General features: G+C 43.2%; 4 protein-coding genes and 1 long non-coding RNA gene across 20 annotated transcripts in view; 3 read left to right on the forward strand and 2 right to left on the reverse strand.

Annotated features, from left to right (window-relative positions):
* Window positions 1–1239: 1239 nt before the first annotated feature.
* On the reverse strand, window positions 1240–39513 carry LOC115160251 (uncharacterized). The gene is made up of 3 exons (XR_003869054.1): window positions 39481–39513; window positions 39259–39322; window positions 1240–1907 (listed from the first exon to the last, which is right to left on the reverse strand). It is a non-coding gene; the product is annotated as an uncharacterized LOC115160251 (long non-coding RNA).
* On the forward strand, window positions 37052–60911 carry plekha4 (pleckstrin homology domain containing A4). Of its 5 annotated transcripts, none has more exons than XM_029710604.1 (24): window positions 37052–37335; window positions 39953–40025; window positions 40172–40270; window positions 40516–40588; window positions 40704–40804; window positions 40939–41057; window positions 41263–41460; window positions 41622–41937; window positions 42187–42246; window positions 44137–44286; window positions 46994–47065; window positions 47375–47455; window positions 47730–47882; window positions 48049–48147; window positions 50286–50394; window positions 50577–50662; window positions 50854–50958; window positions 51089–51179; window positions 51640–51686; window positions 52175–52309; window positions 56250–56831; window positions 57352–57470; window positions 58124–58243; window positions 58501–58601. In XM_029710604.1, exons 1-23 carry the CDS (start codon window positions 37295–37297, stop codon window positions 58212–58214), a joined length of 3000 nt encoding a protein of 999 aa, XP_029566464.1. In that variant the 5' UTR covers window positions 37052–37294; the 3' UTR covers window positions 58215–58243; window positions 58501–58601. The 5 variants fall into 5 exon arrangements, with proteins under 5 accessions (XP_029566464.1, XP_029566454.1, XP_029566436.1 ...); XM_029710594.1 differs by having other exon boundaries at window positions 37055–37335; window positions 56250–56759; window positions 58119–58243; window positions 58501–60911; XM_029710576.1 differs by having other exon boundaries at window positions 37056–37335; window positions 58119–58243; window positions 58501–60911.
* Window positions 60912–61668: 757 nt separating this feature from the next.
* LOC115160257 (liprin-alpha-3) lies at window positions 61669–117422 on the forward strand. 7 transcript variants are annotated; one of them, XM_029710632.1, is made up of 32 exons: window positions 61672–61879; window positions 65263–65311; window positions 65653–66162; window positions 68477–68578; window positions 69008–69172; window positions 69332–69406; window positions 69518–69577; window positions 69786–69914; window positions 70640–70732; window positions 71489–71541; window positions 71962–72055; window positions 72382–72516; window positions 72848–72931; window positions 73215–73346; window positions 73481–73543; window positions 75109–75188; window positions 75665–75809; window positions 76314–76507; window positions 82549–82795; window positions 95948–96087; window positions 97335–97456; window positions 109070–109248; window positions 109457–109657; window positions 109836–109898; window positions 110416–110442; window positions 113839–114014; window positions 114376–114473; window positions 114671–114846; window positions 115098–115166; window positions 115695–115857; window positions 116006–116073; window positions 116492–117422. In XM_029710632.1, the coding sequence occupies exons 3-31, from the start codon at window positions 65830–65832 to the stop codon at window positions 116056–116058; spliced, it is 3651 nt and encodes a 1216-aa protein (XP_029566492.1). In that variant the 5' UTR covers window positions 61672–61879; window positions 65263–65311; window positions 65653–65829; the 3' UTR covers window positions 116059–116073; window positions 116492–117422. The 7 variants fall into 7 exon arrangements, with proteins under 7 accessions (XP_029566522.1, XP_029566492.1, XP_029566498.1 ...); XM_029710638.1 differs by having other exon boundaries at window positions 116798–117422; XM_029710636.1 differs by having other exon boundaries at window positions 65263–66162.
* A 2541-nt stretch (window positions 117423–119963) lies between these two features.
* On the forward strand, window positions 119964–122506 carry fgf21 (fibroblast growth factor 21). Its single transcript, XM_029715075.1, has 4 exons — window positions 119964–120102; window positions 120290–120367; window positions 121957–122060; window positions 122168–122506. The coding sequence occupies exons 1-4, from the start codon at window positions 119964–119966 to the stop codon at window positions 122465–122467; spliced, it is 621 nt and encodes a 206-aa protein (XP_029570935.1). The 3' UTR covers window positions 122468–122506.
* Window positions 122507–125726: 3220 nt separating this feature from the next.
* LOC115160310 (potassium voltage-gated channel subfamily C member 1) overlaps window positions 125727–144179 on the reverse strand; it is an 89897-nt gene continuing 71444 nt past the window's right edge. For 3 of the 6 annotated variants that reach the window (XM_029710667.1, XM_029710666.1, XM_029710670.1), the window contains one exon: window positions 138562–144179. This exon is cut by the window's right edge and continues 639 nt beyond it. Coding sequence is in view for 3 of the 6 variants with exons in the window: in XM_029710674.1 (XP_029566534.1) it covers window positions 126684–127589; window positions 130063–130752 (1596 nt within the window). In the remaining 3 variants the exon portion in view is untranslated. Of the gene's footprint in view, window positions 127590–130062; window positions 130840–131270; window positions 131700–138561 lie in introns of those variants that run through there. The other 3 variants (XM_029710674.1, XM_029710672.1, XM_029710669.1) reach the window with 3 other exon arrangements.

A 144179-nucleotide genomic window follows, 5' to 3' on the forward strand; every position in this document is an offset into this window, starting at 1 on the left:
CCAAATATGGGTACATTTAAGCATTAGTAGTTGTTTTTATAACCATCAGTTTGGTTGACCCAGCATCTCAATCTTTTTTTAATGAAATCCATTGGTTAATTTCAGGAGGTGTGGCTCATTAGTGTTTTTTAATTACATTTTATTAAACCTTTATTTAACTAGGCAAGTCAGTTAAGAACAAATTCTTATTTACAATGACGGCCTACCGAAAGGCAAACGACCTCCTGCGGGGACGGGGGCTGGGATTATTTTTTAATTCAAAAAATAAAAATAACATGTAAACATAGGACAAAGCACACATCACGACAAGAGAGCAACACTACATAAAGAGAGACCTAAGACAACAACACAGCATTGTAGCAACACAACATGACAACAACATGGTAGCAACACAACATGGTAGCAGCTATGCATAGGCTCTTGAGAAACTCATACACTTGTGTAAGCCTCATTAAAGTTTCAATAGTGTCATTGTTGAACTGTAACATGTGCGAACAATACAACAGAACAGATGAACCGGAATTACATTTACACTCACGGGTGGTCAAAAAGAACGATCTGAAAGCCACACCCCTACTAAACTACACCTCCAGTTGTATAATCTGACCCGCTGGGTCATATCTCAATAGCCCAGCATCAATAACCCAGCAGTTTTTAAGAAAACAACCCAACTAAGTGACCCCCCCAACCCAGCATTTATTAGAGTGTAGAACAGATATTCATTTTGATTAGTATAATGAGTAAATGTGTTACACATTGATGCCAAATTCCTCTTATTCCCGTTTGACACTTTCTCTTCTCTCTCCCTCTAGTCACAGAGAAAGCACCCGTCTATGACACCCAATGTTTCAGAGCCAACATGCCGCGCTTCTAAAACTTAAGGATGTGAACCCGTTTCAGCAAATGTTTTCAAATATGGAATAATATGAATGTATTTGCCCCATTTTTCTTTCATCTAGACTGGATCAACCTGTCTCTGGATGACAAGACAGCCAATAGGATGCTGTGGATTTCTGAGGACGGGGCCAAGGTGTCTCGTAGGGGAGATGATACCATGTGAACCGTCCCGGACAGTCCAAAAAGACATGAATACTGTCACGGCTGTGATAAGGAACGGACCAAGATGCAGCGTTTTCATAGTTCCACATAATTTATTTACTGTGAAACTAAAATGCACTTAGCAAAACACTGAAGGGAAAAACAACAAACCGTGACGCAGGAGGAACATACACACTCACAAAATATAATCACCCACAAGGACAGGTGGGACAAACATCAACTTAAATATGGCCTCCAATTAGAGTCAATGACAACCAGCTGCCTCTAATTGGAGGTCATGCCAAACAACAACCAATATAGAAATACAAAAACTAGAACTGAACATAGACATACAAAAACAGATAAACACCCCCTGTCACGCCCTGACCACTCTACCATAGAAAATAACAACTTACTATGGTCAGGACGTGACAAATACTCCCCTCAGGTACCTATTTCTTCCTAAAGCACATGGGTTTTCTCACAATGTTCATGCTGCAGTATAATGCACATATTATAGCACAAGAATACACGTTTGCATAATGTTATTTTTATATTACCCTTATCACGAACAACACTGTTGTCTTATCTATCATCGTATCTATCTTCCTCTCTTAAAGGGTATTTGGGGCTTTAGGGGCTACTGGGAGGTGGAGTACACATGATGGGTGGTCATCGGCACCAGGAGCAGGGAGGCGAGTAGGGTCAATGCTGGGACGCCCAGTGGCCTGGGGAAGAAGGAGGAATTCTGGTCCGGCTCCTGCTACCAGGTGTGGTTCAAAGCGAGGAACAAGGACATCTGGGACATCCCACAGTGCTCCACCTTTGGTGTGTATGTCGACCAGCTTGCCGGCGCCATGAGGTTCTACCTTGTGGAAGAAGTGAAAGAGGGAGAGGAGAAGGAGGTGAAGCTGCTTAATAGACTTGAGGGCCCTCTTTAGGCGAAGATTCTGCCAGGGTTCTGGGTTGGGGTGCAGTCTTCCTGCATGATCCTGAAGAAACCAGAATCATTTTCTGAGGGGGAAGTTGATTATTAATACGTTTTATAAAATGACAGGGGGTAGTCACGATAAATGTTACATTTGTGATATCTTGTATTACACAGGTGAAAGGTTTAAACAAATAAAAGGAGAATATAAGGTGTTTTGAAAAGACCCTAAACTCTAGAAAAGGGACATAAAAGCTATGGGAAACCAAGGATTGGAGGATGAGCTTATACAGGAGAAGAAAAGCTGGTCTTGAGTTAGATTTGTAGTCATGAATTGGGGAATACCTTAGCTCAGCATTTCCCAACTCGGTCGTCGGGAACCCAAGGGGTGTACATTTAGGTTTTTGCTCTAGCCCTACACAGCTAAATAATTAACTCATCAAGTTTAGATTATTTGAATCAGCTGTATAGTGCTATGGCAAAAACCAAAACATGCAGCCGTTGGGATCCCCAGGACGAAAATACTGCCTTAGCTAATGGTTGAGACAAAAACATCATGACGCGTGTTGTGCATGAAGAATTTAAACTCTTGCAAAGGCCTCTGGGATTATATAGCTTCTAGCCTAGTTTTTATAGCTTCTCGACTATTTTTGTTCTCTTACTGTATCTGTACGACACTGTTGCATCATTTTCTATGTCAATATATTTATGAATGTGGTGATTGTTCTCAATTTTTTTCAATTGGTTTTTGAGAAATAAAGTGTTAATTTCTATGATTGCAATGCATTTTATCTTGGTCTTGATACAACAAAAACATTGGTGTCCATAAGTAAAGCATAAGTGCAAATAAGGTACTTATAAAATGCTGAACACTCAAATACATTGAATTTTGTTATATAATTATTGTATGTCAATTTCTGAAAAGTCTATCAAATTAACTACTCATATTTCATGATTAAATAAAAGCTAATTAGCAACTTATATGCACATAGTTAAAGCTTCAAAAGAGGACACTTAAAATAGTCACCAAACTTTCAGCCAGAGAGTTCAAATTATCACAAGAAGGATACTTAAATCAGACGTACAATATAACACATTTGACGGAATCTTACACAATACCTGCTAGTCTTTATTCTGGCTCTGCACTGCACTCATCTACATCAGTGATTAATTGTACAGACTCACCTGGATATCCCGAGCCCCAAAAGAAATGATTAATCCTTAATAATGAGGAAAACCTATGTGACCTACAGTATGAGGACTCGAGGTCCTCGTGCCTGAGAAGCCCTTTAAAACAGGGATGGGCAATTTTGAAAATCTGAACTCATTGTAAATTGGCTCGGGGAGGTTGTGTACCTACCTCTATAGAGCCCCACAGTGGAGGTGTCATAATACCCATAAAACCTAGCGGTCAAACAGAAATGTTCCAATCGTTTTCCGCCATTTATTTTTCCCACAGGGGATTTTAGATACACTTGAAATTAGGGCCGTGTAGGCTTACCCTGTCGTGACATTTTTATAACCATGTCAATCACTCTTGGACAAGGTGACTTTCATCAGTATGTTCGGCTCTATTTAATCTCAGATTTGAAAATGCTAATTAGCATCAAAGTAGACATCATGCAAGACTACAAAGCTCCTGCATGTCATCTCTAGCTGACACTTTTGCTAACAGGTCTTCTGTCAATTTAAAACTTGCACAAAGAATTCAGTCTGTTCTGGAGGCAAAGGCAGGTCCGACCCGGTACTTGACTGGTGTACCTAATAAACTGACCACTGAGTGTACATACTGTATGTGCAATTAACACCTACTTAAGTACATAGTGGTGAGCCATACAGTAGTCCCGTTATAATGAGATTTAGGCTACTATGTGCTGTATGTTAGTGTGACAGTAGCACCCTTATGACAGGAACAACAACATTGTTGATCTAAGAATACGGGTTCATTAATTCCAGAGCCGTACATATGTGTGCCTGTATGTGTCAGCGTGTTTTAGTGGTAACTCAAAGCCCATGCAATGATAGGTAACACGTATGACATGAAACACAGCCCCAGAAGCTCATAAATATACCATGCATTCGGAAAGTATTCAGACCCCTCAACATTTTCCACATTTTACAGCCTTATTCTAAAATGGATTAAATAAAGAACATGTCCTCATCAATCTACACACAATACCTCATAATGACAAAGCGAAAACAGGTTTTTAGACATTTTTACACATAAAAAACAAAAACAATGAAATACCTTATTCGTATTCAGACCCTTTGCTATGATACTCGAAATTGAGCTCAGGTGTATCCTGTTTCCATTTATCATCCTTGAGATGTTTCTACAACTTGATTGGAGTCCACCTGTGGTAAATGAAATTGATTGGACATGATTTGGAAAGGCACACACCTGTCTATATAAGGTCCCACAGTTCACAGTGCACGTCAGAGCAAAAACCAAGCCATGAGGTTGAAGGAATTGTCTGTAGAGATCTGAGACAAGATTGTGTCCAGGCACAGATCTGGGGAAGGGCACCAAAACATGTCTGCAGTTTTGAATGTCCCCAAGAACACGGTGGCCTCCATCATTCTTAAATGGAAGAAGTTGGGAACCACCAAGACTTTTCCAAGAGCTGGGCGCCCAGCCAAGCCGAGCAATCGGGGGAGAAGGGCCTTGGTCAGGGAGGTGACCAAGAACCTGATGGTCACTCTGACAGAGCTCCAGAGTTCCTCTGTGGAGATGGGAGAACCTTCCAGAAGGACAACCATCTCTGCAGCACTCCACCAATCAGGCCTTTATGGTAGAGTGGCCAGACAGAAGCCACTCCTCAGTAAAAGGAAAATGACAGCCCACTTGGAGTGGTCTGATAAAACCAAGATTGAACTCTTTGGCCTGAATGCCAAGTGTCACATCTGGAGGAAACCTAGCACCATCCCTACGGTGAAGCATGGTGGTGGCAGCATCATGCTGTGGGGATGTTATTCAGGAGCAGGGACTGGGAGACTAATCAGAATCGAGGGAAAGCTGAACAAAGCAAAGTACAGAGAGATCCTTGATGAAAACCTGCTCCAGAGCGCTCAGGACCTCAGACTGGGGCGAAGATTCACCTTCCAACAGGACAATGACCCTAAGCACAGAGCCAAGACAATGCAGGCGTGGCTTCGGGACAAGTCTCTGAATGTCCTTGAGTGGCCCAGCCAGAGCCCGGACTTGAACCCGATCTAACATCTCTGGAGAGACCTGAAAATAGCTGTGCAGTGACGCTCCCCATCCAACCTGACAGAGCTTGAGAGGATCTGCAGAGAAGAATGGGAGGAACTCCCCAAATACTGGTGTGCCGAGCTTGTAACATCATACCCAAGAAGACTCGAGGCTGTAATCGCTGCCAAAGGGGCTTCAACAAAGTACTGAGTAAAGGGTCTGAATACTTATGGAAGTGTGATATTTCAGTACATTTATTTTTTACATTTGCACAAAAAAATGGGGTATTGTGTGTAGATTGAAGAGGGGAAAAACGATTTAGTAAGTTTTAGAATAAGGCTGTAAAATAACAAAATGTGGAAAAAGTCAAGGGGTCGGGATACTTTCCGAATGCACTGTACATTGCACATCCTTGACTACAGCTCAGCGTTCAACACCATAGTACCCTCAAAGCTCATCACTAAGCTAAGGATCCTGGGGCTGAACACCTCCCTCTGCAACTGGATCCTGGACTTCCTGACGGGCTGCCCCCAGGTGGTGAGGGTAGGTAGCAACACATCTGCCACGCTGATCCTCAACACTGGAGCCCCCCAGGGGTGCGTGCTCAGTCCCCTCCTGTACTCTCTATTCACCCACGACTGCATGGCCAGGCACAACTCCAACACCATCATTAAGTTTGCAGACGACACAACAGTGGTAGGCCTGATCACCGACAATGACGAGACAGCCTATAGGGAGGAGGTCAGAGACCTGGCTGGGTGGTGCCAGAATAACAACCTGTCCCTCAACGTAACCAAGACTAAGGAGATTATTGTGGACTACAGGAAAAGGAGGACCGAGCACGCCCCCATTCTCATCGATGGGGCTGTATTGGAGCAGGTTGAGAGCATCAAGTTCCTTGGTGCCCACATCACCAACAAACTAGAATGGTCCAAACACAGCAAGACATTCGTGAAGAGGGCACGACAAAGCCTATTCCCAAAGCCTTTGGCATGGGTCCTGAGATCCTCAAAAGGAGTTGCAACATCGAGAGCATCCTGACTGGTTGCATCACTGCCTGGTACGGCAATTGCTCGGCCTCCGACCGCAAAACACTACAGAGGGTAGTGCGTACGGCACAGTACATCACTGGGGCTAAGCTGCCTGCCATCCAGGACCTCTACACCAGGCGGTGTCAGAGAAAGGCCCTAAAAAGTGTCAAAGACCCCAGCCACCCCAGTCATAGACTACCGCATGGCAAGCGGTACCGGAGTGCCAAGTCTAGGACAAAAAGTCTTCTCAACAGTTTTTACCACCAAGCCATAAGACTCCTGAACAGGTAATCAAATGGCTACCCGGACTATTTGCATTGTGTCCCACCCCCCCAACCCCTCTTTTACGCTGCTGCTACTCTCTGTTTATCATATATGCATAGTCACTTTAACTATACCTTCATGTACATACTACCTCAATTAGCCCGACCAACCGGTGCCCCCGCACATTGGCTAACCGTGCTATCTGCATTGTGTCTCTGTTCATCATATATGCATAGTCACTTTAACCATATCTACATGTACATACTACCTTAATCAGCCTGACTAACCGGTGTCTGTATGTAGCCTCGCTACTTTTATAGCCTCGCTACTGTATATAGCCTGTCTTTTTACTGTTGTTTTATTTCTTTACTTACCTATTGTTCACCTAACACCTTTTTTGCGCTATTGGTTAGAGTAAGTAAGCATTTCACTGTAAGGTCTACCTACACCTGTTGTATTCGGCGCACGTGACAAATCAACTTTGATTTGATTTGACATTGAAAAAGGTTGAAGGGATAATGAATGGCATGGGGAGAGCACTATGACGTACTACTAACGTGTTCGTGTTTCTGACCATTACATAGTTCATTAGCTACTGCTGAACAACAGGTCCGCTACTGACCTTGAGAATGCACTCTCTTATTTATGAGACCGTGCAGGCACTCTATAATAGCCACGTGTGCCCAATGTTATACCCAAGGTTATTCACTCATCTGTCACAAATGTATGTTGCCAGTTGACTCAATCACAAATAGGCTACTCCTAATACCCCTGTGACTAAAGCATACACGGGAATGATACCAGGGCAGCATTGTAAGTTCAGTAGTTCGTACCACGGTTTATTCTGTTTTCCAAGAAAATACAAAATGTGAGAGGAAGAAAGGGGTAAATATTGAACATGTGCATGCACTTACTAGCTTATTACAAGGTAACACATGTTAATGTCAGTTACACTGGTACAGGCTTAGCGATATAAAATGTGCTCTCCTGTTGTACCTATGGCCCAAAAGGACTAGGTCGGACAATAGCCTAATGTCCACTCACTCTCACCACATCCAGTTCATTTACTCTTCTACATTTTTTAACCAGGTAAGTTGACTGACAGCACATTCTCATTTACAGCAACAACCCAGGGAATAGTTACAGGGGAGAGGAGGTGAATGAGCCAATTGGAAGCTGGGGATGATTAGGTGGCCATGATGGTATGACAGCCAGATTGGGAATTTAGACAGGACACCAGGGTTAACACTCCTACTCTTACAATAGGTGCCATGAGATCTTTAGTGACCACAGAGAGTCAGGACACCTGCTTAACATCCCACCCGAAAGATGGCAACTTACACAGGGCAATGTTTTTTGCCGGGGACCAGAGGGAAGACTGCTTCCTACTGGCCCTCAAACACCTCTTCTAGTAGCATCTGGTCTCTCATCCAGGACCAACCCTGCTTAGCTTCAGAAGCAAGCCGGCTGTGGGACGCAGGGTGCTATGCTGCTGGCCAAATATGCACCCCTCTGTCCCTACACACGATCCTATCACTGATAGGATGGCCATTTATTCTGATTCTCTGTAGACTTACTCCCTAACACTACTGCTCTATATACATGTGAGTTCTTGTGACCGACTGGGACTGTTTGTCATCCGTCTCCCCCACTGTGTCTTTTTCCTCTCTCTCTCTCTAGGACCATCTCTCTCTCTAGGACCATCTCTCTCTCTAGGAGGACCATCTCTCTCTCGGAGGAGGACCATCTCTCTCTCTAGGAGGACCATCTCTCTCTTTCTCGGAGGACCATCTCTCTCTCTCTCGGAGGACCATCTCTCTCTCTAGGAGGACCATCTCTCTCTCTCGGAGGACCATCTCTCTCTCGGAGGAGGACCATCTCTCTCTCTAGGAGGACCATCTCTCTCTCTAGGAGGACCATCTCTCTCTCTCTCGGAGGACCATCTCTCTCTCTCTCTCGGAGGACCATCTCTCTCTCTAGGAGGACCATCTCTCTCTCTAGGAGGACCATCTCTCTCTCTCTCTCGGAGGACCATCTCTCTCTCTCGGAGGACCATCTCTCTCTCTAGGAGGACCATCTCTCTCTCTAGGAGGACCATCTCTCTCTCTAGGAGGACCATCTCTCTCTCTCTCTCGGAGGACCATCTCTCTCTCTCGGAGGACCATCTCTCTCTCGCTTTCTCCTTCCCTCTCCCTAACTGGCCACCACACGTTCTCTGTGGCTAGCATACACTAAATCAAACACAATTACACATACCAACAAAGGACAGATGGAGGAAACCAGTCGCTCAAGTCGGTTTGGTGTGGACAGTTCATGTGCCCAAACTGTGGTCAACAACACTGTTTTTTTTTCTCGTAACTTTGTTTGTCTGTTAGTATTTTGGCATTTGATGGAAACTTTAAGCAGACAAAGAGTTGATTATCTCCCACGCCCCCTTCCCAAATGTGCAATCCATGTGCACTGTTGTCTTTTGTACACATCTAGATATTAAAACAGCACCTGTGAGCTGTACAGTCCAACTATAATATATAGTTATATATTTATATTCATGTTTAACCTCTCAAGAAGCCTCTTCAAGGCTATATGAAATAAAATGTGACAAAGATGCGTTTACATTAAGTGGAATAAATACCTATAAAGGGGTCCATACATACCAAAACTGTTGAAGGACATGGTTGAATGTTAATTGTTTTGTGTAATTAAATGTTGAGTTTATTTGCAAATTCTAGAAAATGTGCATGCTGCAATCATATCAAATCAGGTAAGGTAAGTACTAGCTATGTAAACAGGTAAGTACTAGCTATGTAAACAGGTAAGTACTAGCATGTAAAAATGTGTACCTACACTGTAATTACTCTATACCCGACTCCCTATCTACTGAGCAAGAGCAATTGTACATAGTTGATGTTGTAAGGACATTGGCTTTCCAATCCTCTGTCAAGACAACAGCCTCATCTACTGTTAAAACGATGTATAACAACTTTGCAGGACAAGGATTATGTCATTAGGCTGGGTGCTGGATCGGGTCTTCATATCAGGGGAAGGGCTCCTTCTGCTGGTCTATGGTTGCTGTAAATGGAACCCAGGTTCACCTCCAATCAAAAAGGAACGCATAGCTGAATGTCACATGTGATTCCTCTTCCACCTCAGCCACTGCTGTTAATCAAAGGGAAATTCAATAAATGGATTTTGTCTTTTACCTTTTGAATTCTCCCGAGTGGCGCACCGGTCTAAGGCACTGCATCTCAGTGCTAGAGGCGTCACTACAGACCTGGTTTGATTCCAGGCTGTATCAAAAAAGTCTGTGAATGGGAGTCCCATAGGGAGGCGCACAATTGTCCCAGCGTCTTCTGGATTAGGGTTTGGCCAGGGTAGGCCATCACTGTAAATAAGAATTTGTTCTTAACTGACTTGCCGAGTTAAATAAAGCTTAAATAAAATAAAAAAAATGTATCTGATATTTTTTAGCATGTATCAAACCCAAAGCTTTTAATCCATAGCAGAGTGCTAAATCCATAGCAGAGTGCTAAATCCATAGCAGAGCTAAAACCATAGCAGAGTGCTAAATCCATAGCAGAGTGCTAAATCCATAGCAGAGTGCTAAATACATAGCAGAGTGCTAAATACATAGCAGAGTGCTAAAGCTAAAGCTGTTTTAGTTGTAAATCTGAACGAATTCTCTAGAATCCATACCCCCGAATGGGTAGAGGTGAGCAATGTAACTTTGGGACATCATTCTTTTGGGCATTCATGTCCAGTATTATGCAAGGTATTCCAAACATACACTACCATTCAAAAGTTTGGGGTCACTTAGAAATGTTCTTGTTTTTGATCATTAGAAAGCCCTTTTGCAATTACCTTAGCACAGCTGAAAACTGTTGTCCTGATTAAAGAAGCAATAAAACTGGCCTTCTTTAGACTAGTTGAGTATCTGGAGCATCAGCATTTGTGGGTTTGGTTACAGGCTCAAAATGGACAGAAACAAAGAACTTTCTGCTGAAACTAATCAGTCTATTCTTGTTCTGAGAAAGGAAGGCTATTCCATGCGAGAAATTGCCAAGAAACTGAAGATCTTGTACAGCGCTGTGTACTACTCCCTTCACAGAACAGCGCAAACTGGCCCTAACCAGAATAGAAATAGGAGTGGGAGGCCCCGGTGCACAACTGAGCAAGACGACAAGTACATTAGAGTGTCTAGTTTGAGAAACAGACGCCTCACAAGTCCTCAGCAGCATCATTAAATAGTACCAGCAAAACACCAGTCTCAACGTCAACAGTGAAGAGGCGACTCGGGGATGCTGGCCTTCTAGGCAGAGTTGCAAAGAAAAAGCCATATCTCAGACTGGCCAATAAAAATAAAAGATTAAGATGGGCAAAAGAACACAGACATTGGACAGAGGAACTGTGCCTAGAAGGCCAGCATCCCAACATTTTTAAGTGACTGTCACGGTTGTCGCCAGTAATGGAGGACCAAAACGCAGCAGGTATGTGCAGGCTCATCTTGACGTTTATTTATTTTCAAAATGAATACCAAAATAACAAAACACGAGAACTAACGAACGAACAACAACAACAAACAGTCTGGCAAAGCATAAGGCTAAGCACAGAACAATCTCCCACCAAATACAAGACAAACACACCCAACTAATATAGGACTTCCAATCAAAGGCAACACCAAACAGCTGCCTTCAATTGGAAGTCCAACCCCAATTAACTCAACATAGAAACACACACACTAGACTAACCATAGAATACATGAAAACCAAACAGTCCCCAAAAACCCCGGAATACTTAAATCAAATGCCCCTTCAACAAACACACCACCCCGAACCACATAAAACGAATACCCTCTGTCACGTCCTGACCAAACTACAATACCAATTAACCTTATACTGGCCAGGACGTGACAGTACCCCCCCCCTTAAAGGTGCTAACCCCGGAAGCACCTTACAAAAACAAAAAACAAAAAACAAACCACAACCCCAAACAACAAAACAAAATTTCCCCTCTACTAAAAGGGAGGGAAGGGAGGGTGGCTGTCGTCAACAACGGCACTGTGCTACACCCCCCCTCCCCAACCCACCTATATCAGGAGGTGGCTCCGGTTCTGGCCGTTCCAGGCAGTCGGGCCACTCTGGCAGCTCGGGGCAGTCTGGCCGCTCGGGACAGTCTGGGCAGTCTGGCCGCTCGGGACAGTCTGGGCAGTCTGGCCGCTCGGGACAGTCTGGGCAGTCTGGCCGCTCGGGACAGTCTGGGCAGTCTGGCAGTTCGGGACAGTCTGGCAGTTCGGGACAGTCTGGGCAGTCTGGCAGTTCGGGACAGTCTGGGCAGTCTGGCAGTTCAGGACAGTCTGGGCAGTCTGGCAGTTCGGGACAGTCTTGGCCACTCCGGCAGTTCAGGGCAGTCTGGCCACTCCGGCAGTTCAGGGCAGTCTGGCCACTCCGGCAGTTCAGGGCAGTCTGGCCACTCTGGCAGTTCAGGGCAGTCTGGCCACTCCGGCAGTTCAGGGCAGTCTGGCCACTCCGGCAGTTCAGGGCAGTCTGGCCACTCCGGCAGTTCTGACGACTGTTGACTGGCGGGCAGCTCTGGTGACTGTTGACTGGCGGGCAGCTCTGGTGACTGTTGACTGGCGGGCAGCTCTGGTGACTGTTGACTGGCGGGCAGCTCTGGTGACTGTTGACTGGCGGGCAGCTCTGGTGACTGTTGACTGGCGAGGCTGGGTTGATGCACTTGAAGCCTGGTGCGTGGTGCTGGTACTGGGCGTACCAGATTGTGAACACGCACCTCCAGGCTAGTGCGGGGAGCGGGAACAGGACGAGTCGGACTGGGTTGACGCACTTCCGGGTCCGCACGAGAGACAGGCGCTGGAAACCCAGGGCTATGGAGGCGCACAGTCGGTCTTGATCTTACCTCCTGCACAACCCGCCTTGGCTGGATGGAACTAGTAGCCCCGTACGAGCGGGGTGCTCGTACAGGGCAGACTGGGCTGTGCAGGGGCCTGATGGTAGCCGTGCGTAGAGCGGGAGTTGGGTAGCCTGGTCCTCGGAGGCGTACTGGCGACCAGATGCGCTGCGTAGGCATCCTCCTACCAGGCTGGATGCCCGCTCTAGCACGGCACCTGCGAGGGGCTGGAATAACGCGCACCGGACTGTGCGTGCGTATGGGTAAGATAGTGCGCTCCTCAGCGAAACATGGCGCTCTCCACCTCATACGCTCCTCCATATAACCACGGGTAGCTGGCTTCCGGCTCTTCCTAGGCCTAGCCAAACTACCTGTGTGCCCCCCCAAAAAAAATTCTTGGGGGTGCCTCTCGTGCTTCCCCCTCAGCGCTTCCAAGGCCTCGTACCTCCGCCTCTCTGCCTTGGCTGCCTCAATTTCCTCCCGTGGGCGACGGTACTCCCCAGCCTGGTGCCAAGGTCCAGCCCCGTCCAGAACTTCCTCCCAGGTCCATCTCTCCCGCCAGTCCAACTCGAACTCCCCTTTCCTCTGCTGCTTGGTCCTTAGTTGGTGGGAGATTCTGTCACGCATGTCGTCGGTAATGGAGGACCAAAACGCAGCAGGTATGTGCAGGCTCATCTTGACGTTTATTTATTTTCAAAATGAATACCAAAATAACAAAACACGAGAACTAACCAACAACAACAACAACAACAACCAGTCTGGCAAAGCATAAGGCTAAGCACAGAACAATCTCCCACCAAATACAAGACAAACACACCCAACTATTATAGGACTTCCAATCAAAGGCAACACCAAACAGCTGCCTTCAATTGGAAGTCCAACCCCAATTAACTCAACATAGAAACACACACACTAGACTAACCATAGAATACATGAAAACCAAACAGTCCCCAAAAACCCCGGAATACTTAAATCAAATGCCCCTTCAACAAACACACCACCCCGAACCACATAAAACGAATACCCTCTGCCACGTCCTGACCAAACTACAATACCAATTAACCTTATACTGGCCAGGACGTGACAGTGACCCCAAACTCTTGAACGGTAGTGTCTGTGTCCTCCCGACTATTTGAAATATTGCAGTTGTTTGTGGGAAGATTTCCTGACAATATCACTACATGTACAGTCGTGGCCAAAAGTTTTGATAATGACACAAATATTAATTTCCACGTTTGCTGCTTCAGTGTCTTTAGATATTTTTGTCATATGTTACTGTTAAGGGTGTGTACTGGAGACGAAGTCAGGTGCAGGAGAGCAGAGTGTAGAGAACAGGCGCACTTTTTATTCCGGTCCAACGAAAGCACAAAAGTACATAAATGTTCCCAAACATGGAACAATAGACATATGGCGAGTAACAATACCCACATAACATAAGTACAATTTCACACAAAGACATGGAGGGGAACAGAGGACTAAATACATGCAGTGTGATTAGGGAATGAAAACCAGGTGTGTATGGAACAAGACAAAACAAATAGAAATATGAAAATGGAGCGGCGATGGCTAGAAAGCCGGTGACGTCGATCGCCAAACGCCGCCCAAACAAGGAGAGGAGCCGACTTTGGCGGAAGTCGTGACAGTTACTATGGAATACTGAAGTATAATTAGAATCATTTCGTAAGTGTCAAAGGCTTTTATTGACAATTACATGAAGTGGATGTAAAGAGTCAATATTTGCAGTGTTGACCCTTCTTTTTCAAGACCTCTGCAATCCGCATTGGCATGCTGTCAATTAACTTCTGGGTCACATCCTGACTGATGGGAGCCCATTCTTGCATAGTCAATGCTTGGAGTTTGTCAGAATTTGTGGGGTTTTGTTTGTCCACCCGCCTCTTGAGGATTGACCACAAGTTCTCAATGGGATTAAGGTCTGGAGAGTTTCCTGGCCATGGAACCAAAATATCGATGTTTTGTTCCCCGAGCCACTTAGTTATCACTTTTGCCTTATGACAAGGTGCTCCATCATGCTGGAAAAGGCATTGTTCGACACCAAACTGTTTCTGGATGGTTGGGAGAAGTTGTTCTCGGAGGATGTATTGGTACCATTCTTTATTAATGGCTGTGTTCTTAGGCAAAATTGTGAGTGAGCTCACTCCCTTGGCTGAGAAGCAACCCCACACATGAATGGTCTCAGGATGCTTTACTGTTGGCATGACACAGGACTGATGGTAGCGCTCACCTTGTCTTCTCAGGACAAACTTTTTTCCGGATGCCCCAAACAATCGGAAAGGGGATTCATCAGAAAAAATGACTTTACCCCAGTCCTCAGCAGTCCAATCACTGTACCTTTTGCAGAATATCAGTCTGTCCCTGATGTTTTTCCTGGAGGGAAGTGGCTTCTTTGCTGCCCTTCTTGACACCAGGCCATCCTCCAAAAGTCTTTGTCTCACTGTGTGTGCAGATGCACTCACACCTGCCTGCTGCCATTCCTGAGCAAGCTCTGTACTGGTGGTGCCCGATCCCGCAGCTGAATCAACTTTAGGAGACGGTCCTGGCGCTTGCTGGACATTCTTGGGCGCCCTGAAGCCATCTTCACAGCAATTGAACCGCTCTCCTTGAAGTTCTTGATGATCCGATAAATGGTTGATTTAGGTGCAATCTTACTGGCAGCTATATCCTTGCCTATGAAGCCCTTTTTGTGCAAAGCAATGATGACGGCACGTGTTTCCTTGCAGGTAACCACGGTTGACAGTGGATGAACAATGATTCCAAGCACCACCCTCCTTTTGAAGGTTCCAGTCTGTTATTTGAACTCAATCAGCATGACAGAGTAATCTCCAGCCTTGTCCTCGTCAACACTCACAACTGTGTTAACGAGAGAATCCCTGACATGATGTCAGCTGGTCCTTTTGTGGCAGGGCTGAAATGCAGTGGAAATGTTTTTTGGGGATTCAGTTCATTTGCATGGCAAAGAGGGACTTTGCAATTAATTGCAATTCATCTGATCACTCTTCATAACATTCTGGAGTATATGCAAATTGCCATCATACAAACTGAGGCAGCAGACTTTGTGAAAATGTATATTTGTGTCATTCTCAAAACTTTTGGCCACAACTGTAAACACTTGCATACTATAGTGATTATCACAGAAGTCTACTTTAGAAGTCTACTGTTTAGGGACATTACATAGGTAACAGGAGACTAAGTCGTTAAGCAGCTATCCATAAAAGAGACTGATTTGGGTGGTGGTGTACTGTTTAGTTGTACAATGTTAAAAGGGAAGGATTGCAAATGGCAGGAAGAGGATTGATTGCCATCCTTTGCTTTGGTCACTCTGGCCATCTAGGGGCTCCCGAGTGGCACAGTGGTCTAAGGCACAGCATCTCAATACTAGAAGGGTCACTAAAGACACCCTGGTTCGATTCCAGGCTGTATTACAACCTGACCGTGATTGAGAGTCCCATTGGGCGGTGCACAATTTGGCCAGTGCAGGCCGTCATTGAAAGTTTAACTGACTTGCCTAGTAAAATAAAGGTTAATTTAAAAAATCTGTAGACATCTGGGGAAATTACTCTGTGGTCGAAGGGCAATAAATGTTAGACGCTCAATAAAGCAGCAGTTTGTATATCAGGATTTTTTGTTTTGCAAATTCAACAATTCCCACAGGGCTTGCAAATTTGACCAATCCACACACTATTTATTGCGTTAAAGACACCCTCCAGTCTCCTTTTCAGCTCATTTAACACCTACTTAACAAAAGGCACATCTCAATGGATGGCCCTCTATTATTCCTTCAGCAAGGGGGAGGCCGATGACATCACGTCAGACCAATTAGACCAACTCCTTGAAGTTTGCAGTTGTGCCTAATACTATTTTGAAAAAAGAAAATCTAAATACCCTTCAATGTGTGCAGTTTACTGTATTTATACTTTCGATATTGCTTTCCAACAGGAAAAGTTCAAAAATTGCTGGAGGGTGTCTTTAAACAGTCAAATCACTGCAATATTACCACATCAAACTGTCCGATCACCGCACTACAAAAAGAGGGCTCACACTTTTAACCAATCACCAAATTTAGGCATAAAATGGTTCAATCAAGCCATACGTCAACAAACCGTCAGCACATTTTTGTCATGTTCTTGCCCACAAATACCACAACAAAAAAGCGCTGCAACACCTAGAGGGGCTGGAATAGAAGCATGTCTTTTTTTAAACAAAGGCTTTATATGTCAATTGTTTTCTTTTTCTACGTGTGTATTGGTTGATTTTCTACATGGTTGAAAAGAATTGGTCTGCATGGGCCAAATAATCCCTTAGGTTTGAACCTGGGTCTTCTGCACACCACAAAACTATGGAAGCCAACCAAGCTAAATCCTGAGCATTGGCTTGGGGAGCTAATGCAAGTCAGGTTACTCCTCCTTCGTGTATGGTCCGTTCCCCGAACCACCTCCGTCAGACCAAGCAAGCAGCCAGACACTGTCTGTTCACTAGGAGTAATATTAGATTTGGTAAGTGTTCCTGTATTTCTCTCCTCTTATCATGGCCTAAAAATACCCTCCCCATTCATGTGTTATTGTATGATAATACCAATGTTCCTGCAGCATCAGTAGTGGTCAATCTGAAAGTCTCCACTCTTGCTCATTTGACCCTCCCTTCCCTGTCTTGGTCCTGATGTTGGGGTGGCAGGTAGCCTAGTGGTTAGAGTGTTGGGCCAGTAACCAAAAGGTTGCTAGACTGAATCCCCGAGCCGACAAGGTAAAAATCTGTCTTTCTGCCCCTGAACAAGGCAGCTAACCCACTGTTCCTAGGCTGTCATTGTAAATAAGAATTTGTTCTTAACTGACTTGCCTAGTTAAATAAAAAATCACACACTTTTTTCTCACAACTGAAAGTATAATAATATAGTGTCATATTCCCTTGTTTTAACTCTCATCAATCTCCCCAGAGCCCTTTATTACAATGTATTATAATAGAAGGCTCTCGTCTCTCCTATGCCTCTCACTAACCTCTCTCTGGAAGGAAATTTTACCTAACAGTATGGGAACCATGAAGTCTAAAGTGGATGTTGAGACAGTATTCATTGTATATTGGAACAGTGCAGTATAACACCGACTCGATACAATGACAGTGATATTACAAGAGTAACAAGGGTCAAAACCATCACTGAAAGTACACTGTTAAAATAGAAAGACTCAAAACACCATCATTGTGTAGTGAAACCATGAAAAGTAGTTCCCCTAAGCTGAGACCTGTGGTTTGGAGGGTGTTTGAATGTAAACCCATTGTTTACTGAACTAAAATATAAATGCAACAATTTCAACGATTTTACTGAGTTACAGTTCATATAAGGAAATCATTCAATTAAAATAAATTCATTAGGCCCTAATCTATGGATTTCACATGACTGGGCAGGGGCGCAGCCATGGGTGGGCCTGGGAGGGAATAGGCGCACCCCCTTGGGAGACAGGCCCACCCACTGGGGTGTCAGAACCTGCCAGACAGAGTTTTTCCTCACGAAAGGGCTTTATTACAGACGGAAATACTCCTCAGTTTCATCAGCTGTCCAGGCTGCTGGTCTCAGACGATCCTGCAGGTGAAGAAGCCGAATGTAGAGGTCCTGGGCTGGTGTGGTTACACGTGGTCTGAGGTTGTGAGGACGGTTGGACGTACTGCCAAATTCTCCAAAAATGACTGTAGAGAAATTAACATTTAATTATCTCGCAACACTTCTTGTGGACATTCCTGCAGTCAGCATGCCAATTGCAAGCTCCCTCAACTTGAGACATCTGTGGCATTGTGTTGTGTGACAACTGCACATTTTAGAGTGGCCTTTTATTGTCCCCAGCACAAGGTTCACCTGTGTAATGATCATGCTGTTTAATCAGCTTGTTGATATGCCACACCTGTCAGGTGGATGGATTATCTTGGCAAATAAGAAATGTTTACTAACAGGGATGAAAACACATTTGTGCACAACATTTGAGAAAAATAAGCTTTTTGTGCTTATGGAAAAATGTGGGGATATTTTATTTCAGCTCATGAAACATGACACCAACATGTTTGCGTTTATATTTTTGTTCTGTGTAAGTGTTAGGATACACAGAATGTGTTTCAAAACACTATGGGAGTACTCTGAAATATCGGAAGTGGTTCTTAATCGGAATACTGGTGTTTTAAAGAGAATCTTGTGAAAACTATTGTTGGTGTTTCAGTGGATGTAAAAGGCAGGATCAAAACACAAAAATATTGTTCAGATATGTCATAATTTCTTGTTCTTTTTTAAACTTTTGGATTATGTGTGTATTGTTATTGTATTGCTGAATATGGTTGCACTGTTGGAGCTTATGTCATGTCCTGACCAGTAAAGGGGTTATTTGTTATTATAGTTTGGTCAGGACGTGGCAGGGGGTATTTCTTTTTATGGTTTTGAGTGTGTGTTTATGTAGAGGGGCGTTTGATTTATGATTCCGGGGTTTTTGGTTTAGTTCTATGTTGTATAGTTCTATGTCTGTTTTCTAGGGTGTTTATTTCTATGTTTAGTCATTGGGAATGGGGCCTTCAATTGGAGGCAGCTGGTTATCGTTGCCTCTGATTGAAGGTCCTATAATTAGGAGTATGTTTGTTTTGGGAAATGTTGGGAGGTTGTTTTGCACTGCTAGGGTTAGCCTGCAAACTGTTATGTTGTCATCCGTTTTCTTGTTTTTGTGAAGTGATCGTGGTTATTTAAAATAAACGTCAAAATGAGCACTCAACCCGCTGCGCCTTGGTCCAATTCATACGACGGCCGTTACAGCTTGAAACAAAATCCTGTATTAACATCTGTAAAACTGTGTACACAACCGCTAAACTTTGATTTGATGTTTTGGCAGACTGTGTCTCATACAATCAAATGGTTTTGAAATGCCAATGGTTATAACATAAATATTGATTTATGATTTTCATACAATATTTTGATTAAGATTTGTATTCTTTTCCTAGGAAAGACAATGGCATTTATTATAGGCTACAGTTGCCAGGCCCATTGTGAGATGATAAATTATGTTACAATCAAAATGTTTAGGGCAGCTGTATATGTAAGTTTTAACCTCTTACATCTAAATGTGCCGCTAGCGGAACGCCTCGCCAATATCCAATGATAGAGCGTGGCGCGAATTACAAACTCCTCAAATCTAAACTTCCATTTTTCAAACATATGACTATTTTACACCATTTTAAAGACAAGACTCTCCTTTATCTAACCACATTGTCCGATTTCAAAAAGGCTTTACAACGAAAGCAAAACATTAGATTATGTCAGGAGAGTACCCAGCCAGAAATAATCACACACCCATTTTAAGCTAGCATATGTCACAAAAACCAAAACCACAGCTAAAGGCAGCACTAACCTTTGATCTTCATCAGATGACACTCCTAGGACATTATGTTATACAATACATGCATGTTTTGTTCACTCAAGTTCATATTTATATCAAAAACCAGCTTTTTACATTAGCATGTGACATTCAGAACTAGCATACCCACCGCAAACTTCCGGTGAATTTACTAAATTACTCACGATAAACGTTCACAAAAAACTATTATTTTAAGAATTATAGATACAGAACTCCTTTATGCAATCGCGGTGTCCGATTTTAAAATAGCTTTTCGGTGAAATCACATTTTGCAATATTCTGAGTAGATAGCCCGGCCATCATGGCTAGCTATTTTGACACCCACCAAGTTTGGCACTCACCAAACTCAAGATTTACTATAAGAAAAATTGGATTATCTTTGCTGTTCTTCATCAGAATGCACTCCCAAGACTTCTACTTCAACACCCAATGTTTTGGTTCCAAATAATCCATAGTTATATCCAAATAGCTCAGTTTTGTTCTTGCGTTCAAGACACTATCCGAAGGGTGACGCACCGGCGCGTATCGTGACAAAAAATTTCAAAATATTCCAATACCGTACTTCGAAGCATGTCAAACGCTGTTTAAAATACATTTTTATGCGATTTTTCTCGTAAAATAGCGATAATATTCCGACCGGGAGACCTTGTTTTCGTTCAAACACAAAATAGAAAATGGAGTCTTCACTTGCACGCGCGCAACCGTGTCATTGTTCTCAGAACGACCACTTTCCAAAAGCCCAACTGTTTTTCGCCCAGGGACTGCAGAGTCATCATTCCCCGTTCTGGCGCCTTCTGAGAGCCTATGGGAGCCTTAGAAAATTTCACGTTACAGCAGAGATCCTCTGTTTTCGATAAAGAGGCTATAGATGGCCAAGAAATGATCAGAGAGGGCACTTCCTGTATGGAATCTTCTCAGGTTTTGGCCTGCCATATGAGCTCTGTTATACTCACAGACACCATTCAAACAGTTTTAGAAACTTTAGGGTGTTTTCTATCCAAATCCAACAATTATATATGCATATTCTAGTTTCTGGGCAGGAGTAATAACCAGATTAAATCGGGTATGTTTTTTATCCGGCCGTGAAAATACTGCCCCCTATCCTAAACAGGATAACAGGGGTAACATGTATAAAATATGGCGGGGATGTGAACCTGGGTTTCCTGCCTGTCAAAACACTGCTTTAGTCCACCTAGCCAATCTTCAGGATGAAATGACTGTGCTGAACAATCCTTGTTACATTCAGCGCATTATGCCCGATTCAGATTTTGCATGGATTCAATAAAACATGGATTTAAAGGGGAATGGAAAGACTTTAGGAAGTAAATCTAAGCAAAGAGATGTATTCAAACCTAATACTAAACATGTTCATTTAACATCAAAACATCTCTATATTTAGTATTTTGATCATCGACAAGTTTTAATTTGGACTCTCGTGTGATGCATCTCAGTGCTAGAGGTGTCACTACAGACCCTGGTTTGATTCCTGACTGTATCACAACCGGCTGCGATTGGGAGTCCCATAGGGAGCGCACAATTGGCCCAGTGTGGTTAGGGTTTGGCTGGGTTAGGCTGTTATTGTAAAATAATTTGTTCTTAACTGACATGCCTAGTTAAAGGTTAAATATGTAAAATAATTTGAGCGATGGCCAGTGCCAATTTATTTTGCCATAGTAACGACTGACGCCAGTGTGTCACTGGCAGGAATCATCAAATTGTCTGTGGCATTGAGTTTTCGCGCGGAGAGTGAATCGAAGTAAGTGAGGTTAGGTAAGGACAACGAAGATGGCAACAACAAGTAGTAATTCAAACATGAACTGTAAAAATCCCTTGGTAAGCTACGAAGGACGTGCCAGCTCGAGCTACAGGATGGTGCCGACAGCACTTTGCGAAGGCAGACTTCGCGATGAAGGGCACTTTCGATGTGGCAACCGGGAGTTTCCGAATTGAAAAGAGTCATAGGCCTACGTTGAAGGCCCACATAGGCCCTCTGCTTGCACCTCCATTTTACATTTTGAGGGTTATAGTGTAGGGGTTACCGACCGACCATCATCAACATCGCTGACTTCGGAGTCAAGCAAAAGTGACTGAACGGATAAAGGCGTCTGCTAAATGGCATATATTATTAAAAGTCTACTCTGCCAACTAGCTGTCCAGTGTAGTTACCATTCCTTTCCAATAGATGGAAGCCAAGGCTAGTTGAAGTCACTACTCTAGCGACAGGGACACGGGAAGGTGCACGTTGAAAGTAGTTTTATCTTCAAAGCAAGTTATCAGGTTACACTTGAACCTGTTGTTATAGTGGACAAGCTAACTAATACTGTTTCTACATAAGGCATTATGTAGTCTATTATGTAGTCTATTATGTAGTCTATGTCTTGAAAAAAAATTACAGCAGGCTAGATTTACTAAAGGAACTGGTTTTATTCAAACTCAAACCCTATGAAAAAGCCTTTGCTTCTGGGTATGCGCGCCTTATGGAAGAAGCGACAAACGCAGGGATGAGACGCCGCACACCTTGTCCAATTCTCCCTTGTGCCCATAGGGCATGCTGGCGATAAACTGCCAACCTACAGTATGTGCTCTGCAAACAAAATCATAAGAAAAGTTAGTCTGATACCGAAAAGAAATCACTATGTATTTATATTGAGCACGCCCCATTATTGGTTAGAATGACATTTCATGAATCATGACGTTGTCTGCGGTTCGTACTCCGGTCGTCTAATCAAAAGGTAAGTGTGTTACCATCGCGCCAAACTGCTGGTGATAAACATCATTAAAGGATGCTGATTATGTATATTGAGCTCCTACCCACTACTGATATTAACCTTCAAAAATGTATTATCAAGCAAAATGTCCCAAATATTTTAACTGACATATCGGCTGCTGACTGGTCGAGTAAACTCTTCTGCCAGGAAGTTCTTCATAAGGATTAGTGACACGTCCAATAAATACATCGCCATCCAGACAGATTGACAGGAACCTCTGACCGGATGTAATACAGCCACCATCTGCCGGGATTTTGTGCTGCATCACCACCATCTCTCTACAACACACACTCATACTCTCTTGCCATTATCTGGCATTATTCTCACACCAATTTGTGTTTGGCTACGCCGACCCTCTAGCTGAGGTGTTTCAGGCGGCACGTCTGCGTTGTTACTGCTACGAGAACAAACTCTTTGATCTGGGACAACGATCGGCTCAAACATGAACGGTTTCAGTAGTTTTATTGGCTCCCTAAATAACATTATTTAATTCTCTGGAATAAACTCATTCTCAGACTCGGAGCTACTCGGTAAATTCAGCCATTTCTGGGAGTTCAAGAATGTTCTCTCCTGCAACGCAACAATGCCAATATCGCGATTTACAGTTACAGTTAGCTGTCGTTCTAAACCTCGTGTTTCCATTCCTCTTTAAGGTTACATTTTAAAAAAAAATCCATGTTAAATAATCTCAAATCTCACCTTTACTTTTTCAGACAGATTAGAAGCAGGAGGAGTGAAAGTGGGAAATACAGAAGCAGGAATTAAACCTAGGGCTGTTACGGTGACCATATTACAACACCGGCGGTCACGAGTCATGATGGCAGTCAAATTCCATGTGACCGACTAGTCATGGTAATTAGGCATCTCCAAGCTTAGTAGCCTACCAAACTTGCTAACTGCCTGGTACTCAGCACTCTATTGTCCCTCTAATCAATGCAAATGTCTTCGAAAATCGAATCAAACACTTGAGCTCATGTTGCACAACATTTCTATAGGCTATGCAATTGAGTGAGAAAACAGAGTGATGGCCTTGTCATGACTCTCTCCTGGTTGAGGATCATGGGTGCCAGATTAGCTCAAACCCCCTTTCTCCCACAGGAGAGGAGAGGGGGGAGTTGGTCCGGTTTTATGATTTAACAACCGGATCGTAAATACCTTGCAGAAACTCTCCCTTTGGCTCTGCAGTATGGAAAAGTAAAACATCCTTCGTGTGTAGAGAGAGACTCTTGCTAAAAACTCTAACATCAAAAGATTGGACATTGGAACATTAGTTTTGAAATCCAAACATTTGGAATGGTCATGGGGTATTTAAAGAACAATCCTGTCAAACGTTTATTATTTCGTGATATCAAAATAATAGGATGGTATAATGAAAGACCCTGTATCTCTGAAGGTGTATACGTTCTAGTTATCAGGTTTGTATCTAATTGTTGTATGAAATAAATGATTAAGTATAAGAATACTTTTGAAAATATAACAATGTGATTTTAGCCTTCTAAATGAGATAATTAGAATAGATATTAGAATTAGATAAGAAGAATTAACATTAGACCAAAACATGCCGGGTTGCTGCCAGTGTGTAAAGTGGTCCTAGATGTACCTTGAATAATCAACCATTGAGACCAGTCTACGTGCAGCGCAAGCTGAATACGTGACAAATGGTTTAAAACTACAAGACCAGAAAATGGTAAGACCCTCTGAAACTCTCGACGAGTGAAGAAGTTGAAGACGAGACTACACATTCACAGTCCGCAGCTGTATATGTAAAATAATCAAAGAAACTCGACCAAAGGACATTGGTGACCTCTGGTGGACAAACCAGAGTCTTTACATCCCTCAAACTATTGGCCATAGACAGATGAGTGGTTTCAACAGAGAGACGACAGAGAAAGACATCTAAGCATAAATATATGTTGCATTTCTAAACCCGAATGAGCGGTTGTTAGGGTGCTAAATATCCATATTTACGATGAGTGTATTTTCCAAATGTATGTACGATAAATCCACTCTCTTTGTCTCTCCCGCTCTTTCTTTCCCCCACCCCATTCATTGTGTAATCAAACGGCCATGTTTTTGTTAGTCCACAAGGGACTTCTCATTGCCTTATGTTAGTAATCAACAATCTATACTGTGTGTGTGTTTATGTATTTCTGTGTGATTATTTATTTAGTTATTAAATAAATAATTAAGCCAATTTGTGTATCGCTGAATCATCACTTAGGCTAGTGTTTGTGCAGATTCACGAAGTCCAGAACATGAAACTCATGAGGTAATAACACATTAATAAGTGACTGTTATCTATAGATATGAATATATCTTATAAGAGTTTAATTCGGTAGATAGTAACTTGTTAAATAAGTTTTCCCGTGGTGCCCCATGTTACTAATTAGTTAATTGTTACATGATTAATTTAATCATGTGATAATTAAACATAGTTAATTGATTTGATAAAATAACAGTCATCACATTAATGATAGTCACGTCTAGACAGCCTCTATTAAAAAAAAGGAGGATCCCATCAGCTTTCTATAGACTTTTCCTATCATATTTATTTATCAACCTTCCTAATATTAACTACATTAATTATAGCCTACCTGGCTGGCATGAAAATTAACCACGGGAAAAGCGTCCTCCGTTCACAATTTAAGTGCATAGATTACATGTTTTTTTATGCTTCCCGTTTTGAGATAGGTGCATGTGTAACGACTGTCGTAGCAAGGGGACCAAAGCGCAGTGTGTTGAGTGCTCATAATGACTTTTTATTTTAACACAGAACACTAAAGAAAATAACAAAAGCGAAAACGATCAGCTCACAGTTCTGTCAGGTACATAGACTAAACAGAATACAACTACCCACAAACACAGGTGGAAAAAAACCCTACTTCAGTATGATCTCCAATTAGAGACAACGAGGACCAGCTGCCTCTAATTGGAGATCATCCCAAAAAACAACAACATAGAAATAGAAAACTAGAACCAAACATAGATATAGAAAACCACAAAACACCCCCTCTCACGCCCTGACCTACTCTACCATAGAAAATAACATCTTACTATGGTCAGGACATGACAGCATGATAATGGTCCATTCTAAATGTAAACAAATTTCACAAATATATTATTTTGTATATGTAAAGACAAGATTAAATCATGAATATTGTGATGGTTGACAATATTAGCCCGAATGATATATTATCACTTGTGAATGATGCCCAGTTTAAGGCAAACAGAGCATGCTTTTTTGAGGGATTTTTTCAAATCATAGTTACACACCTCATGTAGCCTAGCCCATAGGCCTATATGTTTTGATAAGGTTTGTATCACAACTAAAGCGGCCAAATAATTTCTTAAAATGAAGCACATCAATCCACTTTACAACGTGTGTAAAGCCTAACTGGCAATATACAGTCGTGGCCAAAAGTTTTGAAAATGACACAAATATTAATTTTCACAAAGTCTGCTGCCTCAGTGTCTTTAGATATTTTTGTCAGATGTTACTATAGAATACTGAAGTATAATTACAAGCATTTCATAAGTGTCAAAGGCTTTTATTGACAATTACATGAAGTTGATGCAGAGTCAATATTTGCAGTGTTGTCCCTTCTTTTTCAAGACCTCTGCAATCCGCCCTGGCATGCTGTCAATTAACTTCTGGGCAACATCCTGACTGATGGCAGCCCATTCTTGCATAATCAATGCTTAGAGTTTGTCAGAATTTGTGGGGTTTTGTTTTTCCACCTGCCTCTTGAGGATTGACCACAAGTTCTCAATGGGATTAAGGTTTGGGGAGTTTCCTGGCCGTGGACCCAAAATATGAATGTTTTGTTCCCCGAGCCACTTAGTTATCACTTTTGCCTTATGGCAAGGTGCTCCATCATGCTGAAAAAGGCATTGTTCGTCACCAAACTGTTCCTGGAGGGTTGGGAGAAGTTGCTCTCGGAGGATGTGTTGGTACCATTCTTTATTCATGGCTGTGTTCTTAGGCAAAATTGTGAGTGAGCCCACTCCCTTGGCTGAGAAGCAACCCCACACATGAATGGTCTCAGGATGCTTTACTTTTGGCATGACACAGGACTGATGGTAGTGCTCACCTTGTCTTCTCTGGACAAGCTTTTTTCCGGATGCCCCAAACAATCGGAAAGGGGATTCATCAGAGAAAATTACTTTACCCCAGTCCTCAGCAGTCCAATCCCTGTACCTTTTACAGAATATCAGTCTGTCCCTGATGTTTTTCCTGGAGAGAAGTGGCTTCTTTGCTGCCCTTCTTGACACCAGGGCATCCTCCAAACGTCTTTGCCTCACTGTGCGTGCAGATGCACTCACACCTGCCTGCTGCCATTCCTGAGCAAGCTCTGTGCTGGTGGTGCCCCAATCCTGCAGCTGAATCAACTTTAGGAGACGGTCTTGGTGCTTGCTGGACATTCTTGGGTGCCCTGAAGCCTTCTTCACAACAATTGAACCGCTCTCCTTGAAATTCTTGATGATTCGATAAATGGTTGATTTAGGTGCAATCTTACTGGCAGCAATATCCTTGCCTGTGAAGCCCTTTTTGTGCAAAGCAATGATGATGGCACGTGTTTCCTTGCAGGAAACCATGGTTGACAGAGGAAGAACAATGATTCCACCCTCCTTTTGAAGGTTCCGGTTTGTTATTCGAACTCAATCAGCATGACAGAGTGATCTCCAGCCTTGTCCTCGTCAACACTCACACCTGTGTTAACGAGAGAATCACTGACATGATATCAACTGGTCCTTTTGTGACAGGGCTGAAATGCAGTGGAAATGTTTTTTTGGGGATTGCATGGCAAAGAGGGACTTTTCAATTAATTGCAATTCATCTGATCACTCTTCATAACATTCTGGAGTATATGCAAATTTCCATCATACAAACTGAGGCAGCAGACTTGGTGAACATTTATATTTGTGTCATTCTCAAAATTTTTGGCCACGACTGTATATGCAGCGCATTAAGTTCAAGTTTGGGGAAGATCATTTTCACCATAAAAATGCACCTTTATAATAAAAGCATTACATGCATAATCGCATCTGTGGTCACTTTTGAGAATGGTGTTTTACTGCTAATGGAACATTTGCGCTTGTAGCCTACTGCCGTGCACGCATTGCTGCGCTTATAATGGTAAGAAATAGCCTACAGTAATAGTTTATCAACATTTTAAGCTAAACATTCTCATCTGTTGTGTCAGGCTCATTGCTTATTAAAAAAAGTTTATTGGTGATAGTGGTTGTATTAATTTGGTATCTATCGTATCCCACAACTGTCCCGGACTATGTTAGGAATATTTATTTCTTGCACAGAATAGGTAAACTTTTGTACTATGGGGGATAGTAGATTGACATAGGCTTGTGCTTTTTCTGTTCATTAGGCCTACTCATCTTGTTGGCTGACGAAAAGTAAATGTGGACAGTTCCAATGGTGTAAAGTACTTAAGTAAAAATACTTAGTCTTTTTGGGGTTTTTTTGTACTTTATTATTTACACTTTTGACAACTTTTTCTTTACTACAGTCCTAAAGAAAATAAATGTACTTTTTCCTCCATACATTTTCCCTGACACCCAAAAGTAATTTACATTTTGAATGCTTAGCGGACAGGAACATGGTCCAATTCATGCACTTATCAAAAGAACATCCCTGGTCATCCCTACTACCTCTGATCTGGCTGACTCACAAAAACACAAATGCTTTGTTTGTAAATGATGTCTGCATGTTGTACTGTGCCCCTGGCTATCCATAATTAAAAAAACAAGAACATTGTGCCATCTGGTTTGCTTAATATAAGCTATTTGAAATGATTCATACTTTTACTTTTGATACTTAAGTATGTTTTTGCAGTTACATTTACTTTTGATACTTAAGTATATTTAAAACGAAATACTTTTAAACTTTTACTCATGCAGTATTTTACTGGGTGACTTTCACTTTTACTTGAGTCATTTTCTATTAAGGTATCTTTACTTTTACTCAAGTATGGCAACTGGGTACTTTTTCCACCACTAGACAGTTCTGCCAATATCTTCAATATGCGCATCGGAATTAGATAAGGACACGTGCAGTTGCGTCCCCCAATGTGTCTGTCTTCACTTGTAGCCTGTGAGAAACACCCGATCACGTGACTAAGAGCCATGTGAGTGAGAGACAAGGAGTGGGGAGAATGGAATTATAATTATCAAATTCAGCCCAAGGGCATTACTGGCCGCAAAAGGCAAGGACTTTTTTAGAGGGATTATTTGGCCTCACAAAGGGGATACAGCCCGGAAATTCGAGGCATTTTCAAGTGCTTGTCAATAATATAAAATAATGTCACGGAATTCGAAGCAAATCTTGTTTGCTAAATTAAGTAGTGTAGCCCACAGCCATATTGTATAGCCAGCTCAGGGCCTAACATAAGGATAACTCAGAGTACGCTATTCTGTTGTTCTGAAATAGAGTACATTTTCTTCATATCATGTTTCTTTAGACCTGTCTAAAATAAATAATGGATTTATTGTGATGGTGTAGGCTATTTTACATTAGACATTCTATTAGACTTCTTAAAATGATGTTTCAAAGGTCTGCATCAGTAGCTTGTAGGCTATGCGTGGAAGACAGGAGAGGCTAAATGTGTTTATGTTAATTCAGCCGTGAGACTGGCAGTTATTTGCTTGACAATCAACACCTGACAAAATTTCATGACCACCACAGCCCTAATTTAACTCCCAACTTTTGGGACAGTAGGATGGCAAATTTATTTGGAAATGTACCCACTCAACCACACAGCCATGTACCATGTGAACTTGGGCCCCATATCAGAAGACAAATATGAGATTAAAGGCTAAATGTGAACTTCAAACATTTTGCAGCCATACTGTTCAGAATTCCCCCAGTCTGGACATGGAGGTGAAGCCTAGGCATTGGTATCAGGTGTTCCCTCTAGCAAACTCTATAGTCAAGAATAAAAACAGGCACGTTTGCGGGCGCCTCCCCTGTATTTAGGTCCTTCACCGACTAAGACAGGAAAGAGCACATCAAACACCCAAGTGAAACTCTATAGCCAAAAAGTTTGTGTCAATAACAATGTAAATACCAATTGCTATTACATTGAAGAAGGAAACAGAAAAGGAATTCAGTCAACAAGAATGTTTGTTTTGTGTAACATTTCGGCTGCTAATGGTTAATGATAATCCTAATCAAACAGCCATTTTGAATAATTGATCCGTCTTCTTGATGTTACATGTAGTTGTAAATTGACACGATGTCATTGTTTGAACCTTCTCGTGCACTTGTTTTTTTATACAAATGAAGGCCTGTTTTTTTAGTTAATACTGCTGGTTTGTTTGCCTTCCAGTTTTATGAGCTTGATATAGTGTTCAATGGTTGCCCCACATACTACAGTGCATGACCAAAAGTATGTGGACACCTGCTTGTTGAATATCTCATTCCAAAATCATGGGCATTAATATGGAGTTGGTCCCCCCTTTGCGGCTATAACAGCCTCCACTCTTCTGGGAAGGCTTTCCACTAGATGTAGGAACATTGCTGCAGGGACATGCTTCCATTCAGCCACAGTCGGCGTTCCAATTAATCCCAAAGGTATTTGAGGGGGTTGAGGTCAGGGCTCTGTGCAGGCCAGTCAAGTTCTTCCACACCGACCTAGACAAACCATATCTGTATGGACCTCGCTTTGTGCACAGAGGCATTATCATGCTGAAACAGGAAAGGGGCCTTACCCAAACTGTTGCCACAAAGTTGGAAGCACAGACTCGTCTAGAATGTCATTGTATGCTGTACCGTTAAGATTTCCCTTCACTGGAACTAAGGGGCCTAGCCCGAACCATGAAAAGCTACCTGTCCCAATGCAATATGCATTGGCGTTCTCCTGGCATCAAACCCAGATTCGTCCGTCGGACTGTCAGATGGTAAAGCGTGATTCATCACTCCAGATAACGTGTTTCCACTGCTCCAGAGTCCAATGGTGGTGAGCTTTACACCACTCCAGCTGACGCTTGGCATTACACATGGTGATATTAGGCTTGTGTGCAGCTGCTCGGTCATGGAAACTAATTTAATGAAGCTGCCGACAAACAGTTCTTGTGCTTACATTGCTTCCAGAGGCAGTTTGGAACTCGGTAGTGAGTGTTGCAACTGAGGACAGACAATGTTTACGTGCTGCGCACTTCAGCACTCGTCGGTCCCGTTCTGTGAGCTTGTTTGGCCTACCACTTCGTGTTTGAGGCGCTGTTGCTCCTAGACGTTTCCACTTCACAATAACAGCACTTACAGTTGACCGGGGCAGCTCTAGCAAAGGCTTTTTCCACATTTTGTTACGTTACAGCCTTATTCTAAAATGTATTCAATAAAAATGTTTCCTCATCAATCTACACACAATACCCCATAACGACAAAGCATAAACAGGTTTTTAGAAATACCTTATTTACATAAGTATTCAGACCCTTTGCTATGAGACTCGAAATTGAGCTCAAATGCATCCTGTTTCCATTGATCATCCTTGAGATGTTTCTACAACTTGACTGGAGTCCCCCTGTGGTAAATTCAATTGATTGGACATGATTTGGAAAGGCACACACCTGTCTATAAAAGGTCCCACAGTTGACAGTGCATGTCAGAGCAAAAACCAAGCCATCAGGTCGAAGGAATTGTCCGTAGAGCTCCGAGACAGGATTGTGTCGAGGCACAGATCTGGGGAAGGGTACCAAAACATTTCTGCAGCCTTGAAGGTCCCCAAGAACACAGTGGCCTCCATCATAGTTAAATGGAAAAAGTTTGGAACCACCAAGACTCTTCCTAGCCCTTTGACTCGTAACACTTATTAGTGATCATTGTTGAGTGGTCCCTGCAGCGTATGATCTCAAATACGTGATTGGAACAGTATCAACAGAACATATGACGCAACAAACGGGTCTAAACAACATTGTTTTCTGAACAGCATCTAAATATTTTTTGGTACTGATGGAAAATAAAGGTCTTAAACTTTATTCCTCAATTTTACCTTTTATTGTAAAAGATAAATGCGAACTTCATCATCCAAGCATCACACGGAACACATCCACAGCGAAACTCATTCCATAAACCAGTCTAAATAATAGGTTGCGCTGACAAGAAAACAAAACATAAGTTAGCAACGTAACAGCTAGACTAGTTTACAATGTACCACATCTGGTGAGCACAAGAGACTAATGTAATGCTGTTTAGAAAATAAATGAGTGTCAGCTAAGCTAACAGCAGATAAAATTCTTTATGACAGCAGCCATGTTTGTTTACATTTGACAAGCGAAAACTCCCGAATCCCAGAATGCAATTCACAATAAAAACACAAATAAACAGTCAAAGATGACTGCGCTCATAGTTTAGCCACTTTTCAGCATATTACAAATCGTTGATGTACTTGTTACAGTGTATACAAAAACCGGAGCACATGACTTGACAAGTCGTTTACCGTTTTTGACAGTCACAAAGCAAATAAATTGTTTTCACCTCACAGATCATCTCATCAAATACAAGCCTACTGCCTAGCCTTACCGTAGCGAAAAAGCTAAACAGGGATGAAACCATTTTAGGGGGGGTTCATTTCATTTGTGGGGGGTTTTCAAGTCCGTGGGTAGAAATGGGGGAACGTATTGTGGGGGGATATGATGCAGGAAATACTACTATGATGGTGGATTTATCAATAAATGGGGGGCAAACGCAAGAGAAGGTTATACGCTAAATAAAAATAAACCCCCTGGAAAGGGGGGTCTGAGCTGGCAACCCTGAGGTACCAAAGTTACAATCTGATGCCGTTTTCAAGACAACTGGGAACTCGGGGAAAAAAATTAGACGGTCATTCAATTCGGAATTCCAACTCGGGAAATCAGGCCTTTTTCTAGAGCTCCGACTTTCCGACCTGAAGATCATTGAAGTCATGATTTTACCTAGTATTTTTCCGAGTTCACAGTTGTCTTGAAAGTATCATATGTCAGTCGAGCGTTATTACATCTTTGGTCTGACAGACACTAACGTGACAAACAGAATGCGTTGTATGATGTCAACAAACATGGCGCCACACATAGCCGGCAAATAGCTTAGCATTAACTCATCATAATCAGTACAACATTTAAGTATTTTACACAAATTGTGTGTTCATTACAATCTATGCAAGAACCGGAATGCATGATTTGTCACCAGTACTTGAAAAGATGTTAATAAAACAGTAAATACATTACGATCCATACATACATATGATGTGCTACAGCAGAAACGACATCATGATATATAGAAAATATGCCAATTACTTTGATAGGAATGCACAGATGTCCAAAGTCCAATTTGTAAGACAAATAACCACGAAGGCAATGCGGGCGCCAGACAGAAAATGTGCTGGGGAAAACGTTTGTGTAAAGCCTGTTCTGACTAGTAATGCGCAATGTCTTCATCCTTGATCTGGGGAAACACTTGGGAAGTGCTTGGGCTCACATTGAAGAGAGAAGTTTGTCCACTCAGTAAAGCCTAAAACATAAATTGTCCACAAGAGTGAAATGGGCTACGTCTTATGCGAATTAACGAGGAGGTGGAACACACCTCAATTCAAACTGTTGTTAGAAAATAAAACTTGTTAGAAAATAATTAGAAATTGACAAGTTCAAACACAGCCTATAGATAATTTGCAGGCAGCGCACCTTGGTTTGAGGGCAGTGTGGGTAACTGTCGTGTTAAGTAACAATCACATTTTGAAACAGTGAGAGCATTCTGACATCACGCGCATGAAAAAACTCACGCAGATATTTGGAACTCGCACGTGAAAAGTCTAGAGCTGGCCACCCAGCCAAACTGAGCAATTGGGGGAGAAGGGCCTTGGTCAGGGAGGTGACCAAGAACCTGATGATCACTCTGACAGAGCTCCAGAGTTCCTCTGTGGAGATGGGAGAAACTTCCAGAAGGTCAACCATCTCTGTAGCGCTCCACCATTCAGGCCTTTATGGTAGAGTGGCCAGACGGAAGCCAATCCTCAGTAAAAGGCACATGACAGCCCACTTGGAGTGGTCTAATGAAACCAAGATTGAACTCTTTGGCCTGAATGCCAATCGTCACGTCTGGAGGAAACCTGGCACCAGCCCTACGGTGAAGCATGGTAGCGGCAGCATCATGCTGTGGGGATGTTTTTCAGTGGCAGGTACTGCGACACTAGTCAGGATCGAGGGAAAGATGTACGGAGCAAAGTACAGAGAGATCCTTGATGAAAACCTGCTCCAGAGCGCTCAGGACCTCAGAAAGGGGAGAAGGTTCACCTTCCAACGGGACAACGACCCTAAGCACACAGCCAACACAACACAGGAGTGGCTTCGGGACAAGTCTCTGAATGTTGTTGAATGGCCCAGTCAGAGCCCGAACTTTAACCCGATCGAACATCTCTGGAGAGACCTGAAAATAGCTGACAGAGCTTGAGAGGATCTGCAGAGAAGAATGGGAGAAACTCCACAAATACAGGTGTGTCAAGCTTGTAGAGTCATACCCAAGAAGACTCTAGGCTGTAATCGCTGCCAAAGGTGCGTCAACAAAGTACTGAGTAAAGAGTCTGAATACTTACACGTATGTAAATGTGATATTTCAGTTTTTTTTTAAATTGTACATCTAAAAACTTTATTTTTTGCGTTGTCATTATGGGGTATGGTGTGTAGATTGATGAGGGGAAAAACTATTTAATCTGTTTTAGAATAAGGCTGTAACGTAACAAAATGTGGAAAAAGTCAAGGGGTCTGAATAGTTTCTGAATGCATTGTATAGTGTATATGTTACAGTATATGTTTAGTCTGCTCTACCCAACCACACCACATGTTATTGAATCCCACTTTTGACATTCATGTGTATGCATTTGTCATACTGCTATTGATATATTTAATCATTGTACATATATTCATATTGCAATTTATTAATATTAAAGCAGTTCATAACTTAATGATATAATAATAATAGTAATTTCTGTCTCTCTTCAGAAAAACATAGATACTAATTTACCCATGTGCTGGCCAATCCTAATGAAAGCTAATCAAGACAAGGATGACAGACTAATGCCAACTGAACTGTCAACTGTCAATCATATCATCTAACTGTACTGTGATTCAATCAATCATCAGTCAATCAAATTTATTTATAAAGCCCTTTTTACACCAGCCGATGTCACGAAGTGCTATACAGAAACCCAGCCTAAAAAACGAAACAACAAGCAATGCGGATGTAGAAGCATGGTGGCTAGGAAAAACTCCCTAGAAAGGCAGGAACCTAGGAAGAAACCTAGAGCGGAACCAGGCTCTGAGGGGTGGCCAGTGTAACCAGGAGGAGAGGCCTCATTTGGGCTCTTGAGTGGCGTAGCGGTCTAAGGCACTGCATCTCAGTGCTAGAGGCGTCACTACATACCGTGGTTCGATTCCAGGCTGTATCACAATTGGCTGTGATTGGGAGTCCCATAGGGCGTCGCACAATTGGCCCAGTGTCGTCTGGGTTAGAGTTTGGCCGGTGTAGGCCGTCATTGTAAATAAGAATTTGTTCTTAACTGACATGCCTAGTTAAAAAAAGGTTAAATAAAATTCATGAGGCTTAAACCATGTTTCAGTCAGGCCAATCACATCAAGATTATGATCAGTGATTAGTTCCTGCCTTGGAATTGAGGGATCTAACATTAAGTAGCCCTATTTTGAGATGTGAGATATCACAATCTCTTTCAATAATGACAGGAATGGAGGAGGTCTTTATTCCAGTGAGATTGCTAAAGCGAACACCACCATGTTTAGTTTTGCCCAACCTAGATCGAGGCACAGACACGGTCTCAATGGGGGGATAGCTGAGCTGACCACTAAACTGGCAGAACAGCCTGCTGCCTGGCCTGCACCCTATCTCATTGTGGAGCTAGAGGAGTTAGAGCCCTGTCTATGTTCATAGATAAGATGAGAGCACCCCTCCAGCTAGGATGTAGTCCGTCACTCATCAGCAGGCCAGGCTGGGTCCTGTTTGTGGGCGAGTCTCAGAAAGCGGGCCAATTATTTACAAATTCTATCTTTTGGGATGGGCAGAAAACAGTTTTCAACCAGCGATTGAGTTGTGCGACTGCTGTATAGCTCAACATCTGAACAACCTTCCATGTACCATCGCATCGCATTGAACTCCAGGCTGAATTTTTGTACACGTTTTTTTAAGAGTGCTACTGCTAACATTCCCAATGAATGTGAAATGTAATGCCATATTAAGGGTGGCAGGTAGCCTAGTGCTTAGGAGCTGACTAGGTGAAACATCTGTGTATGTGGCCTTGACCAAGGCACATAACCCTAATTTCTCCAGGTTCGCTGTCAATAATGGTTGATCCATGGCTTTGACCCCACTCTCCAAGGGTGTCTCAGGGTGAAGTGGGATATGCAACAACAAAAAGTCAAATTCACGCTTGTACATGTGTGAAATAGGACAAATGTAAGCACCCACCTAATTATTATATGTCCCTTGATTTTGAATAATATGAATATGATAAATGCCTTACAGATTTTTGAACTGTCTTACTTTATCAATATAAAAATCTGAAAGCCCTGTTAATGTTTTGTTGTCATTTGATCATTTGCAAAGAAAATATAAAATATTTTAAAAAGTAATGTCTTGAAAAAGTGATTTTGTATTCATTAATTATTATGCTGGACAAATGTATAACTTGTATTTTTACAAAACTATATTTTCTCATATCCTTTGTTTGAACATAATATTGTACATTTGAGCTTCTGGAATGACCAATGAGGAGTTTAACAGCACACCATATAAGAGCTGGGGATATACAAAAAGAGGGACTCCCATTTACAGTATTTGCAAACTCCAGAATAAGGGTTTTAGGCGCTTTAGATAGAGAAAACGACGCCAAAAAAGAATGGCTCTAATTCTGCATTAAACAGGATTCGAAACACCATAATAGCATTTTCAACCTTTTCCAGGTTAGTGCTCTCCGTCTTCTGCAAGGTGTTGCACAACTCTTGATTAAGTGTGGCAGGTAGCCTAGAGATTAGAGCGTTGGGCCAGTAACCGAAAGTTTGCTAGATTGAATCCCCGAGCTGACAAGGTAAAAATCTGTCGTTCTGCCCCTGAACAAGGCACTTAACCCACTGTTCCTAGACCGTCATTGTAAATAAGAATTTGTTCTTAACTAACTTTAAAATAAAGGTTAAATAAAATGTTGTTTTTTTTAAAGTCATACTATGTCATGTTTCAGAACACCTTGGTGGCAGCTCAGTGACCACTAGTTTAACTGTTACAAAACACTTCATTTTAACAGTGCGCACATCAGTGTCCCCAGTTTCTTAGCACAAACCTAGATTCTGATCAACTGGGGAATAGCAATAAAATGTCACGGAGGGCAGAGAGGAAGAAAGAGAGAGAGAACAGCTGTTTTTTTTAAACGCCTAAATCACAATCCCACACTCAGCGAAAGAGAGAGACTGCCAAGGGCAGGGAGGGAGGGGGGAAAGGAGGGAGGGAGGAAGAGGGAGCACACAGAGAGCCCACTGTTAGAAGGAAGAAAGGCAGATTGAGTGTCAATGGACAGCGTAGGTAGATAGCCGAACAAATTGTGCAGATAAACCCAGCACAGAAGAACATTTGGGATAGAGCTAGAAAGAGAGATTACCACATTAGGATATTGAAGTACAGTAGAGTAGGATAGTGTTGTGGCTGAAGAGGCAACAGGCGATTGTGATAGCCAGGACAGAGCAGCCAACCCTGGGAAGATGCTGTGAGGACTCAGGACTAGAGCCAAGTAATGGAGGTTGAGACAGCCAGCAGGCAGACACGATTGGTCAGGTACAGCAATATGGCATCTTTATGATTCATTGAGAAATTAATATGAGATGGTATGTTGAGAACTCTTTCGAGTCTTAATTTGACCAACAACAACAAAAAAAACAGAATAGTCATATTTAATTCAGTTCAATTTCAAAAGCAGTTGTACGGTGCTTCTTTACTATAAAAAACTAAAATACAAACTTAAAATGTAACCAAATTAACTTTTATTATTATTAATGAACATATTGATATTTTGATCAAAAGTCACAGTGCACAATTCATTGTGGGAAATTAGTCATTGTAATATCAATAGATAAATGATAAACAGTCAATTAGACAGATAACACCTGTCCTTACTTATTGTATATCCATTGGTTGACTAAACAGGTCCTTGTGATTTTTGCCATTTTCTCAGTAAATCAAGTGATTCACTGGTTAATCTACAATGCCCTTATTGTATTGATATTGTGTTACAATACGTTTCCTACTGGTATTTTTATGAAGTAATCCATACTCTGTAGGAATTCCCAGTAAGGTAATCTGCGTTTTGAAATGTTATGTACTGTATAGTTGGCATTATATGACCCATTGTTTGTGGTTGAAATTTGTGACCATGGTACTGAACTTATTTTGAGCTAAGCTGAAAAACACTTGATATGTAACAATTGTGTTTAGCCATCAACTAGTTTGTTTGATAGGCTTCAGAGTCATACTACGTTATGCTGCCATCCAAAGTCATTTTTTTTCATTATAAAATCTTCATAAGTTAAGAGGGTCATCACTAGTGTGTTGAGTGTTGAAGGTCACGATTTTCGGACCTTGGTGAACACTGTCGGCATACAAATGTCTCCGTTAGTGAGATATTGTGTTTAGATGGAAAGAGATGATTTCCTTGCGTGATTTATTCAACATAATCGTTGTCGGCATTCTCATGATGCTCCCGGCTCCTTGAGCGCAAGACTACAAAGCCCACTCTGTGTGGTACACAAACACTCTGTTTGTCTTCGCTAGCGCTCTTTAGCATTTTCCATTTCTGTTCCCCAAGCTAGCAAGCGACCCCACCAGGTCAGAAGGAGATTCTCCAAATATTTCACTACACCCACATAAACCCTTGTTGGCTAGGGCCATCATCCCTGACAATGGCTTCTTGTTGTCTTCTCTTACTCCATGTCTCGTTTATTTGTAGTTTGTTGATAGTCGCGTAGATTAATAATGTTACCATTCGGAATAACTGGGGGCTCCCACGACAGTAGCTATGGAGCTTTCTAGCTTGTAACAGGATTCAGTAACAGTGACATAACAAAACACACACAAAACGGATGGATTTCCAATGACTTCATCCCTTCCTGCTTCCTTGCCTTCAACATGTTACCCCATCCCCCTGTCCACCCTTTTTTATATTCCTTTTTTCTGTCCTCCTCAGCAGTGCAGTCTAGTGCTGCCGTTTTGCGCTCCCCTCGCATGTCTCGCATACCATCTTTTCTTTCTGCGCCATATTGATTTTCACACACTCCCAGAGCCCCACCTGCTACCATGGCTAAGCAGCTGTCACCTGTCAGTTTCGCCATGGGACGGCAGGGCCTGTGAGGGCTCAGAATAGAACCCTGTGAGAGAGAGTTGGGGGAAAGGGTCGGGCAACTACACTACGGTACCCCCCCTCATAAGGAACAGATAGCGGATAACAGTTCGGTATGGATATGTGTTTGTTACATGTTACATTTTGTACTTGGTAGCAAATTGCATCGTTTTTTTGATGGGAATTAATTGGATGGGAGTAACACACTGTTTGGTTTGTGTAGTTGTATAGTTGTATGCAGTAGTGTGTTGGTAATGTTGGTTTGGTCTGGTGAGGCAAGGCCTGTTGAGTACACTCGTTGTTATTGAGAATCAAGTTTAGGCCTACTTATCGCCATTGACTGTTGCTGTTGATTTGTTACTTACCAGTGTTTGTGCTTGCTTGGTGTCTTCTGGTTGGTATTGCCACTGTCAGCTCTTCATAGAAAAGCTGTGTAGTACAAACCATTATGGGCCTCTTGCTGTTATGATCACAGTTAGCCTTTTTTTAGTATTGACTATGTAAAATTAGGCGTCAATGTATCATTCTTTCATGGCAAATCTTTCATACAGACACTGAAGTGCATGCATTTGTTAATCAATGTTTACCTTCCTAATCTCCTCTCCTCTCACTCATCTCCTCTTCCTCTTTTCTTCTCCTTCTCTCTTTCTCTCTTTCTCTCTCTCTCTCTCGCTCTCTGTCTCTCTCTCTCTGTCTCTCTCTCTCTCTCCGTCTTTTTCTCTCTTTCTCTCGCTCTCTCTCTCTCTCTGTGCCTCTGTCTCTCTCTCTCTCTCTCTCTCTGTCTCTCTGTCTCTCTCTCTCAATCTCTCTCTCTCTTGCTCTTGCTCTTGCTCTCTCTCTCTCTCTCTCTCTCTCTGTCTCTCTGTCTCTCTCTCTCAATTTCTCTCTCTCTTGCTCTTGCTCTCTCTCTCTCTCTCTCTGTCTCTGTCTCTGTCTCTCTCTCTCTCTCTCTCTCTCTCTCTCTCTCTCTCTCTCTCTCTCTCTCTCTCTCTCTATATATATATATATATATATATATATATATATATATATATATATATATATATATCTTTCTCACAGAATGGAGGACCAGGACAGAATGAGCCATGCCTCAAGTGTGGTCACAATCTCCTCTTTTCCTGTCAGAAGCAAGGTTTGTCTCTCCTGTCCTGAACCACCTCTACCTTTGCTTCGTTTTTGTTTAACAAGCTCAACGCTACCGAACATCATGAAGATCACCACTTACTGAGGTTATTTCATCGGCACAGTTATCAACGATCCTCTCTCAAACTCTTACAGGACGGTGATGACAGGGTACAAACGTTTGGGAAGAGATGTAGGGCGGCTAAGAGAGACCCCAACTGCCCCGTGGTGATAAGAGGTTGGCTCAATAAGAAGGTACTGTTCAGTAAACAGAACATCCTAGATCATGTTTGGATCACTGCAAGGTAGCAATTAAACAGGCATTGTATTGAATGTGGATGTAGGACTTTCGGTAACACTATATTAAAACTCATGAATAATCCATGAACGCTTGTTAATGTTTATTCATGCTTATAGCCGCTTCAAACGTGTTTCTACTTGTCATAAATGCTTACGAATTGTAAATCTTATAGTTCTTATAAATGCTTTGTCCCATGTAGGACAGCTCTGGGCTGAAACTGTGGAAGAGAAGATGGTTTGTCCTGTCTAACTACTGTTTATTCTACTACAAAGGCGAGCAAAGAATACTGTTGTCGTGTGTGTACCTTACATAAATAGTGCCGTTTTCTCCAGCTTTTTCCTCCAGCTTCTCTCATCTCTTTTTCTCTCTCGACACGTTCTCTTGCAGACAGCAGAGAAGAATCTGTTTTGGGTAGCATCCCACTACCTAGCTACAACATTCTCTTCTGCACACCGCGAGAATGCAAGAACAGAAAAAACACTTTCAAAGTAAGTAACCCAGTATACGTTCCACGTTTTCACTATTGCCGATACTCTATGTTCAGTATCTGTATGTGTTTATACTGTATACACAGTATATGTGTCTGTGCACACTGTTAAAGAATGTATTAATATGATATTAGGTGGTGCACCAGGGAATGCGGTCCTACTTCTTCAGTGCAGACACTCAGGAGGACATGCTGGGCTGGGTCAGAGCACTCAGTCAGTCCGCCTGTATGGAAGCAGACAGCTCCATCAGCAGGTACCTGTACAGAGCTCTATTGGACACTTCTTCATGTTTGGATTTCCTTAAATCAAACCTTTATGTAATAATAACAATAATAATAACACAGGACTCAGTTAGAACTGTATTTTATTTCATTATAAAGAGGATATAATCCGGTCATCATGCTCAACAACAAAAAATGGTGTAAATGTATTATCCTTCCTGTTCTCCGTTCTCTCAGGCGTTGCTCGAGTTATCAGGACTTCACGCAGATAGGTGGCAGCAGTGAGTCCGTGGATGTCCCTCATTCCCCCTCTCTCCGTGGTCCCCGTAGTGCTGCGCACACCAACACATCACAGAGGATTCCAAGTCAGGTCACCAGGGGGAGAATGGGGACGCCACATTCGGAACCAAGAGGGAGACGGAGCGTGCGACGAAGGTAGAACGGGAGGGTTTGCCAGCAGCCTCAGTGTCTAGACATCTGTCACCTGCCACTGTCTCTGTCACCAAACACATTTAGAAAGTCGCACGTTTATTCTGGGGGAATTGTCTAAGGGGGGTGGTGACTTCTGTGTATTCTGTGCTATTTTGTGTACTTAGCCCATCGCCCAGAACACCCAGTCCAATAGAATTTATCAGCAGAAGGAGAGACCGGACAGATGAGGATTCCCTCCCCTTCCATTCTGGTCCTAACACACCACCCAAGCCCACAGAATTCATGGGGACAGGTTCTTTGACCCCCAGAGGTCAATTGGGATCGCGACCCCACACACCAGTGGGGCGGGTTGATATTCGACCCCAGGAGGATCCTCCCATGACGCCACAGAGCCTGTGTTACGCCCCTGCGTCTCCCAAGATGGAGTTTCAATCCGCCCCCCACACTCCAGGGACTGAGAGATGGCAAACAATCAACAGGGTGAGGAGGACACGATTCATTGATTTGTAGTATTATTCTACGACAACACCTGGAAAGGTTTAGATGCCGGGTAGAGACTCAAATAATAGAAGGATTCAATGAGTACGTGGCGTGTTATTGTGACAAGGTAAAACTAAAATGTAGACAAGACAACATAATTAAAGAAGAAGTTAGTTAAGTTTGGGATTAACGTTGGGTTTTTAATGATTTAATTATCTCAATCTCCATGTTGACTTTTTCCCCCCCTAGCCCACGCCTGTATATTCCTCCCTCCACCATACTCCAAGCGGACGAAGAGCTTTAGGAAAGGTACAAAACAGTGTGAATATACACAGTGTGTACAGCAGAGCGTAATCCCCTTATGTACAGTACACAGTGCATTTGGGAACGTATTCAAACCCCTTGACTTTTCCCACATGTTATTACATTACAGCCTTATTCTAAAATGGATTGAATAAAAAAATAAAACCCTCATCAGTCTACACACAATACCTCATAATGGCAAAGCCAAAACAGGTTTTTAGAAATGTTTGCAAATGTAATTAAAAATAAAAAAAACAGAAATGCCTTATTTACGTAAGTATTCAGACCCTTTGCTATGAGACTCGACATTGAGCTCAGGTGCATCCTGTTTGCATTGGTCATCCTTGAGATGTTTCTACAACATGATTGGAGTCCACCTGTGGTAAATTCAATTGATTGGACATGATGTGGAAAGGCACACACCTGTCTATATTAAGTCCCACAGTTGACTACCATGAGGTCGATGGAATTGTCCGCAGAGCTCCAAGACAGGATTGTGTCGAGGCACAGATCTGGGGAAGGAGTACTAAAACATTTCTGCAGCATTGAAGGTCCCCAAGAACACAGTGGCCTCAATCATTCTTAAATGGTAGAAGTTTGGAACCACCAAGACTCTTCCTAGAGCTGGCCGCCCGGCCAAACTGCGCAATCGGGGGAGAAGGGCCTTGGTCAGGGAGGTGACCAAGAACCTGATGGTCACTCTGACAGAGCTCCAGAGTTCCTCTGTGGAGATGGGAGAATCTTTCAGAAGGACAACCATCTCTGCAGCACTCCACCAATCAGGCCTTTATGGTAGAGTGGCCAGACGAAAGCCAATCCTCAGTAAAAGGCACATGACAGCCCGCTTGGAAACAAGATTCTCTAGTCTGATGAAACCAAGATTGAACTCTTTGGCCTGAATGCCAAGCATCATGTCTGGAGGAAACCTGGCACCATCCCTACAGTGAATCATGGTGGTGGCAGCATCATGATGTGGGGATGTTTTTCAGTAGCAGGGACTGGGAGACTAGTCAGGATCGAGGGAAAGAGGAATTGGAGCAAAGTACAGAGAGATCCTTAATGAAAACCTGCTCCAGAGCTCTCAGGACCTCAGACTGGGTGAGAAGGTTCACTTCCCAACAGGACAACGACCCTAAGCACACAGCCAAGACAATGCAGGAGTGGCATTAGGACAAGTCTCTGAATGTCCTTGAGTGGCCCAGCCAGAGCCCGGACTTGAACCTAATCTAACATCTCTGGAGAGACCTGAAAATAACTGTGCAGCGACGATCCCCATCCAACCTGACAGAGCTTGAGAGGATCTGCAGAGAAGAATGGGAGAAACTCCCCAAATACAAGTCTGCCAAGCTTGTAGCACCATACCCAAGAAGACTCGAGGCTGTAATCGCTGCCAAAGTTGCTTCAACAATTGAGTAAAGGGTCTGAATACTTATGTAAATGTCATATTTCACTTTTTTTTAAATTTTGAATACACTTGCAAAAATGTCTAAGACATGTTTCTACTTTGTCATTATGGAGTATTGTGTGTAGATTGATGAGAAATAAATTGTATTTAATCCACTTTAGAATAAGGCTGTAACGTAGCAAAATGTGGAAAAAGTCAAAGGATCAGAATACTTTCCGAATGCACTGTACATCAACAAAGAATATACACTGTCTGTACACAGAGAGTTAATACATACCTACAGTATGTAATTGTAATAACATTATAATTCATCATAGTGCATTTATAGGAAAATAATTGTATAACTTGATTGTAAAACTTATTTGCATAATCATCATTATTAGCATGTAGATTTTCTATAATAAGCCATGTTATTGTATATTGCCTGTATATCACTTTATTCTTAATTACGTATTGTATTGTATATATTTTTGCCCTGTTTCTCTATTCAGAGCTACTCCACAGGGGGGAAAACAGACTTATTGCCCCCTTTGCCCCCAACTTCAAGAGTTCCCCATGCTCCTCACCCCCCACACCACCACCATCACCACCACCATCACCATCGCAGCCATATGTCTGTCTGTCTGCTACCGCCACCTATGGTACAACCCGTCTGTCTGTGGTCTGTCTGTCTGTGGTCTGTGTTTGACTAGCTTTTTATGTTGTTACTTGTTAATGTTGTGTTTTGTCTGTAGCACTTTAGATGACAATATACCATAGACTTGTAATTTAGTACCTGCACTGCTGATAAGTTATACCAATAATGGCACTTGACTTGCAGGTATTTAGGGGAACACTTACACGTTCAGTACTATTAAAGAGATAGTTATATACACTGCTCAAAAAAATAAAGGGAACACTTAAACAAAATGTAACTCTAAGTCAATCACACTTCTGTGAAATTAAACTGTCCACTTAGGAAGCAACACTGATTGACAATAAATTTCACATGCTGTTGTGCAAATGGAATAGACAATAGGTGGAAATTATAGGCAATTAGCAAGACACCCCCAATAAAGGAGTGGTTCTGCAGGTGGGGACCACAGACCACTTCTCAGTTCCTATGCTTCCTGGCTGATGTTTTGGTCACTTTTGAATGCTGGCGGTGCTTTCACTCTAGTGGTAGCATGAGAAGGAGTCTACAACCCACACAAGTGGCTCAGGTAGTGCAGCTCATCCAGGATGGCACATCAATGCGAGCTGTGGCAAGAAGGTTTGCTGTGTCTGTCAGCGTAGTGTCCAGAGCATGGAGGCGCTACCAGGAGACAGGCCAGTACATCAGGAGACGTGGAGGAGGTCGTAGGAGGGCAACAACCCAGCAGCAGGACCGCTACCTCCGCCTTTGTGCAAGGAGGAGCAGGAGAAGCACTGCCAGAGCCCTGCAAAATGACCTCCAGCAGGCCACAAATGTGCATGTGTCTGCTGAAACGGTCAGAAACAAACTCCATGAGGGTGGTATGAGGGCCCGACGTCCACAGGTGGGGGTTGTGCTTACAGCCCAACACCGTGCAGGACGTTTGGCATTTGCCAGAGAACACCAAGATTGGCAAATTCGCCACTGGCGCCCTGTGCTCTTCACAGATGAAAGCAGGTTCACACTGAGCACGTGACAGACGTGACAGAGTCTGGAGACGCCGTGGAGAACATTCTGCTGCCTGCAACATCCTCCAGCATGACCGGTTTGGCGGTGGGTCAGTCATGGTGTGGGGTGGCATTTCTTTGGGGGGCCGCACAGCCCTCCATGTGCTCGCCAGAGGTAGCCTGACTGCCATTAGGTACCGAGATGAGATCCTCAGACCCCTTGTGAGACCATATGCTGGTGCGGTTGGCCCTGGGTTCCTCCTAATGCAAGACAATGCTAGACCTCATGTGGCTGGAGTGTGTCAGCAGTTCCTGCAAGAGGAAGGCATTGATGCTATGGACTGGCCCGCCCGTTCCCCAGACCTGAATCCAATTGAGCACATCTGGGACATCATGTCTTGCTCCATCCACCAACCCCACATTGCACCACAGACTGTCCAGGAGTTGGCGGATGCTTTAGTCCAGGTCTGGGAGGAGATCCCTCAGGAGACTATCTGCCACCTCATCAGGAGCATGCCCAGGCGTTGTAGGGAGGTCATACAGGCACGTGGAGGCCACACACACTACTGAGCCTAATTTTGACTTGTTTTAAGGACATTACATTGGATCAGCCTGTAGTGTGGTTTTCCACTTTAATTTTGAGTGTGACTCCAAATCCAGACCTCCATGGGTTGATAAATTGGATTTCCATTGATTATTTTTGTGTGATTTTGTTGTCAGCACATTCAACTATGTAAAGAAAAAAGTATTTAATAAGTTTATTTCTTTCATTCAGATCTAGGATGTGTTGTTTAAGTGTTCCCCTTATTTTTTTGAGCAGTATATATTCCCCAGAGTCAGATGAACTAGTGGATACCATTTTTGCGCAATTGCTAATTTACGTGAAATAACTGGAGGTCTATGGAACAGCTAGCATCCTAGAGAGATGTTTGCCGTCTGTCCGTTCTGTTGTTGTCTAGCTACTGGCGAGTGAGTCCAATAACTGTAAACTGTCTTGTCTAGTGATAGCCTTTGTGTTCTGTATTTGTCTATTTTTTTAATCTCTGTTTGTCACATACGTTGTTTGACAATTATGTGTTTTCTGTTGTTTGTGCCACATGTAGCTAGCTACAGTTTTGGCAAAATGAGGCTGTCGTAGCTTCAGTGTGTTCAGATCAATGTGTTGTTGGTGATTATGAAATGAATTGCCTACTACACTCTGTTGAGGTCAAAGGTTATGTTTCAACACCATTACATTTCTGCAAAGTAGAATAATGGCAGTAGCCATACAGCCTGTTTTGTCATGCACTATAAAGCATGTATCAACGACTGTGGAGTTCATGGGCAAACTCATTTCATAATAATTGAACTTAGAGACAAACTATATCTGAACGTATATATCTTGTCTCAAAAATATTTCGATGTTTTGTGTAGCATTACGAGACGATGGCTCTACAAAACACAGAAAGAAAACACTCCCTCAAGCAAACTTGATTCAAACAGAAACATGTACACACAAACAAGGATATTCTTTACCCAAGATTCCCTTTTATTCAAGCTGGGAGTAAGCGCATTTGGGTGCGCTCACTTTCTAATGTACGCGCACACATTCCATTATTCACAAGGAACTCATACGTGATACCTTGTGCGATTTGGGATTCCATTTGAGTTATAGGAGGACGTGTATCAAAATCAGTATGAAAATCGAATTGGTTAGGTCACGAGCTGTCATCAACTCTCTGCTTACAGTCTTCCAAGCCCGAGCTGTTCAAAGAGCGAGAGACGCCGCCACCCGTCAGGCCTCTTGAGAGTGAAACAGATGTAAGAATATTTGTGAAATGCAGTCAATATATCCTTCGTATTGTTTCACTGATTTCTATATTGTATTTTTTCACTAATTGAACCATAGCCGCAGGGAGTAGAGGTGCTGACGAATCATAAAACGTTTTTTTTATTTTTTAAATGTATGTCCACAAAATGTGTAAACTAGGCTTTTATTACTCCTGTATTAGTGGAGAAAAATACTCGTCAGCACCTCCCTATCCCAATGTAAAAAAATATTCCTCAGCACCCCCCCACTCCATATTGAACTGTGTTTGATTGATTAACTGTTTTTTTTTATTGTGTTAGGCTGTGCTGACTAGACTGTGTGGGTGTGACAAGCTTCTCCAGTCTCTCTCTCTAGAGCTGGCCCATCTACAAGTTGACAAGGTCAGTACCTTCAGCTTACAGTTTCCTTTCCATAGCGTACACATTGTCCTCGCTTTTCTACTATACAACAATAGTGCAGATTGTTGTTATTCACTCAACACTTCACACACACGTTGTCTTGACTTCACTTCGACTTTGACTTGACTGTGTAGTCAATGGCTTAATCTGGTGACATTTTCCTTTGGAAGCTTCTACAATCCTTTCCTGTATTACGACGGTGTAGTATGTATTGTGCAAACTTTTTCCACGCATCCCGTCTCTCCCTCTCGTATAGGACAGTGTCCAGTGCGCCTTAGAGATGACCAGGCTGCAACTGGACGAGTGGAGGAACCAAGGACTCCGAGGACAGGAAGGCGCACTCACCCAGAAGGCTTTGCTCCAGGAAGAACTGGTCACTATCCGAGCAAGGATGTGTGACGTCTCATTGGTGATGGAACTGATACCTTTTTTTAAACTAATTGTTTATGGTTTTATAATGTACTAGTGTTGAACAAAAATGTTCATTGATGTCCATATCAGCAAGATCATATTATGAACCTAAACTTGATTTCATAACCCCTAATTGAAGTACATTTGTTGACCTTTTGGTACAGGAAATGGATAGAGTGTGGAGCCAGTATGAGAGGATGGAGAGCGAGCTGTCTGTGTTCCGATCACACCTGCAGCACGTCTGTAATTTCGGGATGCCACAAGTATAGACTCCTCAGTTTTGTCACACTTCACAGATTCTCTCGTTCTCTTATAACATTTATATTATTGCAATGTTCTTGAATTGGATACAGTACACTGCAACTCATAAAATGTTTCCCATACCCATAATGGTCGGTTTCACCCACATAAGGTATATATTCCTGACGGGTCCCCGCGACATTCTGAAACTCAATTTTTGTCCCCGTCCAGTTTTATTATTTCACAGTAATACAAAAAGCTGCTTTTAAACCAAACATTTTGGGAAAGATGAAATACACAATGATTGCCTGAGGATCTTCCTTCTTCTTTCCTGAGTTTTCCAATACATGTCTGATGCATTTCAGTCATTTTAACGCATACTTCATTCAGACTGAAATTTGCCAGAACCTGATTAGACAGATATTTGTGTTATTTATAAGGCCAGATTGAAAAAGTTTCATCAAACACATTTGTACACATTGTTTCGGATACCCCCAATGTGTCCTAAAATAGACAGTACAATAGTGTGACGGTCCATCTTATCACTATCATAAAAACAAATGTTAATTAATAGAGTAGTAATATAATACAGAAAATACGTAGTATTCAGAGGAATGTACTGTACTGCAGCATTGGAAAGGTCTGCCACACCTGGCTCTCACCATCCCTAAAAAGTGGTTATCAATCAAAGCCCTAATAAAGGTGCTTGTTAAACCTGATAGACCGACGTCGTCACAAAACGCAGGCTAAATCACAAGAACTCCTCCTTCCGAGCACATTATTTGATGATATGCTGAGGGTACGAAACTCGCCTAAATGTTGTTCTAAGGTGTTTCGATGGGTGTTTTTGAAGGGACCAAATAAAATGTCATCGTCACTTTTTTAAACTTCTAGTTTTCCATGTACCCTGAAAGAAGTCTATGGGGTCATCCACGGCTTTGTTTTGTTTCAAAAGCCACGGCTAACTTAGGGACAAAAAAATAGATAGGGGCAAGCTCACCGTGTTCACCGTTGCATGACCAAATCAACTCAAAGACTTGGTTTGACGTTACTTAGAATTGATTTGGCCTTTGTATTACCTTTGACCTAGTTCGGTCTTTCATCAATCATCAAAATTGTTAATATTATCACATTTCAATTACTCAATCAAATGTATTTATAAAGCCCTTTGTACATCAGCCGATGTCACAAAGTGCTGTACAGAAACTCAGCCTAAAACCCCAAACAGCAAGCAATGCAGGTGTAGAAGAAGTGAGCAGCATACCACCCTGCATACCACTGCTGGCTTGTTTCTGAAGCTAAGCAGGGATGGTCCTGGTCAGTCTCTGTATGAGAGACCAGATACTGCTGGAAGTGGTGTTGGAGGGCCAGTAGGAGGCACCCTTTCCTCTGGTCTAAAAAAAATATCCACATTCTACAGTGCAGTGTTTGGGTACACTGCCTCTGTGTAGGGTGCTGTCTTTCAGATGGGTTAAACAGGTGTCCTGACTCTCCGAGGTCATTAAAGATCCCATGGTGCTTACTGAAAGAGTAGGGCTGTTAACCCTGGTGTCCTGGCTACATTCCAAATTTGGCCCTCAAACCATTATGGTCACCTAATAATCCCCAGTTTGCAATTGGCTCATTCATCCCTGTAACTATTCCCCAGGTTGTTGCTGTAAATGAGAATGTGTTCTCAGTCAATTTACCTGGTAAAATAACGGAGAAATAAAATTTTGTACAAAAAAGAAGCACGGTGGCTAGGAAAAAGGCCAGAACCTAGGAAGAAACCTTAATTATTAAACATGTTTAATAATGATATCTTACAGGGCCACCGTAGATGCCCTGGAGTACACACACAGATATCACGGAGGGAGTTTCCCCTATTGCTAGATCTACAAAATGGAGTGCAAGTGGCCAATTTGGAACAAGGGTAGAAAATCAGGATGCAACCTATGTCTCTCTCTATACTCACCTCGTAGTTCGGATCAATCCACACATGCCCCTGTTCTCTTCCCTGATTGGTGTCTTGGAGCTCCTGGGGCAAAGGGGGGCGGGCCGGAGGCTCTTGATGAATGTAGCCATTTTTTTTTCAAAAAAAAAATATCTGGTTAGAAGGGCCATGGGTCATGTTAAATTGTGTAGAAAAACCAAAGTTCCTCTCCCCCCTGTCCCTCCTCAGGAGCAGTCCCAGGCCCAGAGAGAGCTGTGGATGATGGACGACATCCTCTCTGGTCTCAGGGTCAACAGGGATAACTTTCGGGTCCTGCTGGGCTTCCAGAGGCACACAGGTAACTGTCGGAAACACTCATACTTTGTCTGAACATTTCCTCATATTGCTCATGCTTAGGAATGAATAGGGCATGTACACATTGAAAGAGAGAGCAACCATAGGCAGATATATAGAGATACAGTGTACAGAATGGCTCTTGTATCAACTTATTCTCTTCACCTCGTGTGTGTCTTTTCTAAGTTCCCACAGGAGTATTCCAGAAGTCATCCTCCCACCCGGGGACCCCTGGATCTCCAACAGAGAGGATGCCGAGTGGATTGCCAACGGTACAGTACGACTACCATACTACAATACCAGTGCCCTAGTAGGTTACTATAGAGTTCTGTGGAATGATACAAATTCAGAGTGGGGTCTCTGCACGCTGTCAATATATCCAAAGGAATATTGGATAAGGCATATGATTCAATGTTCTTATAAGGGCGCTGTTGGTGGTTAATGATGTTTATGATTTTGTCAGGGGGTGGAATCAGAGCCTCCGGCCCGCCCCCCTTTGCCCCAGGAGCTCCAAGACACCAATCAGGGAAGCGAACAGGGGCATGTGTGGATTGATCCGAACTACGAGGTGAGTATAGAGAGAGACATAGGTTGCATCCTGATTTTCTACCCTTGTTCCAAATTGGCCACTTGCACTCCATTTTGTAGATCTAGCAATAGGGGAAACTCCCTCCGTGATATCTGTGTGTGTACTCCAGGGCATCTACGGTGGCCCTGTAGATCCATTGGACAGAAGAGGAAACAGCCAATCTGATCTCCATGGTGACAGGACACAGAGAGAGACATCAGGTAGCTAGTATGATATGGGGTTTATTACTATCAAGTACTTGAACTACCTATCTACGCTCTTAGAAACAAAAGGTGCTATCTAGAACCTAAAAGGGTTCTTTGGCTGTCCCCAATAGGAGAACCCTTTGAAGAAGCCTTTTGGGTTCTATGTAGAACCATTTCCACAGAGGGGTACTACCTGGAACCCAAAAGGGTTCTACCTGGAAGCAAAAAGGGTTCTCCTATGGGGACTAGCCGAAGAACACTTTTGGAACCATTTTTCTAAGAGTGTACCGGTATGATATAACTATGGCAAACAGCAGCATAGACTTAATGGTTACTTAATTGTCTTGGAGACAGTCGTCCCTTCTGATGGTGGTACATTGTACTGTATTTTCTTTGTCAGGTGTTCCTCATGTTATCAATTACTATTTCTTATACACTCCTTTTCCCTCCCTCCCTCGATCTCTGTCACCCACAGAATCTCAGTCTAGTTCAAGATGGTCCACACCAGACACCACAAATAAAGTAAGATTGTCTAATTAATCTACGTCTCCACCATCTGCACCTTTTTCAAAAGCAAAGCACTTGATGGAATACGAATACAGTAACTGAAAGGTTTAAAAATATATATTTCCTTTCAGTCAAAGCCAAATTCAAAAACGATGTAGCAAGTTGACTCTTACTGTCATGAGTTTTGCCCTGGAGGTAGGTCTGGGTGGTTTATGCTTGATGTGCCAGCTGCAAAGTCAAAATGGGCGACATCGAAGAATTCATGAAAACAAAAATTACATTTTATCTTAATATAAGGTTAGGCATTACGGTTAGCAGTGTTTCTCTCTCTCTCTCTCTCTCTCTTCCTCAAACACACACACACACACAATATCACAGATTTTCTATTAGCACTATTACTGATGCATGCTCTGGCATTCTCAGTCGTTCCCGGCAACCAGTCATGACTTCTGTGCATTGGAGTCGTACACGTTGTACTAAAGCATCCTTTTTTTTACCCTCAGAAGGGAAGGATGAGTGAAGAGGAGCAGATTGAGAGGATGAGGAGACACCAGGAAAGGGTAGCCAGTCGGAGGAAACCGCCCATGTCCGGTCCCACCAGCCAAACCCAGTATCAAAGTTCAGAACCGAAAGAAGAGGTTGGTTCTATGAGGATTAGTGTGTAATGGATTTATGTATGATCCGTTATGTATGTGAACCTATGATCCAACGTTGTATGGATATGTACAATGCGCTGAGTATACCAAACATTAAGGAACACCTTCCTAATATTGAGTTGTACTCCCCCCCCCCTTTTTTCCCTCAGAACAGCCTCAATTCATCTAGGCATGGGCTCTACAAGGTGTCGAAAGTGTTCCACAGGGATGCTGGCCCATGTTGACTCCAATGCTTCCCACAGTTGTGTCAAGTTGGCCGTTGAACGGTGGACCATTCTTGACACACACAGGAAAACTGTTGAGTGGGGAAAACCCAGCAGCGTTGTAGTTCTTGACACAAACCGGGCGCCTGGCACTTACTATCAGACACTTACATTTTGTCTTGCCCATTTTCCCTCTGAGTGGCACATATACACAATCCATGTCTTAATTGTCTCAACGCTTAAAATCCTTCTTTAACCTGTGTCCCCCCCCCCCCCCCTTCATTTACACTGACTGAAGTGGATTTCACAAGGGACATCGATAAGGGATCATAGCTTTCACCTGGATTCACCTGGTCAGTCTGTCATGGAAAGAGACTGTTCTTAATGTTTTGTGTACTCAGTGTACACATACTGTATGTTAATATTAAGTTTCATTCCAAGACGCTATATATCCATAGAATTAAAATAAAATAAAATAATCAGTAATGTGAGATCTGTGTGTAAAACATTTACATTTGACATTTTAGTTATTTTGCAGACTCTCTTATCCGAAGCGAATTACAGTTAGTGCATTGATTTTAAGATAGCTAGGTGAGACAACCACATACAGTGCCTTCAGAAAGTATTCACACCCCTTGACTTTTTTCACATTTAGTTGTGTTACAGCCTGAATTTAAAATGTATTACATTTAGATTTTGTGTCACTGACCTACACTCAATAACCCATAAGTGGAATTATGTTTTTAGAAATTATTTTATTTTTATAAAAAATTAAACGCTAAAATGTCTTGAGTCAATAAGTATTCAACTCCCTTGTTATGGAAAGCCTAAATAAATTCAGGAGTAAAAATTTGCTTAACAAGTCACATAAGTTGCATGGACTGCAATGTCCCTCAGTCAAGCAGTGAATTTCAAACATTGTTTCAACCGCAAAGACCAGGTAGATTTTCCAAAGCCTCGCATAGAAGTGCACCTATTGGTAGACGGGTAAAAATAAAAAAGCAGACATTGAATATCCCTTTGAGGATGGTGAAGTTATTAATTACACTTTGGATGGTGTATCATCACACCCAGTCACTACAAAGATACAGGCGTCCTTCCTAACTCAGTTACCAGAGAGGATGGAAACCACTCTAAGATTTCACCATGAGGCCAATGGTGACTTTAAAACAGTTACAGAGTTTAACTGCTGTGATAGGAGAACTGAGGATGGATCAACAACACTGTAGTTACTCCACAATACTAACCTAAATGACAGAGTGGAAAGAAGGATGCCTGTAGAGAATAATAATACTCCAAACCATGCATCCTGTTTGCAATAAGGCACTAATGGAAAACTACAAAAAATGTGGTAAAGAAATTAACTTTATTTCCTGAATATAAAGTGTTATGTTCGGGGCAAATCCAACACAACACATCACTGAGTACCACTCTTCATATTTTCAAGCATGGTGGTGGCTGCATCATGTTATGGGTATGCTTGTCATCGGCAAGGACTATGGATATTTGGGGGGCATAAAAAAAAACAGAATGGCCTTCCGAGTGACTGCAGGGGTCCAATTTGACAGAGCTTGAACAATATCGTACAATCCTGGTATGCGAAGCTCTTAGGGACTTACCCAAAAAGACTCACCGCTGTAATCGCTGCCAAAGATGATTCTAACATGTATTGACTCAGTGATGTGAATACTTATGTAAATAAGATATTTCATTTTCAATACAATTTAAAACAATTCTAAAAACATGTTTTCACTTTGTGGTTATGGGGCATTGTGTATAGATTGCAGAGAACATTTTTGATTTAATCAATTTTGAATTCAGGCTGTAACACAACAAAATGTGGAATAAGTCAAGGTGTATGAATACTTTCTGAAGGCACTGTGTCAAATATACAGTATACAAACATTCCATTCCAGCTAAACAATGGATGTGTAGAGTTTTGCAAAAAAAAAATGTTTTAATCAATGAATAAAAAATCTTAGAACAGTAATATTTTACACACACATGAAGGTACCATAAGCAATCCTTTCGAGTGAAAAAACACATGTGACAAACTTGTGAATAATATTTGGAAATAAACTTCATATATGTATATATGCAGGCCTATACAGTGGGGGGGGAAGTATTTGATCCCCTGCTGATTTTGTACGTTTGCCCACTGATAAAGAAAGGATCAGTCTATAATATTAATGGTAGGTCTATTTGAACAATGAGAGACAGAATAACAACAAAAATATCGAGAAAAACGCATGTCAAAAATGTTATAAATTGATTTGCATTTTAATGAGGGAAATGAGTATTTGACCCCTTCTCAATCAGAAAGATTTCTGGCTCCCAGGTGTCTTTTATACAGGTAACAAGCTGAGATTAGGAGCACACTCTTAAAGGGAGTGCTCCTAACCGCAGCTTGTTACCTGTAAAAAAGACACCTGTCCACAGAAGCAATCAATCAGATTCCAAACTCTCCACCATGGCCAAGACCAAAGAGCTCTCCAAAGATGTCAGGGACAAGATTGTAGACCTACACAAGGCTGGAATGGGCTACAAGACCATCACCAAGCAGCTTGGTGAGAAGGTGACAACATTTGGTGCGATTATTCGCAAATGGAAGAAACACAAAAGAACTGTCAAGATCCCTCAGCCTGCAAGATCTCACCTCGTGGGGTGGCAATGATCATGAGAACGGTGAGGAATCAGCCCAGAACTACACGGGAGGATCTTGTCAATGATCTCAAGGCAGCTGGGACCATAGTCACCAAGAAAACAATTGGTAACACACTACGCCGTGAAGGACTGAAATCCTGCAGCGCCCGCAAGGTCCCCCTGCTCAAGAATACATATACATGCCCGTCTGAAGTTTGCCAATGAACATCTGAATGATTCAGAGGACAACTGGTGAAAGTGTTGTGGTCAGATGAGACCAAAATGGAGCTCTTTGACATCAACTCAACTCACCGTGTTTGGAGGAGGAGGAATGCTGCCTATGACCCCAAGAACACCATCTCCACCGTCAAACATGGTGGTGGAAACATTATGCTTTGGGGGTGTTTTTCTGCTAAGGGGACAGGACAACTTCACCGCATCATTTGACGGGGCCATGTACTGTCAAATCTTGGGTGAGAACCTCCTTCCCTCAGCCAGGGCATTGAACATGGGTCGTGGATGGGTATTCCAGCATGACAATGACCCAAAACACACGGCCAAGGCAACAAAGGAGTGGCTCAAGAAGAAGCACATTAAGGTCCTGGAGTGGCCTAGCCAGTCTCCAGACCTTAATCCCATAGAAAATCTGTGAAGGGAGCTGAATGTTCGAGTTGCCAAACGTCAGCCTCGAAACCTTAATGACTTGAAGAAGATCTGCAAAGATGAGTGGGACAAAATCCCTCCTGAGATGTGTGCAAATCTGGTGGCCAACTACAAGAAACGTCTGACCTCTGTGACTGCTAACAAGGGTTTTGCCACCAAGTACTAAATCATGTTTTGCAGAGGGGTCAAATAATTATTTCCCTCATTAAAATGCAAATCATTTTATAACATTTTTGACATGCGTTTTTCTGGATTTTTTTGTTGTTATTCTGTCTCTCACTGTTCAAATAAACCTACCATTAAAATTATAGACTGATCATTTCTTTGTAAGTGGGCAAACGTACAAAATCAGCAGGGGATCAAATACTTTTTTCCTCCACTGTACATGTGAGTGAGTAATTTTTTTGTTTTAGGCCCCCTTTCCTCTGAGGGTGACTAGAGTCCTCACAGCCGTCTTGCCGTCCTCTCTGGTTGCCCGACGCGTTTCTGTCGAGGACCCCCCTCCCGAGCTGGCCACTCCGCTGCCTGAGCAGATTCCTCCAGGAAGACTGACAGAGCAAAGCAAGCAAATACTCCAGAAAGCGCCTAGAAGGCAGTTATTCGAGATGCCTGATAAAAATTCCAATTGGTCCCAGGCAGAGATGAGAGAGATGAGCCAGGAGCAGCCGCCGGCCAAACGGTTGGCTAAGGCTCTACAGGAGCTAGCTTCAGCGAGGCAAGAGCAGAACTCCTATGGGCTCAATGCAACCAGGGCCCAGCAGAGCCACAATGTCACCACCAGATCCTCCAGAGAGGACCCCTGGAAAGAGGCGTCCAACACAGAGTCTGCTGTGGAGGCCCTGAGGCCCCAGCAGGGTCGTGACCGGGCCGTTGTGGGCAATGGGGGTGTGGCCTCTAATGGAGGCGGGGCCTCTGATCCCAGGGTAAGAAAGGAGGATGGGGGTCATGACACTACAAGAGAAGTGTTGGGAGGATGTCAGAGGGAGGAAGAGAAGGTGAGATGAGTACAGTTCATTTCATCTCATCTCTTATTTCAGTTATGAAACACGAGTCACATTCTAATAAAGGCTTTTTACAAACTAATTAGCCAGTGATCGCCAAACAACTGTGACACCACAGGAGGCTGGTGGCACCTTAATTGGAGAGGACGGGCTCGTGGTAATGGCCGGAGCGGAACGGTATCAAATACATCAAACACATGGTTTCCATGGTTCCCAGGTGTTTGATGCCATTCCATTCACTCCGTTCCGGACGTTATTATGAGCCGTCATCCCCTCAGCAGCTTCCGGTGTGTGACATTAGGTCATCCCTAATGACAGTTTCACCTTTTACTATTGTACAGTTAATAAGCATGCCACATATCTCAAAGTCACAATTTGGAAGATTTCCTTCTGTTCAACTGCAATTTCAAGTAATGATATAATGATATACACCCATTGATTCCGAAAGAATATAACTTATGGATGCCTCATGAAATACAGACAAAGACTCAGGATTGTGGCTTTCATGTCACAGGTTGAGGGACACGCCACTCTCCTAACATCTGCCCCGGACTCTGACCTCTGCCTCACCCCTGAGCAGAGAGAGGCCAAACTGAGACGTGTGGAGAGGATCAGGGAGAGAGTCATCCGGAGGTGGGGTTCATTGTGTGTGTGTGTGTGTGTGTGTGTGTGTGTGTGTGTGTGTGTGTGTGTGTGTGTGTGTGTGTGTGTGTGTGTGTGTGTGTGTGTGTGTGTGTGGGTGGGTGTGTGTGTGTGTCTGTTTATGCTGGGTTATGATGAATCCCTTCTGTGACAGCTCAGTGTGTTTCACTATGTAGAGAGACACTTATTAGAAGGGATATCAATTACTCTATATATAATACTGTACATAGATAGATTGCAATGGAGGCTCGTGGGGGGAGCTATGGGAGGATGGGGGGTAATTGTAATGGCTGGAATAGAATAAATGTAACGGTATTAAACACATTAAACACATGGAAGCCACGTTTGACTCTCTTCCATTTACTCCATTCCAGCCATTACAGTGAGCCGGTCCTCCTATAGCTCCTCCCACCAGCCTCCACTGATAGATTGTGTATACCTGTCTCTGTGTTGCTATATGTTCTTGTCATGTGTTTTTCTTATGAGTTTGCATGCATCTACGAATCTAGCTTTAATCTCAGGGCTTTCCTTCCACCTCCTCTTTTTGTCCCTCTGCCTCCCTGTGCCTCTCTCTCTTTCCCTCCCCCTCTCTCTCTCTCTCTCTCTCTCCCTCTGAATCTCCTCCCCTCTCTCACTTAGTGCAGTCAGAGAGAGTGCCGTGGTGCCCGGACATCCACTGACCAGGATGGAGAGACAGGAGCTCCACAACACCCCTTCTACACAGAAGACCTATGACAAGGCCAGAAAGAGCCGGGAGACGCCAGGTAAGGGAAAGGGGGGGATACGTAGTCAGTTGTACAACTGAATGCATTCAGCTGAAATGTGTCTTCCGCATTTAACCCAACCCCTCTGAATCACTCATAATGCCTAAGTACAAACACACATGCTGGCTTGATGTGATAGAGTTATTTTGATAAATGCATGCTGAAAGTTCTGCTACGTTGCTCTCGGTAATTATACAGTCAACGCTCTTCTACTGTCAGAGAATCACACCAATTCCAGAAATGTTTGTACTTTTCAGTTTCTGGGCCTTATGAGGATGTCTGCGGAGGCTGGTGTCATAGTGACGGGAGGGTTCTACGTAGTAACAGGACAGTAGAACCTCCGACCCCTGGAGAGAAACCTCTTTATGAAGATGAGGGGAAGGGGCATATAAAAGGTCATGAGGGTCATATTGGGAACAAAACACAGCACAAAGGTCACGGTGACAGAAAGGGTATCATGAAATGTAAAAAAGAAAAGGAACCATCCACTTCCTCCAATAAGATCTCCTCGATGACTGTATACCAAACTGATGGAGGCCTGCAATTCAAGAGGTGCGAAGACAAAGAACAGGAAGAAGACCAAAAGGAACTCTTATCCTATCACGTTGAAAGCAGTTCTCTGTCCACCAATCTGAAAGCAGAATGGTTCCTCTCAACCAATCAGTGGCGAGAGTTCATACCTTTACGGGACCACGGAATAGAGTCATTGTGCCAAAAGGAAACCTTGAATGTGGACAATGATCCAACATCTCACGATGCAGGAACTGATTCCAACGGTGACACATTTTCTGTAAGTGAAAGTTTAGAGAAAATGTTGGAAAATCATTCACTCTTCTATAAAATCACAAGCGACATCAATCTGTCAGACACGGACATTACAATGACTGATGGACGATCAGTATCCAATCAGGGAGAAGAGATTGAGGGGGCAACCAATGAGATTTCAACAGCAGATGAAGTGACCTATAGGGTGGTGAGACCAACAGACCAACAAATCGAAGGTTGCCGCCCTTCAGAATCCTCCACAAGTCATGGTACAGCCACAGACGATAGTGGAGACATCACTACAACCAATGAGCAGCAAGATTTAACATCTAAGGACCGGAACGAATCACTATCTGCCAATCAAACATCACGCGTCTCATCCAAACCAGGACATGACCTATGCATCTATGAAGAGATACAGGACAATGACGCTTTGCCCAAAGCGACAGAGGAACCCAGTCAGGAGAGTCAAGGGAAAATCATGCAAAGTCAGGAATCGAGGAAACCTAATCCCGAATCGTTGAATCATCCCGAATCAGAACAGGCCCCCTTTATGGATATGTGTGGAAGGGCAGAAACCGGACAAGAGAATTGTGGAACAGTAGATATGAAGGTAGAACAGGAGGGAACTGGAGAGTTGAAGGTGGCCAATAGCAGTTTAAGTGGAGAGAGAAACGACGCGGTCCAAAAAAGACGTGGCCTATCCAAAACCAATTCGCTAGGCCTATACGAGGAGGAAATGACGGATCGAAGTGCCTCATTTGGCAGAGGCAGAGTAACAGTACTGCGGACAAGTTTATAGAGGGACTACAAAAATGGAGGATGACAAGGAAGGTGTAGTACAATAGAGACTTGAGTGAGCAAGATGGGGGGGGGGGGTATGAAAGTGATAGAGAGAAATCGTGTATTGAGGAGAAGAAAAGAGAGATATCTGGGAAAGGAGAATGATGATGATGTTTACCAATGAAAACAGTTAAACATCTAAAGTTATTTTCAATGTTATGTCCTGGAAAAGTGAATGAAATCGATGATCAGGATATGCTGCCAACAGAAAATGGAATTCACCATAAGACCTGGATATGCGTGTATACTGTGATCATATGCAGTATGAATACAATGTAGGGTACAGTACTAGCAATAAACTAATGCACAGTGCATGTCAAAAGGCCCGAGGTTACAGTTATTCCACCCAGTTTACATATCTAACACTGAGCAAATATAACCCTACGTATCACAGTTGGATGGTTGTTCATTGTTCACCAATAACACGTATTATTGTTCTCACTATATAACATGAACTGTGCTCGCGTTTTGTATCTCAAATGTCCTAATTAATAAACATATGTCCGGCATTACCATATGTTGCACTAAGGCTGTATTATTAGAACATTACGAATATGTATGACATATTTCCTCTCGTTTCATCAATAGCGCTTTCTTTCCTCAACGCTGGTCCTCTAGTCTGCTGCTCCTCTGATTAACTCTTCTCTGACCAGGCATAACGCAGAATTGAACTGGGTTTTTAATAATGCCTTTGTCACTTTAAATCCTAGCTGTGTCTCAGTCGATGACATCATTGTCTGAGAACACATTACATCACCTCTTTCTGGGCTTCCTCGCTCTTAAAGACAGCCCTACCTTCTGTTTGGACTCTGCCTAACTCAACCCAGCTTATCTGTTGCCCTGAGATATGCTATCAATATCTTCATAAATGTATATGTCAAACAGTGTCTTGTTTATTTATTTATTTGAAAGAACATGCATGGAAATTGAATATAGGCTAGTATACTGTATATACATAGTATATGGTTCTACTCACACGTCGACATATCCATAAAACAACATGATAAATGTACAAGCTGCTCACTTGATGTAATAAACATATAATAGCATTCTTGTCATATTGTGTTGTCTGTATTGGTTTTCTTACCATACTCAGCACGGAATGGATAGTTTCACATGCTTTTGTGCCATGTAGGTCTTAAAATAAAAAAGACTTCCTCCTGCGTAATATTAGTAACATAAATATGTGTCATCTAATTTCATTGCTGTTCAAAGAACTGGCCGGTCAGATCAAGACACAAACAACTATTTAGAAATTCTGTTACATGTCCACTCTGAGATAGTTTTGGTTGGTGTAGTGAGTGAAAATACAAACATCATGGCCTACGTTCAAAACTAAAATAGTTGTTTGTGTGAGTAGCATATAGCTTTTGATGTTTTGCACTGCACCTCCTCATTCCTGTGGCCTAATTCTGATAAGGTAACACCATCACAAAAAGGACTTATCTGGCCGCAGTCAAATCGTGCACATTTGTAACACATTTGTAACATAGATGATATGTGTCTAAGAAGGGCTATAAACTATATGCTAACTAGCCTAATGCACACCATGTTCACTTTCATTTGTTAGGTTCTTGTCATATTAAGGATGTCACAAGTCCCCATTATGCATGGTGTGGTCCATGTACGATGGTGAAGTTTGTCTGTCTGTCAACATGGCCTAGCTGTCTCTCATAGCCATTTACTGTAGACTATAATTAATCAGGTGTTTGTTTGGCCTGTGTGTGTGTGTGTGTGTGTGTGTGTGTGTGTACGTGCGTGTGTGCGCGCGCGCGTAAATCACAGAGAGATGCGGAGAATGCTGAGAGAATGTTTCTTTAAGACCCATTACCTTCCAATCCGACAGAGGGGGATGCTATGGTAAGGTGGTGTAGCGTTGCTCCCCGCTCCCTTATGCCGTTTGTGGAAAGGAGAGAGACGGGGGGAACCATATATCCGGGTTTTTGAAAGAGGCAAAATCAGCGGAGATGGATCCGAAGAATATTTAACGTCAGATGTGAACAATATGGATGTCGCGTGATGAATGTGGTAAGGATGGAACTTCCACCACTCCTCGCAACCCATTTTTTGTATTTTTTTTTATGGCATGAAATGAGAAAATATGCACGCGTTATTGTAACGGTCCAAATGAGTCCGTGAAAATGTGTGCGCGTTTGTGTGTAGCCGATAACCAGTTATGTTTATTGTATTGTCAGGAAGGGAGGGGGAAAGCGTTTTGGAGGGAGGGAAATAAATAAAATAAACGATTCAATGCTCGGAATGTCAGGCATTGACAGGTGCGTTAGCAACACACACCGCGATTTATTTAGGGCGCGCGCGCTCGCTCCCTTTTGCGTTTGCATACAGTTAGGTGAGGTGATACCTAGAGAGAGAGAGAGAGAGAGATAGCGAGAGAGAGAGATAAATATAATGTTGTCTACATGTAACAGCATATGTAGCCGTTATGTGGATTACCTAGTTTATTATAAGCCTATGATAAACGAATAAATCGTAGCCTATATGCTACCTTTAGGAAGCAACCAATTCCAAGAATATTCTTATCACCATTCTTGTCTCTTGTTTGTCTCTGGACTAAATTGTATCCAAAATGTGTGACATGTAATTTTCGAACCCGATCTGTGTATTTCTGTTGTCCATACACCGAGTAGCCTATAGCCTATGCCATGATGAGAGTTAACCATCGAGATATCTTAATGCAAACTGCGGATGTTTTTATGAACATAGGCATGTCTCAAAATCATGGACAAATACAGGTAGTGCGTCGAGGCTATTCGTTTATACGAATGTAGTTGTTGCCTGGGGCTGTTTGTGTTTTATCGAATCGTCTTTTTTCTTCCATAGATTCAGAAATGGAGGTATATCTATGCCTATCGTGTCCAAACGCGTCATTTTCAGCACTGAAACACCGTCGGGGATGCGATTAAAGGCATGTTTGATTGGTTTTCGTTTCTTTCATTCTGTCTGCCTAGCTGCTAACAATCAGTTATTGATTCCAATGATGCGTTTCGTGGTATGAGATGGATGGGAAGAGGCTATGTTGCATTCGCTATTGTGGATAATGGGACACAGGACAAACAACCGCCCAATCAGTCATCATTAATGCGTAAAAATGTCAAATATATGTTTTTTCGGTGTGTGTAATTGCTGTGTATTTAGTGTCAAATGTATGTTGAACAGATCATGTCCCTCTTTCTTCCATTGTCGGCAATAGTGAAAGCCAGGAGCCTCACTCCTCCCCGCCCCAATGTCTGGTGAACAGTGCTGTTTTTGCTGCCTTGCTCTTTCCTTCCTTCCTTCCTTCCTCATCTCTCTCTCTCTCACTCTCTCTCTCTCTCTCGATCATTTTATATTTCCCTTAACCCCCCCCCCCCCCATTGGTATACAGCTTATATTTGAGTAACCTAATATTGTACAAGATTGCTCCTAATCGGCCATATAGAGAGCAACCATCAGATAACTCACTATTCTCGGCTGGGAACAACCCCAACCAGCAATGTGAGAATCTGTGGGTCGTTGACAGAGATGATGAGGAGGATGAGGAGGATGACAATAATGATGATAAATAGTATACAGAGATCATTGAGTAACTCTTTGATGATATTAGTCCGCATTACATATTAGTCAGTGTGTCAGGCGCATTAAAAGGCATGGTGCTAGATGTCCAACTAGCTTTCATAAGCCGAGTATGCCTAAAAGCAGTTGGCCCTATTGTCCTTTTCTTGCTATGCAAAAGGATGGAAACATCATCACAAGCCCAACTGTCTTTGACTCTATGCAATAACGCCTTCGTATCATTGTGTCAGCTATTTGTATTGCCATTGACGTGTTTGAATAGCCTACCGCACAAATATAATGAAAGTACTACTACATTACTATTGGGATTATGTTTTGTGGACGAGCCTGGCTTGGGACATGTCTAATACTGGTCCTGAAGTGCAGAGGCTAAAATGCAATATGCCTGGTTGTCCAGTCTTTTTGTGCTTTGAGCTTATGGCAGTGTTCGACATTGCTTATCTATGTGTCACTGTAAATATCCATCTCTATAGTCTGTCTCTCTAGTCCCTTTTACAGGCAATGCACTGGGCATCACTAAGTTCCTCTACCTCAGAGCTGAATAAGGTGTGTCATTGCTGGGCTGGAACAAAAGCCCGCACATCCAGTAGCTCTCCAGGGCCAGGGTTGGAGACTACTGCATGAAAGAGGGCCTTGGTGGTCCTCCTCAGCACTCCCGGATGAGATGGAAGAGGCTAATATAGCAGCAGCAGTAACTCAGGCGCAGTAGGTGCTGGGTGGGTTACAGTTAGCCAGACATCACCCTCCTGGCAGGTCATGGAGGGAATGCTGGCTAAAGTGGATACCTAGACTGACTCATGGTTCTGATGGCCTGACTTGCCCTATCTACAACTGGGCAGGTGTGAGAAATAAGCTTGAAGTTGTAGTCTGGGAGTTGTAGTCTTCCCAGACAGCCCATTGTTGTTACTGTACCAGTACTAGTTTCTCTCAAAAAGACTACAGAACCAGCATGTGCCGGAGTGCTCCCCGGGTCTGGAGAGGCGAGGTTCTGGAACTGCCTTTAGATTACGCTACATAGGTCCGTGTGGTCACAAAAGCCTGAACACTAATTTATTTCATATTTAATGGACTGTATTTGTTTTTTATAAAAATGTAAAAAAAATCTTAATTTAGATAATTTTGGGATGAAAAAAAACTGGGGATTAACATCAATACAATACCTTACATCACATTTACATTTCATAATACAGAAAGATTGAGAATAAATTTAAGGGAATCAAAAGTCAAGAACGTCCAACCGTTCATCCCCCTTCCACATTTCGTTTCTTCCTTTCAGTTCCATTCGAATTTGTTGAAAGACTATCTTTCACTGTCATTTGGCACCGGGTTTTCCATATTTCTGCGTTTATTATATATGCGATGAAGTGGGGAAAAAACTCTGCAGCTTTCCTGGACCAGGCTTGGTGACTTCAGGTCTTGTTTTGGCTTGGTTCATCACAGAGAATACACTAATAAGTATAACACGCACTTCCTCGAGCCTGAGGTGTTTGGGCCATTCCTACATGTTGTCAATAACAGGGCCATGTTCAGTAGGGAGAAATCATTTTAAAATGGGGAGGTGCCACCTGAACTTGTCCAATAAGAACACCATGTTTTGTTTTCCATTGCAAAACATTTAAAAACATGTGCCCTGCTGAACACGACCCATGCCCTGTACATTTCATTGCATATTTCGGGTTATTATCTGTCTACACTTACAAAGAGTTGCAGTACAGGTTTCTGTTTGTGCCATTGTCTTACACTAGTAGTAGTACTGGCCTAGCTTCTATTTTCTTGTATACAGTGTGTTAACTAAGGTGGGCCTAGTGTGACACTTCGTCTATCTTCATTTCTTTCAGGTATCGCTCCCGGTGCTGTGAAGACCCAACCAGTGGACCGAGTCGGAAGGTGGGCCTTCCTCCCCTGCGGCCCCTCCCCTTCCTCACCCTCAGCCAATACTAGACTCAAACCACAGCCCAGTTTCCCATAGATACTTCCTTACTGCTTTGGTCATTTAAGATCACATAGTTCCATAATGGTAAACAACATCCAGATTGTTGCACAGTAAGAAAAAGCAGTGAGAGAGAAAAATCCACTAGGCCTATTTGTTGGTGTTGTTTTGGAGAAAATAAGTAAGGCAATAGACAAAATTAGAGGGAAGAGGAAGCGTTGAACATGACTGATTGAAAGCTATTTTTGACAAAGAAATAAAGCAACGATTTCTTCTTTTTTACACTCTGTCATTTCAGTGATGAGATTAACAGGCTCAAACAGAAGCTCGCATGCAAGTGAGGTAACAGATTGTCCACGAATCACACGTACACGCACTTTGACCTACGGAACCCCTGCACACAGGGCTTTTGCGTAAACAAGCACTCCTAACACAGACGTTTTCTCCCGGAGCCCACCACACTCTCTCCAGTCTCATGATGATGTGTGAGGTGATGCCCACCATTTCGGAGGACGGGCGCGGAGGAGGCCCCTCCTCTCCTGGGGTTGGGGCTGGGATTGGAGGCCCTGGTGGGGCCATGGGGGGAGGGGGCTACGGTGGCCGAGGGGAATCCAGGGGCGGGGGCGACGAGGGGGGCAGCACAGGGAACCTGGAATCCCTGATGGTCAACATGCTGACCGAGAGGGAGAGGCTGTTGGAGAGCCTGAGGGAGACCCAGGACAGCCTTGGGACGGCCCAGCTACGCCTCAGAGAGCTGGGCCACGAGAAGGACTCCCTCTCGAGACAGCTGTCCATCGCCCTGCCACAGGTACAGTATAGTGTGTGTGTGTGTGTGTGTGTGTGTGTGTGTGTGTGTGTGTGTGTGTGTGTGTGTGTGTGTGTGTGTGTGTGTGTGTGTGTGTGTGGTGCAGTTGTGTTTGGGTGTGTATGGGGTACAAGTTGGGCGATATCCATATTTTCATACCGTCGTATCGTTTCTGTACCATGTATTACCGAATTTGCACACAAGGGTGCGCTTTAAAAAAACGAAACAAAAAAAAACAATTTAGGCAACAGTGATCTTGATCCAGGAGGAGATCGAATGTCTCTGCTGTAACCAAGAAGCTTGATCTTGACATCTAGCCACTTAGCTAGCACGTTAGCAAACCGAATGCATAGCTGGAGGCCTGAGCTGGATATCATTTATTACATCTTAGATTGCTTATAGGTATACTTAACTTATAGTTAGAAGCAGTGGTATAGCACGCACCCACCAACCCCGTCGGTATTTTGAAATATCCCGGTATACGGTGTAAACGGTATATCACTCAAGCCTAGTACGGGGGGTTGTGTATAGTACATCTGTGTATGAGTGTGGGTACTGTCAGTATATGTTCATGTGAGTATGTGGGTGTGATTGGCATGTCTAAGTGTGTGTGTGTGTGTGTGTGTGTGTGTGTGTGTGTGTGTGTGTGTGTGTGTGTGTGTGGTGCGTGCGCGCGACTGCGTGTGTGTGTGAGTGTGTTCGTACGTGCGGGTGTATGTGTCAGTTGCAGAGCCAAGCTGGCTCAAAAGAAGTCCCTGTAGTGACAGATCAGTGTGCTCCATCCACCATGTAGAGAAAAAACTATCGGCTGTAGACAGGGACATCCATTCCTTCTACTACTGCCTCTTTAGTATAGCCACACTAGTATTGTGCTTACACATGGAGAGGATTTGTGCTTGTGTTCCCTTTTTGTCTTTTTGCTCCCTTAGTTGTTTCAGCATTTTCTTTCGGCAATTTTTCATCTCAGAGTGAGGGATTTTTTGTTTTTGTTTTTAGCACGGTAATAACCATACAGTTATTGGCAATAGCTTAATAGGGAATTATACAGTAGTACTATATTCATATTTTTCATTAGATTGACCTTCATGGCCACCGTAGGTGGAGGCTAATCTTCTTCAGTGGGTATATTCTCCCTCAAATATATCACATTTAAATCAGGTTCAATGAAACATATCTTTGTTAACATATCCCCTACCTGGGCACAACACACAGCTTATTGTGAAAACTAGATTGTGAAACAGTTCCCCAATACCGTTCTGTGATTCGCGATTAGAACTAATACGTTTCATATATAAGCACACAACACAAATTCCGTACAATAAACAAAACAAACGTATGTGAACTGTGCAGTGTACATAGCATACGACAACCAATTGGACCATGTTGATAAAGAGTATGTTCACATGTTACTCTTTAAATATGAGTGCTATTGAATGGAGCCCATAGTCTATCCAATGACCATACAGTCAGACAGCGAGAATAACAGAGAGATGGAATAAAAAGAAATGAGAAGAGATGCCAAGTGAAATTCAGAGCTTTAACCCAAACAAGGACCAATCCCAGAAGGCCGAGCGCCAACGGTCCTACTGTGTCACCATCTGTATACTCCCCCTTCTCTTATCTCCGATTTGCATTTCGAATGCGATTGTTACTATGGCTTGCGTTGCGGCGTAACACGTTGCCGTTGTAGTCCTCTAGTCTAACGGTAGTCAAGTGGTTCTTGTGCCTCAACAACAAAGGTTCTAAACCTTGTGCCTACAACATAAAGCTGAAGTTGTTGGTGTTTTTTTCCCCTCCAAGTAATAGAGATCGTGGTTTTTTTTCTCCGGAAGGCTTGTGATCATAAGGAATAATTAAACGATGGTTGCATGTTATATTACCTTGTGATGGCAATACATTTTACTCGCACTGTTGTTGACAGTGTGTTTCCAGTTAGCACTGTAAGTGACACATCAATGCTGTGAGTGTTTCTCACCTCTCCATTGCATTTCAGTGCAGTATCATTGTGTAACACAGTGATATAATCCTTGAAGGCCAGTTCACAGAGGAGGGTATGAGCCTGAGACTGATAGCGTCTGTGTGTGTGTGTGTGTGTGTGTGTGTGTGTGTGTGTGTGTGTGTGTGTGTGTGTGTGTGTGTGTGTGTGTGTGTGTGTGTGTGTGTGTGTGTGTGTGTTTGTGTGTGTGTTAACTTATAGTTAGAAGCAGATTAAAGTATATTACCTGTCATTTTGCATCTACTTTGATTGTGAATATGTGAGCATGTTACAGGTCGCCCGTATTGTTCATGAATGTTATGTTGCTTGGGGGCTATGCAGGAGTTTGCTGTGCTGACTAAGGAGCTGAATGTTTGCCGAGAGCAGCTACTGGAGAGGGAAGAGGAGATTGCTGAGCTCAAGGCGGAGAGAAACAACACACGTGTAAGATGTTTATCGGCCATTTTACTCGCTAGCACTCTCACAGCAGATGTGTTTGTTCTTTCTCACACATCATAGTTGTGGTATTGACTCGAATACTCGTTCTTCTCCTCCCTAGCACTCACTTTCACATTTTCCCCTTCCATCCCCCTGCCCTCCTTTTTTCTCCGCGTGTTTCTCCCCCTTCTCCTTCTGCTACCTTATGCTCTTCCAACCCTCTCTACTCCCTCTAAACTATCTTACTCGGTCTTTCTGCCACCTTTCCTTGTCTCTCTCCCTCTCCTCCTCTGCCTCTCTTACCTTCTCTCTCCTCCCTTTTCTTTCTTTTTCCTCTCCTTTCTCTTTCTCTCCATCTCCATCCTTGCATCTCTTACTTCTCTCTTTCTCTCTCTTCTTCTACCTCGATCACTTTATCGCTCTCTACTCCCGCAGTTGTTACTAGAGCACCTGGAGTGTCTTGTGTCTCGTCACGAGCGCAGTCTGAGGATGACGGTGGTGAAGAGGCAGGCCCAGTCCCCGGCGGGGGTCTCCAGTGAAGTGGAGGTCCTCAAGGCCCTCAAGTCCCTGTTTGAGCACCACAAGGCTTTGGATGAGAAGGTGGGCAACCAGGCTGCCATTTTGGGGTCTCCATCCCAACTCATAAGCAGCTACTGTAGCTTTCTCTCAACAGTCGCTTTTTTTTTGCTTTGATGGAAAAGACCCACACAGACACATTTCTCAGCGTTTCTCAGTCATTTCTTATTTTCGGCCCATAAGGTTCGAGAGCGACTCCGTGTGGCCCTTGAGAGAGTGACCCATTTGGAGGATCAACTACAAGCATCCGCTCAAGAGGTAAAAGCCATGCGGGATACATATGTTTAGTTAGAGCATGTCATAGCTCCATTCCTTGATAATAAGAAAATACACTCAATATATTTTGTTCACCATTTACCTCTCTTGCAGGTGATCTCTTTAAGAGACCAAATTAAAAGACGACAACAAGGGTTGGACGGCGGGAAAGATGTAAGGGGGGGATTCATGCATGTCGTTTCCAGTGTTTGTGTTTGTTAGTGTCCTAAAGTTAACAACAGTACATGAGCAAATCATGGGTGTTATGATGCGTTTTCTTCTTTAGTCTGTCTCTTTGATAGTCAACAGTCTGAGGATGGGTCTAATTCATCTTGTTCCCCATCGCTCTCCTTTCTCGATACCATCTCCCCGGCGACAACAGCGCCTACCCAATGGACCCTCCTCTGGATTGGACGACGGTGAGATCGACAGACAGAGAGAAACGGAGATAGAGCGGCAGAGAGCTGAGCTCTCCCAGCTGAAGGAAAGATTGGCCCTTATGTGTCGACAGGTGGGTTTGAGAGAGAGAGAGGGAGAGAGAGAGAGAGAGACATAGAGAGGGAGAGAGAGACAGAGAGAGAGAGAGAGAGAGAGAGAGAGACAGAGAGACAGAGAGAGACAGAGAGAGACAGAGAGACAGAGAAAGAGAGCGAGAGAGAGAGGGAGAGAGGGAGAGAGAGAGAGAGAGAGAGAGAGAGAGACAGAGAGACAGAGAGACAGAGAGAGAGAGAGAGAGAGAGAGAGAGGGAGACAGAGAGACAGAGAGACAGAGAGACAGAGAGAGAGAGAGACAGAGAGAGTATGTAGCCTGCCCTACATGTAACGGTATATGTATGCATTGCCTAGTTTATAATGATCCATAATCTAGCCTATACCGTTATGAACCATTCACAAGAACAGTGTGTGTGAGAGAGAGAGAGTGAGAGGAGTGAGAGAGAGAACAAGGGTGAAAAAGAGAGAAGAGAGAGAAGAGCGATAAAGAAAAATAGATTCGCTTGGGGGTTGTATGGAGATTGCTAAAACCAGTTCCCCTCTTCCCTCTTGTGGACAGTCATAGCATTGCATCTGTTCTGCAAAAACCACACCGTCCATGACAGTCTCATTTCTACATAGCTAACATAAACCTGCCTCTGCCCAAACCAGTGCTTCACGTCTTCGCTCACGAAGGCCCTCTGTTCTGTTATGGTCCCTTATTGTCCCTTAACCATCTTATTGCTCTTCCTCATGCCACGTCAGGTTGGGGAAATAGAGGAACAGCTTGCAGCCGCCAGGAGGGAAGTGACGAAGTCGGAGGAGGCCAATCAGAAGCTCCAGAGGGATGTGAAGGAGGTATGTCAGGCCAATCTGTTCTTGGCCAAGGCCTTAGATCAGGGGTGGGCAAACTTTTTGGCTAGAGGGCCACATCGGGATTATGAAATTCTATGGGGGGGGGGGTTTCTTTGTCAAAATTGATTTGCGGGCCAGAAATAGAGAAGTTATTTACAAAGTAAATAAGTCCATTGTAATTTCTACATACTCTCTACTTAGTTTTAGATGTTCAAATGTAGCCTGGAGCATTTATTTCACACAAAATAATAATTTCCCCAAAAAACCTAAATAATAATAATTGGCTGGCGGGCCAGATGCGACCCGCGGGCAGTAGTTTGCCCACACCTGACTTAGATTCTATCAGCTCCCGGGCCTTTCTGTTCCAGCGACTGTTCCATCCCACTATGTTCATCCAATGCAAATATCTCAAAGCACAGAGCATTGGAATGCCTAGTGGAAAAGAGGCATTTATGAGTCATATTCATCATGGCTATTCATTTCAAAGTCCAAACAACTAAAGTTGTACCTCTTGGATAGAATATGAAAGAAGAACCCTAAAGTGACAAGATAGACAAGAGGAGCTGTGCACGTATACAGTGACGGAACAAATGGGACAGTGAATAGTCAATCAGTAGCCAATTCCGAATGTGCACGTTCCCCTGTTAGATGTTTAGGTTGCCATTTGATGCTGTTCGGAATGTTACAGTGTGCCATGTATAATTGATGTGTTTCTTTGGATGATTTAAACATGCTTCACTATGTCTCTGCATCATTCAGGCTCTGTGCCAAAGGGAGGATATGGAGGAGAGGATCACTACGTTAGAGCGCAGGTAACCCTCTTTTTTAACACCCTTTTTAACACCCGGGACTATGGTGCCAAACTACCAGGTGTTTTCCTTGTTATCTGAAAAGGTGTCACCAAGGTGTCACAACACCTGTACCTCGCAGCTTACCTCTTTATCTCACTGTTTGGGTATTTTCAATTGTTACAGCGCACTGCAAGAGTTGGCTTGTGTCTACATGCTGTGAAGGGTGGTAGTTCATAACTAATGGTCAGGGATGTAGTGGAGCATAAACACACTTAAACATCATTTAGGCGCCTTTATATTGGTGAAAAGCGTTTACGTTCCTTTCGTGCCAAATAACTTTTGCGTTTACAGTGCTCGCTGCCGGTCATCTTGACCGACGTTCATCGTTGGTAATATCCTCCTTTTTCCCCCCTGCTAACAATGTGTCCATGTTGTTTGCAGGTACCTCAGTGCTCAGAGGGAAGCAACCTCTCTACATGACATCAAAGACAAGCTGGAGAATGAGCTGGCCAGCAAGGAGTCACTGCACAGACAGGTAATTGGTTAACGAACGACTACGAGCGTGGCTCACATAGGATGTACAGTAACCCTGTACAAATGGATAGGTTATATCCAGAGTAGCGTCTTTTAATACTTAGAGCCTGGTTCTTATGGTCAATGTCCTGGATCTGGATTTATCTTAGACAGGTAAATCATTCTGAATGGAGAATCTCCATTGAAAGTGTGTGTTAGTCCAGGGCAAGGCTTAATCCGGGTGCAGAAAAACGGCCCTCGGGCTCAGACTTGGAATTTAGTACAGTGTATCAAAATATCTCAGACTTCATCCGCTCTCTTCCCTCCTCCCTTCCTGTGTGTTGTCAGAGTGAGGAGAAGAACAGGCAGCTCCAGGAGCGTCTGGATGACGCCAAGCAGAAGCTCCAGCAGACCCTGCAGAGGGCCGAGACACTGCCCGAGATCGAGGCCCAGCTCGCCCAGAGAGTGGCTGCCCTCAACAAGGTACTGTGGTGTACGGGAGGTCCGCGTTCACTGTCTTGATTCTGCTTTCAAGTGTGGATCTGAACTGTCTGTCCGTGAAACTGTTTGGTTGTCCGTCCGTCTCTTTCCCACATTCTACCTGAACGCGTCCGTCTCTGTTTCAGTTTGTCGGTCTCCTGCGTTTCCTGTCTGTCCGTCTGTCCGTATGTCCGCCCGTCTGTCCAACTGTCCGTCTCTCCGTCTGTACGACCTGAGTTGTCCTCCTATTGGCAGCCAATCTATCTTTCAATGTGTTAGTCTGAGTTTATATTTGATCCCATGTACAGACACTATCCCTCGCTTTTCTTTTTAGGCAGAGGAGCGCCATGGGAACTTTGAGGAGCGACTACGACAGATGGAGGCACAACTTGAAGAGAAAAATCAGGCATTGCAGAGGGTAATAATGCATTATTTGTTTGTACACTTGCCTTTTGCTAAGTCTCATGCGGGCTTCTGACAAGTTACGACGCATTATTCCGGCTATAAGTGGTGAAGTGTTACATTTTGTTCCTTACCCTCCGTTTTGGCCAATCAATTAAAACCCAATCCTGTCTTTGTGAACTGTTTGAACTCTTATTGCTACCCGAAACAAAACAGTTGGTTCTGCTTTTTTATCATTTTTTCCCTTCACATCTGTTTTCGACCTTGACCCCCACTATGTCACTTTGTCTACGTTTCAGGCAAGGCAGAGAGAGAAAATGAATGACGAACACAACAAACGCCTCTCGGATACGGTGGACAAGCTACTGTCTGAGTCCAACGAGAGACTGCAGCTTCACCTCAAAGAGAGAATGGCTGCCCTCGAGGAGAAGGTGCTATAAAGCTTTGTTAAACATATGCTAAGTTAAGCTAAAATTGCCATTAATGACCAGTAAGTATTTTTTTATCAACGTAACCAACAGCAAACATGAGTCAACTTGACACAATCATTCCTCCCCTCATCTAGAATTCCCTGTCAGAGGAGCTAGCAAACATGAAGAAAATACAAGATGATCTGCTAGCAAACAAGGTACATATCTTCTCCTTCTTGTATCTAGTCGGTCAGATTTCCTTCTATATGTTGTTGCTGTACTTTACATCCGTATATACACGGAATGAGCACATCAGCTGTACTTTATACCGATTTAAAACTGTTGGACTGCCTTTAGGCCTGTACAATGACTTTTGCAAACCCTTTTTTGGAATAATAGGGTAGATAGTTTATGCTCACTCTAAAAAGAAAAGGTTACTGGAGTGTCCTTTGGGAGTTGTTCAAATGGAAACTATAGGGAACCCCTATAAGTTCTTCCTTTTAATGGATCCTCAATGAACTACCCTCTCCCTTGTTATTATTATAAATAATCATAATAATAATACGCACAACAATAACAACAATGTTTTAGTTCTCAGTGTTTATTTTGATTTTAGTGGCAAAGCGGAATTAAAATATCAAATATGAGGTAAACTCCCAGCAGAATCCCAAATCCAATGGGTATACTGTATCTTCTGGTGTGTTGATGTTAATGTGTTGATGTTCTCCGTATCCATAGCCAGAATGAGTTTGCAGTGCATGGTGATCGAACAGGTTTCCTGTTATATTCATAGAGGTGTAGGGAGGGTGAAGTCTGTGAATCCCCAAAGCATTTAATTATGCAGATGATTAACAAAACATGCACTCGACAGTGTTCATACCTTGGTTTTTGTGGTAAATGTGAATGAAAAAAACTGTTTTGATAATGGTTTTCATCCACATACCTTGTCCATAATGTAGAGGCCTATGGGATATTCATTGAAGAGGTAAGGGAGGAGGATGGTAAATGTGATCTGCATAACATGCCAATACCAATTGACATACCTTTGTATGCCTCCTCTTCTACCTGCAGACACAGACACAAAAGTGAGCAGTTAGCCACCCAATACAGCTAGCCTTCAACATATTCTTATAGCCTACATATTCATACCTTTTTGTTGATTGATATCCACTGAATTGTGTCCATTTTAGAAAGATTTGCACAAATATGAAAAGATAGATGTATCATTAAACATAGATCATACAAGGGACAAACCTTACCTTAAATTGAGGAGATCTTTACATTTTTCAGTTAAGTGCCTGCACCTGCTGTCTTTCAAATCCAAATGTTTCACTTGGGCAGTTAGTTTCCTGCAAGAACCCCCACCAACTAAGGAGGTTCCTCGATGATCCCCACCTCCTTCTTGGAAGAACCTTTTGGGGGCAATTTTCAGTGCCAAGAACCCTAAGGTTCTTCGAAGAACTCTTGTTGAACCCCTAATCTTTTGAGTACTCCCTAGTCTCGATATGCAACTTCCTCTTTATCATCACAAGGGCTTATGTGTTTCGCTGCAGGAACTGGAGACCAGTCGCACTGCTCTGCACTGACGACAGTATTTTGAGACCTAGACTTTTGTGATTAATTAGTTCTGTCTGTTCTTTAGTTATTCTTACCTGCTTCTGTATCCGTGCTTTGTTTTGTTCTTTTAATAGGGCAATAGATGCATGTAAAAAAGTTGAAACTTTTCTTTACTGGAATATTATGTCATCATGTACTGTACTCTGCTCCCGTCTCTCTCTCCTAGGACCAGCTCATAGCTGAGCTGGAGAGGATTCAGCTGGAGCTGGATCAACTGAGGGGCAGGCCTGGCTCTTCCTATTCCAGGTTAGCCACAATGGAGCTTCAAGGGTATTTATAAATACATTTTATAAAAGCATCAAATTAACACATTTGTTCTCTCTTTCGAGGGGAAAATAACACTTTACTCTTCATAAAATAGACTTTCTAAATGTTTGTTTTATATTTAGCAAAGAGACGAACAGGACAAAGAGTTCATTTTAAGTTTACGTTGTTATTCTCAGTTTCTGTCAGTTGATGTAAAATTAGATTTTTTTCTAATGTAGTGAATGTAACGAATAAACCATTGTGATTAAGGATCAAATGTCACAATAACGCAATTTGTTTGAATATTTAAAATATTTTTTCATGAAAAAAGTAAATTTTATTCAGGAAATGGCGGCAATACATTCCAAAAAATGTGCTATAACGAATAAAGCAATTTTATTTTCTCATCTCATAAAATCTCACAAACTCTGTAGGACGAGCAACGTGAGCTCACTTCCCTCCACCCTTTTTCGAAGATCTCTTCCAGGGAGTGCCTCAGAGCTCCGTTACCCCCAGGGTGGTGGCTCCCTCCCAGCCGGCTACGGCAGCTCCTCCAGTGGCGTGGTGGTCCGGAGGGCCCACCGCGGCCGATGGGCTCCCCCCAGGGATGACAGCAACAAGGTGAGGATCTCATCGACTACCTACAGGACTGTAGCTCCCTGGTGGCCTGGTTCCATACTGTAAGGGCTATAGCCAACCTCAGAAAAGAAAACAAAAGAAATGATGCGCACTCTTATGGCTCCAATGCAAAAAAATGTTATAAATACCAACGTTTTGACAGCTATGCTGTCTTCATCAGGGTTTCAACTCCTAACTCATGTCCCACAACGTACAGTATAGGACCAGGCTAGCTCCCTGGGTGGTGCCTAATGTGTTTTCATGATTTGTGATTGACTGAGTGACCTGTCACTCCTACACATGGGGGCCATTTTGTTTGTGTTGTGAGTTGAAACGCGAGGATAAAAGTAGCTAACAGCATTCCAAGTCATGCTGGACCGGCCTGTAGGAAAAACTTCACGAGGCAACCTTTCATTTAATCATCTCTACTTTTTCCCTTTCGCTTAATTCTTTCATACTTCCTCTCTCTCTTTCTCTCTCTCTTTCTCCTCTCCGGTCTCTCTACAGTATGGAGAGTGGGACAATGGCAACATGCTGGGTCCCGGGTTCGACAGAGGAGTCGAGGGGGGCTGCTCAGACGACGAGGACGACAGGGAGACCCTGTTTGGCTCGGAGCTGCTCTCGCCCAGCGGGCAGACGGACGTGCAGACCCTCGCCATCATGCTGCAGGAGCAACTGGAGGCCATCAACAAGGAGATCAAGTAAGTATTCAGCTACACCGCAAACAGGAATAATGGGTTTGAGTTCTTAAACATACCTAAAAATGCCTCAGAAATACCAAAAAAGATTTGTGAGGCGGTAAAGAAAATAAGTGTATTCCACCCCAGGTTCAACCCAGAGCCTGGGGAGTTCCGCCTAACTAGTCAATCACGCCACTCTCTCACTTGAGTATCTTACCTAGTTGTTTTCTGATGATCTCATTTTGTAGCTTTGGCAAGTATGCGCGTTTCCCATCCCAGTTCACTCCTCGCCCTGTAGGTTTTACAGACGCTCCCCACCCTGTTCCTGCAACCCTTCTAGTTTAGTGTACCCTGCACGCACAACCCATGTGGAATTCTGGTTCGCTGGTAGCATTTGGAACTACCGATCTACGGCCAATAAGGCTGAGTTCATCTCAGCCCACGTTGCCCTTCAGTCCCTACACTTTTTGTCCCCGACTGAGACATGGGTTTCCCCAGAGAACACTGCTACTCCAGCTGCTCTCTCGTCATCCATGTGTTCTCTCATAGTTTCGAGGGCATCTGGTCATCAGGGTGGTGACACAGGGCTACTCATTTCTCCTAAGTGGAGATTTTCTCTTCATCTCTCATCTGTCCATCTCCTCCTTTGAATTCCATGCTGTCACTGTCACTTGTCCACTCAAGCTTAACATTGTTGTCATCTAACGCCCACCAGGTTCCCTTGGAGAGTTCCTCAATGAGATTGACACCTTGATAAGCTCATTTCCCGATGATGGCTCACCACTCATTGTACAGGCTGACATTAACCTCCTGACGCCTGACTTCAGTTCATTTCTTTCCACCTCTTTCCTTACGCTCCTGTCCTCTTTTGACCTCACCCTTTCCCGGTCACCTCTCACTCACAAGGCAGGCAATACGCTTGACCTCATGTTCACTAGAGGCTGTACGCTTACTAATCTCACTGCAAACCCCATATCTCTGATCACTACTTTATTTCCTCCAACCCTACCCACTCAGCCCTTACCCAGATGGTCATCACTGCGTGCTGAGAGAACAGGGCTTTGGGCAGCTGAGTGGAAATGGAGGAAAATTAAACTTCCGAAGGACCTATCATCCTCCCACTCCCTCCTCTCTACCTTCTCTTCCTCTGTATCCGCTGCTAAAGCCACTTTCTATCACTCTACATTTCAAGCTTCTGCCCCCAACCCTGGGAAACTCTTCTCCACTTTCTCCTCCATCTTCCACCTCCTTGCCCTCCACTTTCTCCTCCCTCCTTCATCTTCCACCTCCTTGCCCACCATCCTGCCTCTCTGCGGACAACTTTGTCAACGACTTTGAAAAAATGGCTGACGACATCCGTTCCTTTTTCACTAAGCCTACAGAGTCCAATTGGTCCCCCACACACAGAACTGTGATTAATGACGTCCGGCCGCCCGACGACCAGCCCGCTTGACCCCACCCCCTCCTCCCTTCTCCAGACCATCTCTGGAGACCTTCTCCCATTCCTCACTTCCCTCATCAACTAATCCCTGAACACTGGCTGCGTCCCCTCAGACTTCAAGATGGTCAGAGTCACTCCCCTTCTCAAAAACTACAGATCCGGCAACTCTTCTTTCTTTTCTTTCCAAAACACTTGAACGCGCTGTGCTGTCTCTGACCAACTCTCTCAGAACGATCTTCTTGACCCTAACTGGCTCACTTAACTGAGACCACTTTTCTCTGTGACACAGAGCCTCTGCGCTCTGGCAAAGCTGACTCTCTCTCCTCTGTTCTCATCCTCCTATATCTATTCGCTGTAAACCATGGCCGTCTCAGACTCTGCACACTCCTGGATTGCATCCTACCTGGCAGGTTGCTCCTATCAGTTGGCGTGGAGAGGATCTGCATCTGCACCACATAGTCTCACTACTGGCGTCCCCCAGGGCTAAGGTCTAGGCCCTCTCCTCTTTACACAACATCACTCGGGCTCTGTCATATCCTCACATGGTCTCTCCTATCATTGCTATGAGGATGATACTCAATTACTTTCCACCTTCCTCCTTCTGACACCCAGGTAGCGACACGCATCTCTGTGTGCCTGGCAGATACATCAGCTTAGATGTCGGCCCACCACCTTAAGCTAAACCTTGACAAAACAGAGCTGCTCTTCCTCCCAGGAAAGACCTGTCCATCACAGTTGACACCTCCACAGTTTTCCCCTCCCAGTGTGTAAATAACCTTGGCATGACCCTGGACAACACCCTTGTCATTCTCTGCAAATATCAAAGCAGTGACTCGCTTTTCTGCACACTCCACTGGCTTCCATTCGAAGCTCGCATCATCTTCAATACCCTGGTGCTTGCCTACGGAGCAGCAGGGGGAACTACACCTCCTTACCTTCAGGCTATGCTTAAACCCTATATCCCAATTCGAGCACTCCATTCCGCCACCTCTGTTCTCTTGGCCCTCCCACCCCTCGGGTAGGGCAGCTCCCCCTCAGCCCAGTCAAAGCCCCTTCTCTGTCGTGGCACACATTTTTTATAACCAAAAAAACACTTCTCTTTTCCCAATAGCACTGACTTTGCTGATAAATACTTTGTTGAGTGAAAATTTACTTGACACGATTGTGATGTGTTGTTGTCTCACCTAGCTATCTGAAGATGAATGCATTAACTGTAAGTCGCTCTGGATAAGAGCGTCTGCTAAATGACTAAAATGTCATGTAAATGTAGCCATAGCTACAATAACCACAAGTTCCTAGAATAGGTGGATGCTCACACTGCTCACCAAGAAGAGAAGCTGAGACTGGAATAACATTTAGATATTTATTATGGACAACATTTTAAATGATTGTTTCATTGTTCATCTCATTATTTTTCCTTTGCCAATGAAGATAAAATACACAATAGTGTTCAACCCTTGTTGACGATGCCACTGTAAGGTAAGCCCGTAGTGCAGATTAGCATTAGTGCACTCGAGGAATGGGTCGTGGCGAAAGTTCTGAGTTCTAGGAGAGCCACGTCAAGGCCACCCACAACGTCCTCATAAGAACTGCGAGACAGAACTGGTGACAGTTTGACGTCTGAATCACTGAATAACTCTGTCTGTCAGTCTATGTTAAATCATCAGGAACAATAGCGAAGTGATATGTCCAAGGACTAAACCAAATCAAAATAGGGGGTGCCACAATGACGGAACATAATTACAATAATAACTAAATCTAAAACCCAAACTCGCTCCACTAGTCAAGAACGCACAAGCACACACACACCAGTAATTCTACCACCATCTACTAGTAACCTACCACAGCAATTCCTGGCCTCGTCTTCTTCAATTATGTTTGCCTCCACACTTCAACACACACAAAGTTTGGACAAGCTCACCAGATTCCCAGTAGTCGATGGACCCTGTCGAACTCCCAGTGAGCGTGGTGTTGCGCCTATACGTGCCCACCATCTGCTTTTTTCCGTCTGCTTCTTTCCGTCTGCCTCTCGTCCGTGCTTGCTTCGTCGCTGGTTCTGTTAGATTGGTAGCTAACCGGCTGTGGCTGTTGCGGTAGCGTTTGATGTTGTACCGAGTGCGGGAGGAGAGCGAGAGAAATGTGTGTCCTTCCCTCATTATAAGGGGATCCAAGCAGGTGCGCCTGTTCAGATAATCAGAGGCAACCTAACATGAGTTAGGTTCACACAGCAAAGGGGCCGGTTAACAGCATGAGATTAACACATTGTATACAAATCACAATAACCCCCTTTTGCCACATATGAAATATCTTCTGTTCCTATTCAATGGGTGAGCCTGAGGGTGATTCCACATACAAATGGGTGATGCCACATACAAAAACACATATCTAAAATTGACCTCTGCCTTTGCTTTGTCCAAACCAGGAGTGAGTACCGCAGATACAGAAAGAAAGACTCACACCTTCTTTGCTTTACTCAATCCAGAGGTTTATTCCACAAGCATATTATTAACCTCTCTGGGCTGCTCCAATATCCAATGATAGGCGTGGCGCAAATTACAAATTCCTCAAAAATCCCCAAACTTCCATTTTTCAAACATATGACTATTTTACACAATTTTAAAGACAAGACTCTCCTTTATCTAACCACACTGTCCGATTTCAAAAAGGCTTTACAATGAAAGCAAAACATTAGATTATGTCAGCAGAGTACCCAGCCAGAAATAATCACACACCCATTTTTCAAGCTAGCATATAATGTCACAAAAACCAAAACCACAGCTAAATGCAGCACTAACCTTTGATGATCTTCATCAGATGACACTCCTAGGACATTATGTTATACAATACATGCATGTTTTGTTCAATCAAGTTCATATTTATATCAAAAACCAGCTTTTTACATTAGCATGTGACTAGCATGTGACTAGCATTCCCACCGAACACTTCCGGTGAATTTACTAAATTACTCACGATAAACGTTCACCAAAAACATAACAATTATTTTAAGAATTATAGATACAGAACTCCTTTATGCAATCGCGGTGTCCGATTTTAACCTCTCTAGGGTATGTGGGACGAAATTGTCCCACCTACTCAACAGCCAGTGGAATCCCGTGGTGCGATATTCAAATACCTTAGAAATGCTATTACTTCAATTTCTCAAACATATGACTATTTTACACCATTTTAAAGACAAGACGGGCTAGCTATTTTGACACCCACCAAGTTTGGCACTCACCAAACTCAGATTTACTATAAGAAAAATTGGATTACCTTTGCTGTTCTTCGTCAGAATGCACTCCCAGGACTTCTACGTCAATAACAAATGTTGGTTTGGTTCAAAATAATCCATTGTTATGTTCAAATATCCTCTGTTTTGTTCGTGCGTTCAAGACACTATCCGAAGGGTAACGAAGGGTGACGCGCCCGGCGCGTATCGTGACAAAAAAATTATAAATATTCCATTACCGTACTTCGAAGCATGTCAACCGCTGTTTAAAATCAATTTTTATGCGATTTTTCTCGTAAAAAAGCGATAATATTCCGACCGGGAGTCGTTGTTTTCGTTCAAAGACAGAGAAAGTAAAATGGACTCTTCACATGCACGCGCGCGCCCGTCTCATTGTTCTCAGATCGACCACTTACCAAATACGCTACTGTTTTTCAGCCAGAGACTGGAGAGTCATCATTCAACGTTCTGGCGCCCCCTGAGAGCCTATGGGAGCCTTAGAAAATGTCACGTTACAGCAGAGATCCTTTGTTTTGGATAGAGATGACAAAGAAGGCCAAGAAATGGTCAGAGAGGGCGCTTCCTGTTTGGAATCTTCTCAGGTTTTGGCCTGCCATATGAGTTCTGTTATACTCACAGACACCATTCAAACAGTTTTAGAAACTTTTGGGTGTTTTCTATCCAAATCAAACAATTATATGCATATTCTAGTTACTGGGCAGGAGTAGTAACCAGATTAAATCGGGTACGTTTTTTATCCGGCCGTGCAAATACTGCCCCCTATCCCCAACAGGTTTTAAGGTGTCCACATCACCAACGAACTATCATGGTCCAAACACACCAAGACAGTTGTGGAGAGGGTATGACAAAACTTTACAAATGACCTCGACTAACCTATACCCCCGCACATTGACTCGGTACCGGTACCCCCTGTATATAGCCTCGTTATTGTTATGTAATTTTATTGTGTTACTTTTTGATCAGATTATTATTTTTTTTTTTCACTAGGTTTATTTAGTAAATATTTTCTTACCTCTATTTATTTAACTGCATTGTTGGTTAAGGGCTTGTAAGTAAGCATTTCACAGTAAGGTCTACACCTGTTGTATTCGACGCATGTGACAAATATAATTTGATTAGATTTGATTTTGATACCACAAACATTTATTCCTCATCTCATTGCGGCTATCCTCAGTTTAGGAGTAAAAGGCTAAACTGAATTATGTTCCTCTTTTTGTACCCTCTCCTCTCCTTAACTCCTCTCACTCTGTTTTCTTCCTCTCTCTTCTCCTTTCCTCACTTTTCCCCTGACCTCCACTTGCTTCCTCCATCTCATCTCTCTTCCTCTCCTCCCCTTTCTCTTTTACTCTCTCTTTCTCCATCTCCTCTCAGGCTGATCCAGGAAGAGAAGGAGAGCACTGAGCTGAGGGCGGAGGAGATCGAGAGCCGGGTGAGCAGCGTGGCCCTGGACTCCTCTCCTCTCCCCCCCTCCTCACTGGGTGGGGGCAGGGACAGCGTGGGGAGGGGCTACATGACCCCCTCCCTCACCTCCTCCACCCTGGCCTCCCCTTCACCCCCCAGCTCTGGACATTCCACCCCCCGACTGCCACATTCCCCTGCCAGAGAATCAGACAGACAGGTACAACACCTTACAGATGTGGCTATCTGTGATTGGAAACATCTTGCATTTCAATGTATGTCTTCTTGGTTGTGGCAACCCAACAGGTAAGGCTAATTGAAATTACATCATAATGTCAGTTTACAATAAGATCTGGTTGAGATGGTGCTGACGGAGATGGTCGACTTGAGAACAAGATGGATGAGCTTCGTTTGAGAGTTTCCTACCAATGGGACGTGAAAAGTTGTAATATTCTATCCTTTTCAGAAATTTGGCTGACGGGTGATATGGACATAAAACTCAAGTGTTTCTCCATGCCTCGTTGCGCCTAGACAACAGACTCAGGCAAAACCAAAGGGGAGGGGTGTTCCTCTTTGTAAACAACAACTGGTGTGCTGCTTCAAGTGTGAAGGAAGTCACAAGCTTTTGCTCACCTGAACTAGAATACCTTATGGTAAATTGCGTACCTTTTTATCTACCAAGAGAGTTTTCATCTCTAATCATCACTGCTGTCTACATTCCACCACAAAATGAGAATGGCACTAAGCAGGCACTCAACGAGCATACAAGGCCCTCCCTTGCCCTCCCTTTGGAAAATCAGACCATGACTCCATCCTCCTACTTCCTGTTTACAGCAAAAACTCGAAAATAAGGGAGAGCAAAAACTCAAACAGGATGTACCAGTGACATGCTCAGTATGGAAGTGGTTCGATGAATCGGACGCAAAGCTACAAGACGGCTTCACCAGCACAGACTGGAATATGTTCAGGGATTCATCCGATAGCATTGAGGAGTTTACCACATCAGTCACAGGCTTCATCAATAAGTGCATCAACGACATCGTCCCCACAGTAACCGGACATACGTATCCTAACCAAAATCCATGAATTACAGGCAGTATCCTCGTCAGGCTAAATGCTAGAGCTATACATTTTCAAGGAACAATACACAGACATGAACACTTACAAGATAGCCTGCTACTACTGCCAACAAGGCTCTCAAACATGGAAAAACAATATAGGACTAAGATAGAATCCTACTACACCGGCTTAGATGCTTGTTGGATCTGGAAGTGTTTGCAGACTATTATGGATAACAAAGGGAAATCCAGCCGTGAGTTGCCCAGTAACGCAAACCTCCCAGACGAGCTGAATGCCTTCTATACTCGCTTCGAGGCAAACAACACTGAGCCAAGAATGAGCGCCCCTGCTGTACCGGACGACTGTGTGATCTCGCTCTCCGTGTCAGATGTGTGTAAGACTTTTAAACAGATTAACACTCGCAAGGCTGCTGGACCAGACGGAATACCAGGGCTCATTCTCAGAGAATACACAGACCAGCTGGCAATTGTCTTCACGGACATTTTTACATCTCCTTGTCCCAGTCTGTAATCCCAACATGTTTCAAACAGACCACCATTGTCCCTGTTCCTAAGAACTCAAAGGAAACCCACCTAAACGACTATTGTCCTGTAGCACTCACATCTGTAACCATGAAATGCTTTGAAAGGCTGGTCATGTCAACACCATCATCCCAGACACCTCCTGTACTCCCTGTTCATCCACGACTGTGTGGTCACGCATGCCTGCAACACCATCATCAAGTTTTCTGAAGACACAACGGTAGTAGGCCTAATCACCGTCGACGATGAGACAGCCTATAGGGAGAAGGCCAGAGACCTGGCAGTGTGGTGCCAGGACAACAACCTCTCCCTCAACGTCGGCAAGACAAAGGAGCTGATTGTGGACTACAGGAAACAGAGGGGTGAGCACACCCCTTCCACATCGACAGGGCTGTAGTGGACCGGGTCGAGTGCTTCAAGTTCCTTGGTGTCCATATCACCAAGGCCTTAACATGGTCCTGTCACACCAGCACAGTCGTGAAAAAGGCTCAACAGCGCCTCTTCCCCCTCAGAAGGTTGAACATTTTTGCCAGTCCCCTCAGACCCTCAAAAAGTTTTACAACCGCACCATTGAGAGCATCTTGACCGCATGCATCACCGCTTGGTATGGAAACGACACCGCCCTCAATCACAAGGCACTACAAAGGTTGGTGCGGACATCTCAGTACATCACTGGGGTAGAGGTCTTCACGGATCCACCGGTAACGGAGTGGGTCCAGATGCAGAATTCAAAATAATGTCACGGGTCTGGGTTGGATTTGATATGATTGTTACGGGTCTCGGGTATGTGTAATTTTAATTGACTTGTCCGGAAGGGCCCATACAGATCCAAATGTGACTGCTGCAGTAGAGAGAGAGAGAGACATTTTATTATTTGTGCTGCTACTCTTGCTTTTCACGAGAGTGGAGCATGGCGCGTGTAGCTTGTGGTTGGCCAATCATGAGTCACCAAAGCGGTAATAGGCTACAGTCATAGAGCCTTCCTCCGTGTGTGGTAAAAGTTGGATATCTAATCAATGGAAGCTGGAATTAAAATTAATTAAAATGACGTCTATACAGAACGGATCTAGATGCCCTCGGGTCCATTTGGAACAGAATATTTTAAAAATGAATTTATGCATATTGGGTTCAAGTGGGAAAGCCCCAGGTCCATTTCGTAACGGGTCCAACTTTTTGGACCCATTAAAAGCACTACACTAGGGTTGAGCTCCCTGCCATCCAGGACCTCTATACCAGGTGGTTTCAGAGGAAGGCCCCAAAAATGTTCAAAGACCTTAGCCACCCAAGCCATACAATGTTCATTCTGCTACCGCACAGCAAGTGTTAGCGGATCGCCAAGTCTGGGACAAAAAGGCACCTGAACAGCTTCTACCCCCAAGCCATAAGACTGCTGAATAGTTAATCAAATGGCTACCCGGACTATTGTGTTGACCCTTTTTTGCAAAGTTATCCATATGAAAAAACTGAAATATTACATTTACATAAGTATTCAGACCCTTTACTCAGTACTTTGTTTAAGTACCTTTGGCAGCAATTACAGCCCTTGAGTCTTCTTCTGTATGACGCTATATGCTTGGCACACCTGTATTTTGGGAGTTTCTCCCATTCTTCTCTGCAGATCCTCTCAAGCTCTGTCAGGTTGGATGGGGAGCATTGCTGCACAGATATTTTCAGGTTTCTACAGAGATGATAGATCGGGTTCAAGTCTGGACTCTGGCTGGGCCACTCAAGGTCATTCAGAGACTTGTCCCAAAGCCACTCCTGTGTTGTTTTGGCTGTGCGCTTAGGGTCGTTGTCCTGTTGAAAGGTGAACCTTCGCCCCAGTCTGAGGATCTGAGCGCTCTGGAGCAGATTTTCATCAAGGATCTCTCTTTATTTTGCTCCGTTCATCTTTCCCTCGATCCTGACTAGTCTCCCAGTCCCTGCCGCAGCATGATGCTGCCTTCAAAACCATGCTTCACCATAGGGATGGTGCCAGGTTTCCTCCAGATGTGATGCTTGGCATTCAAGCAAAGAGTTCTATCTTGGTTTCATCAGACCAGAGAATCTTGTTTCTCGTGGTCTGAGAGTCTTTAAGTACCTTTTGGCAAAGTCCAACCGGGCTGTCATGTGCCTTTTACTAAGGAGTGGCTTCCGTCTGGCCACTCTACCACAAAGGCCTGATTGGTGGAGTGCTGCAGAGAAGGTTGTCCTTCTGGAAGGTTCTCCCATCTCCACAGAGGAACTCTGGAGCTCTGTCAGAAAGACCATCAGGTTCTTGGTCACCTCCCTGACCAAGGCCCTTCTCCCCCGATTGCTCAGTTTGGCCGGGCGGCCATCCCTAGGAAGAGTGTTGATGGTTCCAAACTACTTAAATTTAAGAAAGATGGAGGCCACTGTGTTCTTGGGGACCTTCAATGTAGCAAAACAAATGTGGTACCTTTCTCCAAATCTGTTCCTCGATTACAATCCTGTCTCTACGGACAATTCCTTCGACCTCATGGTTTGTTTTTTTTCTCTGACATGCACTTTCAACTGTGGGACCTTACACAAGTGTGTAAGGTTCCAAATGATGTCCAGTCAATTGAATTTACCACAGGTGGATTCCAAACAAGTTGTAGAAACATCTCAAGGATGATCAATGGAAATGGGGTGCATCTGAGTTCAATTTTGACTCTCAGAGCAAAGGTCTGAATACTTATATAAATAAGGTAATTTTCCATAAATTAGCAAACATTTCTAAGAACCTGTTTTCACATTTTTTTATTTAAACCATTTTAGAATAAGCCTATAATGCAACAAAATGTGGAGAAAGTGACACTCCAATACACACTCCAATACACACACATGCACACTACATACACTCACACAACACATTCATATTGACGCCACACAAACACACACACACACATTATCACACTCCACATATGCTGCCCGGCGTATTTGCATTGACCCCCTCTTTTTTTACACTGCTGGTACTTGTGTTTATTATCAATACATAGTCACTTTACCCCTACCTACATGTACATATTACCTCAGGCCTACTGAGTGGTGCAGCGCTCTAAGGCACTGCATCGCAGTGCTTGAAGCATCACTACAGCCCTGAGTTCGATCCCAGGCTGATTCACATCTGGGCATGACCGGGAGACCCATGAGGTGGCACACAATTGGCTCAGCGTCGTCCAGGTTAGGGGAGGGTTTGGCTGGCCGGGATTTCCTTGTCCTAACACGCTCTAGCAACTCCTTGTGGTGGTCCGGGCCCTGCAAGCTGACTTCGGTCGCCAGTTGTAAGATGTTTCCTTCGACACATTGGTGCGGCTGGCTTCCGGGTTAAGCGAGCAGTGTGTCAAGAAGCAGTGCAGCTTCGTAGGGTTGTGTTTCGGAGGACGCATTGCTCTCGACATTCGCCTATCCTGAGTCAGTACGGGAGTTGCAGCGATGGGACAAGTGTTACGCGGAGCAGCACAGGGGAACCCAAGAGCAGACCAGGAAACAGGGATGACTGAACCAAGATATTTATTGCAACACATGGAGAGAGGAGTGCAGGTCAGACGAAGCTTGGGTGGGTTGTAGGAAACCAGATGTGAAGGCTGAGGTTGGAGTGAGCTGGGTTGAGACAGGGTAAACAGGTCCGGAGGGAAATCCAAGGAAGTGATGGTGAGCTGAATCCAAAACAGGGTAGCAGGGTACCAGAGTCAGAGCGGCAAAACTGCAGTGAGAAGATAACAGCGTCAGGTAGGGAAACAGGCACAGCAGGGTAACAGGATCTTGAATAATGATAAAGGGCTAGAAGCATAATACTGACTGAGCAGAGATTATAATCTAGCAGAGTGGAACCACGGACTGAGTATTTGTAGAGGTCTTGATTGTGGAACGGGTTGCAGCTGGTGGGGAACTGCTCTGAATCCAGTACACCTGTCTTCAACCACACACTCAGAGAGAAAGGGAGAGGGAGAGGGAGAGGGAACTGGGGGAATGGCTGCAGGTCAATGAGACACCGGATGTCCACTAGGGGGTGTGGCAGGAGCAGATGTTACAACAAGACTTTAACTACCAATTGGATATCATGAAAAAGGGGTAAAAAGTACCAAATAACAATAATAATATATATATACAGTGAGGGAAAAAAGTATTTGATCCCCTGCTGATTTTGTACGTTTGCCCACTGACAAAGAAATGATCAGTCTATAATTTTAATGGTAAGTTTATTTCAACAGTGAGAGACAGAATAACAACAAAATAATCCAGAAAAACGCATGTCAAAAATGTTATAAATTCATTTGCATTTTAATGAGGGAAATGAGTATTTGACCCCCTCTCAATCAGAAAGATTTCTGGCTCCCAGGTGTCTTTTATACAGGTAAGGAGCTGAGATTAGGAGCACACTCTTAAAGGGAGTGCTCCTAATCTCAGTTTGTTACCTGTATAAAAGACAACTGTCCACAGAAGCAATCAATCAATCAGATTCCAAACTCTCCACCATGGCCAAGACCAAAGGGCTCTCCATGGATGTCAGGGACAAGATTATAGACCTACACAAGGCTGGAATGCACTACAAGACCATCGCCAAGCAGCTTGGTGAGAAGGTGACAACAGTTGGTGCGATTATTCGCAAATGGAAGAAACACAAAAGAACTGTCAATCTCCCTCGGCCTGGGGCTCCATGCAAGATCTCACCTCATGGAGTTGCAATGATCATGAGAACGGTGAGGAATCAGCCCAGAACTACACGGGAGGATCTTGTCAATGATCTCAAGGCAGCTGGGACCATAGTCACCAAGAAACAATTGGTAACACACTACGCCGTGAAGGACTGAAATCCTGCAGCGCCCGCAAGGTCCCCCTGCTGAAGAAAGCACATATACATGCCCGTCTGAAGTTTGCAAATGAACATCTGAATGATTCAGAGGACAACTGGGTGAAGTGTTGTGGTCAGATGAGACCAAAATTGAGCTCTTTGGCATCAACTCAACTCGCAGTGTTTGGAGGAGGAGGAATGCTGCCTATGACCCCAAGAACACCATCTCCACCGTCAAACATGGAGGTGGAAACATTATGCTTTGGGGGTGTATTTCTGCTAAGGGCACAGGACAACTTCACCGCATCAAAGGGACGATGGACGGGGCCATGTACTGTAAAACCTTGGGTGAGAACCTTCGTCCCTCAGCCAGGGCATTGAAAATGGGCCGTGGATGGGTATTCCAGCATGACAATGACCCAAAACACATGGCCAAGGCAACAAAGGAGTGGCTCAAGAAGAAGCACATTAAGGTCCTGGAGTGGCCTAGCCAGTCTCCAGACCTTAATTCCATAGAAAATCTGTGGAGGGAGCTGAAGGTTCGAGTTGCCAAACGTCAGCCTCGAAACCTTAATGACTTGGAGAAGATCTGCAAAGAGAAGTGGGACAGAATCCCTCCTGAGACGTGTGCAAACCTGGTGGCCAACTACAAGAAACGTCTGACCTCTGTGATTGCCAACAAGGGTTTTGCCACCAAGTACTAAGTCATGTTTTGCAGAGGGGTCAAATACTTATTTCCCTCATTAAAATGCAAATCATTTTATAACATTTTTGACATGCGTTTTTCAGGATTTTTTTGTTGTTATTCTGTCTGTCAAATAAACTTACCATTAAAATTACAGACTGATCATTTCTTTGTCAGTGGGCCTACGTACAAAATCAGAAGGGGATCAAATACTTTTTTTTTATATATATATATTATGCCTTGCAAAAGTATTCATCCCCCTTGGCGTTTTTCTTATTTTGTTGAATTACAACCTGTAATTTAAATTGATTTTTATTTGGATTTCATGTAATGGACATACTCAAAATAGTCCAAATTGGTGAAGTGAAATGAAAAAATTACTTGTTTAAATAAATTCTAAGAAATGAAAACTGAAAAGTGGTGTGTGCATATATATTCATCCCTTTGCTATGAGGCCCCTAAATAAGATCTGGTGCAACCAATTACTTTCAGAAGTCACATAATTTATTAAAAATAAAGTCCACCTGTGTGCAATCTAAGTGTCACATGATCTGTCACATGATCTCAGTATATCTACACCTGTTCTGAAAGGCCCCAAGGTCTGCAATACAACTAAGCAAGGGGCACCACCAAGCAAGCGGCACCATGAAGACCAAGGAGCTCTCCAAACAGGTCAGGGATAAAGTTGTGGAGAAGTACAAATCAGGGTTGGGTTATAAAAAAAATATCAGAAACTTTGAACATCCCACAGACCATTACATCCATTATTAAAAATGGAATGAAAATGGCACCACAACAAACCTGCCAAGAGAGGGCCGCCCACCAAAACTCATGGACCAGGCAAGGAGGGCATTAATCAGAGAGGCAACAAAGATAACAAAGATAACCCTGAAGGAGCTGCAAAGCTCCACAGCGGAGAGTATCTGTCCATAGGACCACTTTAAGCTGTACACTCCACAGAGCTGGGTTTTACGGAAGAGTGGCCAGAAAAAAGCCATTGCTTAAAGAAAAAAATAAGCAAACACGTTTGGTGTTTGCCAAAAGTAATGTAGGAGACTCCCCAAACATATGGAAGAAGGTACTCTGGTCACATGAGACTAAAATTGAGCTTTTGGCCATTAAGGAAAACATTATGTCTGGCACAAACCTAACACCTCTCATCACCCCGAGAATACTATCCCCACAGTGAAGCATGGTGGTGGCAGCATCATGCTGTGGGGATGTTTTTCATCGGCAGGGACTGGGAAACTGGTCAGTTGAAGGAATGATGGATGGCACTTAATATAGGGCCATTTTTGAGGAAACCTGTTTCAGTCTTCCAGAGATTTGAGAGTGGGACTGTGGTTCACCTTCCAGCAGGACAATGACCCTAAGCATACTGCTAAAGCAACTCTCGAGTGGTTTAACCTCTCTAGGGTATGTGGGACGAACTCGTCCCACCTACGTAACAGCCACTGAAATCCAGTGGCGCGATTTTTGAATCGTTAGAAATACTATTACTTCAATTTCTCAAACATATGACTATTTTACAGCTATTTAAAGACAAGAATCTCGTTAATCTAACCCCACTGTCCGATTTCAAAAAGGCTTTACAACGAAAGCAAAACATTAGATTATGTCAGCAGAGTGCCCAGCCAGAAAAAAATCAGACACCCATTTTTCAAGCTAGCATATCATGTCACATAAACCCAAACCACAGCTAAATGCAGCACTAACCTTTGATGATCTTCATCAGATGACACACCTAGGACATTGTGTTATACAATACATGCATGTCTGTTCAATCAAGTTCATATTTATATCAAAAACCAGCTTTTTACATTAGCATGTGACGTTCAGAAAAAGCATAACCCCCGCAAACTTCCGGGGAATTTACTAACAGTTTGCTAAATTACTCACGATAAACGTTCACAAAAAGCATAACAATTATTTTAAGAATTATAGATACATTACTCCTCTATGCACTCGATATGTCCGATTTTAAAATAGCTTTTCGGATGAAGCACATTTTGCAATAATCTAAGTACATAGCCCGGCATTACAGGGCTAGCTATTTAGATACCCACCCAGGTCAGCCTCCACCAAAATCACATTTCCTATAAGAAAAATGTTCTTACCTTGCTTGTTCTTCATCAGAATACACTGCCAGGACTTCTACTTCAATAACAAATGTTGGTTTGGTCCCAAATAATCCATCGTTATATCCAAACAGCGACGTTTTGTTCGTGAGTTCTAGACACTATCAGAATGCTTCTTCACGGTCCCGCGCATGGCGCATTGGCGTGTCAAAAATGTCTAAATATTCCATTACCGTACTTCGAAGCATGTCAACCGCTGTTTAAAACCAATTTTTATGCCATTTATCTCGTAGATAAGTGATAATATTCCGACCGGGAGTATGCATTGAGCCTAAACAGCCGAATAAAATTTCTCCTCAGGAGCGACTCGTGCACGCGCCTCATTCAAAGGTCCTCTGAGTCGACACTTACAAAAGGTGATAATGTGTTTCAGCCTGAGGCTCCCTCGTAAACCTTCAGTTATTTCCCGGGCTCTGAGAGCCTATTGGAGCCCTGGGAATTGTCACGTTACAGCTAAGATCCTTACTTTTCAATAAAAAGATGCAAGACGCACGACTCCTTGTCAGACAGGGTACTTCCTGCTTGAAACCTTGTCAGGTTTTTGCCTGCCATAGGAGTTCTGTTATACTCACAGACACCATTCAAACAGTTTTAGAAAATTCAGAGTGTTTTCTATCCAAACCTGAACAATAATATGCATATTCTAGCTTCTGAGTTGGTGTAGGAGGCAGTTAAAAATGGGAACATATTTTTTCCAAAATTCTCAATGCTGCCCCCTAGCCCGTAGAGGTTAACCTCTATGGGCTAGGTGGGACGTTAGCGTCCCACTCTATTCAACAGCCAGTGGAATCGCGTGGCGCGAAATACAAATACCTCAAAAATGCAATAATTTCAATATTTCAAACATATGACTATTTCACACCATTTGAAAGATAAGACTCTCGTTAATCTAACCACATTGTCCGATTTCAAAAAGGCTTTACAGCGAAAGCAAAACATTAGATTATGTTAGGAGAGTACATAGACACAAATAACCACACAGCCATTTTTCAAGCAAGTATATATATGTCACAAAAACCCAAAACACAGCTAAATGCAGCACTAACCTTTGATGATCTTCATCAGATGACACTCCTAGGACATTATGTTATACAATACATGCATGTTTTGTTCAATCAAGTTCATATTTATATCAAAAAACAGCTTATTACATTTTTATACTCACTGACACCATTCAAACAGTTTTAGAAACTTCAGAGTGTTTTCTATCCAAATCTACTAATAATATGCATATTCTCGTTTCTGGGAAAGAGTAGTAACCAGTTTAAATCGGGTACGTATTTTATCCGGCCGTGAAAATACTGCCCCCTAGCCCAGACAGGTTAAGTAAGCAATTCACGGTAAGTTCTACCTACACCTGTTGTATTTGGCACATGAGACAAATACAATTTGATTTGATTTGTAATCTGGTTGTAATAACTTCATTTCAACGAGTTTTTCCCGCTGGGTAAAGGAACTTCTTCCTTATGTCTGCACTGTGTTTGATTGTGTTTGTTGATTGTGTTTGTTGATTGTGTTTGTTTGATGAGAAAAAATAAATATGGAAAACTGTGCTATTATTGTTGCTGAAGGTCTCAAGTGTACTGTGACTAAATCAAGCTGAAATGTTTACAGTACAACAAATACATTGCATTTTCTATTGTGATTTAAATGGCTGGAACTGTTTATAAGGTAATACATTAAAGGACCACTCAAAATTCATCTTTTGGTATTTTTATCATTAGTCCACTGTTGGTACAGTCCCAAGATGTTTTGCATGTCAGCAGTCAAGTTTTCAAGACATTGGACTTTCAAGAAGCAAAGTGTCACCGGCCACGTCATGATGATACAAAATCCTGTGATGATGACGTGGCTGGTGACACATAAATATTGTTTTTTGTTTATTTTTCCTTTAAACTAGCAAACTAGCGAAGAAGTTACTCAAATGGACACATCTTCGTACAGCAAATAAAATTCATTATGCCGACCGTATTGTCTCCAAAGAGAACTGACCTCGGTTATCGTCACAGCCATGTATATCCCCCGCAAGCGGATACCAAGACGGCCATCAAGGAACTTCACTGGACTTTATGCAAACTGGAAACCATATATCCTGAGGCTGCATTTATTGTAGCTGGGGATTTTAACAAAGGTAATCTGAGAACAAGGCTACCTAAATTCTATCAGCATATCGATTGCAGTACACGAGCGAGTAACACACTCGACCACTGCTACTCTAACTTCCACGATGCATACAAGGCCCTCCCCCGCTCTCCTTTTGGCAAATCTTACCATGACTCCATCTTGTTGCTCCCCTCCTATAGGTAGAAACTAAAAACAGGAAGCGCTCGTGCTTAGGTCTATCTAACGCTGGTCTGACCAATCGGATTCCACGCTTCAAGATTGCTTCGATCACGTGGACTGGGATATGTTCCAGGTAGCCTCAGACATTAACATTGATGTATACGTGGACTCTGTGATGTTGTACCCACTGTGACTATTAAAACCTTCCCTAACCAGAAACCGTGGATTGATGGCAGCATTTGCGCAAAACTGAAAGCACGTAACACCACATTTAATCATGGAAAGGCGACTTGAAACATGACCGAATACAAACAGTGTAGTTATTCCCTCTGTAAGGCAATCAAAGAAGCAAAGTGTCAGTATAGAGACAAAGTGGAGTCGCAATTCAACGGCTCAAACACGAGATGTATGTGGCAGGGTCTACAGACAATCACGGATTACAAAAAAAAAACTGCCCCGTCTCGGACATCGACGTCTTGCTCCCAGACAAATTAAACAACTTCTTTGCGTGCTTTGAGGACAATACAGTGCCACTGACATGGCCTGCTACCAAATACTGTGGGCTCTACTTCTCCGTGGCTGACGTGAGTAAAACATTTAAACGTGTTAACCCTCGCATGGCTGCAGCTCCAGACTGCATCCCTAGTGGCGTCCTAAGAGCATGCGCAGACCAGTTGGCTGGAGTGTTTACGGACATATTCAATCAATCACTATCCCAGTCTGCTGTCCCCACATGCTTCAAGATGGCCACCATTGTTCCTTTTACCAAGAAAGCTAAGGTAACTGAACTAAATGACTAAATGACTAAACGACGAGACAGCCTACAGAGAGGAGGTGAGGGCCCTTGGAGTGTGATGTCAGGAAAATAACCTGTCACTCAATGTCAGCAAAACAAAAAAGATGATCGTGGACTTCAGGAAACAGCAAATGGAGTGCCCCCCTATCCACATCGACAGGACAGCAGTGAAGAAGGTGGAAAGTTTTAAGTTCCTCGGTGTACATATCACCGACAAACTGAAATGGTCCACGCACACAGACAGTGTGGTGAAGATGGCGAAAAAATGTGGCTTGTCACCGAAAACCCTCACAAACTTCTACAGATGCACAATTGAGAGCATCCTGTCGGGCTGTATCAGCGCCTGGTACGGCAACTGCACCGCCCACAACCGCAGGGCTCTCCAGTGGGTGGTGCAGTCTGCACAACGCATCACCGGGGGCAAACTACCTGCCCTCCAGGACACGTATAACACCTGATGTCACAGGAAGGCAAAAAATATCAACAACCACCCGAGTCACTACCTGTACACCCCGCTTCCATCCAGAAGGCGAGGTCAGTACAGGTGCATCAAAGCTGGGACAGAGAGATTGAAAAACAGCTTCTATCTCAATGCCATCAGATTGTTAAACAGCCACCACTAGCACAGAAAGGCAGCTGCCTACCTACAGACTTGATATCATTGGCCACTTTAATAGATGGAACACGAGTCACTTTAATTTTGCCACTTTAATAATGTTTACATATCTCACATTACTCATCTCATATGTATATACTGTATACTGTATCCTTCACTATCTATTGCATCTTAGCCGCTCTGTTACTGCTCATCCATATATGTTATACTTATATATTCTCATCCCATTCCTTTACTAGATTGTGTGTATTAGGTTCTGTGGAATTTGTTAGATATTAGGTTTTGTTGTGGAATTGTTAGATATTACCTGTTAGATACTGCTGCACTGTCAGATCTAGAAGCATAAGCATTTCTCTACACTCGCAATAACATCTGCCAGCCATGTGTATGTGACCAAGACAATTTGATTTGATTTGGGATTTGATTAAAATAGTTGTCTACAGTGACTCAATTGAACTGATTGTCTGTCAATACAGAACAGCAAAGAGGGCGACGACTGCCGGGCGCTAGCCTTGATTGACTCCACCCCTCCTCCGGTTCCTCGTGCTCTGCGATTGGATAGAATGACTCACACACACCCAGGGGCTGGGCTGGATGATCACCGCGAATTCCGCAGGTACAGTTATTACTTTAGTCAACATTGAGACAATGTGCGTTTGCTGGGAAGCTAGGTAATGGAAAGTATATGACTCTGTATTGAAATGAAGGTTGAATAAAATAAAATCTAAAATATATTAATGCCAATAGAATGGATATAAAGTAGACTAGATTACCAACTATTTCAGTGACCATCATGTATAATGTACAAAAATATAAACGCAACATGTAAAGTATTAGTAAGTGTTAGTGAGCATTTCTCCTTTGCCAAGATACTCCATCCACCTGACAGGTGTCACATATTAAGAAGCTGATTAAACAGTGTGATCATTAAACAGATGCACCTTGTGCTGGGGACTATAAAAGTCCACTCTAAAATGTGCAGTTTTGTCACACAATGCCACTGATGTGTCAAGTTTTGATGAAGTGTGCAATTGGCATGCTGACTGCAGGAATGTCCACCAGAGCTGTTGCCAGATAATTTAATGTTCATTTCTCTACCATAAGCCGCCTCCAACGTTGTTTTAGAGAGTTTGCCAGTACGTCCAACCGGCCTCATAACCACAGACCACGTTTATGCGTCGTGTGGGTGAGCGGTTTGCTGATGTCGACGTTGTCAACAGAGTGCCCAATCGTGGCGTTGGGGTTATTATGGTATGGGTAGGCATAATTTACAGACAACCAACACAATTGCATTTTATTGATTGCAATTTGAATGCACAGAGATACCGTGATGAGATCCTGAGGCCCATTGTCGTGCCATTCATCATTTACAGCCCCAAGCCGCAAGGATCTGTACACATTTCCTGGAAGCTGAAAATGTCCCAGTTCTTCCATGGCCTGCATACTCACCAGACATGTCACCAATTGAGCTGTTTGGTATACTCGGGATCGACGTGTACGACAGAATGTTCTAGTTCCCGCCAATATTCAGCAACTGTGCGCAGCCATTAAAGAGGAGAGGGACAACATTCCACAGGTCACAATCAAGAGCCTGATCAACTCTATGCGAAGGAGATGTGTTGCACTGCATGAGGCAAATGGTGGTCACACCAGATACTGACTGGTTTTCTGATCCATGCCCCTACCTTTTTTTTAAAGGTATCTGAGACCAACAGATGCATATCTGTATTCCCTGTTGTGAAATCCATAGATTAGTGCCTAATGAATTTATTTCAATTGCCTGATTTCCTTATATGAAATATTTGAAATGGTTGCATTTTTTTGTTCACCAGTGATGTTCTGTGATTAATTTGCAACCACCAGTAGTCAGGACTCTCTCCACAAAGCCAGCAAGAAGAAGAGCATCAAGTCCTCCATTGGACGCCTGTTTGGGAAGAAGGAGAAGGGGAGGATCGGAGGACCTGGGAGTCAGTCTGCCTCTCTGGGTAAGTCAATATAGAGTTGTTGACCACAGTGGTGGAAAAAGTATTAAATTGTCATACTTGAGTAAAAGTAAAGATACCTTAATAGAAAATGACTCAAGTAAAAGTAAAAGTCACTCAGTAAAATACTACTTGAGTAAAAGTCTAAAAGTATTTTTTTTTAAATACTTAAGTATCAAAAGTAAATGGAATTGCTAAAATGTACTTAAGTATCAAATAATTTAAAATACTTTATATTAAGCAAACCAGACAGCACAATTTTTAAAATAATTTACAAACGAAGCATTTGTGTTTAGTGAGTCTGCCAGATCAGATGCAGTAGGGATGACCAGCGATGTTCTCTTGATAAGTGTGTGAATTGGACAATTTTCCTGTCAAAATGTATGTAATACTTTTGGGTGTCAGGGAAAATGTATGGAGTAAAAAATACAAAATGTTCTTTCGAAATGTAGTGAAGTAAAAGTAAAAGTTGCCAAAAATGTTAATAGTAAAGTAAAGTACAGATACCCCCCCAAAATACATAAGTAGTACTTTAAAGTATTTTTTCCTTAAGTACTTTTCACCACCGGTTGACCGTGTGTGGGGTGTGAGGGTTAGAAACAATGTAAGGTCGCCTGTATTTTGCACACAAACAGTTTACTTATAAAGTACACACTAATATACACTGAGTATACAAAACATTAAGGACACCTGCTCTTTCCATGACATATACTGACCATATCACGTTTTAGGGAAGACCCAGATGCAGACAGTGTCGAAGTAACAAAAGTTTATTACTAGAACAGGCGTCAGGCAAAACGGCAGGTCAAGGGCAGGCAGAGGTCGGTAATCCAGATCAGAGTCCAAAAGGTACAGAACGGCAGGCAGTCTCAGGGTCAGGAAACAGGAGACAAAGGGCTGTGAGACATGGGTTTGATTCTAGACACATAAAAAGTGTGATGTATACGGAGGGTACAGGGCAACAGAAGACGAACAGCAGAGGGGCTAATGACATTGGAGATGGGGAAAGGGCCGATATACCGGGGGGAAAGTTTGCGGGACTCCACACGGAGGAGCAGATCCTGGGTGGACAGCCATACCTTCTGCCCAAGACAATGCCAGGGTCCGGTGGCGGTCCGCTTGTCGTCGATATCTGGAGGTGAAAAGGGTCGACCGGGCTCTCTTCCAGGTACGACGACAGCGGCGGACAAACATCTGGGCTGAAGGTATGCCGACCTCTTCCTCTTGCTCAGGGAAGAGCGGAGTCTGATAACCCAGGGAACACTCAAATGGCGAGAGACCCGTGGCAGAGCAAGGAAGGGTGTTGCAGGGGTATTCGACCCAAAAGTGGTGTGTGCATATGTATTCATCCCCTTTGCTATGAAGCCCCTCTGGTGCAACCAATTACCTTCAGAAGTCACACAATTAGGTAAATAAAGTTCACCTGTGTGCAATCTAAGTGTCACATGATCTGTCACATGATCTCAGTATATATACACCTGTTCTGAAAGGCCCCAGAGTCTGCAACACCACTAAGCAAGGGGCACCACCAAGCAAGGGTTACCGTGAAAACCAAGGAGCTCTCCAAACAGGTCAGGGATAAAGTTGTGGAGAAGTACTGATCAGGGTTGGGTTATAAAAAAATCCAAAACTTTGAACATCCCACGGAGCACCATTAAATCCATTATTAAAAAATGGAAAGAATATGGCACCACAACAAACCTGCCAAGAGAGGGCCGCCCACTAAAACTCACGAACCCGGCAAGGAGGGCATTAATCAGAGAGGCAACAAAAAGACAAAAGATAACCCTGAAGGAGCTGCAAAGCTCCACAGCGGAGATTGGAGTATCTGTCCATCTGTAACGCTGGGACGTTGTGGGTGTGGAGTCAGGCGCAGGAAACAGAAGCTTTTACTACAGTGCTTTATTTACACACTACCAAAAGAGTATTCGCCCAACACAACACGGCGTATCAAAATACAAAGTCCCAAACAAAACACGATCCACTACACAACACACAGTGTAAATGAACGAAACAAGCCCGCACACAGAACAGGTGGGGAGATGGGCTTAAATACTCATCTAATAACTTAATAGAAAACAGGTGCAACAAATAAAGGCATAACCAACAGAAAAGGAAAAATGGATCGGTGGCAGCTAGTAGGCCGGTGACGACGACCGCCGAGCGCCACCCGAACAGGGAGAGGAGTCACCCTCGGCAGGAGTCGTGACAGAACCCCCCCCCCCCGACGCGCGGCTCCCGCAGCACGCCGACACCGGCCTTGGGGATGACCCGGAGGGCGAGGCGCAGGGCGATCCGGGTGGAGGCGATGGAAATCCCTCAACAGTGATGGATCCAGTATGTCCCCCACTGGCACCCAGCACCTCTCCTCCGGGCTGTACCCCTCCCAGTCCACGAGGTACTGCACGCCCCTCACCTGCGTCTTGAGTCCAGAATGGTATGTACTGTATACGCTGGGCACCCCTCGATGTCCAGATGGGGCGGAGGGACCTCCGGCACCTCACCTTCTTGTAAGGGACCAGCTACCACCGGCCTGAGGAGAGACACATGAAACGAGGGGTTAATACGATAATAAGAAGGGAGTTTTAATCTGTAACACACCTCGTTTATTCTCCTCAGGACTTTGAAGGGCCCTACACACTGCGGACCCAGCTTCCGGCAGGGTAGGCGGAGGGGCAGGTTTCGGGTCGAGAGCCAGACCCTGTCCCCCGGTTGGAATACGGGGGCCTCACTGCGGTGGCGGTCAGCGCTCCTCTTCTGCCGTCCACCTGCTTGCTTAACCTCTCTGGTACATGTGGGACGAACTCGTCCCACCTACGTAACAGCCACTGAAATCCAGTGGCGCGATTTTTGAATCGTTAGAAATGCTATAACTTCAATTTCTCAAACATATGACTATTTCACAGCTATTTAAAGACAAGAATCTCGTTAATCTAACCCCACTGTCCGATTTCAAAAAGGCTTTACAACAAAAGCAAAACATTAGATTATGTTAGCAGAGTACCCAGCCAGAAAAAATCAGACACCCATTTTTCAAGCTAGCATATCATGTCACATAAACCCAAACCACAGCTAAATGCAGCACTAACCTTTTATAATCTTCATCAGATGACACACCTAGGACATTGTGTTATACAATACATGCATGTCTGTTCAATCAAGTTCATATTTATATCAAAAACCAGCTTTTTACATTAGCATGTGACGTTCAGAAAAAGCATAACCACCGCAAACTTCCGGTGAATTTACTAACAGTTTGCTAAATTACTCACGATAAACGTTCACAAAAAGCATAACAATTATTTTAAGAATTATAGATACATTACCCCTCTATGCACTCGATATGTCCGATTTTAAAATAGCTTTTCGGATGAAGCACATTTTGCAATAATCTAAGTACATAGCCCGGCATTACAGGGCTAGCTATTTAGATACCCACCCAGGTCAGCATCCACCAAAATCACATTTCCTATAAGAAAGATGTTCTTACCTTGCTTGTTCTTCATCAGAATACACTGCCAGGACTTCTACTTCAATAACAAATGTTGGTTTGGTCCCAAATAATCCATCGTTATATCCAAACAGCGACGTTTTGTTCGTGAGTTCTAGAATGCTTTTTCGCGGTGTCGCGCATGGCGCATTGGCGTGTCAAAAATGTCTAAATATTCCATTACCGTACTTCGAAGCATGTCAACCGCTGTTTAAAACCAATTTTTATGCCATTTATGTCGTAGAGAAGTGATAATATTCCGACCGGGAGTATGCATTGAGCCTAAACAGCCGAATAAAATTTCTCCTCAGAAGCGACTCATGCACGCGCATCATTGAAAGGTCCTCCGAGCATCCACTTACAAAAGGCGATAATATGTTTCAACCTGAGGTTCCCTCGTAAACCTTCAGTTATTTCGCGGGCTCTGAGAGCCTATTGGAGCCCTGGGAATTGTCACGTTACAGCTAAGATCCTTACTTTTCAATAAAAAGAGGTAAGACGCACGACTCCTTGTCAGACAGGGTACTTCCTGCTTGAAACCTTGTCAGGTTTTTGCCTGCCATAGGAGTTCTGTTATACTCACAGACACCATTCAAACAGTTTTAGAAAATTCAGAGTGTTTTCTATCCAAACCTGAACAATAATATGCATATTCTAGCTTCTGAGTTGGTGTAGGAGGCAGTTAAAAATGGGAACATATTTTTTCCAAAATTCTCAATACTGCCCCCTATACCAAACAGGCTAAGGGCTTCCTGGACAGCCCTCCAGGTCTCCTTGGAGCGCTGCACCCAATCCTCCACCGCAGGAGCCTCGGTCTGACTCTAATGCCACGGTGCCAGGACCGGCTGGTAGCCTTGCACACACTGAAATGGCGACATGTTAGTGGATGAGTGGCGGAGTGAATTTTGTGCCAGTTCGGCCCATGGTATGTACCTGGACCACTCCCCTGGCCGGTCCTGGCAGTACGACCGCAGAAACCTACCCACCTCCTGGTTCACTCTCTCCACCTGCCCATTGCTCTCGGGGTTATAACCGGAGGTCAAGCTGACCGAGACCCCCAGGCGATCCATAAACGCCCTCCATACACGGGACGTGAACTGGGGACCCCGATCAGAAACGATGTCATCCGGCACTCCGTAGTGCCGGAAGACATGGGTGAATAGAGCTTCCGCAGTCTGTAGGGCCGTAGGGAGACCGGGCAACGGGAGGAGACGGCAGGACTTAGAGAACCGATCCACCACCACCAGAACCGTGGTATTCCCCTGAGACGGGGGAAGATCGGTAAGGAAGTCCACCGACAGGTGAGACCACGGCCTTTGTGGAATGGGGAGGGGTTGTAACTTCCCTCAAGGAAGGTGCCTAGGAGCCTTACTCTGGGCGCATACCGAACAGGAAGAGACATAAAACCTCACGTCCTTAGACAAGGTGGGCCACCAGTACTTCCCCCTAAGGCCTCGCACTGTCCTCGCCACCCCAGGATGACCTGACAAGGGTAGTGTATGAGCCCATCAAATCAATTGATCACACCAAGCGGAACGTACTTACGGCCTGTAGGACAGTTAGAAGGCGCAGGCTCTACCTGTAGCGCTCGCTCAATGTCCGCGTCCACCTCCCATACCACCGGTGCTACCAGCTTAGAGGCTGGAAGGATGGGAGTAGGATCGATGGGCCGATCCTCAGTGTCATAGAGACGGGACAGCGCGTCGGCCTTGGTGTTCATGGAACCTGGTCTATACGAAATAGTGAACTGAAATCGGGTGAAGAACATGGCCCACCGTGCCTGACGCGGGTTCAGTCTCCTGGCTGCCCGGATATACTCATTTACGTCATTTAGCAGACGCTCTTATCCAGAGCGACTTACAAATTGGTGCATTCACCTTATGATATCTAGTGGAACAACCACTTTACAATAGTACATCTATATATTTTTGGGGCGGGGGGTGGGTATAAGGATTACTTTATCCTATCCCAGGTATTCCTTAAAGAGGTGGGGTTTCAGGTGTCTCCGGAAGGTGGTGATTGACTCCGCTGTCCTGGCGTCGTGAGGGAGCTTGTTCCACCATTGGGGTGCCAGAGCAGCGAACAGTTTTGACTGGGCTGAGTGGGAACTGTGCTTCCGCAGAGGTAGGGAGGCGAGCAGGCCAGAGGTGGATGAACGCAGTGCCCTTCTTTGGGTGTAGGGACTGATCAGAGCCTGAAGGTACGGAGGTGCCGTTCCCCTCACAGCTCCGTAGGCAAGCACCATTATCTTGTAGCAGATGCGAGCTTCAACTGGAAGCCAGTGGAGTGTGCAGAGGAGCGGGTGACGTGCGAGAACTTGGGAAGGTTGAACACCAGATGGGCTGCGGCGTTCTGGATGAGTTGTAAGGGTTTAATGGCACAGGCAGGGAGCCCGTACTCTGCGAATGTTGTAGAGCATGAACCTAAAGGATCGGGTCACCGCCTTGATGTTAGCTGAGAACGACAGGGTGTTGTCCAGGGTCACGCCAAGGCTCTTAGCACTCTGGGAGGAGGACACAATGGAGTTGTCAACCCTGATGGCGAGATCATGGAACGGGCAGTCCTTCCCCGGGAGGAAGAGCAGCTCCGTCTTGCCGAGGTTCAGCTTGAGGTGGTGATCCATCATCCACACTGATATGTCTGCCAGACATGCAGAGATGCGATTCGCCACCTGGTTATCAGAAGGGGGAAAGGAGAAGATTAATTGTGTGTCGTCTGCGTAGCAATGATAGGAGACCATGTGAGGATATGACAGAGCCAAGTGACTTGGTGTATAGCGAGAATAGGAGAGGGCCTAGAACTGAGCCCTGGGGGACACCAGTGGTGAGAGCACGTGGTGCGGAGACGGATTCTCGCCACGCCACCTGGTAGGAGCGACCTGTCAGGTAGGACGCAATCCAAGAGTGAGCCGCGCTGGAGATGCCCAACTCGGAGAGGGTGGAGAGGAGGATCTGATGGTTCACAGTATCAAAGGCAGCAGATAGGTCTAGAAGGATGAGAGCAGAGGAGAGAGAGTTAGCTTTAGCAGTGCGGAGAGCTTCTGTGACACAGAGAAGAGCGATCTCAGTTGAATGGCCAGTCTTGAAACCTGACTGATTTGGATCAAGAAGGTAATTCTGAGATAGATAGCAAGAGAGCTGGCCAAGGACGGCACGCTCAAGAGTTTTGGAGAGAAAAGAAAGAAGGGATACTGGTCTGTAGTTGTTGACATCGGAGGGATCGAGTGTATGTTTTTTGAGAAGGGGTGCAACTCTCGCTCTCTTGAAGACGGAAGGGACGTAGCCAGCGGTCAAGGATGAGTTGATGAGCGAGGTGAGGTAGGGGAGGTCTCCGGAAATGGTCTGGAGAAGAGAGGAGGGGATTGGGTCAAGCGGGCAGGTTGTTGGGCGGCCGGCCATCACAAGTCACAAGATTTCATCTGGGGAGAGAGGGGAGAAAGAGGTCAAAGCATAGGGTAGGGCAACGTGAGCAGGACCAGCGGTGTCGTTTGACTTAACAAACGAGGATCGAATGTCGTCAAACCTTCTTTTCAAAATGGTTGATGAAGTCATCCGCAGAGAGGGAGGGGGGGAGGAGGATTCAGGAGGGAGGAGAAGGTGGCAAAGAGCTTCCTAGGGTTAGAGGCAGATGCTTGGAATTTAGAGTGGTAGAAAGTGGCTTCAGCAGCAGAAACAGAGGAAGAAAATGTAGAGAGGAGGGAGTGAAAAGATGCCAGGTCCGCAGGGAGGCTAGTTTTCCTCCATTTCCGCTCGGCTGCCCGGAGCCCTGTTCTGTGAGCTCGCAATGAGTTCCGGTGGTCAGTCCAGATGAGAAAAGGGTGTCTAGCCCCCTTAAGCCAGTGTCTCCACACGGTCAGAGCCTTGACCACAGCCAACAGCTCCCGGTCCCCCACATCATAGTTGCGCTCCGCCGGACTGAGCTTCTTAGAAAAGAAAGCACAGGGGCGGAGTTTCGGTGGCATACCCGAGCGCTGTGATAGCACGGCACCCACCCCAGCCTCGGACACGTCCACCTCCACTATGAATGGTAAGGAGGGGTCCGGGTGCGCCAACACAGGCGCATCAGTGAACAGTACCTTCAACTGGTTGAAAGCTCTGTCCGCCTCTGTCGACCACTGTAAACGCACCGGTCCCCCTTCAGCAGTGAGGTAATGGGAGCCGCTACTTGGCCAAAACCCCGGATAAACCTCCGGTAGTAATTGGCAAATTCCAAAAACCGCTGCACTTCCTTCACCGTGGTTGGAGTCGGCCAATTACGCACGGCCTTAATGCGGTCACACTCCATCACCACCCCCGAGGTGGAAATGCGATAACCCAGGAAGGAGACGGCTCGTTTGGAGAACTCACACTTCTCAGCCTTGAAGTATAGGTCATGCTCCAGCAGTCTCCCAAGCACCCTGCGCACCAGGGACACATGCTCAGCACGGGTGGTGGAGTAAATCAGGATATCGTCGATATACACTATCACGCCCTGCCCATGCAGGTCCCTGAGAATCTCATCCACAAAGGATTGAAAGACGGCTGGAGCATTCTTCAACCCATACGGCATGACGAGGTACTCATAGTGGCCCGATGTGGTACTAAACTCAACTCGTCTTCCTCCCGAATACGCACCAGATTATATGCGCTCCTGAGATCCAGTTTCGTGAAAAAACGCGCTCCGTGAAATGATTCTACCGCCGTAGCGATGAGAAGTAGTGGGTAACTGAACCCCACTGTAATGGAATTGAGACCTCTATAATCAATGCACGGACGCAGACCTCCCCCCTTTTTCTTCACGAAAAATAAACTCAAGGAGACGGGTGAAATGGAGGGCCGAATGTACCCCTGTCCCAGAGATTCCGTGACATATGTCTCCATAGCCAACGTCTCCTCCTGGGACAATGGGTACACATGACTCTTGGGAAGCGCAGCGTTAACTTGGAGGTTTATCGCACAATCCCCCTGTCGATGAGGTGGTAATTTAGTCGCCTTCTTCTTACAGAAAGCGAGAGCCAAATCGGCATACTCAGGGGGAATGCGCACAGTGGAAACCTGGTCTGGACTCTCCACCGACGTGGCACCGATGGAAACTCCCAGACACCTATCTGAACACTCCTCTGACCACCCCTGGAGAACACCCTGTTTCCACAACATCTTGGGATTGTGACCGCCCGCCAAGGCACTCCCAGCACCACTGGAAACACAGGTGAATCGATAAGGAAGAAACTAATTAGCTCCTTATGATTCCCCTGCGTTACTATGTCCAGTGGCACCGTGGTCTCCCTGACCAGCCCTGACCCTAATGGCCGGCTATCTAAGGAGTGCACGGGGAAGGGGGAAATCTAACGGCACCAGTGGAATTCCCAGCTTGAGGGCGAGTCTGCGATCCATAAAGTTCCCAGCTGCGCCTGAATCGACTAGCGCCTTATGCTGGGAACAGGGAGAAAAATCAAGAAAAAAATTAAAACAAACATGTGACCAACAGAGGGTTCTGGGTGAGTTTGATTCTGACTCACCTGGGGTGAACGAGGAGTGTTCTGCCTGCCCTCTCGACTCCCAGAGGGACCCCCGCAGCACCGGTCGGCCGTGTGTCCTCGGCGACCACAATTGGTGCAGGAGGAGCACCCTCCTCCGGTTCCCTTTGACGCGGCCCCTCCTAGCTCCATGGGAATGGGCGTGGGAGGGCTAGGAGGTGGAACTGACAGGACCCTTTCTGAACGCCCACGGGCAGCCAGCAGATTGTCCAGTCGGATGGACATGTCGATCAGTTCATCTAGGGAGAGTGTAGTGTCCCAACACACTAGCTCCCTGCGGACGTCCTCCCGGAGGCTGCACCGGTAATGATCCATTAGTGCCCTGTCGTTCCACCCGGCCCCAGCAACCAAGGTCCGGAACTCCAGAGCAAAGTCTTGCGCGCTCCACGTCTCCTGTCTAAGATGAAACAGTCGCTCACCTGCCGCTCGGCCTTCTGGAGGGTGGTCGAATACGGCCCGGAAATGGCGGGTGAACTCAGGGGAGTTCTCCCTCGCTGAGTCTGGGCCATTCCATACAGCGTTGGCCCATTCCAACGCTCGGTCCGTCAGGCAGGAGACGAGGAGGCTCACACTCTCCTCCCCCGAGGGAGTCGGCCTCACGGTAGCCAGGTATAAATCAATCTGTAACAGAAACCCCTGGCACCCTACCACTGCTCCATCGTACTCCCTCGGGGGCGCAACACGAAGTGCGCCAGATCCAGACGGAGAAGGGAGCGGAGTAGGTGGACTCATCGGGTGAGTCGGAGGTGAAGAGAGGAGACCACTCCTCTCCCATCGGTCCATCCTCTCCATCATCTGGTCCATAGCTGACCCAATCTGATGGAGTACGGTGGTGTGATGGAGGACCCGTTCCTCCATCACACCATGACGTCGTGGGTGTGGAGTCAGGCGCAGGAAACAGAAACATTTACTACAGTGCTTTATTTACGCACTACCAAAAGAGTATTCGCCCAACACAACAGGGCGTATCAAAATACAAAGTTCCAAACAAAACACGATCCACTACACAACACACAGTGTAAATGAACGAAACAAGCCCGCACACAGAACAGGTGGGGAGATGGGCTTAAATACTCATCTAATAACTTAATAGAAAACAGGTGCAACAAATTAAGGCATAACCAACAGAAAAGGAAAAGGGGATCGGTGGCAGCTAGTAGGCCGGTGACGACGACCGCCGAGCGCCACCCGAACAGGGAGAGGAGTCACCCTCGGCAGGAGTCGTGACACCATCGGACCACTTTAAGCCGTACACTCCACAGAGCTGGGCTTTACGGAAGAGTGGCCAGAAAAAAAGCCATTGCTTAAAGAAAAAAATTATCAAGCACATTTGGTGTTCGCCAAAAGGCATGTGGGAGACTCCCCAAACATATGGAAGAAGGTACTCTGGTCAGATGAGACTAAAATGTAGCTTTTTGGTAATTAAGGAAAACGTTATGTCTGGCGCAAACCCAACACCTCTCATCCCCCTGAGAACACCATCCACCAGCATGGTGGTGGCAGCATCATGCTGTGGGGATGTTTTTCATCGGCAGGGACTGGGAAACTGGTCAGAATTGAAGGAATGATGGATGGCGCTAAATACAGGGAAATTCTTGAGGGAAACCTGTTTCAGTCTTCCAGAGATTTGAGAGTGGGACTGTGGTTCACCTTCCAGCAGGACAATGACCCTGAGCATACTGATGAAGCAACACTTGAGTGGTTTAAGGGGAAACGTTTAAATGTCTTGGAATGAATCTGTGGTATGACTGAAAGATTGCTGTACACCAGCGGAACCCTTCCAACTTGAAGGAGCTGTTTCAGTTTTGCCTTGAAGAATGGGCAAAAATCCCAGTGGCTAGATGTGCCAAGCTTATAGAGACATACCCCAAGAGACTTGCAGCTGTAATTGCTGCAAAAGGTGGCTCTGCAAAGTATTGACTTTGGGGGGATGAATAGTTATGCACGCTCTAGTTTTCAGTTTTTTTGTCTTATTTCTTGTTTGTTTCACAATAAAAAATGTTTTGCATCTTCGAAGTGGTAGGCATGTTGTGTAAATCAAGTGATACAAACCCCTCCAAAATCAATTTTAATTCCAGGTTGAAAGGCAACAAAATAGGAAAAATATCAAGGGGGTGAATACTTTCGCAAGCCACTATATGTATGCCATTCAGAGAGTGAATGGGCAAAACAAAAGATTTAAATGCCTTTGAATGGGGTATGGTAGTCGATGCCAGGCGCACCGGTTTGTGTCAAGAACTGCAATGCTGCTGGGTTTTTCACACTCAACAGTTTCCCGTATGTATCAAGAATGGTCCACTACCCAAAGGACATCCAGCCAACTTGACACAACTGTGGGAAGCATTGGAGTCAACATGGGTCAGCATTCCTGTGGAACACTTTCAACACCTTGTAGAGTCCATGCCCCAACTAAACTGGGGTTCAACTCAATATTAGGAATGTGTTCCTAATGTTTGGTATACTCAGTGTGCACAGCTATACTCAATATTTTTTAAATAATCAACCAGGGTAGCATTGTTCTATGTTTTTAGAAGAAAAACAAATTATTTATGGCAAGACAGATTGTCCAGTAATCATGGGGAGTAGTTTCTCACATGACCTTTGACCTCAGCCTCCACACCTTCTGATGACCTGGGCTCAGCTGACCCCCTGGGACTGGCCAAGATGGGAACTGGCACCGTGGAGAAAGATCGCCGCAGCAAGAAGAAGCACGACCTGCTAGAAGAAGCTTGTCGCCAGGGTCTTCCCTTCGCTTCATGGGATGGCCCCACGGTGGTTACATGGCTTGAGGTATGATGTCTCATTGGTTAACTATCTGGGAGGAAATCATGTGCATTGTTTTACCTGAAGGTGCTCCATCTTACTATGAATGAATCTGAATAATGTACTGTACACGATGCACATGTTAAATTCATCCTTATTGGCAGGGAATATTTTTGTAAATATTCCCAAAGCAGATACATCTTCTCCCTCCTCTTCCTTTTCCTCTTCCTCTTAGTTGTGGGTGGGCATGCCCGCCTGGTATGTGGCAGCATGTCGTGCCAATGTGAAGAGCGGTGCCATCATGGCCAACTTGTCGGACACAGAGATCCAGCGGGAGATTGGCATCAGTAACCCCCTGCACCGTCTCAAACTGCGCCTGGCCATCCAGGAGATGGTGTCCCTCACCAGCCCCTCGGCACCGGCCAGCACACGCTCCGTAAGTGTTACAGCATATACACTCACAAACACGCACACAAACATTACCATATGTTCAGTAGCATACTTGCTACACATATAGAAGTTTGAATAAGTCTGAGTGAAAATGTATGCAAACTGTAATCATATCCTTATTCTTTTCCCATCTGAATTTCAAATTGTCCTCGATGACATCACAGTCGACCAGTGATATATGGATGACTCATGCCGAAATGGAGTCACTGACCGCTGCCATAAAACCAGTAAGTTGTTTTGCCTATCTCTTTCTTTTTATATTTGCTTTTGGTTCTCCTACACGCTATCTTATTTCAAAAGTGATTTAATCTATGTTTGACCAATTAAGACATGCCAAGACTTTCGTGCAACTCAATTATCTAACAATATTCTATTAATTCCTAACTGTATAAGAATTGATGGTACACATCCAACTTGTTTGAAATCAACAAGCAACTTGAGACTATGCTGAATGAAATTCCATTTACAATTTGTTTTCCTTGTCTTTGTCTCTGATTAGGCATGTGTCGCTGCACCTTTTCCCCACTACTCCCCCAAATTCTCTTTGAGTGTAGTGTTTCTCCAACTAATTTTCATTCACTAACAAACTATTCCTCCTTCTGCCCTTCCATCCTTCCATCTTTTCTTCTCCATAACGCCTCCTGTCATTTACCGTAAAAACACGTCCTGGCAATCGTTCCATTTCCCTCTCCCTCCCCCTCTATCCCTTTTTCTCTCTATCCCTTTCCTTTGCCTCCACTGAAGGAAGTGAAGGAGTTCAGCTGGGACCAGGTGAGATATTATTGTAGTTTTGTCATGAATAGGAAATTAAATCAATGATATCACATTGCAAAAAGACCATAAATCCGATACAGCAATTTGGGCATTTTCCTTAGAGTTTGATCAATACTTTTACAGACTTTTTGTCCTCTTCAAAAAAAAGTATTGACTATACTCAGGACTAGGATTGAGGTTAACTCTATCTATCTATAGTACCAGTCAAAAGTTTGGACACACCTACTCATTCCAGGGTTTTTCTTTACTTTTACTATTTTCTACATTGTAGGATAATAGTGAAGACATCACAACTATGAAATAACACATATGGAATCATGTAGTAACCAAAAAAGTGTTAAACAAATCAAAATATATGTTATATTTTAGATTCTTCAAAGTAGCCACCATTTGCCTTGATGACAGCTTTGCACACTCTTGGCATTCTCTCAACCAGCTTCACGAGGAATGCTTTTCCAACATTCTTGAAGGAGTTCCCACATATGCTGAGCACTTGTTGGCTGCTTTTCCTTCACACAGCAGTCCAACTCATCCCAAACCATCTCAATTGGGTTGAGGTTGGGTGATTGTGGAGGCCAGGTCATCTGATGCAGCACTCCATCACTCTCCTTCTTGGTCAAATAGCCCTTACACGGCCTGGATGTGTGTTTTGGGTTATTGTCCTGTTGAAAAACAAATTATAGTCCCATTAAGCCCAAACCAGATGGGATGGCGTATCACTGCATAGTGCTGTGGTAGCCATGCTGGTTAAGTGTACCTTGAATTCTAAATAAATCACTGACAGTGTCACCAGCAAAGCACCATCATACCTTGTCCTCCATGCTTCACGGTAGGAACCACACATGTTGATATCATCCGTTCACCTACTCTGTGTCTCACAAAGACACTACGGCTGAAACCAAAGATCTTAAATTTGGACTCATCGGACCAAAGGACAGATTTCCGGTCTAACGTCCATTGCTCGTGTTTTTGGGCCAAAGCAAGTCTCTTCTTCTTATTGGTGTCCTTTAGTACTGGTTTCTTTGCAGCAATTCGACCATGAAGGCCTGATTAACGCAGTCTCCTCTGAACAGTTAATGTTGAGATGTACAGTTGAAGTCGGAAGTTTACATACACTTAGGTTGGAGTCATTAAAACTTGTTTTTCAACCCCTCCACAAATTTCTTGTTAACAAACTACAGTTTTGGCAAGTTGGTTAGGACATCTACTTTTTGCATGACACAAGTACTTTTTCGAAAAATTGTTTACAGACAGATTATTTAACTTATAATTCACTGTATCACAATTCCAGTGGGTCAGAAGTTTACATACACTAATTTGACTGTGCCTTTAAACAGCTTGGAAAATTCCAGAAAATTATGTCATGGCTTTAGAAGCTTCTGATAGGCTAATTGACATCATTTGAGACCTCAGAAAAATAATTGTAGACCTCCACAAGTCTGTTTCATCCTTGGGAACAATTTCCAAATGCCTGAAGGTACCCCTTTCATCTGTTCAAACAATAGTACGCAAGTATAAACATCATGGGACCACGCAGCCGTCATACCGCTCAGGAAGGAGACGCATTCTGTCTCCTAGACATGAACGTACTTTGGTGCGAAAAGAGCAAATCAATCCCAGAACAACAGCAAAGGACCTTGTGAAGATGCTGGAGGAAACAGGTACAAAAGTATCTATATGCACAGTAAAACGAGTCCTATATCAACATAACCTGAAAGGCCACTAAGCAACGAAGAAGCCACTGCTCCAAAACCGCCATAAAAAGCCAGACTACGGTTTGCAACTGCATATGTGGACGAAGATCGTTCTTTTTGGAGAAATGTCCCGTGGTCTGATGGAAGAAAAATAGAACTGTTTGGCCATAATGACCATCGTTATGTTTGGAGGAAAAATGGGGAGGCTTGCAAGCCAAAGAACACCATCTCAATTGTGAAGCACGGGGGTGGCAGCATCATGTTGTGGGGGTGCTTTGCTGTAGGAGGGACTGGTGCACTTCACAAAACAGATGGCATAATGAGGGACGAAACTTATGTGGATATATTGAAGCAACATCTCAAGACATCAGTCAGGAAGTTAAAGCTTGGTCGCAAATGGGTCTTCCAAATGGACAATGACCACAAGCATACTTCCAAAGTTGTGGCAAAATGGCTTAAGGACAACCAAGTCAAGGTATTGGAGTGGCCATCACAAAGCCCCGACCTCAATCCTATCAAAAATTTGTGGGCGGAACTGAAAAAGTGTGTGTGAGCAAGGAGGCCTACAAACCTGACTCAGTTACACCAGCTCTGTCAGGAGGAGTGGGACAAAATTCACCCAACTTATTGTGGGAAGCTTGTGGAAGGCTATCTGAAACATTTGATCCAAGTTAAACAATTTAAAGGCAATGCTACCAAATGTGAATTGAGTGTATGTAAACTTCTGACCCACTGGGAATGTGATGAAAGAAATTAAAGCTGAAATAAATCATTCTCTCTACTATTATTCTGACATTTCACATTCTTAAAATAAAATGGTGATCCTAACTGACCTATGAAAGGGAATTTTTACTATGATGAAATGTCAGGAATTGTGAAAAACTGAGTTTAAATGTGTTTGGCTAAGGTGTATGTAAACTTCCGACTTCAACTGTATCTGTTAATTGAACTCTGTGAAGCATTTATTTGGGCTGCAATCTAAGGTGCAGTTACAGTAACTCTAATGAATGTATCCTCTGTGGCAGAGGTAACTCTGGGTCTTCCTTTCCCGTGGCGGTCCTAATGAGAGACAGTTTCATCATAGTGCTTGATGGTTTTTGCGACTGCACTTGAAGAAACTTTGAAAGTTCTTGACATTTTCCAGATTGACTGACCTTCATGTCTTAAAGTAATGATGGACGGTCGTTTTATTTATTTTTTGGAGCTGTTTTGCCATTATATGGACTTGGTCTTTTACCTTGTCAACACACAACTGATTGGCTCAAACGCATTAAGGAGGAAAGAAATTACACAATGAACTTGTAACAAGGCACATCTGTTAATTGAAATGCATTCCAGGTGACTACCTCACGAAGCTGGTTGAGAGAATGCCAAGAGTGTGCAAAGCTGTCATCAATGTAAAGGGTGGCTACTTTGAATAATCTCAAATGTATAATATATTTTGATTTGTTTAACACTTTTTTTGCTTACTACATGATTCCATATGTGTTATTTTATAGTTTTGATGTCTTCACTATTATTCAACAATGAAAATAGTAAAAGTAAAGAAAAACCCTTGAATGAGTAAGTGTGTCCAAACTTTTGACTGGTACTGTATCTCACAGGAGATTTTGGAAGGATATTTTGAACATTTAAATACACTGTCTCTCAGTGGACATTGATTCGCTCTCTCTCTCTCTCTCTCTCTTCACCTATCTAGATCCTTGCCTATGGGGACATGAACCATGAGTGGGTAGGGAACGAGTGGCTTCCCAGCCTGGGTCTGCCCCAGTACCGCTCCTACTTCATGGAGTCCCTGGTGGACGCTCGCATGCTGGACCACCTCACTAAGAAGGAGCTTAGGGGACAGCTCAAAATGGTGGACAGCTTCCACAGGTTGGATTCAAATAATTTCAATCAATGTTTAGTGTCATCGAAAGGCAATCTGTGTATGGAAGCAGATTCATGCCAAAAATGTTGGTATGGATTTGGCACAAATCTGTTTCCTTAATTTGTGTGCTGCATGAAAACACCAAAGCAAATACCGGATCATTGTCTAGTGTCCTCTGCTTAGTTACAAATTTCTACCGATGGTTTTTCCATGTATTTCCTATCAACATTTCTTTCATTCCTCTTCTCTGTTCAAGAGTTATTTTTTTCTCTTTTCTTCTCCACCTTAGTTTGTCTGCATCAGGATTTTACAGTGATTGTGTCTTTGGTTGTGAGGACAATGACAGTAACACGTTCTCTCTCTCAGGGTAAGTCTGCATTATGGCATCATGTGCTTGAAGCGTTTGAACTACGACAGGAAGGAGCTTGAAAGAAGGAGGGATGAGAGCCAACATCAGAACCAAGGTGAGAATACTGCACACAGGTAACTTGAGCCGTAATATATTTCGGGGCTCGTCTGGGATTTGGATTTTGATATTGCAAATTAATGTTGTATGTCAAACGATTCTATTATTTCTGTCTCTCAAATGCTCTTTTTCACTGTATTAGCTGTTTCACAGTATTAGCTGTTTCACTGTATTAGCGTTCTGCCCCCTCCGTAGATGTGATGGTATGGTCCAATGAGCGAGTGATGTGTTGGGTCCAGGCCATTGGGCTAAAGGAGTTTGCAGATAACCTCACAGAGAGTGGGGTACATGGGGCCCTCCTAGCCCTGGACGACACGTTCGACTACACTGACCTTGCCCTGCTCCTCCAGATACCCAATCAGAACACACAGGTACCTGAACTTAGAAGTCCGGTCAGAACATGCGGGTACTCACCACTATGCTAGAAATTCAGAGCACATGCGCTCAATTCTACTATCGTAGTCTAATCACAACAACCCTCATTCACCACAATCACCAACCTACTTAATTTCCCTTACCTGCAACTGTTTGGTCATTACATTTTAATCAAGATAATCTTAATCATGAAATCCCCTTGATAATCTTAATTATAATCTTACAACACTCATTATTTCTCTCCCAGGCGAGGCAGATGCTGGAGAAGGAGTACAATGCCCTCATCTCCATGGGAACTGAGAGAAGACCAGATGAGGTAAAACACATTTGAGAACTTGTTCTCAACTTGCCTACCTGGTTTAAACAAAGGTGAAATAAAAAAATAAAGAAATAAAACAATTTAAAAATTGAGTTGGCTACTTAAGACTATTGCTCATAAAGATAGGCAATTTTTTCAAGATAGGCAGTTTGTTTCAACCAACATTAACTGTTTGGGGGGGGTGCTTATATTTGTCCTGTCACACACAAGATGTGTAATGGAAATGTTTTTTTGTTGCATATCCCAAGTCCCCCTGAGAAACCTGCAGGGAGTGGGTTCAAGGCCAGGGTCGCCATTGTACTGTGACCCCGGAGTAATTAGGGTTAAGTGCCTTGCTCAAGGGCACTTTTATTTTTACCTTGTCAGCTCCAGTATTCGAACCAGCAACCTCAAGGCTACCTGCCCATGTGTATATCTTTTTTCCCACATGCTGTTCTTTGGTATACCTAACTAGCACTTGGGAAATCTAATGAATTGCATGGTACAATATTGTTTGTGGGTCAAGCCTCTGCGTCTTGTTGACAGGACGGCACTAAGACGTTCACACGCTCGCCCTCGTGGAGGAAGATGTTCAGAGAGAAGGACCTCCGGGGCGTGACCTCTGACTCCTCAGAAACATTACCCGCCAACTTCCGTGCCTCCGCCATCTCCACGCCCTCCGTCACCCTGAGGAAAGTCCAGAGTGAAGGTGAGGGGGTCCTCTTCTTCATGTCCTTCCCACTGGAAACTTGCTCTATGAGTCATTGGTTCCATGCTGACCACTCATTTCAGTGTTATTGACTGGAAGTCTAGTGTCATTGACAGGTGTTTGAAAATCGTAATGCTGTCTGTTTCAGTGAACTCTGGGCCCAGGGGTGAGTCGGGCTCAGTGAGAACATATTCCTGCTAGAGATAAGCACATCAGGTGAGAAAAATACTTAATTGCCAAAGAATATCATGATTCCTTAGCGTCTTGGCTCAACAAAGCATCAACTTCTAAAAAATCTGAATGGTTTATTGTCACCTTCTGTAAGATTGTCTGAATTTCAGTCACCCAAGCGTGTCATCCAAGTACATTCCACTAATTTCAGTAATCTCATGCATCCTAACAGACTGTATTTCAGTGATTCATATCAGTTATTGAAACACATTTTGCTCATTTCCGTGTTCTCAGTCATCCAAAAAACAATTGAGTAATTTCAGTAACCTTTCATCCAAACATATCTCAGTCCTTTCAGTAATCTCAGTTTTCCAAACACATTTCAGACAAGAACCGACCCATACTGAAATTGAGTGTTACTTTATGGTTGCTTCATTATTTATCTATCCTATCTTTGTTTTAGAGAGTCCCCCCCCCCCAAAAAAAACGTTTTTGAAGAAAAAAAAGATGAAGATCATCAACAAAATGGAGAATAGAACACAAACAAAAAAGAATTCCATTGGAATCCTTGAAGAAACAAGGACAATGTGAGAGAATGAAAAGATACTAAAATAGAGTGAATGTCTGTCTGTCTGTTTCTCTCTCTCTCTCTCTCTCTCTCTCGCTCTCTCTCTCTCTCTCTCTCTCGCTCTCTCTCTCTCTCTCTCTCTCTCTCTCTCTCTCTCTCTCTCTCTCTCTCTCTCTCTCTCTCTCTCTCTCTCCGTCTTAGTCCACAGTTGTGGCATGAAGCTGTTCGATGCTGTAAAAAATGACTCCATCGCCCATTGTGAAGTTCTTCTTCCGTGTGTGAAATGGGAAAATTGACACAATGACTCTTATTTTTTTCATTGGGATGTAAAACTGCATTTCCATTTGGATCAACAGAATGATGACCCTGATAGACGTTTCTTTGATTTGAACTGTCGATAGAACATGCATACCCTATCTCAGTAACTGGTATTAGGATTTTGTTTCTCAACCTTTTTGTACCATGGACAGGCAAGCTAAGGTATTTCCTTTACCAAGGACCCACAAGCTATGGTCCTTCTCTCTTGGGGAAGCACTTACATTAAAACTAGCATTTGAGTACTCACTAGGGTCAGGTACAGCTGAACATCTGAGGGATCCGTGAGCATCACCCTAGGGACTGCTGTCGGTCCAGGGACCAGAGGTTGAGAAACAATGTACTGTATGAGGACAGAGTCATAAGGGTTATAAAGTGTTATGAAGGGAGAGTATGTGAGGGAATGAGGGAATGGATTCGTATGTTCTTAAGCCATAACAGACACCATGAGATGAGAAGGACCATGGATAATTGGTGAAGTGCATTATGACAAAATCCTGTTAAAAAAAAATAAAAAGAATTGAACGTTTGTGTTAATATGCATGCCAAAACAAAAACATAGAGTGAGAGTAATGATATCAATCATCTAATGACGTGAAAACTTGGGTAAGGAATTTGTAAAATGGGTGTATTTTATTTTTTATCATTTTTTTATGATAACCTCTATTGTATGTAGGTAGGTAAGTGTGTGTGTGTGTGTGTGTGAGTGTGTGTGTGTGTGTGTGTGTGTCTGTGTGTGTGTGTGTGTGTGTGTGTGTGTGTGTGTGTGTGTGTGTGTGTGTGTGTGTGTGTGTGTGTGTGTGTGTGTGTGTGTGTGTGTGTCTACAGTATGTATGTATTGAACGGTATTTTAATTTCATACTTAGTTAAGATTGACTGTAATTTCATTTTAGGTTGAAAAGTAAATACGTTTCAAATTATGGACATTAAGATATACTACTTGTATGTGTACATTTTGAAAACAAATTGTGTTATGATTTAAACTAATATCAATAATGAAGAGTAGTGAGGATAATTAAATATAATATGATAAAAATAATGATAATGATTGTAAAAGCTGTAATTAAAAAAGACCTGTAAAATGGATGGGAACCGAGTGTTTGTTTATTTTGTTCAACCTTATATATTCTATTCCGAATAAGGTCACGGGAGGTCAACAGGAAATGACAGGTTACTTGATGATTTCCTGATTTTCATAATTCTTCCCTCTTATGGTTGTGTGGATGTTTACACTGTATTGTGATGATATTTACACGTTTTCTCCCAAGTCCTCAGTTTGACTCACATTTCTAACATTGACTTGTTTTCTCTCAATTAAAGGCGCTCTATGTAACAATTCCACCTGAAAATAGCTCTTCATGTCAAAGACATACAGTATCCGTTGTTTGAAGCTATAGAGTAACTTGTTTACTGGCAGGTGGCCACGTTTATTGCATCAAAACAGCAGCTTCTTCCTGTTTCTGAGGTTGAAGACAATAACACTACTTCGTGTCCGTGTGTTTGATGGGCTTTTCTCTGGAAACTAAAGCCTGGAAAATTCCACCTTATTCCACCTCATGCTCTGTACATGCCGAACTGTGAGGAAAACAAAATGATCTGTAAATTGTTTCATAGAGCACATTTAAATCAACATTTTATCGAGCGTTTGACTAAATGTTTCATCGTTTAACCAAGTGTTTTGGCGGAGAATCTAAACAAAACGGACAGTTCTCTAACCGCAATAAACGTGTCTAGGGCATCAGTGTGGAAAACATCCTTACCTAGCTACACTTTCTCTGGGTGAATCTGCACTGAATATAGGACTTTGTTGGTGGGGCTCCATCCTTCATTCGACATCAGGGAAACACGTTGATAGAGATTTCTTCACTGCTCGGCGTCAATTAGTCTAGCCTACAGTAATGTGTAATGCTTCTTCAATGAAGTAATGTCACTTTGAGCGAGTTCAGAACAGTGAAATGCGCCTGTATCGGAAAATATCAAAGGGCAAATTCACCCCGTCATTCTACAATGACGTACATTCCGTTACACTCGTGTCGGAGAACATCAAATTCAGTCAAGGTTCAAGCCTTGTTATTACGAGAATGTTGGAAGGTGTAAGTCACGCTAACTGGATCCCGTCCAACAAGATGTTGCACGTTCATTCAGCAGAATACAGCGCAATGGTCTGCCTTACATTGTTCAGAAGTGTGCTAATGCATGTGTGACTGTTGCAGGCTGACTGTCCTGGATCCCGTTAAAGTGTCTCACTGCAGCTGGAGTTCAGTAAACACACACTCAACAACGGTTGCAAATCCCACGGCATACCCCTGTCTTATACACACTCAAAATAGTACAAACATTGTCATCAGTACCTGTCATTTCCCCGTCTTCAACTAACACAGCCGTCATGACGTTAAGCAATCGCTATGGAAGACAAACAACAAAGATATGTTTATTTTATGTCTCGTGAAAATTGTAAATGATTGAATCCAACCGAAACACTTTAGAAGAAGTGTTTAACTGTTTCACAATTGAACACTTTTTTTTAACACTTGAAAAGAGCATTAAACAGACAAGAATGTTGGAAACCATAAGCTCTAAATTGGTACCAATTTTGCTGTTTGACACTGCCCACAGTTTTCTAGTAAATACCAAGTTGTTTTCTAGTAAATACCCCAAAAATTGTCACTGTAGTAAAAAGTCATCCTATTCATCCTAGAAGGGCCCGACAAGGAGGAAGCCCTTATATAGCCACTGTGCATTTCCTACGATGGGCTTTTCACATTCTCCAGGTCCTCACAACTTTATGTTATTATAAACTCCTTAGAATCGACCTGACTCATCCTTATACCGTCAGCCCTGTGACCTCCCCCTGACGTTCTCCATTATCTCCTTTATAAGGATGCACACCATGCTACATTTTAGAATTTGGGGTGAAGACAACTTTCTAGTTATTTCTCTATTTATTTGTTATTTATTTTTATTTATTCTGTTGATATATCCAGAAATATTGCAGAACCAGATTTTTTTGTTGTTGTTGTAAGAGCTCTCTCTTGTCAATTTCATCTCGCAAATGTCCTTGTGTGCACACATCTCCCTGTTCTCCTGCTCTCTTCTGGTCCTCCTATCTCTCTCTGTATCATCATATATTCCTGACTCCAACCCACTCCTGCTCTTCAATGATCAAGTCAGAGAAAGACATCTCTACACAGGTATTAAGCTCACTTCTCTTCTGTCTTATGTTCATTCACTTTTTTTACTTATTTCAGGTGTGTACTTATCGATCCTTCGGTTTATGCTTGCAGTATTTAGTCCATCTCTTTTCCCTAATAGTAATAGTTATTGACTCTTAAATACTGTTTTTGTTGTTGTTGTTTACACGTAATGTCTCCCCCCCAGATAATCAAAGAAAAGAACTGTTTCTGGAGATGACCCCTGATGGAAAAGTGACAGGGAGCCCTGCTCAGACCTCTCACAGTAAGTCAGTGGCGGTCGGTGCCGTTTAAGATTAGGGAGGACTTTTTTATGAGCATGGACTTATTTCTATTACAAGGTAGGTGCACAGGTCGAGAGAAAATTTGTATTAATCAAGTTAATAGACAATGACACATTCAATACCGCCTTGCACACTCTTGCCTGCATCTAGCTAGTCTACGGTGTAATTATTACCCCAAACAGTTGCAAACAAGAGTTTCTATTGGACAAATTCAGGTATGTTTATCCCTGTTTTATTCCATTTGCTTCCGTTTAAGAAACGGTGGAATTAATACACCTCTGATAACCCGCACACACAGTTCACTTTCATAGCAGCCAAATACAAACAGCGTGATCACTTTGCTCGTTGTATAATTATTTTTCGCATCTCCGCGCTGTCCTCCTTTCACTTTTTCCCTTCACTTGTGGACTTCAGTGCACAACAAAACAGCTGTCTGTGACCTTTCCAAGCCAAACCTTCATACCATAACCGCTAACCGCTACACACAGCCTACATCATTGTCACCATATTAGCTAACGTCATAGTCAAAATAGCTACTACAACTAACGCGTTAGTAAACTAAAATCATGCAGTACTGTGTACAGCAAGCAGTTTAATAGTTACACCGGCGGGCCCCAATGGCTATAAATTAATAAAACGAAAAGTTTACCTTGGCTTGGAAGAGTTCCTGTGTTGGATAGCCTAGCCAGCTAGCTAACACAGCATAGCTCCCTGTTTGAGCCAGGTGTTTGAGTAGGCTAAATTAGATAGCTGCATTTGCTCGCTAAGTAAGTGAATGTGAAAAAAATACTACGAAATATAGCTAGCTCTCTATCTTTCTCTCTCTTGCTTTTCCTTTATTTTTGAAGAAATGAATTTGTTCAAAACTGTTCAACTATTGTCTTTCTCTCTCTTTGAGCCAACTACTTATCACATTTTATGCATTGCAGTGCTAGGTAGCTGTAGCTTATGCTTTCGGTACTAGATTCATTCTCTGATCCTTTGATTGGGTGGACAACATGTCAGTTCATGCTGCAAGAGCTCTGATAGGTTGAAGGATGTCCTCTGGAAGTCGTCATATTTACTGTGTAAGCCTACGGAATGGGGTAAGAACGATGAGCCTTCAAGGTTTTGTAATGAAGGGGACGGAAACTAGCTGTGCTATGCTATTTATTTTATTTAACCCTTATTGAACTAGGCAAGTCGGTAAAGAACAAATTCTTATTTACAATGACGGCCTACCCCAGCCAAATTCTAACCTGGATGACGCTGGGCCAATTGTGCGCCGCCCTATGGGACTCCCAATCATGGCCGGTTGTGATACAGCCTGGAATTGAACCAGTGTCTGTAGTGACGCCTCTAGCACTGAGATGCAGTGCCTTAGACCGCTGCGTCACTCGGGAGCCCACTATGGTGCTACCCCGGAGAGTGCTGATGAGGCTACTGTAGACCTTCATTGCAAAACAGTGTGTTTTGACGGATAGACCTTACAGAATTTAGTATTATGAAGTTTATGCTTTTATAAGGCGTCACCCAAACACCTGAATAATAGATGACACTTGTATTGAATGTGTTTACTGTGTGTTCTCAGGTGTGTTGGAGTTGAGGTCAGTTCGAGAAGGTGAGACAGTTATCAAGGGTGTGTCCTCATCCCTTTTCCTCTGTGTGGACAGCACTGGCCAGTTGAGGGGACAGGTAGGCAGTGGACAAATATAATCTACTATAGCATGAAATATGGCACAGCTGAAGGCCTTGCTTCACTGCATCTAACACATTTCTTTCGACGTTATTCATTTCCTCAGAGCCACTACACAGAGGCTGACTGCTCCTTCAGAGAGCTGCTGCTAGCTGATGGATACTCTCGTTTCTTTTCTTCACATCACAAACGTTATGTGTCGCTCACCTCAAAAGGCTCCACACCGCAACATGGGCTCCCGTTCTCTCGGTTCCTACCCCTGAGAAACATTTTGGTATCTAGAAGCATGACGAATACAGCTGAAAATCGACCACAGAATCAGCAACAGCTTGACCTGGACTCAGATAACCCTTTCGGCAGGGGTCTCACTGGTATTGTCAGTCCACAGTTCTCCAGGGATAAGTGAAGTTGAAAATTGAGTTTGTTGATGGAAGTATACAATGAACGGAGTATATTTATTTCAAGGTTTACTGGATTGTATAACCATGTTAATTCCTAAAGTGATTTTTTTTTCACTTGTGGTAGAAACACTGTTACTTTTATTGCCCCGTGGCAAATGTTTTGGTTCGAAGAGTTCAGTAAGTAGATGATGAACTTTAGTTCCATAACTCTATGATGGGACTGACTGCTGTCTCACTTTGAATGTCATGTTGAATATGTTATATGCAGTATATTTCTCTCTTGTGTCATGAATTCAAGTTTGAATCATTGTACTGTAGCTATAATTTATTGTGTTATTTATATTTTTAAACCTTTTGAAGCCTAAATGCAACCTAGTCTCAGATCATTTCGCATTATTCTGTATGTAAATCCGAGACACACATTTTATTATGATATGTTACATTTCGTATGAATGTATTACTTTGTGGAGGTCCAGCATCCATTTCGTATTATATGTTACAAATTACAATTTCTATGATATGATACTAATTTGCAAATGTACAATATGTAACGCTTTTTAAAAAATGTATGATATGTTACCAATTCCAATTTTTTGGTTGCCAATGTTAGCTAGGTGGCTAATGCTAACATTAGCTAGCTGGCTAATGTTAGCTAGGCTAGGGATTAGGGTTAAGGATAGGGTTAAGGTTAGGAGTTAGATTAAAGGTTTAAGATTAGGGGAAGGGTTAGCTAACATGCTTAGTAGTTGGAAAGCTGCTAAAAAATAGTAAGTAGCTGAAAAGTTGCTAGTTAGCTAAAATGATAAAGTTGTCTGTTATGAAATTTGAACACGCAACCTTTGGGTTGCTAGACATTCGTGTTATATGTCCACCCATCCACCCTCCCTTCTTACATGAAGTAACCTTCTGTCTTATGTAACCATAGCAAATGTAACATATCATACTAATGTGAGTGTCCCGGATTTACTTTTACTATGTTACGTCTAGTCTATGAGATCAGGTTGCTAAATTATGTATGAACAATAGTTCTATCTGGCTTTTGACACCGTGTCTAGGAGCTTATTGATATTATAGTCCAAGAGAGTATTGCTAAATGAATAAACAAATAAATAAAGAGTAATTTTGTAACACTTAACTTTATATATGCTCATGTTTTCTAGTGAAGTATGACTAGGCTGTCTACGGATATCCAGTGAAAATACCAGCTAGATCATGTTATTAATTATATTCTAAAACGCTGAATAACAATACAATGAAAATACCAAAAGCAGCATGGATGCTCTAGTAGAGATACTAAAATGGAGGAATAGGCGAGAGAAGCTAGGGCAGTTCTTCTGGAGAAATGCTTCAACACAGCACACCATAAATAGCTAATAAGTGTTAGTGTTTGGAAGGTTGTAGCCAACATAATGAACCCTTTGGTTTATTAGGATCCCCATTAGCCTGACGCCAATGGCGACAGCTAGTCTTACTGGGGTCCGACATATAACGAAAAATACATTACAAAAGACTTTACAATTTACACACATTTAAAAACATAAACATGTAGTGTGTGTGTGTGCATCTATCAGTTTCACATGGAGTACTAGGGCGTAACTAGGAACAATGTGTAATTGTTGACACAAAAAAGCAACATTTGAAAAAAAAATGGTATGTGGACGAAGATCATGCTTAGGCAAATAAACTATAAAGGGAAATAAATGGCTACAGTTTACACTTGGCGGTTTTGCTCCCCGCCCCCCCAACATGTAATTGGGGAATGAAACCAGGTGTGTAGAAAACAAAGACAACACAAATGGAAAATGAAAGGTGGATCGGCGATGGCTAGAAGACCGGTGACGTCGACCGCCGAACGCCGCCCGAACAAGGAGAGGGACCGACTTCGGCGGAAGTCGTGACAATATAACTAATAACAGTAAATAACATTGGAAAACTTTCCTACTTGTATATTTAAAGAACAATTATAGATCTAACTTCATTGGAATAAATATATGTAACTTTTATAACATTTCCAGAAAATGGATAAATTTACCACAAATTGGTTTTGTTGAAATATGTCTAAAAGTTGTGATGACACAGGAATGTTTTGTTGTTGAGCAAGAGCAGTGGCAGCCAGGGCAAGTGTTGGGGAAATCATTTGGCGACATCTTGTGGTCTCAATGTGATACAACATGTAGGTCACGTGGAGAGGCGTTGTGCCATGGTGTTGCTCTGTTTGTTTATTGAAACCAGGTTTGCTGTTCACTTGCGCTGTATAAGATGGAAGGGAGTTCCATGCACTCATGCCTCTGCATAAGATTGTAGTTTCCTTGAATTTGTCCTGGACCTGGGGACTGTGAAAAGAATGGTTTGGTAAGTGTGTGTGTCAGTGCTGTGTGTCAGTTGACTATGCAAACAGTTTGTAATTTCCAACACATTCATGTTTCTTATCAAAACAAGAAGTGGCACAGTCAGTCTTTCCTCAACCAACTCCTAGCCAAGAGAGACGCATTCATAGTATTAATATTAGCCCTTTGATTACAATGAAGAGCAAGACGCGCTGCTCTGTTCTGGGCCAGCTGCAGCTTAACTAGGTCTTTCTTTGCAGCACTTAAGCGTATGACAGGGCAACATGATTGATGTTGATTTGGACTGCCCTCTAGTGGACATAAGAGCACATCATTCACCAAGATAGTATGGTGCTTCTAGAAAAGGCCCTGGGATTTTTATATTGAATTTAACTAGGCAAGTCAGTTAAGAACAAATTCTTATTTACAATGACGGCCTACCCCGGCCAAACCCTAACCCGGACGACGCTGGGCCAATTGTGCGCCGCCCTGTGGGACTCCCAATCACGGCCGGATGTGATACAGCCTGGATTCGAACCTGAGATGCAGTGCCTTAGACTGCTGTGCCACTCGGATGCTCAGAGAGAGATGCTGTACAGCACTTCAGCTCAACTCCGAGGGTAGATTGTGGGGGCTCATCCTGGATCTGAATTTTTACAGAAATGTCTCAGAAATCATATATATATATATATATATATTAAAAAAAGTTGCATGTGTACTTGCCATCTACCATCTGTTCATCAGTCTCTTTTCCCAAAGCTTCAACCGAAGGGCTGTCCACAGAATAAAATGATTTATCCAGAAAATAAACATTTCATTAATGCCTCTCGCTCTAGCTAGAGTTTCACCTGTTCTCTGAGGAAGGGAACATGGCGAGAATTCCATTAAATGTAGCATTTCTGATTATCAACAGCAATGGACGGCACACGGCATCTTAAGAAAATGTACAAAATATAATCTTTATTAAAAACAACACATACACAAACATAGGCCTTTCACACCAAGTTACCCTGCGATAAACTACCTCCACGCTCCTTCCCTATAAATGTGTAACAATACGTTCGTTGATCTGATCAGAGATCAGAGGATACAGTAATAGGAACCAGAATGTTGCTACATTTATGTAGCTCCAGCCATCAGGGAATATTGGCTCTGAAGTATAAACTTGAGAAGAAGTCACACATCCTCATAAGCATGCTGTAGCTGTAGACAGACTGAGAATGTTAAAGTGGCATGTAAAACCTGTTATCTATTAGCATTAGCACATGCGTCATTGGATGGCGAAGCGGTGTCTGAGTAACATTGTGCTCTATATCTATCTCATAGTTGCTCCTTGTCTGTGTCGACCGACATTTGCTTATTCAGCCTGAGAGGCGCTCTTTCATAGTACATCTGAATAAATGAAAACAAAATACACTTTACAAACTGTATAATCTAGATAAGATTAAAGAGGAGAAGACACCATGGTTTTATATTGACAGCACTAAAATGACAAGGAAGATTCAACTCTTTAAAAGAACACACAAGCTAATATTACAATGAATAATTTACAACTCATAGCTTAAATAATAAATAGCATGACCATGGAAAGCCATAAGCATGCCACTCATTCTCCTTTATTTTTCTGGCTAGCAGGTAGTAGTGTAGTTGTATGTTCCTACACCAGTCAATCGTTTAATGCCTCCCCTGGTGAATGTAGTGCTAAACAGGCATGTATGTTTTTCTGCTACACATATTGGTGCTTTCACGCTATAGGTCAGTGACAGTTTGCCATTCAGCTGTCTTTAACATCTGTAATCCCTCTTTTTCAATCCCTATTTTTTCACTCTTTTGTTTCTCTCTCTTTTTGTGACAGGATCACAACTGAGGGTCATCCTGTTATCACATCCTGTTGTCACACCTGAGTTACCAGGGGTTCCCTGAGGTACATTTTTGCCCCACTCGAATCCCTGCTCTGCCCAGTGCGCAGCCCCCCCAACAGAGTCCTATTCAGAGGGTTGCAGATGCCCTCTATGGCATTGTAATCTCCTTCTCCGTCCCCTTCTTCCTCCCCTTCCTCCCCCTCCTCGTGCTCCTCGTCCTCCCACAGCGAGGTCTTGACGTGTGTGTACTGGGTTTGGTCCTCGCACTCCGTCTCGCGGTGGTAGAAGTAGCTGAAGTTGGACACGATGACGGGCACGGGCAGCGAGATGGTGAGCACGCCGGCGATGGCGCACATGGAGCCAATCAGCTTGCCCCACACCGTCTCTGGGTACATGTCACCGTAGCCCACGGTGGTCATGGTAACCACGGCCCACCAGAAGGCGCCGGGGATGCTGACAAACGTTGTGTCCTTGTGGTCGGCCTCGGCGAAGAAGATGGCGCTGGCAAAGATGATGACGCCGATGAAGAGGAAAAAGATGAGTAGGCCTAGCTCACGCATGCTGGCCCTCAGCGTCTGGCCCAGGATCTGCAGGCCCTTGGAGTGGCGGGACAGCTTGAAGATCCTGAACACCCTGACTAACCGGATTACACGGATGATGGCCAGTGACATTCCCGGTGCGTTCTCCGTGTCCTTGGACAGCTCAGTGATCAGCGTCACGAAGAAGGGCAGGATGGCTGTGAAGTCGATGATGTTCATCACGTCCTTGAAAAAGTGCATCTTGCTGGGCGAGCAGATGAAACGCATGAACAGCTCAAAAGAGAACCAGCAGATACATATAGTCTCCACCAGGAAGAAGGGATCCTGGAAGACACTGGCGGGGGGAAGCATGTGTATGGAGATGTTCTTGTCGTGGGCGTGGTACTTGTAGAAGTACTCCTGGACAAGGGAGAGGAGAAGACAGGGAGGCAGGGAGGAAGAGGGGAAAATGAGAAAGAAAAAATACAAATTTAACTTCTAATCTGTCAGAGGATAAAAATGAGACGTTATAGGCCTACTGTGATTTGTAGAGCATTTTTCTGTGTTATATTATGTATTGCAACATTTTCGGTATATTTGGGTTTGGTATCTTGGAGCAAAAACTGAGCAGATAATGGGACTTGAAATAAACTTTCATTTCAATTTACAGATTTCACTTCCTAAAATCCGAATTTTACTTCCCCCTCTGCTTATTATTGGTTTATGCCTTACTAATCATCTACAAGTACTTGGTCCAGCCTGATCACACAATGTTCTTGTCAGTTAGTTATAAACAATTTAGGTTTTTATGATGATGAAGTAACAAAATGTACCACAAGCAAATACAAAATGTTCGCACCATATCTTGGGGGTTCATTTATTCCCTTCCGAAAAAAAAAGCACATCAAATTTGCAGTTGCACATTTTCACATGTGAAATAGCTGTTTTCACACTTTGCGCTTAAATTATTTCTGTCTTTGAGTTTCAATCTGTTCGGTGACAGTCTATCAGCCTGTCCACCTGTCTGTCTATTTTCCCCTGTCAGAGTGCCAGACTGTACACCGATTATTTCTTTCAGCCTCTCATATTTAATGTCTAGTGATCAAAACGTCTCGAGAAGGAAAAAGCCATCACAACAACCAGGAGTGTATTGTGTGAAATATTACCGTGTGTCTGGAGACACAATAAAAGTCAAACGTATAATCTAGTAGGACCTATTCATGATTTTTCTCTGGTAGCAGGTCGCAGTCGTCGTGTTTATTAATAAAAGCAGATATCTACGTGTTGATGTTCTCTTAGGAGTGTCCTGGCACTATATATAGCCCCCTGAGATCGCCAAGGAGAAACATGAGTGTTCACGCTACTCCCCATCCATCTCCACTGTCGCTATCCCGTCTTCCTCCCAGCATAGCCAACACTCGTCAGTCAGCCAGCCGCTCCTCACTGGGGTTACTGCGTTTCTTGGCCGTCGGCCCTCGTGCAAAAAGGCAGCCGCCATCGGCCTAGCACAGCTCTCCTGAAGGAATGTGTTAATATGACACATCGTATGTCGCTTTATCTCCCAAGGTCTTCCCGTCTCATCTTCGTGACTGAAGTATATTGTAGAGGTCTTGGGCCATCTCTGACCTCTAGGCTCTCGGTGTCAGCGAAATCACGTGACTGATGAGAATTTACTCCGAGTCTGCTCTCACTTTCTCTCCTTTTATTTGTTTTTTAGTCCCCCCCCTCTTCGCTTCCTGTACCCTTTTGCGCTCCCCCCAATCCAAGTGTATCCAGTTTAACAGCTGACTAAAATAATCACACGTCAGCCTTACTCTATCTCTCCTTGATTTGTCTCCCTGTCATTTTTGTCCATTAGTTTTCTCCCCGTCAATATTTCTCCACATAATTCACTGTAGTCAGCTATGCACAGCGGTAGTGTGTTTACCTAAACACCTGCTGGTTAGTGGTATTGGGTTGCCGTTTGACACATGTAACTACACACATCCCATTCAAGACACACCAGACAGACCATGTGAGGTAGGCTTTGCTTGATGAGTTGACTGTACGACACAAAACACGTGTCACCATACTCATTCAATCAATATCTGAAGTAAATATCCGATATCCGATTTGAACGGTCTCAATTATTATTCTGATTTAAGAATGACACATGGCTCTCATTTATCTTTCCCTCCATCCATCTTGTTCTCGTGACGCGTTTCAAAATTCTATTAAATATTCAAAAGCAGATAAGTGGGAGCTAGACCAAAATGTAGTATTTAATTTGATTGTTTCAATGACATCATTGTTTTAATGACGTCATTGTTTTATTGACATCGTTGCCTCGCTTCTCATATGCTTGTTATGCATCTTTCACAAAATATAATATTTACCCTCTCCCTTTCCAATACATGTCCAGTATGTCACAATGTTCTGTAACACTTTCTTTCAACTGAATGTTCACTCCAAAAGCCTTTCCCCACTCAATCTCCTTCTATATCATCAGTGCTTGACTTGGGCAGGAGCTCGCCAGAGCTGAGTACCGGCACCTCACATTTTCTACTGCTTGAGCTCCTGTTCGTTCCTCTTATAGAATATTAGCTCAAGTGTATTGTGGAGCTACCTGCACCTAACTATAAACAGTATGGGCACCCAAAATGAGTACCAGCACCTATTTCAGTCCAAGTCAAACACTGAATTTGAAGAATAAAACAAGAATAAGTAAGTCCTCCAGTTGGCCACTAACATATTTTATCTGACTTCCAGTTATACAGAGGAAACAAGTGGAGGATGCCAGTTTGGACTATTGAGAAACTCCCCCCCCCCACACACACAAAACACCAACTTTTTCCATTGTCCTTGTCTCCTATTTATCCCACCTCACTCCTCCCTTGCCCTCTTGCTGCCTTACCTCACGAAGCTCCTTCTCGCTCCTGAAGTCAGGCAGCGTCTCTAGGCAAAAGATGAGGATGGACACCACGATCACCATGACGCTGACGATTGCGATGATGCGCGCGCCCGATGACGACTCCGGATGCTCGAAAAGCATCCACAGAGTCCGCTGGACCTCGTTGACAGGCAGCGATGGGGCTTCCTCCTTGGGGAAACCCTCATCCTCCTTGAAGCGTGCCATGATCTCCTCGCCCAGCTCATAGAAATACAGCTCGTCAATGAAAATGTCCAGGGGCACGTTGGCGGGCCGCCGGAGCCGCCCGCCCGACTGGTAGAAGTAGAGGATGGCTTCAAAACAGGCCCGGTTGCGATCCAAGAAGAGCTCGTTGCGCAACGGGTCGAAGTAGCGAAGCCGCCGTCTGGGGTTGCCCAGCATGGAGTCTGGGAACTGGGCCAAGGTGCGGAGCTGGGTCTCGTAGCGCATCCCTGAGACGTTGATAGCGAGACGTTCGCTCGGCACCCAGCCGCTCCTCCACAGTGATCCGGACCGCCGGCTCACCCGCTTCCTCTCCTTCTCACCGCCCACTTGGTTCTCTTTCTCGCCCTTCTCCTCACTGTTGAGTTGGTTCTTCAGCTGTTTGTCTTTCTCTCCTTCTTCTATGTCTCTCCTTCCTCCTTCTCCACCTCCTTCTGGGTCATTGTTTTCCATCCCTGCCTTTATTGGCCTAGTCCACAATCCGGGCCCTTTCTCCTTTGTGTGTGGTAAGGACAGTTTGGACTTAAAGAGGATGCGGGTCTGAAACCAGAGTGGGAATTGAATCAGTGTGAGAATAGAGGCATTATCACTACACTTATGATATAGTCATTATTAGTTGCAGGATGTAAGCTGTAAATATGCAAGAGGAAGCAGTCATGTCGAACGTATTTCTTACTGTTGAGTTCTCTGTCAGACATATAAATGTACAAAGGCCTGTACTGTACAAAATCATCTTCAAACTATGTGTAATTATGTCTAAGGTACACTATGTCCAAATAATCCAAATGTGTTTGTACGGTACAGTCTTCATTTATTTCACACATTTCATTGGTAAGGGTTGTGCAACACCTTTCATCCATAAAATAATTGGTTGAGACAGAACAGTAACGACAATGCACTATAAACGTGAGGTATAATGACTAGCGAGCAATTGATAGCACACAGTTAGCCAGATGTAGAGAGTCACTCACTGAGTGAATAGCAGCCGCTAACAGAGACTAATTGCGGGATGGAAAGTCACATTGTTTTTCTCCCATGAATCTTTCGGTCTGTCACCATGTCCGTCTGTCCGTCCAACACGTGGTCTTCTACGGTTGTCCCCAACCCTGAGACACTTCTTGATGGACACTCCTCCAGTACTTGTCCACTCTTGTCTCTCACCTCCCTGACCTGTTCGCGAATTACGTTTCTACCTGTTTGCTGTTCAATACTCACAATTCTGTCCTTCCCTCTTCTCTCTCTTATGTTGTCTGTCTTACATTTTTTTGGGAATGCTGTCCTGTTGAAATTCAATCTGCGCCTGGCCCCTCCCGTCCTTTCGCTCCCTTTTGCTCCAGGGCCGGGAACAACCTTCACCCTCCCTCTCAAATGTCACCGCCTCTGCACTGGTACTTGGTGTGTTACAGTACGCTCCCTAACTGAAATGGGGCCCGCATCATGAGACGGACAACTGAGATGGCTGACTGTCATTTGTTGGATCGAATGCCCTTTGAATGCCATGATTGACTTCAGTGATGGACTGTATTATGTTCTAATGTATAATGATAAACATAATGTCAGCCCACAAATCTAAATGATCAGTGATGTGCTGCTTAGGTAGATGTGATGTTCATCAGGTTCTCAACTTATGATGATCTGAATATTCCAAATCTAGCAGGTTAGAAAATGTACTGACAATGAAATACAGAAATATCTTATTTACATAAGTATTCACTCCCCTGAGTCAATACTTTCTAGAAGAACGTTTGGCAGTGATTACATCTGTGAGTCTTTCTGGGTAAGTCTCTAAGAGATTTACACATCTGGATTGTGCAACATTCGCCCATTATTCTTTTTTAAAAAATTCAAGCTCTGTCAAATTGGTGGTTGATCATTGCTAAACAACCATTTTCAGGTCTTGCCGTAGACTTTCAAGTAAATTTAAGTCAAAACCTTAACCCGGCCTCTCAGGAACATTCACTGTCTTCGCGATAAGAAACTACAGTGTATATTTGGCCTTGTGTTTTAGGTTATTGTTCTGCTGAAAGGAGAATTCATCTCCCAGTGTCTGGAGGAAAGCAGACTGAATTTGCGATTTCCAACTTGTTGTGTAATGTTTATGGCCGATGAGCACCGATACGTTTTATCATTGATTTATTTTCATTATTTATTTTCATATGACAAGGATTAAAAAGGATTTGCCAGTAGATTGTCAACTTGATTCATGATGATGACTGCTAACTAAGATTTTGAAAGTATGATGTTGACATGATCAGTCCAATCAAAGCTACTGTAGATATAACGTGATTTGACGTCATTTTATCTGTGGCCAATAACCTTGAGCCTTCTTGGATGGGCACTTCTAATGTAACTCTATGGCAGCACCCAAGGGGCTTGAATTTTCGAGCTCTCCCCTTAGATTTGGCGGTGACGTAGTGTCCTCACCAGTGACAGAACACTGAGCCAATCACAGCACAACTAGAGAACATTACCAACCCGTACGCTCTGTATTTTCCACTGGCTGCCCCACCACCACAGAAAGCACTGAGCTAGGCTGAAACACCTGCATTTTGGAGCTGCCTTACTCAAGAATGCAAAATGTTTGTATGGGGCTTTATGACCTCAATTATATATATTTTTTTACATGGTTTGCAAACTCATACGTGACACGTATTAATGCCAAAATAACATGCAAAACAGGCAACCCCCCAACAAAAAAAATATATTTAACACCAATACAACACAAGTTTTATTTTTATTTTTATTTTGTTGGGCTCAAAATGTTGCCACTGGATGCAGCCACCACTATGCTTGAAATTGTGAAGCGTGGTACTCAGTAATGTGTTGTATTTCCAACAGGACAAGAACCCTAAGCACACAGCCAAGACAACGCAGAGCTCGGACTTGAACCTGATCTAACATCTCTGGAGAGACCTGAAAATAGCTGTGCAGCGATGCTCCCCATCCAATCTGACAGAGCTTGAGAGGATCTGTAGAGAATAATAGGAGAAACTCCCCAAATACAAGTGTGCCAAGCTTATAGCATCATACCCAAGAAGACTCGAGGCTGTAATCGCTGCCAAAGGTGCTTCAACAAAGTACTGAGTAAAGGGTCTGAATACTTATGTAAATGTAATATTTCCTTTTTTTCTTTTTAATACATTTGCTAAAATATCTAAAAACCTGTTTTTGCTTTGTCATGATTGGGTATTGTGTGTAGATTGATGGGGAAAAAAAGATTTAATCCATTTTAGAATAAGGCTGTAACGTAAATTATTTTGGGGAAAAGTGAAGGGGTCTGAATACTTTTCAAATGCACTGTAATAGTAAAACTCAAACATTGCCTCAACTGAACTGAAACCCAACGGATAAAAGCGGAACTACATGTGGTCATCTTGTTTTGAGAAAGGTTGTGAGGAAATTCCCAGGGAGGGGTGTCCCAGGCGTGTACCAGGGGTGTGTCCTGAAGGTCAACTGGTGTCACGATGAAGGGGTTTCATTTCTTGCAGTGCTTTGGTACTGTATTAAATGTTTTCCATCTCAATTACTAGTCAGACTTCACGGCCAAGACTACATCTCACCACCTGAGGGGGGTGGTGTATTGGCACATTGCAGTAAAAGCTGAAAAAGGCCCCTGCTGACATTTGCTCAGGCGGCCTGCACACACAAACACACACACCGACTGCTTTTTTGTCCGTAACGTTATCTAGTAATATTGAACAAGCACTCAATTTATCCCACTTAATGTGTGTGATTTATTGTAGTGGCACACTAAAAGGATGAATCATGAGAGCCATCGAGATCATCCTGACCGGTTGCATCACCGCCTGGTATGGTAACTGCTCGGCATCTGACCGTAAGGTGCTACAGAGGGTAGTGCGAACGGCCCAGTACATCACTGGGGCCAAGCTTCCTCCCATCCAGGACCTATATAATAGGCGGTGTCAGAGGAAAGCCCATGTCAGAGACTCAAGTCACCCAAGTTATAGACTGTTTTCTCTGCTACTGCATGGCAAGCGGTACCGGAGCGCTAAGTCTAGGACCAAAAGGCTCCTCAACAGCTTCTACCACCAAGCCATTAGACTGCTGAATAATTCATAAAAATTGCCACCGGAAAATTTACATTGACACCTCCCCCCTTTGTACACTGCTGCTACTCGCTGTTTGTTTGTTACCTTTGCATAGTCACTTCGCCCCCACCTACATATACAGATTACCTCAACTAGCACACTGACTTGGTACCGGTGCCCCCTGTATATAGCCTCGTTATTGTTAATCTTATTGTGTTACTTTTTATTATTACTTTTTATTTTAGTCTAATTGGTAAATATTTTCTTCTTCTTGAACTGCACTGTTGGTTAAGGGCTTGTAAGTAAGCATTTCACGGTAAAGTCTACACTTGCTGTATTCGGCGCATGTGGCAAATAAAGTTTGATTTGATTTGATGATTCTCTCATGAAATGGACATGCTATTTGTTGTTTTTGTCCTTGATTGGTCATTCATCTTTCTGTGGATTGTCAATTGCGGTAACACACATAGGCATAATGTTACAAAACCATATTATATGGCTTCAGTGTACTATATGTCTATTTGCAATGACACAGTAGTCCATGTGATGTCAGCTGCAGCCATTTGATAGTGAGTATTCTGCCACACCAGAGTTATATATAGAGATACATGGCTCTGAGCCACACTATGCTGAAATGTCATGTGACATTGTACAGTAAACACTGGTTTATAGATTTTGGATTGAGATTTTAGAATGTGTCAATTTTATGTTATTTGGCAAAGGCCTACCTACACATTCACTTGACACAATGTCACAAAAAACATTTATCTGGTGTATGAAGAATATAATGGCCTGAAATATCTACTTTAAGCACCTTCTCTTATATCTTATGAGTGCCAAACATTTAAATTGATATTACAGATTTTGTGTATTATCATGAATAGAGTTAAAGTCATGCTATTTTTTTGCTAACTAAATTGTGCATCATCAAATATCTTCAGCCCCATGTCTTCAACATTAAAACGAAGTCAACATAAAACTCATTTATGTTTTGAAACGTTTCCGTTTCTCGTGGAATGGGCAACACACACGTTTAAATGAAACAGACACTGATCATACAGTGCCTTCAGAAAGTATTCATACCCCTTGACTTATTCCACATTTTGGATGTTTTACAGCCTGAATTAAAAATGGGTTGAATTAAAAGAAAATCTCACCCAATACCCCATAATGACGAAGTGAAAACATGTTTTTAGAAATCTTTGCTAACGTATTGAAAATGAAATACAGAAATATGTCATTCGGAAAGTATTCAAACCCCTTGACTTTTTCCACATTTTGGATGTTTTACAGCCTGAATTAAAAATGGGTTGAATTAAAAGAAAATCTCACCCAATACCCCCCATAATGACGAAGTGAAAACATGTTTTTAGAAATCTTTGCTAACGTATTGAAAATGAAATACAGAAATATGTCATTCGGAAAGTATTCAAACCCCTTGACTTTTTCCACATTTTGGATGTTTTACAGCCTGAATTAAAAATGGGTTGAATTAAAAGAAAATCTCACCCAATACCCCCCATAATGACGAAGTGAAAACATGTTTTTAGAAATCTTTGCTAACGTATTGAAAATGAAATACAGAAATATGTCATTCGGAAAGTATTCAAACCCCTTGACTTTTTCCACATTTTGTGGACCCTTTGCTATGAGACTCGAAATTTAGTTCAGGTGCATCCTGTTTCCATTGATCATCCTTGAAATGTTTGTACAACTTGATTGGAGTCCATCTGTCGTAAATTCAATTGATTGGACATGATTTGGAAAGACACACACATCTATATAAGGTCCCACAGGTGAAAGTGCATGTCAGAGCAAAAACCAAGCCATGCGGTCAAAGGAATTGTCCGTAGAGCTCCGAGACAGCATTGTGTCAAGGCACAGATCAGGGGAAAGGTACCAAACATTTCTGCAGCATTGAAGGTGCCCAAGAACACAGTGGCCTCCATCATTCTTAAATGGAAGAAATTTGGAACCACCTAGACTCTTCCTAGAGCTGGCCGCCTGGCCAAACTGAGCAATCTGGGGAGAAGAGCTTTGGTCAGGGAGGTGACCAAGAACCCGATGGTCACTCTGACAGAGCACCAGAGTTCCTCTGTGGAGATGGGAGAACTTTTCAGAAGGACAACCGTGTCTGCAGCACTACACCAATCAGGCCTTTATGGCAGAGTGGCCAGACGGAAGCCAGGATCACGGGAAAAATTAACAGAGCAAAGTACAGAGAGATCCTTGATAAAAAAAAAACTGCTCCAGAGCACTCAGGACCTCAGACTGGGGCGAAGGCTCACCTTCCAACAGGACAACGACCCTAAGCACACAGCCAAGACAACGCAGGAGTGGCTTCGTGACAAGTCTCTGAATGTCCTTGAGTGGTCCAGCCAGAGGCCGGACTTGAACCCGATGGAACATCTCTTGAGAGACCTGAAATTAGCCGTGCAGCGACACTGCCCATCCAACCTGACAGAGCTTGAGCGGATTTGTAGAGAAGAATGGGAGAAACTCCTCAAATATTGGTGTGCCAAGCTTGTAGTGTTATATCGAAGAAGACTCGAGGCTGTAATCGCTGCCAAAGGTGCTTCAACAACGTACTGAGTAAAGGATCTGAATACTTATGTAAAAAAAATATATATATACATTTGCAAACATTTCTAAAAACCTGTTTTTTCTTTGTCATTGTGGGGTATTATGTGTAGATTGATGAGGGGGGAAAAACATGTGATCCATTTTAGAATAAGGCTGTAACGTAACAAAACGTGTAAAAAGTCAAGGGGTCTGAATACTTTCTGAATGCACAGTAAGCATTCACACCCCTGAGTCAATACTTCGCAGAAGCCCCTTTGGCAGTGATTACAGCTGTGAATCTTTCTGGGTAAGTCTCTTAGAACATTCTACACGTGTAGTGTGCAACATTTGCCCATTATGCTTTTCAAAATTCTTCAAGCTCTGTCAAATTGGTTGTTGGTCATTGTTAAACAACCATTTTCAGGTCTTGTCATAGATTTTCAAGTACAACAGATTTAAGTCAAAACTGTACCTCCGCCATTCAGGGACATTCAGTGTATTTTTGTTAAGTGACTCTGGTGTAGAAGGTGAATTAATCTCCCAGTGTCTGGTGAAAAGTAGACTGAACCAGGATTTTTCCTGTGCTTAGCTTCATTCCAGTTATTTTTTTTATCCTGAAAAACTCCCCAGTCCTTAATGATTACAAGCATACCCATAACATGATGCAGCCACCACTATGCTTGAAAATATGGAAAGTGGCACACAGTAATGTGTTGTATTGGATTTGCCCCAAACATAACACTTTGTATTCAGGACAAAAAGTGAATTGCTTTGCCAAATTTTTTGCAGTATTACTTTAGTGCCTTGTTTCAAACTGGAGACATGTTTTGTAATATCTGTATTATGTACAGGCTTCCTTCTTTTCACTCTGTCAATTAGGTTAATACTGTGGTGTAACTAAAATGTTGTTGATCCATCCTCAGTTTTCTCCCATCACAGCTATTAAACTCTGTAACTGTTTTAAAGTCACCATTGGCCTCATGATGAAATCCCTGAGCAGTTTCCTTTCTCTTTAACAACTGAGTTAGGAAGGACGCCTGTATCTTTGTAGTGACTGGGTGTATTGATACATCATCCAAAGTTTAATTAACAACTTCACCAATCTCAAAGGGATATTCAATGTCTGATTTTTTTTACCCATATACCAATAGCTGCCCTTTGCAAAGCATTGGAAAATCTTACTGGTCTTTGTGGTTGAATCGGTGTTTGAAATTCATTGCTCGACTGAGGGACCTTACAGATAATTAATTGTATGTGAGGGGCACAAAGATGAGGTAGTTCAAAAATCATATTAAACACTATGATTGGTCACAGAGTGAGTCCATGCAACTTATTATGTGACTTGTTAATCACATTTTTATTTAGACTTGCCATAACAAAGGGGTTGAATACTTATTGACTCAAGACATTTCAGATTTTCATTTTTAATTAATTTGTAAACATTTTGAAAAACAATTCCACTTTGACATTATGGGTATTGTGTGTAGGCCAGTGACAAACAAATCTCAATTTAATTCATTTTAAATTCAGGCTGTAAAACAACAAAATGTGGAAAAGTCAAGGGGTGTGAATACTTTCTGAAAGAGTTGTAGTTACGATGATCGACACAATATTCAAGTGTTGACGCAGACATAATGCAAACAACACTATTGATTTGAAATATTTTTCATTTATTTGAAGTTCATTTCAATGATTTGAAGCAATTAAATGTCTTTTGAAAAAGCAGTTCGTGACTTGAATCATTTATTCGTTCAAGCTGCTAAGGAGATTTCTGTTCACATTAGATCGCATTGACATTCATACATTTTAAGTCTCGATAGTCGAAATGAGGTTCAATTATGATACTTTATTGATATGTTTCTATTTTTTTCCTTCAAAATATAAAAAGATAGATCATGAACATTCCATCGAAATAAATATACTTTATACAGTTTCTTGACGAATAATACTTTTGTGTTTCCAACATTTCAAAAATAAAATACAGCATTAGTCTCAACCATGTATTTCAGTGACCACTTATTTTCTCCTATTCATTCTCCTAGCATGGCAGCGAACAATAATACCTAAGTCTGTTTGACAAAGTGTTGTGAAAAATGAGATGTATTTTGTCTTTGGAATGCTGATGATTAGGTTTACATATGTCTGTCTATATTTAAACTCAAGGCCATGCGTGAACTGAGGGCCACAGGTAATAATAATATGTCTTTAATGAGTTTGTGGTAACCCTTTATAATAACTTTCAAGTATAAGCATTCAACTATGTAAATAGTATACATACTATTACTACTAAATGCAAGCATTTCAGTAACATGTATAATCATTTCTAACGGCTTGTTCATGAGTTATTATAAAGTGTTACCGTGTTTGCCTTTAAGTTGTGTCTGTAAATATCCATATGGGTATGATATAGTAGGTTCAATAGGTATATCTATGTTTCTCTGTCTGCCATTATACTATGTGTTGAGGTAATACAACTACTTTAGGGTAAGGGTTAGTTGTTTGTTTTCTTAGGGACAACTTACAACTCTAAACTAGCTTGGCAATGTATTTATCCATACCCATAGTATACCCATACAAGTAGTTAAACCGCATAGTTGTCTCTGGTTTCTATCATAACATTTGTTGATAGTACATGAAATACATGAATAGTACCAGCGGAATTTACGGTGAACCTTCAATTCAAAATGAGAACAAACTGAGATCAGAGAATGCATTGACTATAGCTAGATCATCAGGCATACAAAAGGGGTAACACTGTCGGTGAGGGTAAATAAGGACTTCATAATACCATGAGTGGATATGTTAAAGTCACTTAACTCGTTGCAGGTGTGGGTGAATCTCACATTATGTGTCATCTACAGTAGCTGTTGTTGAGCATTGGTTAAGAAAGTGTTATAAAGTCCATATCTACGTATATCCCTCGGTTATAAAAGGCATTTTGTAAATGGAACATAAAACAGACTTAGCACTCTTAACACTGTAACCCATTGTGTTCAACATTGCTAAATCAAATAGCAGTATTGTGCAATAGAAAACGAGAAAAAAAAGACATCTTGTTTTTAGCCTGAAGTGGACAGTCACATGTATTGTTTTATATATAATAATAATAATAATAATAATAATAATAAAGGAATGTAAAACTCATCAGTCAATAACAGAGAAAGTATTAACAATACTGTGCTATATTATAACATAACCCCAAAAATATCTAAAATTCTTCGGAATTTGCGAGTGTGTTCAGTTCAAGAACCATGGTTGCTGGAAGTTTACCTCTGGAATATTTATCAACACTACACTTCGCGACCCCCAAAGCCTAAGTGGCTTAATGCCTTCTAAAAAATGACTGAAATCATAGTTTGAACGGAAAAAGTGGACAAAACACATTGAGGAAGAAGAAAAATATCATGGACCAATTTTCGCGGGAAAGTGGACAACGTTGTAGACCCTGTAAAAACCAACATAGATTGAACTAAATAAGTGAGTAGCCTCCGTAGTTCATTCATTTAAGTCTAGTCTAGTGGTGATGGTCCAATTAGAATGCATGACTAGGGATGGACAGAGATACCTTTTTTTTTTTTTTTTACAGCTGCCTGGGCTGATCCTGGACCTGCCAGGGCTTACACCCTTAAGAGAAAGCCACTGTTATTAAAGATAGTATCTGGAAAACCAACATTCACCCAACCTGTTCAACAGTGGGGAACTCTAGTGAAATACACATTTTTACATCTACCCAACTTGCACAGTAGTGGCCACTGGTTCTTTCACTCTCACCCCTCCATTTTAAAGTACTTCAATGACATCAGTTTGGAAGCTCTGGGTCTTTGTGTGAAGTGTGATATAACATGTTATAACGTGTATGAAGCGTGTTATAACATTACGTATGCTACCGTGAGCAGCTGCCCGTCGACGACTATCAGCTGGATGGTTCTCGAATGGACGACGAATGAATGCAAGACCTGACCACCTAACAACAAGGACAAGCTACCTCTACACACTCATGCTGACACTGAGGGTGTGTGTAGTGTTCAGTTGTCTCTCCAAGGAAGACGTTGCTGCTCTACGACACGGCACAGTGTTCATAACATCAGGACTGGTTTCATGACACACAACAAAGGAGCTTGGGATATGGCGAGACCGCGTTCCCTCAGGAGATCGACAATCAAGTCACAATGCATGCGTTTCACGTCACTGTAAGGTGTTCACATTATTGTATCTATATACTAAAATTTATTATATACGAAAAATAGCAAACCACCTAAATCCACACAAACCACCGACACACCTGAGTCTCTTTTAAAACAGACACAACTTTGGAATGGCAGTTTGTTTCATGCAAACCTGAAATCTCTCGACTAGTAACAAATCTCTCTCGACCGACCTCTCTCTCTCATGAACAGATATTGCACTTTATTGGATAACTAACTAAGGCCCTGGATTCAATCCAGCACAGCAGTTGACTTCGAAACACAGAGATACTGTTCGCTGTAAAAGCCGCAGATGTCGACTCAAGCAGTTTAAATCGCCTTTAAAAGTCAATCGCAGTGCACAGGTCATTAATCTGCATTCGTTTGAACCCCGGGCCAAAGTCTGTGATTCAATCCAATCGCACTTTGTCAGCTATGCACCTTTTAAAGGCAACGTTCCCACGTTCGTGGAGACCGCATTCACGGCTCAATTGGAAATTACCTTTAAATGTCAAGCGCACTATAACACGGATCTACCGCTGATCGGATTAAATCCTGGCCTAACCCCCGTTTCACCGTCTCTCCCCTGAGGACTAATGGAAGAAGACTGCCTTCCCCAGAACATACCCACCCAGCCACTTCCAATAACAACCTGTTACAAACTTCTCCAAACAGGCATAGAAGGTAACCATCCATGGTATCAATTTGCCCTGCTACAATCATATGACAAATTGTCTATTATTCTCAACAACAACTAAAAGCAAACATTGAATATTTGTAATGTATACACCCTTCAAACATACAGTATGGAGAGCTATCGATTTAAAATGGCTGCTACAGTGGTGGTGAAAATGATTCAAGGAAGGGAAACATTGAGTTTTTGAATCGATGAAAAGGGCTAAGATCACTTCATAAATATGAAGACTGAAATTAACCCTTAAATGCTAATTTTAGATAGAATTATAACTGGCTAGAATAAAAAACCAAAATGAAACAAGAAGCAACAAACACTTAAGTACAGCTTAATAAAAGCAGACAGTACTGCAGAGGTTAATAGAATTGAATGAATGAATGCAGAATGTGGGGCAGTAGTAGCAGAGAGATTTCATCTAACAAAACATAGTTCAGTGTGTATTTTGCAAACATACATGTTTCAATATTCACATTTTTTTACTTTTTCAAAACAAAATATAGCTCTTCTCTTTCATTATAATCTTTTTTTCATATATATTAATTGCATATAACATTTTTTTAATAATTCCTTTTATATATGTATTTTTTTGTATCTCTAGCACCCTTGTCTTCAACAAAGGGCTTGCAGAAAAGACAGTCATGCAGGGTAGTCATGCTGGTAAACAAAGTTACAAAAATGCATTTTCTTTTTTTTCCTTCTTCATTGTTTAGTTCAGCATCCACCCACTTCGGGCCCCACCCACTCCGGGCCGTCCCTACTCCGGGCCCCACCCACTCCGGGCCGTCCCTACTCCGGGCCCCACCCACTTCGGGCCGTCCCTACTCCGGGCCCCACCCACTTCGGGCCGTCCCTACTCCGGGCCCCACCCACTTCGGGCCGTCCCTACTCCGGGCCCCACCCACTCCGGGCCGTCCACATAGCTTTCTCTCACTCACGTGACTCTCTCCATTATTCTCTTTATTGTTGTAACACAGTTGCTAATGTCAAACCACCACATCAACCTTCCAAAAACGTAATTCTCATATATTATTATTCCTCTACTTTTCTCTTTCTTTTTTGCCAAACCAGTTCCGATATAGGTTTCTATGATATTCACAGACATTTGCAACTGCTTTTCCCATGGCATTTTGACCCTGTTTTCAGTTGGTGCTCCTTCTCCATCTGAAGCCATGGATAGCTGATTTGTTTATCAAAATATAGATTTGTTCTCTTTGTACACGTCCCCCCTTTTTACGTTCCTTGGTCCATTTCTCCTCAGTTTTACTTTATTAATGGTCTCATTTGGAGGGCATCGCTATCTTGTTGGAGGCTTGACTTAACCCTGAAGCAGTCATTGGTCATTGCTTGGCAGCAAGGGAAACAAGAGAGAGATGAGGGAAGTATATGCGTCTGGGGGGGGCAGTATAAGCATAAGGGGACGTTTTTTCCTCATTGGCAGTATATATGCATCTGGTAGAATAATAATAGTATTATGTGCATGTTTAGTTCCTTGTAAAAACCACAGCAGAGGACTTTTTCCACCACCGGATACACTTTGATGTGACTTCAAGGTATCCTTATTATGGAGGCATCCTCTGTGCTGTATTTAAGTTAGAACCTTATTCCTCGTGTTGGCAGGTCTGTGCATGGGACTTGACCTTTAGTCAGTCTGTGCTCCACTCATGATTGATTTGAGCAGCAGGTAAGTTAGTCAATTTATAGTGACCGATACCAGTGTCTGTCATACACGTACGTTCATTAAGTCGTTTTCTGTTCAAGAGGAATGTAATTGTAATAAATATAATTCAATTAAATATGTTTTAAAATATACTCAGGAATTACCTCTGTTATATATACATGAATGGCATTTCCAACTTGTACGTTCGTACCAAAGCGAGGCGATAATGAAGGTATCAAGGGCAGTTCAAAGCTTTGCTCTAGATATATGGAATGTTCATCCCATAGCAGCCCGTGCTGTTGTTACTTTATAGGCAAGTCATACAGCAAGTGCATGCATAGGACCTTTGGTACAGTATGCCACGTGGATTTCAAAGTAAGTACGTGAGAGACAGAGAGAGTCTTGTTCATCAATAATTATTTTGCAGGGGGAATAAATATAGTACTAATTGGTCCTCGGTTGATGCTACATCCATTTGGTACGGTCATCTATGTACTTCTATCATACGTACGTCTTACACTATGTCGAGGCATCTGTCTTTCCAAATTGAATGGGAATGAATGGGAGACGTAAAGGCTTGATTGATAACCAATCTCCTTAACTTCTACAAGTCATGAACTCCTTCATGAGGTGGGAGAACAGATATATTATCAAACGTCCAAATTCAGTTCTCTGATTCATTTAACCTGTAACTGGTTTAGTTGCTGTCACAAATTTTCCAAAGAACCGTTCGA

This window comes from Salmo trutta, chromosome 2, assembly GCF_901001165.1.
Source record: "Salmo trutta chromosome 2, fSalTru1.1, whole genome shotgun sequence".
Lineage (NCBI taxonomy): Eukaryota > Metazoa > Chordata > Actinopteri > Salmoniformes > Salmonidae > Salmo > Salmo trutta.

What these genes read in the sequence shown, in the direction of transcription:
- LOC115160257 (XM_029710636.1), top strand. Translation starts at nt 65,830, where the DNA reads ATGATGATGTGTGAGGTGATGCCCACCATTTCGGAGGACGGGCGCGGA. An exon ending in TGGCCCTTATGTGTCGACAG is followed by an intron (nt 69,915 to 70,639) that starts GTGGGTTTGAGA and finishes ATGCCACGTCAG; the next exon opens with GTTGGGGAAATAGAGGAACA. An exon ending in ATCACTACGTTAGAGCGCAG is followed by an intron (nt 71,542 to 71,961) that starts GTAACCCTCTTT and finishes TGTTGTTTGCAG; the next exon opens with GTACCTCAGTGCTCAGAGGG.
- fgf21 (XM_029715075.1), top strand. Translation starts at nt 119,964, where the DNA reads ATGTCCTTGTGTGCACACATCTCCCTGTTCTCCTGCTCTCTTCTGGTC. An exon ending in CCCTGCTCAGACCTCTCACA is followed by an intron (nt 120,368 to 121,956) that starts GTAAGTCAGTGG and finishes GTGTGTTCTCAG; the next exon opens with GTGTGTTGGAGTTGAGGTCA. An exon ending in CTGGCCAGTTGAGGGGACAG is followed by an intron (nt 122,061 to 122,167) that starts GTAGGCAGTGGA and finishes TCATTTCCTCAG; the next exon opens with AGCCACTACACAGAGGCTGA.
- plekha4 (XM_029710576.1), top strand. Translation starts at nt 37,295, where the DNA reads ATGGAGGTTGAGACAGCCAGCAGGCAGACACGATTGGTCAG. An exon ending in CTTTTCCTGTCAGAAGCAAG is followed by an intron (nt 40,026 to 40,171) that starts GTTTGTCTCTCC and finishes AAACTCTTACAG; the next exon opens with GACGGTGATGACAGGGTACA. An exon ending in GGGCTTCCAGAGGCACACAG is followed by an intron (nt 50,395 to 50,576) that starts GTAACTGTCGGA and finishes GTCTTTTCTAAG; the next exon opens with TTCCCACAGGAGTATTCCAG.